Source organism: Pseudorca crassidens, chromosome 2, assembly GCF_039906515.1.
Source record: "Pseudorca crassidens isolate mPseCra1 chromosome 2, mPseCra1.hap1, whole genome shotgun sequence".
NCBI classification, from domain to species: Eukaryota; Metazoa; Chordata; class Mammalia; order Artiodactyla; family Delphinidae; genus Pseudorca; species Pseudorca crassidens.
The window spans coordinates 22,293,023-22,416,478 of NC_090297.1; the positions used below are offsets into that span (position 1 = coordinate 22,293,023).

The following is a 123,456-nucleotide window of genomic DNA, read 5'->3' on the forward strand; positions in this document are numbered from 1 at the left end:
GATTTGTGCCTTCCCCAGATAGGCACCCACAGCTGCGGGGAAGTAGGTCTTGCAGAGCCCCAGACCAGCTGTAAACCGTCACGGTTCCCTCCCACAAACCCCTCCTCCCCGCCCCTCCCTCTGCACCCGCCGGCATCTTCCCAGCAAGCACTGCGCATATTTGCATATAACTCAAGTGTTAGATTTACTTTTAAATGAAAATCCAAAAATAAACGATAGAATCTCTTTATGAAGCCTTCTCTCCGGCTCAGAAGTTCCTGCAGTTACACCCTCAATTTCGGGAACTCTGAGTAGAAAATTGCATCGACTTTGTTTTCACCTTTATCATAAAAGGGATTTGCCGACACTGCCACCCTGCTGTTAGCGCTAGTGCGGTAAAAAGGGCTTCTGTCGTGAGTGACACACGTGGGGCAGCTCGCTTGTTCTTCGTGCGGAATCGACATCAAGAGATTTCGGAAGCATAATTTTTTGAAAACTGGGCAGCTAGTGATCGTTGGTCCTGGCGCCCTTCTTTTCCAGTACAAAAATACAGAGTAGTTTGTTTTCAGTAGTTAAAGTGAAATGAAGATATTTTTCGTGAGCGTGTGGGTTACTGATTTTTCAGCCGAGCCGGGCTCGAGCCCTGGTGCGAGAAAATCCGGTATGTCATGGAGTAGGAATCCCGTGCGCCGCGGTTGGTGAGCCCCCGTGCCGAAACTGTTGAAGCCCATGCATCTAGAGCCTGTGTTCTGCAACAGATAAAACCAGCACAGCGGCAAGTCCGCGCACCGCAACAAAAAGTAGCGCTGGCTTTTCACAGCAGCGCAAGCCCGAGCGCAGCAACGGAGACCCCAAGCAGCCAAAAATAAATAAATAATTTGTAAAAAAAAAAAAAAAAAAAAACCTCGTGATAAATTCTTTTTATGGTGTACGATGTTTAGTTTTCAGAAATCTAGGGGAGGTGTCGGGGTTGTGAACTGTTTGTGAAGACTGCTTTCACAAGTAAACAATTGTTTTTTTTTTCTAAATAGCAGAAGCAGGTACTTTTCTCCTTTCACAAGTTAGGAACGTAAGCAACGAAGATGATATATTTGTCCGTGAGTGCACTGCTCTAAGCCGAGAAAAAGACTTTCCGTACCCTTTGCAGTTGTTTGTCTGCAAAAGCGATGGAATTATCATGCAAAAAGTATTTCGTAAAAATTTATCCCGTTGAGAAATTGGGATTGACATGTATGCATAAACAGTAGTATGTATGGAACAGGTAACTAATAAGAACCTGCTGTACAAAAAAAAAAATCCCCTCCTTTTTTTTTTACCAGATGTACGTATCGCTTTGTAAAGCTGTGTTGATGTTCATATAGCTTTTGTCGTTTAAAAACGTAGAGGCAATACCTTAAAACACCAGTGAAGTAGCGCTTTCTTACTGCTGATAGCAACAACCTTTCTGGAGAGCAATTGGGCAAGAGACATAAAAATCTAAAACCTTCAAAAAAATTCGTGTCTCAAGAATACGTTCTCCCATGAGATTTAGGGAATTCCCTCACAGTTCAAGGGTTACGACGATTCGCTGCCACTGCAGCTGGCGCAGGTTAGATCCCTGGCCGGGAAACTAAGATTCTGCCGCCCAATGGGGACGAAAAGAAAAGAGAAAGATTTAGCTACAAGGATTCATTAATTCTAACAAATGTATCGTGTACTCATATGTAGTGGTCCCTCCATATCCGTGCAGGATGGGAAAGGTGGTTCCAGGATCTGCCGTTGGATACCAAAATCCGTACATATACAAGTGCTTTATATAAAGCGGCCTACGGACTTCCCTCATGGCGCAGTGGTTAAGAATTCGCCTGCCACTGATGAGGACACGGGTTCAAGCCCTGGGCCAGGAAGATCCTACATTGCCGCAGAGCAAGTAAGCCCGTGTGCTACAACTACTGAGCCTGCACGCCCAGCCTGTACTCAGCAACAAGAGATGCCACCGCAATGAGAATCCTGCACGCCACAACAAAGAGTAGCCACTGCTCGCCGCAACTAGAGAAAAGCCCGCACACAGTAAGAAAGACCCAATGCAGCCAAAAGCAAAACAAAACAAAAAACGGCCTAGTGTTTGCATGTAACCTATGCACATCCTCCAGTTATATTTTAAATCATCTCTAGATTACTTATAATACCTAATACAATGTAAATGCTATGTAAAATAGTTGCAGGGAGGTGGCAGATTCAAGTTTTGCTTTTTGGAATTTTGGAACTTTCTGGATTTTTTTTTTTTTAAATCCATGGTTGGTTGAATCTGTGGATGCAAAACCTGGGGATACAGAGGGCTGGCTGTATTATTTTGCTCACTTAACAAATGAGAAAACAGAAGCTCTGAGAGGCCCAGATCACAGAGCTAGAAAGTAGCAGTCAAGAGGTGAGCTCAGGTCTTCTGAGAGGAATCCTTTGCTCTCACAGCACAGAATACCCAAGGAGGATGTCAACTAGAGTGACATCTGTTAGAGAAGGAAAATTTATTAGGAAAGTGAAGCTTTTTTCATTTTACTTATCCGTATTTTCCAGTTTTCTAAGAAAATATGGAGTACACGAAAAGATTAGAGAAATAATGAGGACACATAGTCACTGGAATACAAATGATGAAAAACAAAATCAGACTCACAAAGAAGCCAGTCACAGAAGACCATATATTATATGATTCCTTTTACACAAGATGTTCAGAAGAGGCAAATCTATAGAGACAGAAAGTAGGTTAGAGATTGCCTGGGACTGGAGTTGAGAGCAGGGACTGACTACAAATGGGCATGAGGGATCTTTTTGGGGTGAAGGAAATGTTCTAAAAGTAAATTATGTTGCACAACTTTATAAATTTACTAAAATCATTGAATTGTACACTTAAAATGGATAAGTTTTATGATATGTAAATTATATTTTAATAAAGCTGTAAAAAAAAATCAAGGGCTAAAAGGAGAAAAGTTCACTCAGCTAGGAGCCTGAGAATATATAATCAGTTTATGGAATAAGTTCCCTACTTTAGAAACTTTAAAAAAAAATAAATTTATTTATTTTTGGCTGCGTTTGGTCTTCGTTGCTGCGCGCGGGCTTTCTCTAGTTGCGGCGAGCAGGGGCTACTCTTCCTTGCAGTGATCGGGCTTATTGTGGTGACTTCTCGTTGCGGAGCACGGACTCTAGGGTGTGCGAACTTCAGTAGTTGGGGTACATGGGCTCAGTAGTTGTGGCACATGGGCTTAGTTGCTCCGTGGCATGTGGGATCTTCCCAGACCAGGGATCGAACCAGTGTCCCCTGTGTTGGCAGGCGGATTCTTAACCATTGCACCATGAGGGAAGTCCCTAAGAAACTTGACTTAAGTAGATTTCTTGTATTTTGAGCTTCTGTGTGTTAGCTGAAAACTTTTCACTCACTCGTTAAAACCCTTTAATGGCACCTAACTAGCTTGGGTTAACATCCTGTAAATTTTGAGTGACCCACCACCTTCTTTGTTCTCAGGGCTCAAGCCACACTGGTCTTCTTTCGGTTTCTCCGAAGCCACTACTCTCCTCAACTTAGAACCTCCAGAAATTTCTCTCCTCCACCTGGAAATACTCTTTCTCAACGGCCTGTCTTCCTCTCCCCTTCTCCCAAAGTGGCTAACTCCTCCTCGTTCTTCATATGTCAGTTCAAATGTCACTTCCTCAGAGAGGGCTTCCTTGATCCCTCCAACACTCACTAGGTTAGCTCCCCTACACTCTATTACACTCTTTCATGGCACCATATACTTCTCTGCAGAACATTATCATGATTGTTATTAATGTATTAGTTGCAAAGTTAATTGTTCAATATCTATATTCCCCAGCCAGATGTCACGTACGTGAGGGCAGGGAACTTATTTATGTCTTATAGACCACTTGTGTCCATGGTTTCTGGTGTAGTACCTGGCACATAATAGACATTCAATACATTTGTAGAGCATTTCACAATCCATGAAGTTCTTGTGTATATACAATTACATTGGCCACTATTTACTAAGCACCTACTATGTCCTAGGATATAGGAGTAAACAAGATAGCGTGTTTCTGTCCATTCTAGAGAGTTGACTGTACTCTCCTATGTAGGACAAAACAGTCTTCTCATTTTACAGGTAATGAAGATTACACCACTTTCAAGAAAGTAGCAGACCCTTCTGAAATTAAAATAGAATTACTTCAAATAATATCAGAGACTCCCAACTGGATGGGTTTACTGCAGGCGGGTGGGGGAAGAGGAGATGGTTCAGGGAGATGGATTTTGAGAGGCTAGGAAGCTTTGGTATTTTGAAGGATGGAAGAGAAGAGGGTGTCAATTTGTCAGAAGAGAAGAGGAAGTTTCCATCCTTCAGATGGGCAGATGCCAGCATAGCTCCTGTCTTGAAACCAACCAAATCTGGTTCCTGAGATCCCCTATCTCGGATGTTGGGATCAGTGACCACTGATAAGAAATGAAGGTCACACAAAAATTGTAGTCTATACACTAACTGAAAAGGAAATTAAGAAAATAATTTCATTTACAATAATATCAAAAAGAATAAAATACTTCGGAATAAATTTAACCAAGGAGGTGAAATGTAGCCAAGGAGGAGTGTAACTTGTACATTACAACTACAAAACATTGCTGAAAGAAATTAAAGAAGGCAGAAACAAATGGAAAGACATTCCATGTTCACAGGTTGAAAGACTTAATCTTGTTAAGATGCCAGTACTAGCCAAAACAAACTGTGGATTCAATGCAATCCCTATAAAAATCCCAATGACATTTTTTACAGAAATATTTAGAAAAACCCATCCTAAAATTCATTTGGATTCTCAAGGGACCCTGAATACCCAAAACACTCTTGAAAAAGAACAAAGTTGGAGGACTAAACTTCCCGATTTCAAAACTTACTACAAAGAAAACTAAGTAAAAATTTTGTGGTATTGGTATAAAAACAGACATATAGACCAATGGAATACAATAGAGAGTCCAGAAATAAATTGTGGCATCAAATGATTTTTGATAAAAGTGCCAAGACCATTCAATGGAGAAAGGACAGTTTTTTCAGCAAATAGTGTTGGGAAAACTGGATATCCACATGCAAAAGAATGAAGTTGAAATTTTACCTTAAACCACATACAAAAAATAACTCAGATCAAAGATCTAAACTTAAGAGCTAAAACTATAAGGTGCTTAGAAGAAAACAGGAGAAAAGTTTTATGACATTGTGTTTCGTAATGATTTCTTAAATATGACACCAAAAGCACAGGAAACAAAAGAAAACATAAGTAAATTGGACTTCATCAGAATTTACAACTTTTGTGTATCAATAACCACTAACAATAACCACTACAGAATGGGAGAAATTATTTTCTCTGTCCCAGACCAACTTTTTCCTCTTCTATGGTGTCACCTCCTGCCCGTGCCAGAGGATGAAACTCTAGGGCTGTCAGGACCAGGCCTTGAGTGGAATCTGCAGCAGGCCTGCTGTGGTGGGACCAGCTGAAGAATTCATGCCTGAGCTGGAGGAGCAGTGGGCTCCCCTACCACCCTGCTGTGGCCTTCCCAGTACGCGGGCCCAGGGCCCAGTGTGACCAGAACAGTGAATTTGGAAGAGGAGGAGGAAATCCTTTTGTTTGATATCTCTGGAGTTGTAAATGTTGATAACCAATTAAAAACAAAAACAAACAAACAAAAAAAACTTCAGGCATCCTCTGGACTCTACATTATCCATCTGTGAAGAGTTATGCCCTATGGGTCTCCAGAGTGGGTAGCCTCTGGTCTCTATTCCCAGGTATCTACTTCCAGCTGGGGACACTGTCTCCAGCTGCCTGGCCAGCTACTAATTCTGCAATTTCAACATGTCCACAACTCAATTCATAATTTTTATCCCTACTTCCCCTTAGATTCCCATCCCCCCATCAAACCTGCTTCTCCTCTTGTTTCCTCCACCTCAGTGAATGGCACCTCCATCACTTAGTCACCTCCAAAAGACCACTCTAAGACCACCTCCTGAATCCCCACCGTCATCACCTGTTCTGTTATATTACAGCCAGAACCTCCTAATTGGTCTTTTGACTTCCTGTCATGCTGCCTTCTTCTTTTTTTTTTTTTTTTTTAATATTTATTTATTTTGGCTGCGCCAGGTCTTAGTTGCGGCATGCGAGATCTTCGTTGCAGCATGTGGGGTCTTTTAGTTGCAGCATGTGGGCTTTCTTAGTTGTGGCATTCAGACTCCTAGTTGCAGCATGCATGCGGGATCTAGTTCCCTGACCAGGGATCGAACCCTGTTCCCCTGCGTTGGGAGCGCAGAGTCTTACCCACTGGACCACCGGGAAAGTCCCCTGTCATGCTGCCTTCTCGTCTTCATTCTTTTTTTTAAATTTATTTTTATTTTTGTCTGCGTTGGGTCTTCGTTGCTGCGCGCGGGCTTTCTCTAGTTGCGGCGAGCGGGGTTACTCTTCATTGCGGTGCGCGGGCTTCTCACTGAGGTGGCTTCTCTTGTTGTGGAGCATGGGCTCTAGACGAGCAGGCTTCAGTAGTTGTGGCACGTGGGCTCAGTAGTTGTGGCTCTCAGGGTCTAGAGCTCAGGCTCAGTAGTTGTGGTGCACGGGCTTAGTTGCTCTGAGGCATGTGGGAATCTTCCTGAACCAGGGTTCGAACCCATGTCCCCTTCATTGGCAGGCAGATTCTTAACCACTGCACCACGAGGGAAGCCCTCATCTTCATTCTTAACTCCTCCAATGGCCTTCCTTTCCCTTAGAATTAACCTTGTGCTTCTCATTGTGGTCTACAAGACCCTGCATGAGCTGGCAGTGGGATCTTCTTTTTACTCCTTTTTTTTCTGTCACTCTGCTCCAGCCTGACTGGCCTTCTCCAAGTTCCTCCAACACATGGATTTCACAGCCTTTGCCTGTGCTGTTTCCCCATAGAATCCTGGAATGTTCTGCTTCCAGATCTTCAGCTGGCTCCTTCTCATCCTCCATGCCTTAGCTCCTGAGCCAGGCCTTTCCTGTTCTCACTGTGTCTAGTTATATCCCCTCCCCAGTCACTGTCTCTCTCACATCTCCTTTATAGCCCTTACTGACACCTGGCATATCCTGTCCCTTGTCTATATCCACTTCCCTCCTCTCTCCCCCACTTCCCCTCGTTTTCTACCCCCCACAATGTATACACTCTGCAATAGAATGTCTATGAGAACAGAGACAAAATCTGTTTTATTCACATGGGACTCCCAGCCCCTGGAACATTGCCTGGTACATAGAGAGCACTCAAAAATCTGTGTTTACTAAAGACTGCCTGCACTTTTGTGTCTACCTCCCCACCCCTCGCAGCTCACCCCACCCTCTGTATCACATTCTCGGAAGCCAGAAGCCACTAATAGATGGGGACTGAATCTGGAAGGGAGGAAGTTCCGCCCGTGGGTGCAAAAAAAATATATTGGGGATGAATCCAGATACAGTTAAGTGAATCACCTCCTCCCCACACCAGCCCCACCCACCCCTACTGTCCTCCACCATCACCAAAGCAAAAGGCTAACTTGCTGGTTTTGGAGCCAGAGAGGATAAAATTCAAGTCCTGCTTGCTCTGTGACCTTGAATCAGTCTCTGCCTTGGCCTCAGTTTCCTCATCTGTAAAAGGAACACGATAATGGTACCTCATTCACAGGGAGGTTGGGAAGAGTAAATGTGGTAATCCACACTCACAGGACTGGGTATCATATCTGGAATGTAATAAGCACTCAAGAAATGCCAGCTGGTATTATTATTAATACTCCAACTGGCACCACCCACCTGCCTTTTAGAATAGAGCCCAGTCAGCTGCCTCCATTGGCTACAGGACCTTAGTTAAGGCCCTCTCTGGGCCTCAGTCTCCCCATCTGTGGCAGGGACTATTAGTAGCTACACTTATGAGTACATTCTCTCTACCAGGCGCTTGGCATATGCACTGTTATGCCCACTAGAGTGTAAGCTCCCTCAGCTCATGACCAGCTTCCTGCCCAGTGCCAGGGACATCATAGGCATGCCCAAAACCTCACTCTTCACCGTCTCTTATTTTCTTTAAATTATCTTATTTTATTTTATTAATTTTTAATTTTTAAAATTGTGGTTAAAATATACTTAACATAAAATTTATCATTTTAACCATTTTTAAGTGTACAGTTCAGCGGCATTAAGTACATTCACATTGTTGTGCAATCATCACCATCATCCATTTCTAGAACTTTTTCATCATCCTCAGTTGAAACTCCCACTAAACACTAACTTCCCAAACCCCCCTTCCCTCGGCCCCTGGTAACCACTATTTTACTTTCTGTCTCTATGAATTTGACTATTTTAGTTACTTCAAATAAGTGGACAGAGCCTGGAATTAGGACGGATCCATTGGGAGTGGCAGCTCTGCAACTTCTTAGACTTGCAACCTGAGGCTGTGCCACTTAATTTCACTGAGCCTGTTTTGCCTCTTCTGAGAAATAGGGATAACACTCCCTACCTGGAAAGGAAATTTCCTGCCTGGAATTTTATCTATGGAAAGGCTCCTAGCACACTGCAGACACAGAGAAAGGGCTTAAGCAATGTTAGTTTCTTTTCCCTTCAATCCTATGAGCAGTTAGTCTCAGGAAATCATAATGGTTAGGCCATAGCATAGACTGAGGTCAAGAGCTCAGATTCTGGTTCTACCACATACCAACTATGCGACCTCAGTTTTCCTATCTGTAAAATGGGGACACTACTAGTACCTACCTTGTGGGGATTCCATAAGTTAATAACAAGTGTTTAAAATGGCCTGGGGGTCTTCCCTGGTGGCGTGGTGGTTAAGAATCCACCTGCCAGACGTAGAGAATGGACTTGAAGACATGGGGAGGGGGAAGGGTAAGCCTGGGACGAAGTAAGAGAGTGGCATGGACATATACACACTACCAAACGTAAAATAGATAGCTAGTGGGAAGCAGCCGCATAGCACAGTGAGATCAGCTTGGTGATTTGTGACCACCTAGAGGGGTGGGATGGGGAGGGTGGGAGGGTGGGAGGAAGACGAAAGAGGGAGGGGATATGGGGATATATGTATACGTATAGCTGACTCACTTTGTTATACAGCAGAAACTAACACACCATTGTAAAGCAATTATACTCCAATAAAGATATTAAAAAATAATAATAATGAACATTGCTTTGCAATCAAATCTCAAAAAAAAAAAATTAAGAATCTGCCTGCCAATGCAGGGGACACAGGTTCGAGCCCTGCTCCGGGAATATCCTACATGCTGTGGAGCAACTAAGCCCCTGCGCCACAACAACTGAACCTGCATGCCACAACTACTGAAGCCCATACGCCTAGAGCCCGTGCTCTGCAATGAGAAGCCACCACAGTGAGAAGCCCGCGCAGTGCAAAGAAGAGTAGCCCCTGCTTGCTGCAACTAGAGAAAGCCTGCGCACAGCAACGAAGACCCAACACAGCCAAAAGTAAAATAAGTTAAATAAATTAAAATAAATAAATAAGTTAAATGGCCTGGCACTTAGTAAGCTTTAGCTGTTATTATTCATGATGCTGTTGTTGTTACTTGGCTTGAAATAAACATAGTCAAGAGCCAGCAGAGCTGTAGTTCTTCCACCTGGCTGTCCATTAGAGTCATTGAGGGACATTTTAGAAAATTTTCATGGCCAGGCTCTAGCTTCACAGATTCCACTTGAATTTATCTGGGGTGGGACTCTGGTATGAGTATTTTATAAGATCTCCCCAAGTGATTCTATGTGCAACCAGGGATAGGAGGGCCACAATGGTGGGGTAACTAGGAGCATGGGCTCTGCAGTGCAACTGCCTAAGTTCAAATATAACACAGCCAACAAATAGATACATGAATGTGGGAAAGTTTTTTTTTTTTTCTTTTTTGGCTGCGTAGCTTGCACAGGATCTTAGTTTCCTGACCAGGGATTGAACCTGGGCCCTCAGCAGTGAAAGCACAGAGTCCTAACCACTGGACTGCCAGGGAATTCTCTGAATGTGGGAATGTTCTTAATCTCTCACGTTACACTGGGTTAATAACAGGACCTGGGAGGTTATATAGATCTAATGTGCTTAGAGCAAGCTCTCAGCAGATCTGGGTACCACTGTCCCTCAGTTTCCCTGCTGTTTTCAAACTGATTGCAGCCACTGTGGGCCTTGTCCAGTTCATACCCACAGTGTCCCCAAGGGGGCCTGGAAGCCTTGAACGTCCCACACGGAGGCCTCTCCTAACCCTGCCAGCTACCCCCAAAGTTATTTTTGGCCTTCCACTGTTCTTCTTTTTTAGTCACCCAAAATGAACAGAATTATCTCCCAAACAAAATTGTCTGCTCAGAAATCATAGAGACCCCAAGAATGCTAGAGGGGAGGATAGAACCAGACTGGCCATTCAAGTATGTCTCATATTGAAAAGAAGAAGGAAAAGGGAATTCCCTGGCGGTCCAGTGGTTAGGACTCTGCACTCTCATGCTCTCACTGCCAAGGGAGGGTGTGGGTTCAATCCCTGTCAGGGAACTAAGACTCTGCAAGCTGCTCAGCCCAGCCAAAAAAGAGGGAGAGGGAGGGGGATGCGGTGGGGTGAGGGTGAGGTGGGGTGTGGGAAGAGGAGAAGAAAAATTATTCTCTTCAATGTTTAGGAAACAGTGTTTAAGGGGAAAAGAAGAATAACACAGATTGCACATTCAAGACAATTCTTCAAGCTAAAGGAAAAAAATGCATAGAAAAAAGATTGGAAGGAAATATACCACATGTTAAATACGTGGGTTTTTTTTCCTTCTTCATCCTTTTATGCATTTTACAATTTTCTGCAGTGAACAGGTAATTACAGGAAAAACAATTAAGTGAAAAAATAAAAAAGGAAAGCCTTCACATGACCTTTTTGCCTCTTAAAATAATCATCTTTTTGCCTTATGCCTTAGTTCCTTCTTTTTGTCAAAAAATTTTAAAGAATTTTCTCCACTCACTGTTTCTGCTACTTCTCCCACTTACCATTTGATTCACTCCAATCTGGCCTCCTCCCTAACCTCAGAGGTGACCCACCCTGGAAGGATCAGCAATATCCTCTTAGCTGCTAAGTCCAATGACTTCTCCTTTTTCCTTGCCTGATCTCTCTGCAGTATCTGGCATTGTTGGTGCCATCTTCTTCTTCTTTTTTTAAAAAAATATTTATTTATTTAGGCTGCTCCAGGTCTTAGTTGTGGCATGCGGGATCTTTAGTTGCGGAGTGTGGGCTCTTTTAGTTGCAGCATGGGACTTAGTTGCAGCATGCAGACTCTTAGTTGTGTCATAAGGACTTCTTAGTTGCGGCACACATGCTGGATCTTGTTCTCCCACCAGGGATCAAATGTTGGCCCCCTGCTCTAGGAACCCGGAGTCTTACTCACTGGACCACCAGAGAAGTCCTGCCATCCATCCCCTTCTGGAAGCGCCCTGCCTGCTCTCTGGGCTTCTTTTCTCTTCTCTGTCCAGGGAGCTAAGCATTCTTACCACTTCTGGTTGGTTCCTTCAGGTTCCTCAAGGCTTAATGTTCCCCAGGTTTGGGCCCCACATTGCCTGCACACTCTTCCTGGATGACCCATCCACTCTTGGCCTCTGTGGCCCATCTACATTGACAGGTCCCAAAATCCAGTCCTGGACTCTTGCCTCAGACCAGTCAATCCAACTTCCTCTGGATGCCTTCATCTAGATGTCCCTCAAACACCGCAGACTCAACAAGTCCAAATGGACTCATTATTTCTACTTTCCCTCAATCCCCAACAAACTCTTCCTGCTTTGTTCCTTCACTTGGGGTCATCCTTGTCCCTTTCTCTCACTCCCCACATTTGCTTGGTCACTAAGACCTGTTGGTTCCAATTTGGAACTGTGTCTGGAGCACAGCCATGAACTCTGCCCTGCATGAGCCCCTCTCTCTCTTGTGGGGGTGATCCTAGCAAGATGATCCTAGTTTCCCTCACATAGTTTCCTTTTCCTGGTCTTTATCCTCTCCAGTCCGTATCATAATTTTTCGGATCATTCATTCATTCGATCAACAAACATTTGCTGTGCACCAAACTCTACAGGTTGACACAAAATAGATAAATAAATAATCCAGGGGCTTTCACATTGTGGGGATTGCTATGAAGGTAAGCTGGGAGGTTGAGAGAAAATGACTAGGACATGGATGGGAGTTCTCTCAGACATGGTGCCCTGAATAGTCCCCCAAATGAACCTGACAAGTGCCCTGGTAGAACTGGGAGCAACAATGATAGGGAAGAAGGTGACTGGGGACCCCACTTTAAGGTTGGGAGCCAGTGAAGGTCTGTGAGGAAGGATAGATGAGAGTGAGCTCTGAAGACCTGAGGGAGGAGCTTCCCAGCTAGGGGGAAGAGCCAGTGACAAGGCCCTGAGAAGAGTTCCAGGCACAAAGAGAGTATCCAGAGCACAGTGAGTGAGGGGCAGAGGAGGGCAGGAAGGAGATCACACAGGGTGGCCCTAGTGAGAGGTATGGATTTTATTCTAAGTGCAATAGGAAGCTACTGAAGGGTTTTTAACAGGGAAGTCACATAATTTGACGTTATTTCTTTAAAGGGTTACTCCCTTTAGGTGCCTAGGGCGGTTAACATTTGCAAGTGGGTGGATAGGGTTGCTGAGTACTAGAAAATGACTTCAGTGGTCCAGATAAGTCCTGTGGGCTGGGGCTGGGTGTTAGCACTACAGCTGAAGAGGACTTAAACCTGCCTTGGGTCCCCACTCCTTGTAGGATATCTCCTTACCCCTTATGAGAACCATCTGGTTCCAGCCCCCCTCTTCAGCCACATTTCCCTGTATTTCTTTGTACTTGTTGTTTTTGGAATGCTCTTCCCCACTTTTCCCTTTGATGAACTCCTACTCATTGTTTGAGACCAGGCATAAATGCCTCCTCCTCTGTGAAGCCTTTCAGGAGTCCTCCAGGGAGAGTCTTTTGCAATTTTTCTGTGCTTTGTTTATATCTCTATGATAACACCTGTCACACTGTACTGTCTTGTATGTTTACAATTCTGTCTCTGAAGAAGTAGACCGAGAACTTCTGGAAGGCAGGGACAGGGTTTTGGTCAATGTTCAATGAGTGCATGATGCATAATCAAAAGATATAGATGATCTTGCTATGAAATAGTTCACAAAGGTCAGGAGTCCGCTCATGACCAGCCCCTATTATATTCAAAATCACCTACTAATGTGTAAGTCTCCTTATTTGATCCTGGAAACAGCCCTCAGAGGTGGGCACAGTGGGAAAATCATCTCTATTTTACAGATGAGGAAATCAAGGCTTAAGGGACTTGTGACTTGGCCAAGATCCCTGGGCTGCGATAACCAAGCCTAGAATCCAGGTTGTCTGACCCCCAAATCCTATTGTATTGTTCGACTCCTGGGTTGACTACCTGTTCTTGAATCAAGAACCTGTAAAACTTCCTGTCACCTCGTCATGACAGAGGGGACTGAGATCACAGATGTGACTCATAGGAAGGGGCAAGATGGGGAAGCAATTCTCTCTCCCCTTCCAAAACAGTGCCTGCATGCCACTACCTCATTCGTTCTTAATAACGGTAGCAACCATATGAGTGGTTATGACCATGTACTCTGCAGAAAGAAGGGCCTGAGTTTACATCCCGGCTATACCATTTGTAAGTTTTGTGACCTTGAGGGATTAGTTAACTTCTCTTGGCCTCCTGTATTTTATCTGTAAAACGGGAGTGAAAAGAAGCTATTTAGTAGAGAAGCCAAGAAGATTATATGAGACAAAGGCATCTTCCCTAAGGCCTGGCCATAGAAAGGTCTTAACACTTGTTAATTACTATTACTGGCCCCAGGAACTTTCCTAAGCATTTTCAAGGATCATTTCTCTTAACACTTAACAACAACCTAATTCCTAGGCAAAATAGGGGCTTAGAGCTGTCCAGTAACCCCCAAAGAATTTATGACTTGAACCCAGAACAAACCTCACAACCAGAAAAGGCTTGACAAACATGCATGGGTGAGAACGCAGAGTTTGCTTACTGACTCTATCCTGAACCAGATCTTTGATTCCAAAATGATAGTTGTATCATCACTTCTGAAAGTCTGATGAACGTAAGCTTCATAACCGGATTTGAGGAAGTAAGAGGGGCAGAGTCCTCCAAGGGGAGTCCTGCCTTTGAGAGACATGCCTTTGCCCCCGATTGCGAATGAGGTGAGGCTTTAATTTAGGCCTCGTTTTCCTCACCCGTAAAGTGGGGTTAGAAAAGTTATCAGGATCCCTGGAGTCCCTCCCAACACTAATTTTCCAGGGCAGGAGATTCTTGCTCTGATAAAGGCCCCAAACCCTCCGGCTGAAGTTCATCCTCCGCGGGGCCGGCAATAGGGACGCGTCCCCTTTAAGGAGCCAACTCGCCGGCGGCGGCGGCCGGAAGTGTTGAAGCTGGGCCTGGCGGCGGCGGTGGCGGTAGCGGCCGTGGCGGCGTCTGCGCATGCTCCGTCGCCCGCCCGCCCTGGCCGCTCGCCGCCCGCCCGCCCGACGGAGACGGTGAGGAGGGGGAGGGGTGGGCGCGCGGGCGCGGGCGCGGGGTGGGGTGGGGGCGGGGGGGCGGGCGCGGGGGCCGCGCGGCGGCCGGCGAGGGCGGGCGGGCGCGCAGGGGGCGGGGGGCTCCTGCCTCCGCGGGCGCCTCCCCACGCCCTGTGCGTGCCGCCGCCGCCGCCGGGGAGCGAGCGGACGTCGCGGCGCCGCGGGGGGGTGGGGGGACGCTGCCGCTGGGTCCGCCCGAGCAGCCGGGCCGCCCCCAGCGCGGCCGGCCGCGGCGCCCGGGTCCGGACCCCGGCCGAGAGCGCCCGGGGGCCGGCGAGCCTGGCGTTGGGGGGCCCCGGAGCCCCGGACCGAGGGGCCCGGAAGTCCTCGGCCGAGGGACCTGGAGGGGCCGGAGCGACTCCGGGCTGGGAGGCCCGAACGCCCAGGACCCTGGGGAGGGGTCCGGGGATCCAGGGGTATCCCCAGAGGCGGGATCCAGGGAGCACCAGGCCCTTCGATGAGGAGCTGGGGAGAGGCCTGGGTCGAGCTGGGGAGAGGCCTGGGTCGCGCTCAGGCTAGGGAATAGTGGTGAAAGTGGGGCGAAGGGTGAAGGAAGCCCGCTGCCCGCCCGAGAGTATCCCTGGGAGCCTTGGGGTGGGGAGCAAGAGCAGAGAGTGGGTTGCTGAAGAAAGGAGGGTCCACGTTTCACCCGGGGGCGCGTTAGAGGCCTCGGCCATTCAGTCCAGGGGGAAAGAAGCAGGTGCTTCCCCGAAGGCGTGGTGACAGGTCCGGTAGTGGGAGCAGGGGACAAGGAAGAAGAGCTCTAAGGGGAAGTGAGCAGGCCCTTACCGTCCCCTAGATGAGGGGGCGGTAAGAAGACACCTCAGAGCCTCCAGAGGAAGGAATGAGAAGGGTCCAGATCTGTGAGAGAATAACAGCTGGGAGTACCTCCTGATATTATAGGTGGAGAGCAGGGTGATCTGGTCTGTCGCGGGTGGGGAGACCCGTGTTTTTGAGGACGGGAGAGAAGATAATTGGTGGGAAGAAGGCTAAAGTACCCTTGCTTTCTAAAATGACAGGGGAATTGGCCTGCTGTCTTCTAATTGAGGGGCAGGAGAGATGAGGGCAGACTCTTGCTTGAAGGTCCTGGAGTGTGATCCACCCAGACTAAGGCACAAGTCTTGACTTAGGGATCAAGGGAAGGCTTGGCCGTCTAAGAAGCTGGAGGAGGCCTGCATTCTCTTCTCAAGATGTGAGAAATTCAAAAACCCTTCCTAACAGACACCCGGGGCCTTAACTGGTGTCTTGTTTAGGAGAACCTGGAAGTGGCATTTTCCTCCTTAACCTGGAGGATTAGGAAAAGGGAGGATCAGATATTTCGAGTCTCACAGAGGATTCTTTTCTCTCTTGGGGAGACTTCTTCATTAAATGGACTGACTCCCCTAATTTGTCAGCCTTTTATCAATTATGTGTATTTAAATTAGTCTACTGACTTGATGACTTTTGTCATTAGTTGTTAGTCAACCACTTATTCATATTTACTTCAACAAACATATTGAATAGCCAACTTGTACTCAACTTCATTGGGATAGTTTGGGCTGTATTTTGGTCTTGTCCTAAGCAGAAGTCTCCTCAACTATAGTACGGTGACCCTTCAAAAAACCCTTTTACTGTCAAGCAGATTTGGAAAAGAATACAATAAAATTCCTAGTAATGAAAACTGAAAAGATTGAAATTTAAAACTTAATTTAAAAAAAGAATAGGGCTTCCCTTGTGGCGCAGTGGTTGAGAGTCCGCCTGCCGATGCAGGGGACATGGGTTTGTGCCCCAGTCCGGGAAGATCCCACATGCCGTGGAGCGGCTAGGCCCGTGAGCCACGGCCGCTGGGCCTGCGTGTCCGGAGCCTGTGCTCCGCAACGGGAGAGGCCACAGCAGTGAGAGGCCCGCGTACTGCAGAATAAACAATAGATTTGACACACTTGAAGAGAAAAATCATGAAAGGGAAGATAGACATGAAAAAACAAAACATTCACACACCCACAAAAAACCCTTTTATGCTATTGCTTCCCTAAACACCTATGTAGTGGTCACCAATATGTGACTTATCCCAAACTTCATTTGCCCTGGCACTTTTCCTCACAGTGGTCCTATGTAGTGATCTTACTGGCTTCATTACATCTGGTAGCACCCTGGATCACCTACTAAATACATGAGGAGGAATAAAGGGAAAAAAAAATCCAGGAGTTTTGGCCTCATGTAATAATAAAGTTTTAACTTGGAAATTTCTTAAGAATAGACCACACAGTCTACAAAAATTACAGTGAAGTATGGAATAAATACATTTTGGAGTTAGAAAATTTCAGGATATCTAGTATTTCTGTTAGTCCATTTCAACTACCAATTCTGATGTTCCTATGATCATGTGACACTTATGCTTACATCTTGCCATGTTTTAAACGATTTTCAGGACACAAAGTGAATTTAATCCAGAGTAAGTCAGATTATCATATGTTTAGTTTTTTGATAGTTTATGTGAGTAGTCGTGCTTACTTTCAAGGTGTCTTATTTGTCTTTGAAAATAGCTACAAATAATTCTTCCTTTGCACTTAAGTTTGACATATTTCCTTCATGTGTGCTCCTAGAATTACAGAGTGTTGTGTGATTCCACAATGAATACTCTAAGTCCCCTTCCATGAAATACCCAAAGGAGCAACTCACTCATCTTGCCTTAGGAGTTTTGGTTGCTATAAACAGGAGCTACTTTTCAGTTTACACTCAGCTCGAAGAGATGACCTTGCAATTAGCCAGTGTAGTCTGTAGAGCTGATTCGGGTTACTTGCTAGGAATATGGTATTTAGGATAATAAGAGATATGCAACCCAAACTTGCTTCTCTAAAGAATGTAAGAATTGCCATGTTGGACCAGACCTGTGTCTCTGACTGATACTGAGAGATATATCGTGGATGATTATAATTATCTTCGCTGATAAATTCTCAGAAGGTTAGAGAAGCAGCCAGAACCTTCCTCTTGAGTTCTGAGGTGTGTGGGGGGTAAGGAGTATATGAGTTCTTATTGAGGAAAGTATTAATCAAGAAGTTAGTCTACCACTTATTCAGAGTATTGTAGAGAGGACTCAACCTTAGGGTAGAAGGTTGAACTAGAAGCATCCTAATTCTGCTTCTCTAACCCATTAATTTACCTATGCTATTAATTTTTTAACATTTAAACCATTTTTTTGAAATAAATTCCCTACGATTGTTACATGCTAAAGTATTACATCTTTTAAATTCATTAAATATGTAACAGAATAGTGCTTGACAACAAACAAGTGTCCGACAGTTGTTAGCTGTGATTATTTTAATTCACCCTACATTTCTTTTTTCACCCTACATTTTTATGGTTCAAACTTTGACGATATCTATTGGTTCAATTATTCTAGGATTTGATGGCATTTTATACTTCATCATATCCGTTTTGGCTTTTTCTAAACTCAAGGGTCCTAATCATTTAGGTTCTATTGCTGGCAGCCAGCCACACCAGTCCACTGATTCTCTAATCCCCACCCCCGCCAGTTTTAAACCTTCAATTTACATAAGTTTATTTATTTATTTATTTATTTATTTATTTTTGCGGTACGCGGGCCTCTCACTGTTGTGGCCTCTCCCGTTGCGGAGCACAGGCTCCGGACGCGCAGGCTCAGCGGCCATGGCTCACGGGCCCAGCTGCTCTGCGGCATGTGGGATCTTCCCGGACCGGGGCACGAACCCGTGTCCCCTGCATCGGCAGGCGGACTCTCAACCACTGCACCACCAGGGAAGCCCAACATAAGTTTAGATTGTATATTGTAGTATCTTGCAATTACTTTTTTTCTGTACTATGTGACAGTGTCACACATCTCTTTCCCTTCTGTAGCTCCTTAAGAGCAGATAACATCCCTTTTCATATCCAGGGAGCCTAAGTCTGTGTCCGATGTGGAGTAGGGACTCAGTACATATTGGCCATAATGATGGGCAGTAAGCAAGGCAGCTTAGCCTGAGCTGTCTAAGCAAATTTATATCCCCTCAGTTAAAGATGAGAAAATTCTAGAAGTCTTTTAGGGTAAAGTGAGTTACTCATTGCACAAAAATTTATTACATACATGCTATGTGCCAGATTTTCTTAGGAAGTTTTAGGTGGGCAGTTTTGTAAATAGAAGTCTGATATTTGAAAACTATTTATTACACTCGAGAGTCCTGGGCACTGAGCTAGCACAGGGGAGCCTGTTGAAAAAGAAAAGCTATCCTTTCTCTGCCAGGATGTAGTCTGAGGGGGAGAGGCTGACAAAGGGGGTTGATGGTTGTGACGGGGATGCTGCAGGCGCTGAGGAAGCAAGAAGACCCTCTCAGATCTAGTCAGGGATGTCACAGATGGCCTCTCTGAGGAAGCGATGTTTTAAATAAGTCATAAAAGTTTAGCAGTGACTTGCCAAAGAGGAAAGAGAAGAGAATTCCCGGTAGAGCAAACAAGTGTGAAGGCTCAGGTGAGGAAATATGGCGTAGTTGAGAAATTGGAAAAAATGCAATGGCAGGAGCCCACAATGTGAGAGGAAGAACTGTGAGAAATGAGGCTAGCAGGGTGGGCAGGGGACTGATTTGGTGGGTTTTGAAAGCCATATTAGGGTCTTTGCACCTTAATAGCAGCAAAGGGAATGCACTGAAGGATTTTTAAGTGGGGGAAAATGGCCTTTAGTAAGATGACTTTGCTCTGTAGATAATGAATTGGAGATCAAGACCAGAGATTAGGGTACTGATGAGAAGCAGCTGGAAAAATCCAGGTAACAGTGTGGTGGCTCAGAATATGATGATGGCAGCACAGATGGAGAGTGGGGGTTGGTTAAAAGAGATATATAGGTGATAGAATGGATAGGATTTGGTGGTTGGTTGGATTTAGAAAGAGAAGAAAGAGGAGTCAAAAATAGCTCCTTAGTTTCTGGCTTGAGAAAATGGGTGGAGGGTAGCACCATTTATTGAGGCAGGAAACATAGGAGCAGGTTTGAGAGGGAACAGGCTTTCAGTTTAAGGTGCCTACAAGATATTTTAAGAGGCTTTTAGATATAGGAGGTGTTGAATCCAGGAAAAAAGTTTGAATGTGAGAATCATAAAGGACAGAAGTCTAAGTCATATATGAGGAATTTTAACTAGGTCAAACACAAACAAAAATTGATTGAACCAATGTATGTCACTGCCTATGATGAGCAAGGCTGTGGGAGACAAGATTTTTATTTTTAATTAAAAAAAATTTTTGGCTGTGCCACTGCATGAAAGAGGCAAGATTTTTAGATAAGCAGCACCTGTCCTCACAGAGAGTATAGTGTAGTCATGGAGGTAGATGTCTATTCAGTTAACTGCAGTGCAAGGCACAGTGTGATAAACACTAGAGGAGAGCTGCAAGCAAGTATTGGGGGACCTCAGAAAAGAAAGTGGTTTGGCAGTGGCTTCGTGGAGGAGTGAGCTTTGAGCTGGACCTTGAAGGGAGAAGGAGATGTGGTAGAAAGGAGTTTTGGGCTTATGGAATAACAAAGGTAGAGAAACCTGAAGGTACATATTACATGTTCAGAAATCTGTGGGAGGTTGGTGTGGCTGGATCTTAAGATTCTTGGGATACTGTAGTTGCAGATGAAACTGGGAAAATTTGGGGGCCAAATGAGGGAGATTTTGAGTGCCATGTTAAATGTGTGTATTATAGGCAAACAATTGCTGTGGCAGAGCTGAAATGTGGATTCGGTCATCTGAGTACTAGTTACATATTCACACTTGCATCCATTGTCTGTCTAAACACAGTTCAGCACAGTCCTAATCATCTTCAAGTACTCACATATCTAAGTAAATGGAGTGTTCTTATCCATATTCTCTTAAGTGACTCTTTTCAGCTGTGAAGACTAACAGCTGCAGAATAACTTGGGGCCCTCTGAGTTTTCATTAAGATTGAGATAATGCTTTGAGTTACTTTAGAGTCAAGGAGTTTGTGGTACTGGACAGTGGTTTCCCTAACAGCTCCGCAGGGGAGATGTCAGGCAAGGCCCTATCTCCATTCAATATGAGGCAAAGAGGTATTAAGACGTTCCTGGAGGTCATACAGTTGGATTCAGCATCTATTAAAAAACCACACGATGCGAACCATCTTTCTTTTTCCCATACAACTTAGTTTAGTTAGCAGATACTTATTAGTATCTGCTTATTAGTATCTACTCACAAAGGACAGAGCACTTGATGAGGTATAAAGGCTGGTTGCAAAGAAAACAGATGATTCTTACTTCCTAGGAGCTTAGTTTGGGATGGAACTAGTGGTGTGCTGTAAACCAGCTCTCTAGAAGAAAAAATACCCTGATTTGTAATGTTTGTCAATTTCTGTGGTGTATATTCTCCCAGCAACTGATTTCAAGCTACCAACTTGATGTCACTAAACTTGGAGTTGGGAAGAGATGTGCACAGTTGGTTCTCAGGAGCTGGTAGAGCTGGCTCCAGCACACCACGGGGTGAATCACACATACTAAGAAAAACTATAATAACAAGTGAGTACTAAGGCATTTCTGGAAAGATCAGAGCCTATGTCAGCCCCTTCTCACAGTTCCCATCTTTTTCAGAGGACCATGATCTGCAGGATGCCCTGGGAATTAATAGTTATTATCTTGGTGTTCCTTTCCTATGGTTGCCATCTTTTCAAACCAGACAAAGTTACTGGTGCTTCTTGTTTCTGACAGCAGCTCCAGCTATCTGACTTCATGTGAAAGATGGCTAATGCGGAAGTGAGTGTCCCAGTGGGGGATGTGGTTGTGGTACCCACTGAAGGAAATGAAGGGGAGAACGCTGAAGATACCAAAACCCAAGTGATCTTGCAGTTACAGCCTGTGCAACAAGGGTAAGTGACTAGAGATTTGAATATTTTGAAAAATTTGGGAGGTTCAAAGAGTGAGGAAATTATAACTTTAAGGTGATTTAGCATAATGGAACATTCAACATCAAACTCTCAGAGCTAAGTTTTCATCTCTATAATGTATTGTGTGCTATATTTGTCATTCAGTACTTACTACAACAGTTTGCTGTTTCCTTGTCTCTCTCCGTCTTCTCTACTGTGAGTTCCTTGGGGGTAAGTTACATGGTTCCCTCATCTTACTTATCCACACTGTTTAGCACAAGGCCTTGGTACATGTTTACCAAAAGACAGTGTATTTAGAGTCAGAGGAGACTAGGCAACTGTAAAATTATTCCTACCAGAAGTTCTCTGGACCCTCGTGGATGGGCAAATTACTAAGCTTAGTCTATCAAAAAAATATTTATCAACCACCTACGATTACACAACGTATTTCAAAGGTGTTGAAAGAAATATAGCACATGGTTCCAACCATCATGGAGCTTGTAGTCTAGTTGTGCAAGGCAAAAATACATGTTTATAAATAAAGAGATCACTTACATGGCAAAACCTAAGAAGTGCAGAGTGGCATGGTTAGGATGTGCTTTTGAATTCAGAGGATCACTGTGAATTTGAAAGAAGATATAAGATTTTTTGGTGGTCTTGAAAGTTAAATGGGAACTAGATCTGCAGAGGGAAGCGGGGGGTAGTTATTTAAAATAATTTTTTTTTATTTTTAAAGTTTTTTTTTTTGTCAAATATAGTTTTTTTGGTTTTTTGGGTTTTTTTGGCTTTGCCGCGTGGCACGTGGGATCTTAGTTCCCTGACTAGGGGTGGAACCCATGCCCCCTGCATTAGAAGCATGGAGTCTTAACCACTGGACTGCCAGGGAAGTCCCAGGGGGGTAGTTATTTTATTTTGGGGAATGTATAAAAGGTTCTTCAAGGATCAGAAGTGTTCTTGGGCAAACATATACAGTTGGCCCTCTGTATCTGTAGGTTCCGCATCCACAGATTCAACCAACCTTGGATAAAAAATATTAAAAAAAGAAAAAAATCCAGAAAGTTTGAAAAAGCAAAATTGAATTTGCCACATGAAAGCAACTATTTACATAACATTTACATTGTATTAGATATTATAAGTAATCTAGAGATGATTTAAAGTATATGGGAGGGACTTCCCTGGTGACTCAGTGGTTAAGAATCTACCTGCCAATGCAGGGGACACAGCTTCGCTCCCTGGTCTGGGAAGATCCCACTTGCTGTGGAGCAACTAAGCCCGTAGGCCACAACTACTGAGCCTGCACTCTAGAGGCTGCGAGCCACAACTACTGAGCCCGTGCACCACAACTACTGAAGCCCGTGTGCCCTAGAGCCCACGTGCTGCAACTACTTAGCCTGTGCTCTAGAGCTCACGAGCCACAACTACTAAGCCCATGGGCCACAACTACTGAAGCCCGCTTGCTCTAGGGCCCGCGTGGCACAGCTACCTAGCCTGTGTGTTGCAAATACTGAAGCCCACGTGCCTAGAGCCTGTGCTCCGCAACAAGAGAAGCAACTGCAATGAGAAGCCTGTGCACCTCAATGAAGAGTAGCCCCTGCTCGCCACAACTAGAGAAAGCCCATGCACAGCAATAAAGACCTAACACAGCCAAAAATAAAATAAAAAATTTTAATAAAAAATTTAAAAAATAAAGTATATGGGAGGATGTGTGTAGGTTATATACAAATATTCAGTACTATGCCATTTTATAAGGGACTTGAACATCTGTGGATTTTGGTATTTGCAGGGGGGTCCTAGAAGCAATCCCCCACTGATACCAAGGGATGGCTATACTCCAATTCCAGTCTACTAAGTAATGTACCTTGCCTTAAAAATTTCTGGAGAAAAACAGTTAACCTATCTTGATAATTTAAAAAGCTTTTTAGTATAGAAAATTTCAAATATACCCCAAAATAAAGAAAATATAATGACCCCCCATGTAAGCATCCATCACCCAGCTTCAACAGTTATCAACACATGGCCAGTCCTTTTTTTTTTTTCACATGGCCAGTCTTATTTCATCTCTACATCCACCCACTCCTGAATTTTTTTGAAGCAAATCCCAGACATTAGTATGTATCTGTAAAAGATAAGGACTTTTTAGTTTTTAAAATATAAACATAGTTTGCTGACATTTCTGAATATTGTTGAGCATGAAGGAAATATTCTAAGGTCTATAAGGGAAAGTTGATATAAATAATGCCTAACATATAGCCTATAGAGTGGTTTAAATTTTTATTGGCACCAACAGATTATGCATGCTTATTCAAACTCAGTTGTTTGGTAATTTTGTTTGATACACATACACATACTTGTAGTTGTTACCTTTTGAAGTAGGGTAACATCAGGAAGAATTAAAGGGCAGGTTTTTTTTTTTTTTTTTTTTTTTGCATTACGTGGGCCTCTCACTGTTGTGGCCTCTCACTGTTGTGGCCTCTCCCGTTGTGGAGCACAGGCTCCGGACGCGAAAGCTCAGCAGCCATGGCTCACGGGCCCAGCCTCTCCGCGTCATGTGGGATCTTCCCGGACCGGGGCACGAACCCATATCCCCTGCATCGGCAGGGGGACTCTCAACCACTGCGCCACCAGGGAAGCCCAAGGGCAGGTTCTTTAGTTCTCCGCAGCTTTATTTTCTTTTTCTTTTTCTTTTTTTTTTTTTTTAGAATTTATTTTCTTATGGAGTCATCATTTCTTCTGTCTTTCCTAAAGTACTCCAGTTGTCATTTGTCCTATCCCCAGTAGAGACAGAAGAAACTTCTCTGCTACTTAGAGACTTAATTCTTTTGAAGATTTGGTTCCACTTATTTTTCTGTTTGTCTTTTTTATTTTCCAAATGATATTGCCTTTTCTGGAAACCTCTCATTGCTTGCTTAGGTAGAGGATCTTTGTACAACATATATTGACTCCCCACTCCACTGTTTACACTGAATTTTAGTGCATGAGCTAGTGAATAAACATTTTGAGGTATTACATTCTTTTTTTTTTTTTGAGGTATTGCATTTTGAGATGCCTGTCAGTTGATTTTTCTAGTTGTATTATTTTATTATTTGAATATTTTATTGCATTTTAGCCTCATTTTATAAAAATGAGCAGGATACAAAAGCAGTGATTCTAGTGATAAGAAATACTGGTCTCATAATTTTAATACACTTGAGACAAAGATGGAAATCATCAGGTGTCAGTCTTCAGCCTCATCACACTTAACCTGCTTGGCTACAGTTCAAGTATGAAGGAGAGAAACAATCAAAGACTATATATGAATTGCTGGGAATAAATTGGTAAAGATTATATTTAAAAGGCAAGAAATAATTAGGGATTTTATATAAGTATTTTTAGATTTCAATATATAATTCCTCTTGTCCATCTTTTTAGCTTTTACATATATGACATTTAATACTGTCTCAAATTTTCATCATATACACATTTTCAGGAATACATTGTGAAGCAAAAGTAGAGTGTCTGGTAACAGTCTTTTAATATGAATACATAGAACCTGATGTGTAAGGTGATAATTTCATAATAATACTAGATTGGTTTTTTTCTTTTTATAAATTTATTTATTTTTGGCTGTGTTGGGTCTTCAATATTGCACGCGGGCTTTCTCTAGTTGCGGCGAGCAGGGGCTACTCTTTGTTTTGGTGCGTGGGCTTCTCATTGCAGTGGCTTCTCTTGTTGTGGAGCATGGGCTCTAGGTGCATGGGCATGCACCTAGTTGTGGCATGCAGGCTCAGTAGTTGCATGGGCTTAGTTGCTTCGCGGCATGTAGGATCTTCCCGGACCAGGGATGGAACCTGTGTCCCCTGTATTGGCAGGCGGATTCTTAACCACTGTGCCACCAGGGAAGTCCCTAGATTGGTTTTAAAATATGTCCACATTCAACTTTTTAAAAAAAACATAGATACTGAGGTACTCAGGTACTAAGATACTAAGAAGACTTTTAATTCTGGGGGTTTTTCAACAAAGAAGGCTTGTTCAGCCTATGCTTTCTCTTTAAAAACAAAAAAAGATGGTTATTAACTTTTTCAAATAAAACCTTTAAAACATACTTAAAAAGTCCTCAGGAGGAATGAAGGTACTAAGATTCCATCACCATTCTTGGCTTTCTAATTCATTTTGGATTCATAACAGAGTTTTTAACAATGAGATCAGGGACTGGTGATTTTAGTATTACATAAATTTACTCAGTGTGCTGAGTGGAATAGTTCAATTTGAGGAGTAGTGACCTTACTTTCCTTATCATGCTCATATCCCTCCCTAGTAGTAAGTTTTTTTTTTTTTTTTTTTTTCTGTGCTACGCAGGCCTCTCACTGTTGTGGCCTCTCCCGCTCCGGACGCGCAGGCTCAGCGGCCATGGCCCACGGGCCTAGCCGCTCTGCGGCATGTGGGATCTTCCCGCACCCGGGCACGAACCCGAGTCCCCTGCATCGGCAGGCGGACTCTCAACCACTGCGCCACCAGGGAAGCCCCCTAGTAGTAAGTTTAAGGCCTTAGGAAGCTGTATAAACTCTTTCAGATCTGTAGGGTACCCATTAGTTTATGTAATAATCCCACATTCCATTCAATTAATCAGAATATCTTTCCTTATCATTCAAGATAAAAAGAACTTAACTCTGTGGATTTTCAGTTTTCAGTGAATTAGAATACAATGATGTAGACTTAACTTTAAAACTCTAGTAAACATAATTTTACCTCACTTCGATTATTCGTAAGGTATGTCGGCATCTCATAACGCCTTAACATTTTAAACATCTTTTATGATTTTTTACCATAATCATAGTAGGTATAGAGAATTAGGCTAAATCCATCACTATCCTGAGTTGCTTTAGAAAGATTTTCCCTGATAAAATCTTGTTTGACCGTAAAAATATAGACTATTCCCTGACTTCCCACCCCAAGTGCAATTTTCTGGTTGTTGAAATTATGTATAGACAAGAATTTATTCTTTTAAAGAATTTTGCACATACTGGTCAAGTTAGAATGAGCTTATCAAATTTACTTGAAGCAGTGGTTTTTTTTTTTTTTTTGGCCACGCTGCAGCTTGCCAGATCTTAGTTCCCTGACCAGGGATCGAACCTGGGCCCCTGGCAGTGAGAGCGCCGTGTCCTAACCACTGGACTACCACGGAATTCCAGAAGCAGCAGTTTCTCATGTGTATCACATTCCTCATTCATTTACCGGTCATTTATTATGTGCTGTGCCATGTTCCAGTTAGCACACGACATGCCAGGTATACAAAATGAATAAAATGTAATCTCTGCTCTCAGGGACATTTTTTTTTTTTTTTTTTTGCACGTGGCTTGCGGGATCTCAGCTTGAACCCGGGCCATGGTAGTGAAAGCCTGGACTCCTAACGACTAGGCCACCAGGGAACTCCCTCTCAGGGACCTTTTTAGACTATGCCCAAGGAGAGAGAGAGACAGGTAAACAAGTATATAGTATGAAGTGTTATAGTTGTTGTGACTAAAGTACAGTTGCATCACAAAGAGGAAGTGGGTGATTATACTGGAGGATTGAGAAGGAAGGAAAAGCATCATACAGGCTACTCATTGAAAAACAAAAGATGGGGAAGGATGTTCTGGGAAGAGGGAGAAGAGCAAAAATAGACGGTGTAAAAAAAGGTGGCAATTTTGGGAACTACAAATAGTTTGGTATGATTGGGGCTTGGATTGTCTGGTGGGATTTGGTGAGAGATGAAACCAGGGGCCAGATCTTGGAGGGACTTAAATATGATATTAAGGATTTGGGTCTTTATTTTAGAAGCATGGAGAGGATTCTTGAAGGGTTTGGAGGAGAGTGTTACATGATCACTGTGGAAGGAATATAGAAGATCAGGTAGATGCAAGGAGACCAGTTCAGACTAGAGATGATGCAGCCTGAATTAAGGCGGTAGTAGTGGAAATAGACAGGGAGGATGGCTGGTGTTAAGGAGATGCATCTGGCAGGACTTGGTGACTATGTGGGAGTTGAGGAGGAGGAAAAGGGAGAAATTCAGTGTAATTCCCAGGCTTCTGTTTTAGGCTGCTGTGTGCTGGGTGGTGCCATTGCAAGGATGGGGAATATAGGAAGAAGAGTAGTTTGGGAGGTGGGAGAGGAAAGAGAACTTGGTTATTTTAGACATAATGAATTCAATAAAGTCCTATGGGATATCCAAATGTATGTATTTATTTATTTAGCAGTTAGTTGTGTCCTGGTGTGGAATTCAGAAGGGAGGTCTGTGCTAGAGGTGTCACCATGCAGGTGGCTAATCACTGATGCAAAGGAGATTATTCAGGCAGTGCTTTAGGGTAGCAAGTGCAATAATTAACATGTTAGGTTTATTATAGAAATTGAACAAAGGATGTCAATGTATCATGTTAGGTATTCTGAGCCCATTTCTTAGAAGGTTGAAACGTTTTGGAGAGAGATTTTCCTTAAGTGGTACCTCTAGTTACTGCTAGTTACTTTGGGCATAATGGCTCTCTTACTTTTTTTTTTTTTTAACGAGCTTCTGCTCATGTCTGTAGTTTGATTACGGTGACTTAAAAAATGCTAAAGTGTAAAAATGACTAAAGTTCCTAGATTCCGACAAGGGACATCAATTCTGTGGTCAGCAGGTTCTTCCTGGTTTGAACTAAAAGTATTACTTTTTAGTCTTATTTGGATAAATCTGCAATGTGACTTAATCTTATACTTGAAGCAGCACTTTATGTCATGAGCTTTTAAAGTTAGGAAGGGAAAAGTCTGGTGTAGAAGAGTAGCAAGTGGCGGTGTAAATACAGTAGCAAGAGGAACTTCCCTTTGGGGTGAGGAAAGTTGTTGATTCATTTCCATGGTAGTAGCTGCTAAGCAGTCCCGGGCAGCTTAGAATTTAAATACATTGGGGCACTAGTCAAAGCACTAACATCGAGTTGTAAAGTATATTATTTTATTCCTTTTGAGATAGATTAAAACAAATTTTTTAACCCCATGCTGTGAATATTAATTTTTTCATGATTTATGTAGTTTGTTTATCGATGGACACTTTTACAACAGGATTTATGAAGCCGGATCCGAGAACAACACGGCAGTTGTGGCAGTAGAAACTCACACGATACACAAAATTGAAGAAGGGATTGGTAAGTCTTTTTGTTGTTCTTGTACTTTTTTTTTTGGCCGTACCTCGAGGTATGCAGAACCCGTGCCCCCTGCAGTGGAAGCGAGGAGTCTTAACCACTGGACCACCAGGGAAACCCTGTTCTAGTACTTTTGACCTTAGCTTCCTTGGTTGAGATTTCTTGCCTCTTGTGCCTTATTTTCCCCCCCTACGCAGTGCTGTAGCCATCAATCTGATGATGGCACATCTAGAGACACCGCTGCCTAAGATGCTAGGGCTGTCTGTTGATGTTTAACGTGAATTTGCTAGGGTTGCTGAAAAGATTTTTCATCAATAGAAATCCCTCAAAGAAATTGGAGCCTCAAGGTTGAACTCTGTCATTAGGGAAGTTGCTGATGAGGTGTTGATTGTAAGGCAGTGAGTAGAAAGAAACTGAAGTAAGACAAACCTGAGTTTAAATCCCACGTTCTCACTGCTTAGCTGTGTGTCCTTGGGAAAGTCCCTTCACCTTTCTGAGTCCTACACAGGGACAATAGGAAACAATCACTGCCTCACAGGATTGTTTTAAGAACTAAAAAAGATTAAGTCTATAAAAGCACACAGTACAGTCTGGCACATAGTGGGAGCTTGGTAAGAGAGCTGTTATGCCAAACTTCTTCCAGAAGATTCCTAAACAGTACCAACCAGTGTGAACTATTAGCCCCTCAGAGGAACCAGGAGACTAGAGATTCTGAATTAAGCTTTGGGGAAGAGTGTTTGATAAATAAATGATATTTTTTCCATTTTCAAGATGCAAGCACTATAGAAGCAAATGAGGATATGGAAATTGCTTACCCCATAACTTGTGGGGAGAGCAAAGCCATTCTCCTTTGGAAGAAGTTTGTATGCCCAGGAATAAATGTAAAGTGTGTCAAGGTAATTGTCTTTTCTCCTTGCTGGGGCCTATTTTGGGTCTCCTTGTTTTCAAAGGGTATGGTTTTAGTGCCTCTTCTCTCTCTTCCACCATGTCAATGTTTTTAATTTTGTGGTGTCCCTTTGTGTCACAGTAAAAAAAAAAAAAAAAAAAAAATAGGGACTTTAGAGTGAAATTGACCTGGATTCAAGTCCCACCAGAATATAAGTCCTTTGAGAGCTGAGAATTTGTCTATCTTGTTCACCATTGTATCCCCAACACCTAGAATAGGGCTTGGCATATTTATCAGTAAATATTTGTTGAATGAATGGAGTCCCATCTCTATCACTGACTAGCTAGGTGACCTTGATCAAGTTATTTAATATTTCAGAGCCTCATATGTTAAAATACAAATAATTATATACACACACAGTAAGGTTGCTAGAAGAGGAAGTGAGATCATATATGTAAAATGCCTTACACTGGTGTGTAATTTGGTAGAGTTTATTAAAAATTATTACTGATAAAAATGAGTAATCTTCATGAGAGCACAATATGGAAATAATTGCTTATTCTGTCTCCACTGGTAGCCACAGCTGACCTATGTAGATAGTAGTCACCATCAGTGGCATCATCCTAGAATCATTAAGAATTACAGAGCTTCGAGGCTTTGTAGTGCTGTTGGTTTCTACCATCCTTATTCTTTCTACCAGATCCTGAATTTTGTCATTAGGGCTGGATAGATTACTTCAGTTTAAATAACCTTTGCAACATTGGACCTGTCTGCTTGATTCAGGGCATAAATGGATTTTAGATCCTAATCAGTATATTAATCTCTGACCCTCCTTGTGTCTTCTGTAGCTTCGTACCAGGACAGGGCACTGTGTCCAGAGAAGGATCATCTTCTCTAGCACAATAGGGTGGGAGGATGGAGAATACAAGGCTATGACTAAAGATGTCTGTCATTTGGGTATTTTTTGTTCATAACAAGTAGAGTTATGTCTTTCTTTCCCTCTTGGCCTGCCTAAATTAACATTGGATTATTTTGGACTTTACTTTTTACATTAGTTTAATGATCAGTTGATCAGCCCCAAGCATTTTGTTCATCTGGCTGGCAAGTCCACCCTGAAGGACTGGAAGAGAGCTATTCGTCTGGGTGGAATCATGCTCAGGTGAGCTCTGATAGCAAGTTCATACCTTTCAGCTGACTGTGGGGCACTTAATCATGGTGGAATCCAGAGAATCCAGTCTTCTTAATTTGAATTTTTATTCTGTCTGAAGGATTGGCTTAAACAATCCATGTATTATTTGACCTTCATCGACTTGTTCTTAAAATCCCTGTGAGAGAAGAAAAATTGAATTAAATTGACTCTTCCCAGCATCTAGGACAAATTCTTCTGATGTCAGAATGTTGGGCAGGATCTTCTCTGGGCAGAGAAGCTCAGGAGTAGATGACAGTCCAGCTTGAGATCACTCAGCATAGGCAGAGCTAAGCCTGGTGCTAAGAAAGCTTGACAACAACGGAGATGTGGGCTGATGGACAAATCCTGGGATAATCTGGTAGAGTAGAAGGGTGCTGTTTGTAAGTAACAATTATGCACAGCGAATGCAATCCTTGCCGTCACTGTACCATTGAAATAAACTTTATTTGTTTTTTAAAAATATTTATTTATTTAGTTAGGCTGCGCCTGGTCTTAGTTGTGGTGTGCAGACTCTTAGTTGCGGCATGCATATGGGATCTAGTTCCCCAACCAGGGATCGAACCCGGGCCCCCTGCATTGGCAGCGTGGAGTCTTACCCACTGCACCACCAGGGAAGTCCCAGAAATAAACTTTAGAATGTATAGTATCCCCACTCCCATCTCTTTATGCAGCAAGTTTATCATTGTAATCCACCCCACTCCTCGGTGAAATTAGCATTAGTTGGTGTTTCTTGAGCACTCAACTATTGATAGAAAATTTTAAAATGTGGTTAAGAATTAAAAGTTCCCCACAGAACATGTATCATGAGCCTTAAAAACCTCTTACCTTTTGTCTTTAATTTTTTTAAGGAATCTGTCTTAAGAGAAATCTATAGTGCTTGTAGAGATTCAAGTATAAAAGTGTTCATTGCAACATAATTTATGATGGTGAAAATTACAGTCTGCTTTAATATACAATCAGAGTGTATCTAAAGTAAATTATGGCTCATCTAAATGTATATGAGTTTATACTATGGGGCATTATGAGGTCATTAAAATATTTCTAAAGAGTTTTTACATGGAAAATGCTTATGATGTAATGTAAGGAAGAAAACAAAATGTAATATCAATTAATATAGTTGTTTTAAAAAACACACATATGTAAGTAAATTTAGTAGAAAAAATATGCTGAAATGTTGATATGATCTCTGTGTTGGATATTTTTTTAAAGAGCAGTTGTTTTCTTTATAGTTTTCTGTATTTTCCACAGAAAATGTTTTTTTCTTTACGTATGATTTTTATAGTCAGAGGCATAATTTAAAAAAATTCATTCCAGATGATTTGTGTGCATTAATCAGTAGTTGAATGAAATTGGGGGTGAATACCTTTAAATTTCTTTTTTTTTGTTGTTCTTGGCTTGTTTTATTTGCCCAGAAAAACAAGTGTATGCCAACTTTCCCCAAATGTAAAAGACTCAGAGTGTCTAAAAAATCTTTAGTGAAAGCCAAGTAACATTATAACATAGAGTTTACTGTAATTAAAATACCTCATGGCTTTGCTCATGGCCTATAATAGCGTCTTGTGAATCTAGTTATAAGGACATTTTATAGTGGGGGTTTAGTATAATCAACTTTGCTCTGTATTTATAGGAGAGTTATCTCTTTTTTTTTTTTTAAAGGAAAGAAATGTGCTGAAGTTTTATGTCTCCAGAAGTGGCAACAGATCTTGCTGGTCTACAAGTACTAATACATCAGAATCTAATCACAAAATTCTAATCCCCCTGTGGCATTTCTCATTTGTGCTGGGATATGAGTTAGTCTTTTCCCCTTTTGGGCTTTGTTTCAGTGAGATTCTATGGGGAAATTTAGCTATTGTCAGGAGTATATGTCTAAAACTTAGTGATAACGGGAAATACAAGAGAGTACTCATAATGAGTAGAGGAAGGAGGGAAGAGGAGTACTTGTAAATGTGGGCAGGACCAATGAACATTTTATAGCCCCAATTAGAATTTCTGCAACCTAATGACTTTTAATACTATTAGGTTTCATTAACATATAGAAGGGACTCAGCAACTTTGTCTCTATTTGTCCCTTCAAGATGAAGTGCAGGCTGAATTGGTACTTCTTGTCTCTCTTTGCACAGGAAAATGATGGACTCCGGACAGATTGATTTTTACCAACATGACAAGGTTTGCTCCAATACCTGCAGAAGCACCAAATTTGATCTTCTGATCAGCAGTGCAAGAGCTCCAGTGCCAGGACAGCAGACAAGTGTGGTGCAGACACCCACTTCGGCCGATGGTAGGGGGTAGGAAACCACCTGAAAACCCACTGTGTTTTTCAGTAGCACTTTTCCCCTCATTTCTTCTTTGTGTTTCTTTTTTCAATTCTCGAGAGCGTTAATGTAAGGTATGGTAATCTTGGGTGGGAGTCCATGCTTTAGAAAGAACTCTGTTTTCTCCCAAATGATTCCTATTGGCCAGACCTCCTTCCTTGTTTCTTTATTACAGTGCATGGTAAACGTTAGAAAGGTGATCCAAATAATGCTTATTTAACAGTCTCACTTTGGTGCCACTTGACTTATCTTTGAAATCAGATTGTTTTAAAAATCCTTTGCTCTTCTAGTGGCAAGGCAAGCGGGTGGATTAGAACGGAGAACGGGTTTTCAGCTGTTGAACTGAGATGTATCAGAGACAGTGTGTCATTGGCTGGGCTGGACTCTGGAGACTGCTGTAAGGATCAAAGAGCTCTGTCTGTAAGGAATTCAGATAAGCAAGCTGAGGCTTCTTCACAAATGAGATAGGATGGGCACACACTTAACTTCAGTATTGTTGAGCTTGGGACAAGGGCTCTCTAGGAAAGATATAGCCATATGAGGTTATTATTAAGGATTTAGTTCAGCTGGAGACTTAGCACAGCTAAAATTCCTAGATAGAATATGTCTAAACTACTTCCAGGAGACTTATAAATATGCCTGACAGAGACACAAGAACGCTAAAGGATGTAAGGGAAGTATTGTGCTTTAAAAATGACTTATCAAGGTTTCTTTTGGTCAGTCCTAATGTTCTGTGAGTAACCACTGGGTGAGTAGAAGCCAAATCTCTTGGAACCTAAGTTCCTTTCAGGAAAGTGTACAATATCTAGCAGTTTGAATATTTGGTGTTGTGACACTTTCACTTGAAAAGTGAAAAATGCTGTGAAATTATCTACTTCCTTTTCATTTTGCCAAAACTTCTTTACTTGATCATCCATATTGATATTACTTGTTTGCTTGATTATTGATATCCTTCAATGTGGAGAGTCCACACTTGTCTATATTTCTGTCTGGATCAGTTTGATTTTTCTCAATTCTCTTTGTTTAAAACCTTAATATAAAATTGATAGCAGTAGTTTTTTCCTCTGTGAATCTGCTATTCATGGATCTCTTATCTGATTTATTTTGGTCTCATTTCTCTTGCTTTCTTTTACATAGCCTGATAAATAAGTTACAGCAACTTCATGAATTCTAGATGGTTAGTATCAAACATGCTTGTAGTAGGGCTCTTGACTATAATTTTCTTTTAAATTATTTCAAGTCCTCCTCATCCTCACCAAGTCTGGGGCCTGCAGCCTGGCAATCGTGCCCACCTTCTGTCTCTTTCGAAAACATAACTGCTCAGAAAGCAGATTGCTCTTTTGTGATTTTGTAAGTTATCTTTCACTTTCTTTTTTTATTTATTTATTTATTTTTGCGGTATGCAGGCCTCTCACTGTTGTGGCCTCTCCCGTTGCGGAGCACAGGCTCCGGACGCGCAGGCTCAGCGGCCATGGCTCACGGGCCCAGCTGCTCCGCGGCATGTGGGATCTTCCCGGACTGGGGCACGAACCCGCGTCCCCTGCATCAGCAGGCGGACTCTCAACCACTGCGCCACCAGGGAAGCCCCTATCTTTCACTTTCTATTCAGAGTAAGAAGAAAGCATTTTCTTTTGCAAGGCAGGTTTTATTTAGGAAATCCAATATTCATCCTGGATTACCTAGGATTCTAGTTTTTAAATATAGGGACATGCAGGCAAAAGATTAGAAAGTTAAATAACAGGATCTCTTTGGCTGTCTGAGATAGAGGATAGTTGTGACTTTTTCATAAAATTCACGGGCCTTCCCTCTAATGGACTGCTTTTAGGTAGCATCACACAGATTGCCATCTCAGAAGAGAGCATGGAAGAGGCAGGGCTGGAATGGAACTCGGCTCTCACTGCTGCTGTCAGCATGGCCACAGAGGAGGGCATGAAGAAAGACTCAGAGGAAATTTCAGGTACTTTCTGTGGGGCTCAGATTTCTTGTAAGGTTTTGTGACTCTTATCACCATTACGATTATGGACACAGAAGACCTCTTCATTACTTGTGCTGGTTTTTCTTGTGCATATTAATACTAATTACAGCTGCAAACACCTTATTTTAATCCAAGCAATAGCCCTGTAAAGTCAGATTTTATGAAGCAATTGAGACTCAGAAAGGGTCAGCACCCTGCCTAAGACCAGTCACACAACTAATAATTCAGCTGTTTAACTGAATTCATCTGTTTAACTCTGAAGTCCATGCTTTTTATCCTGTCACACTGACTCCAACTTTGGCCCATTTGTTAGAGAAACCAAGCTGCAAGATGTTAGAAGAAAAAATTAGGTAGCAGGTGGTGTAGAGGATGGTGATTAATGATGATTCACTTAGAGGGGACAGGAGAAGCTTCACATCATCCTTCATTCATTAATTTATTTAACAAATATTTATTGCTGCCTGTTTTTAGCTGGTACTGTTGCTAGATCTAGATAGATGAAAAGACATAGCTTCTGCCCCCAGGGAGCTTATAACCCCACCTATTCAACTGTTTTATTGTTTTTTGGTTTTTTTTTTTAAATATTTATTTATTTTGGCTGCGCCGGGTCTTAGTTGCGGCACGTGGGATCTTCGTTGCAGCATGTGGACTTCTTAGTTGCAGCATGTGAACTCTTAGTTGCGGCATGCATGCGGGATCTAGTTCCCCGACCAGGATTAAACCCAAACCCCCCTGCATTGGGAGCGTGGAGTCTTACCCACTGGACCACCAGGGAAGTCCCTTTATTTTGGTTTTTTAAGTATAGGATTAGAGGGAGTATATCTTTAACTTAATTTAATTTCTTTATTACTTAACATTTAAAATATTATGTATTATTTAATTTTAAATTAAATTATTTAAATAAATGCTTTAGTATTTATTAAATATTTAATTTAATATTTTTATTGGTGGAAGATACCTGTTCCCTGTAGCCAGAGGCATGACAAATTGAGGCAATTATCACAAGTCCCTATTTTGCTGCAGAGTTCAAATAATTAGATACCAACTCAGGGAGGCAGCTAGTGTTCCAAAGGCTTTTTTTCTTTTCCCAGAAATAGCCCAATAAGAAATCATTTTGAGGGGGGTTCCTTGGTTGCCTAGTGGTTAGGATTCTGGGCTTTCACTGTTGTGGCCCGTTTTCAATCTCTGGTCAGGGAACTGAGATCCTACAAGCTGCGCAGCACGGAAAAAAAAAATCATTTTGAATCAAAATAATTTTGAATTTAACATTGAAGAGATATGCTTAAGTATATGTAGTGTCCCTTGTTTACCCTCTGTCTTATCCCTCTTTTGCCAGAGGACACTTTGATGTTCTGGAAAGGAATAGCTGATGTAGGACTGATGGAAGAGGTTGTCTGCAATATACAGAAGGAAATAGAGGAGCTACTCAGGGGAGTTCAGCAGCGGCTTATCCAGGCTCCCTTCCAGGTCACAGGTAAACACACTAATCCCAACAATAGCGGTCATTGTAGGCAGATCATGTTAGCCTCATGAAACACTGAGGTATAGGTATTATTATCCTCATTTTACAGAATAGGAAACTAAGGCTCATAAAAAGTTACTATCCAAAGTTCGTAACTAGGGCTTTTTATTTTGAATTGTAAAATTTTTTTTTTTTATTGAGGTATAGTTGATTTACAATATTGTGTTAGTTTCAGGTGTACAGCGAAGTGATTCAGTTATATATGTGTGTGTGTGTGTGTGTGTGTGTGTGTGTGTTTAAATTTATTTTTATTTAATTTATTTTATTTTTGGCTGTGTTGGGTCTTCGTTGCTGCACGCGGGCATTCTCTAGTTGCGGCGAGTGGGGCTACTCTTTGTTGTGGTGCGCGGACTTCTCATTGTGGTGGCTTCTCTTGTTGCGGAGCATAGGCTCTAGGCGTGTGGGCTTCAGTAGTTGTGGCATGTGGGCTTCAGTAGTTTTGGCTCATGGGCTCTAGAGCGCAGGCTCAGCAGTCGTGGCACACGGACTTAGTTGCTCCGCAGCATGTGGGATCTTCCCGGACCAGGGCTTGAACCTGTGTCCCCTGCAATTTCAGGCGGATTCTTAACTACTGTGCCACCAGGGAAGCTCCTATGTGTATTTTTTCAAATTATTTTCCATTATAGGTTATTAGAAGATATTGAATATAGTTCCCTGTGCTATACAGTAGATCCTTGTTGCTTATGTATTTTATACATAGTAGTGTGTATCTGTTAATCCCATACTCCTAATTTATCCCTTCCTCACTTCCCCTTTGGTAACCATAAGTTTTTTTTCTATGTCTGTGAGTCTGTTACTGTTTTGTAAATATATTCATTTGTATTATTTTTTGCTTCCACATGTAAGTGTAATTTGTCTTTCTCTTACTTAGTATGTTATTCTCTAGGTCCATCCACCTTGCTGCAAATGGCAATATTTCATTCTGTTTTTATAGCTAAGTAATATTCCTTTGGATATGTATACCACATCTTCTCTGTCCATTCATCTAATTGATGGACACTTAGGTTGCTTCCATGTCTTGGTTACTGTAAATTGTAAATTGCTGCTATGAACACTGGAGTGCGTGTATCTTTTCAAGTTAGAGTTTTCATCTTTTCTGGATATATGCCCAGGAGTGGGATTACTTGATCATATATGGTAGCTCTATTTTTAGCATAACTAGGTTTTGAACTCAGGTCTGGCATTGCTTTTTCCACAGGTAATTTTTGCCTTGTAAATGGTGCCAGAAAGCAATCTCTCTCTCTCTCTCTGTCTCGATATAGATACAAAGTAGATATATAGAGTCTGAAAATTGGAGAAATCCACCTGGTTTTAGACAGTTCTCATATTCTGTTAGTTTAAAGCCTCCAGAACGATTGTCTGCATTCCAGGCAGAGGGAACAAAGATCTTGAAGTTACAATGAACCTGGTGGGTTCAAAGAATTAGAGAAGCACTGACGTGGCTCCAGTGGACTAAGTAATGGAGAGAGTGGTAGGTGATGAGGTTGCACAGGAGCAGAGGGGACAGTTTAAATAAGCTTTGGTCAGAACTTTGGGTTTTATTTTAAGGTGATGGTAAGCCATCATAGTGATTTTGAGCAGGGGAGTAAAGTGATCAGATATATTTATATATTTTTAATATAGTTTTTAAATTTTTATATCTTTTTTTTTTTTGGTACGTGGGCCTCTCACTGTTGTGGCCTCTCCCGTTGCGGAGCACAGGCTCCGGACGTGCAGGCTCAGCGGCCATGGCTCATGGGCCCAGCCGCTCCGCGGCATGTGGGCTCTTTGGGACTAGGGCACGAACCCGTGTCCCCTGCATCAGCAGGCGGACTCTCAACCACTGCGCCACCAGGGAAGCCCTAATTTTTATATCTTTAATGGAAGCAAACTCATTAATATTTTCAAGATTATTTCTTCACTTGTTTGTAATTGAGTTATCACGTTTGACAATTTCTAATAACCCCATGACAGTCTTAACTAATTTAAAAAATTTTTATTTTATTTATTTATTTATTTTTGGCTGTGTTGGGTCTTCGTTGCTGCACGTGGGGTTTCTCTAGTTTGCGGCGAGCAGGGGCTACTCTTCGTTGCAGTGTGTGGGCTTCTCATTGTGGTGGCTTCTCTTGTTGCGGAGCACAGGCTCTAGGCGCACGGGCTTAGTTGCTCCGCAGCATGTGGGATCTTCCCAGACCAGGAATCAAACCTGTCCCCTGCATTGGCAGACGGATTCTTAACCACTGCACCACCAGGGAAGTCCCTCAGATTTATTTATATTTTTAAAAGATCACTGTGGTTGCTGTGGGGAGAATAGATTATATGGGGCAAGAGTAGAAACAAGAAGACCAGTTGGGAAACTCTTGAAGGAATTAGTCCAGGCAAGAGATGATGGTAGCGTGGATTAGAGTGGGTAGTGGTAGACCTGGGAAGAAGGGATCATATTGGGCTTATATTTTGAATGTGGAACTGACAAGTCTTGCTGATGGATTGGATGTAGGGTGAAAAAGAAAGAAATCCAGGATGACTCATATATTTTTGGTCTGAGCTGTGAGCGGTGGTAAAATTTCCTGAGATGAAGACCACTGGGAGAAGAAATCAGAATTGGTTTTTGACTTGTTTAGTTGAGATGCTTATGAGGGCTTCAAATGGAGAAGTCATTTGGCTCAACAAAAGTATTAATCTGTAATGCAGGAAAGAGGTCTGGGCTGGAGATCTACATGTGGAGATTCTTAGCATGTCCATGATATTCAAAACCATGGAACTGGATGAGACAACTGTAGAAGAGAGTTGTAGGTGGAAAAGTGGTCTGAGTTAAGGAAGTAATGACCAGTTACTGACAGCTCTTTCAAGAAGTTTTGTTTAAAGGGGAACAGAGGGACTTCCCCTGGAGGTCCAGTGGTTAGGGCTCCGTGCTTCCACTGCAGGGGGCACGGGTTCAATCCCTGGTCAGAGAACTAAGATCTTACATGCCGCGTGGTGCAGCCCCCCCCCCCCAAAAATAATAATAATAAAGGGGAACAGAGATAATACTATTAATAATATTGCATGTCATTTCCCATGTTTGGCACTTAAAATATGATGTTTCTAATCTTCATATCTATCTTGCAGAGTAAGTATTATTAGTCGCATTTGTTTCAGATGAGAAAACTAAGGACGGAAATGACTTACCCAAGGTCACACAGATAGGCAACATCAAAACCAAGGTTCAAACTTAGCTCTGTCTAGTAGAATGACCATATTTTCTTAGACAAGTCAGAACCTATAACCAGATGCAAGATTTTTTTCCTTATTTTTGTATTTATTTATATGGAAACATGTATAAAGATATAACAATTAAATAATAATTAGTTACACATGTGATAAATCTTTGTTAAAATATTTTGAAAATGCTATTAGTATTCTAATTTCTGGATTGGTTTTTTTTTTCCCCCTATTTTTTTTTTTTTTTTTTTTTGCTGTACATGGGCCTTTCACTGTTGTGGCCTCTCCCGTTGTGGAGCACAGGCTCTGGACGCACAGGCTCAGCGGCCATGGCTTACGGGCCCAGCCACTCCGCAGCATGTGGGATCTCCCCGGACCGGGGCACGAACCCGTGTCCCCTGCATCGGCAGGCGGACTCACAGCCACTGCGCCACCAGGGAAGCCCGGGATTGTTTTATATTTATAAGCAGCACAATAGGGAGTTGGTGGAACATTTCTGTTTTAACTGGACAGACATGTCTTTTGTTTTAAATAGATGCTGCTGTTCTCAACAATGTAGCACATACATTTGGCCTAATGGACACAGTCAAGAAGGTTTTAGACAACAGAAGGAACCAAGTAGAGCAGGGAGAAGAGCAGTTTCTCTATACTCTGACAGGTATGTGTAACTTCTCTCTTTTCTTAGGTGATATTATACTAATATCCTTGAGTCTTGCCATTCCTTTGTTGACTTCTGTTGGGACTGGATTGGCTTGCTTCTTCTTTCTTTCCTTCCTTCCTCCCTTCCTCTGTCCTTTCTTCCTTCTCTCTCTGTCTCTCTTTCTGTCTCTCTCTCTCTCTTTCTTTCTTTCAACTCACATAGTATCAGATTTGGCTTTTTCTTTGTACATAGTCCTAGGTGAGGTGGAGTGGTGGGAAGCAGAGGAAGCACAAAGGAAAAGAAAAGAAAGCCAGCAACATGATCCTCCTTCTATATCTTTGGAGGATTAAGATGTCTGCTAGATCGCTCCATTAGTCCAGTAATATAAGTGGCAGAAGAAAAAAATTGGCCTTTGTCTTTTTTACATTATTAATACTGAGTCTTTTGATATACATTTAGCACTTTCATTATTTCTGGTAATCAGAAATTATGAGCACATGGATAATTTAACTCTTTTTAATAAGTACTTTGTGCTGGTCTCCAAGCTAGGTTTTAGAAATAAAATGTTGAATAAGGTAGCCTCAGTCTCTTGAGGGCTTTCAAGGAACTGAAGGGAAAGCAGACTTAGAAATAAGTGCAAAAAGTAGTCAGTTTTGTAACAGAGGCATATAGCAGGTATAGTGGTGGAACAAAGGGAGTTATCATTTTTACCCAGAAAAGAATCAAGAGAAGCTTTTGGAGGAGGTAAGGCAGTGAAAGATGCAAGACAAGTTGGAGGTATGGATTATCAGTCTTAAATGACATAGAATATATTATAATAGTCGGTCATGAAGACGAGAGGCAAGAAAGATCATTTGGTAAGAGAAGAACAATTTAGGTTGTTTTAAACTTATTTCTATGCCCAGTTTATATTTTAAATTCGGTTTACCAGGTGTTCTCAGAGATGCCCTTTTTCATTTGATCTTTCTAGGAATATTATAGGCTGTTTCCTTATTTTACAGATAACCCAGTAGAGGCACAGAGAGGATAAATGATTTGCCTGGGACCACATCACTCCTTGACAGTGAAGCCCAGAGTAGAACTCTGTCTTCTTATTTATAGTCCAATGCTGTCTTCCACCTTGAAACTTTACACCATCTGAAAAATGGTTTTTGTTAGAAATGTAGGCTTCTGGTCCCTTGTCCATATCATTTTAGTTATAACCACAGTGTACATAAAGTTGTGTTTTCTGCTTTTTTCACTGTGACATACTAATATTTTTCCAAGTTGCTACACAGTATTTTACCTAGACATTCTTTTAAGGATGAATTTAAATTTTCTTCAGTAGCTTATTTTGTTGCAGTGAACTTGTATGAATATAACTTTTCTTCTTATGTTCTCTTAAACTACTTCACAATATCAATACCATTTAAGCTTGAGGTTAAATGGTATTGATAATTTGTTTATGGAGTCTTGTGACCTATTGTCAAATTTTCAAGAAGATTATACCAATTTACATCACAAGTTTGAGCTCACCAACAATGGGCATTGTTTTTTTACAATACACCCTGATTTAACTTTTTAAAAATTATAGATTTGGTATCTTGTTTAGGTTCACATTTCTTTGATTACTACTAAAGTTGGAAAAAATGCATTATCTTATAACCGTAAAAGGCAATGTTTTAAAGTTTTTGAATGTGTTCTTTATCACTCCCTACTCCTTTTATTCCAAACAAGGAGTTGGCTTGCTCTGGGTGTTCCACAGTGAGCAAGGTGCTCTACAGGTGTGACTGGTTATTTATTGGATGCTTATCAGGTGCTAAGCAATAGAGAAGTTCTGGTGTAGAACCAGACTCACCAGTGGTCATCAAGGTTGGATTGGACCCTTGGGAGAGGGATAGTGATAGATGTATTGGGGTGGAAAAGCCACCAAGTTGATGCTCTGTAACATGCTCTGTAACCGTAAGGAAGTCGCTTTATCTCTCTGGATCTATGTCAAAATGAATGTGTTAGAACTCTTAAGACCTCCTTCAGTTCTGTAATTCTTAGGGACTTCCTCTATAACTTTCTGTAGACTTCTCTGGGGGCTAATGGTAGACTAAAGCCATCTGGGTCACCAGCAAGTGATCCTGCCTTGAAGGACAGTTTGGGAATCACTGCTTTTCAGAGTGGCCATTGTAGCTCCTTTGTGGGTCCATGGCAGTTGCAAAGGGATTATGCAGATATTATTTTCATCTGTAGAGCCAGGCAGGGCATATATAAGCTGGTAGACCAACTGGAGACTTCTTTGGTTTGCATTTTGGTGACAGGTAACAAAATGCCACAGGAGCTTCTAGAGTTGAGCTATAGTAGGATCACAGCACGAAAAGATTCTGAATTATTGACCTGTCTATAATCACACAATGACATGTAGTAACTGGAGGGATTTTAAAGACCATCCAGTCTAGTTTCTTCTTGAAAACAATGAAATGACTTGCCTGAGGCTACATAGTAGCAAAACCAGGGCAAGACCCCAGGTCTCCTCACTCCCAGTTTACTGTTCCCAAGATTATACTTCTCTCCACACAAAGTCTGTCTTTTTTCCATAGACTTGGAACGCCAGTTGGAAGAGCAGAAGAAGCAAGCTCAGGATCACAGGCTGAAATCCCAGACGGTTCAAAATGTGGTATTGATGCCTGTGAGCACTCCTAAGCCTCCCAAAAGGCCCCGGCTCCAGCGGCCAGCCTCTACCACCGTCCTGAGCCCTTCTCCTCCTGTCCAGCAGCCTCAGTTCACAGTCATCTCACCCATCACCATCACCCCCGTGGGTCAGTCATTTTCCATGGGCAATATTCCAGTGGCCACCCTCAGCCAGGGCTCCAGTCCTGTGACTGTCCACGCACTTCCTTCTGGCCCTCAGCTCTTCCGTTATGCCACAGTGGTCTCATCTGCCAAGAGCAGCTCACCAGACACAGTGACCATCCACCCTTCATCTAGCCTGGCGCTGCTAAGCTCCACCGCCATGCAGGATGGGAGTACCCTGGGCAACATGACCACCATGGTGAGCCCTGTGGAGTTGGTGGCCATGGAGTCTGGCCTGACCTCAGCCATCCAGGCTGTTGAAAGCACCTCAGAGGATGGGCAGACCATCATTGAGATTGACCCAGCCCCAGACCCAGAGGCTGAGGATACTGAGGGCAAAGCAGTCATTTTGGAGACAGAACTGAGGACTGAGGAGAAAGTCGTGGCTGAGATGGAAGAACACCAGCATCAAGTTCACAATGTGGAGATTGTGGTCTTAGAGGATTAACTGGGGGTCTCGGGGCCAGGAGATATGTTTTGGTTTGGAATTTTAATTATTTGTTTATTTTTATCATTGTCCCACTCATTTCCACGTAGGATCCTTTTTTTTAAAAAACAAAACCTTGTTGTTGTAACTGAACAGGTTGGGTCCCTTCCACCCCCTCATTGAAAAATGGACAAAACAAGCTGCCCTTCCGAAAGTTGAGAGTAGGTCACTCAATGTCCTAATCCTCTTACACCAAGAAAGTGATTTCTTTTGGGGGAGGCATCAAGATAACCAGAAACCCTATCCAGAAAGCCCTTTCCAGGCTAGTCTGTCTGTGTATGCATGTGGTTTTATTCTCATAAAGGTGCATTGACCAAACCAGGGAACACAAATCTGACCCTGGAAGGCAATCCACTCACACGTGGATGCAGAAGGATACTTTACTCTGTATCCTGGAAGGGGCCCTCAGAGGCCAATGCAAAAGTCTGAAACAAAAGTAAGTTGCACTCTGCTTGGAGGGGAAGGTGGCATACCAGCAGTGGCTTAAAAAGGGAAGTGCTTTGGCCAGGATGGGGCAAGGAAATTATCTTACTTCCAGAAGTGCAACTGATGCCTCTTAATATCTCTGAGGGTTACTACCATGGCTGCCATTTTGAGGCAAGGCCAGTGTTAAGAAGAAGGGTACATTTCCACCGAGCAAGTGGCGTCAGAGGCCTGTGGCTTGGCAGAAATAGAAATCCAGAGACGTCACAGCTGTGCTTTGGGGTTCAGGTTCACCTTGCCCCCCACTTTGTCAAAACACCCTCCTAGTCCATTCATTTGCAAACTGTGTGATGTGGTGTAAATTGCTCTGGTTCTTGGACTGTGGCTGTTCTCGGGGTGGGGCTCCAAGGCCATCATTTTTATTGCATGACTCCAGGAGCAGGAGAGTTCCTCTTCCAGACCAGCTGCCCTTTTTTTGTGGGGCCCTTTTTTGGCTTTGGAACCAAAAGCAGCCATTCATTTGGTGCTTCCTCTGTTCTACCCTCTGTTCCTCAGTGGTTAATGGCATCTGTCTCCTGGATCCCACGCTCTTCAGATTTTTGGCTGATTCAGAGAACAGTGACAGGTGCCTGCCTGCCTTCATCCCCTTTTAGATTCATATATACCATTTATACCACAGATGTTTCTGTGAGATATTGAGCTCATAAAAAAACCTTAGGTTTGGCAACACCCCACCCTATCCCGAGGCACCGACTAGATGTCTCCTCCTGAGCGAGCTGGACTCCCTGGGAAAGAAGCATTGTCTGCAACATTATATTATAGGAAATGTACCAGGAATGTAATAATAATATCTTTTGGGGGGCTATTTTGTTTTCTTCTTTTTTTTTTTAATGTTTTTGTATATTTAGAGATGGGCCCATTTTCCATGCTGTGATTCCTTCTCTTTGACCATCTTCAGTGTCTGGGGCAAGAGTGGAGTCTGTTTTTTGTTTCTTTGATTGCATTGTTTACTGCACTAGGAAAAATATAGGGAAACTGCAGACAATTTAAAAGAAAAATAGGTCAAAAAAGAAAGCATACACTTTAGGAGTGGGAGAGTTTTTTTTTTAAATTAAATACAAAACTTTAACCTGTAGTTTCCTTTTTTTTTTTGAAGGCACCCACCTGAAGCTATGTTTCTTCCAACACATGTTGGAAACCCTGTTGTTAAGCAAGTGAAAACTGCATCCTGCCATCCCTCAGATAGCTGTGTATAGCTGGAGAAGCCCTCTAACTTGAAAGGGTCAATCTTAAAAGGCTTATGGGTGAGATTTCTGAACCCCATACTGTTGTGGTTTTCAGCTTTAAAATTGGGGTTTTATTTTTCTTTTCAAAATATCTAATAGACATAGCAATCAGTTTAGAACAAACCTTTGGCCCTTTATATATCTTTAGTGAAGGAAGTGGCTTTTATTTCTTGCTTCTTTAGGTTGTCTGTTGGTACATAAACAAAAACAAAATTTCTGCCTAAGCCTAAAACTACTACTTGAACCTAGAAAGGCACAAGTCATCTCTATTGCGGTTTTTAGGGACACTTTTATCTTTCCCAGAGACAAGAGGCTCAAATCAGGACAGAGGAGGAGCCCTGGAGAACACCTACCCACTAGCTCAGGTTCCTTTCTTTCCTCCATCAGAGCTGTTGGTAGTTTTAAAGTAGTGTGAGCGTCATGCCCCCAAAGTCAAGAGATCACCTCCTAAAGACAGAGCCTGTTTACTTTCACTACCTGGATATTCCAGCTGGTGGAAATCCATGAGCTTTGTTGTTTTCCTGGTCTTCCAGTAGCCTGTCATTATTGCTAGATGCTATGCACCCATTCTTGAGTGTGGGTTTCCTCACAACCCTGGTCTACATCTCAGACAGGGTGAGGCACATGCAAGACACTGGTATATACACAAGCAGTTACAATGAATCATTCCTCAGGCTGAGTTGGCAGTAGCCATCTAATCTTTCTGTTCATTCATTAAATAAACATTTGTAAGTACCATCTATGTGCCAGGCTTTGTGCTAGGCACTGGCAGTACAGAGATGAAGGCTCAGTCCATGCACTCAAGGGATTCATTCTCCAGAGGTTGTCTGGAGTTAAGAACTACATTTCAATATAATAATTGGTTTCCTTTGTAATGCTATGTATTTTATTTCATGCGTTGATGAACATTGTTCCGAGAGTTGGTCCGTAGGTTTCAGAAGGCTACCAAAGTTACAAAATGGTTAAGCCTTTCTCTAGTGAGATACTGAAATCATCATATTGGGGTAAGTGCAGTGGTAGAGCTATTGGCTGGGAGAAGAGAGAACAAGGGGTCAAGCATCTAACCCAGCTTGGAGGCAGGGGTCAGCAAATATTGGAGTACTTCCTGGAGAAGATGTATACCTAACCTGATTTAGGAGAGACCATTTTTGGCTACTTGTTTTGCATTCCATTTTCAAGTAGTTGCACTTATTTATACAAGAGGGGAAAAAAATCCTAAGTCTCTTGTTGCTTCTGTCTCCAGAGCTAGGCAGAGTCAGCAGCTCAGGCAGTCTCTTCTGAGAGCAACGCACTGGTGAAAGCCCAGTCATGTGTCAGTTTCTCTGAGCTTCCATCAGATGAATCCAGGGCAGGTAAATGCCCCAAACCTTCCTGTCATCTGGTTTCCACAAAGGCCTCAGAGTCAACTCTTGCCTTGGCCATGTCCCTGTCTGACCCCCGCTTTCCTGTTCTCTTCCCCTTTTCAATTTCCAGGTTCCATCCCTGCCCCCCTCCCCAAATTAAAACAAAACAAAAACTCCCTGGCGTTCTGAAGTAAAAAGGGGACAATAGATTTGAATATTTAAGATTTAAAGCTACTTCATATGAAGTTTCTTTCATGCTTCTGTCCATATTTGGGAAGGAGGACCGGAGTTAATCCAAATACCTTGGAAATTAATATTCAGTTTAGGTGGTCTGAGACACCCTTTAGTGGTGGCATTTTAATCCATTTCATGAAAGCATTAAAGGTAAGTCTGTATGGTGGGAAGTACTGGTAACACTTGATGATAAAGATAGTAAAATCAAGCATGAAATATGGAACTACTAGTTCATTGAGTTATAATTGGTCCACCACTATCAAGGCGGTAACAAGGACAAAGAAAAGGTTGAATTCTCAAAATACGCACGAGTTTGTGATTCACTTTGGGTAATACTCCTGAGGAAATAGTCCTCTCTGAGACAAAAATTCAGATTCTAGGCTAGCCCCTGCATTTTCAGTCAACTTAACCTAGTACAATTGATCACAGATCCCTCACACCTTGGATGCCTCCTCCCTGGGATATTCTTGTGTAGTTTGTAATGTACTACAATGACAACCAAGGTGGTTGCCCTAAACAAGGGATCAGTTCTGCTAGATTGGAACTCTCTGCCCCTGGAATTTCTCTTCTTAGCCTTTATTCAGTCATTTCTAGGTTTCCTTCCCAATCCTGGAACACCTTTCTTAGTCCTGAGCTATGCAATTTCACTTCCCCTAGAAGGTTCTACTTTCCTTGAACATCCTTATCGTACTCCTGCCTCTCTAGCCCTTGCTTTGGGGAACCAAATGTGACTTAGTTCCCAAATTCTGCCATGTTAGTAACTGCCTTTCTGCTATGTCAGTAACTCAACTCTTGAGACAATCACTTCTTCCCAAGAAACCCCCAAGACCCAAACCTCAGCATACATCCATAGACTGCAGTCTTCACTGCCTAGAACAGCCTTCTTCATCCATCACCTGAATTGAAGCACCTTTGAGATGTGCTTGTAAGTTCCCCAGAACACACAGATTGTAAAACCTATCTTTTACACCTGATTGATTCTCTACCTATGGTCCATGGCCCAGGCTAAGACATGCCTGTTTCCTGGATAAATTATTTCAGCCCAGTATGATTCCTACTACCTCTTCTGTTATGTCTTATGAGCCTCCCAACCTGAAGACTCCTGGTGCTCTCTCAACCTAAAGTAGGCCACATCCTACTTTGAAATTGCCTCTGGGTTCTCCTCCTGTATCTATAGTTTCCAATTCTGTACCTTTACTAGTATTGGGCTTATAATATGGTATATATGGGTTGATTTCTCTAGTTTGAGAACAAGAGCGGACATTAGTATTGGATCACATATAAAGGAAAATGTGAGGCTGGGTAATGACCCAGAAGGAAAGATGGGTTCCTCATTGGGCTTTGTAGGAGCTTCTGTAAGAGGGGGTGTGGGGGATGTTACCTGCATTTCAAAGTATAAGTTTTTTTAAAATTAATTAATTAATTTAGGCTGTGCTGGGTCTTTGATGCGGCACATGGGCTTCTCTAGTTGTGGTACGTGGGATCTTAGTTCCCCGACCAGGGGTCGAACCCGGGCCCCCTGCATTGGGAGCACGTAGCCTTAACCACTGGACCACCAGGGAAGTCCCCTCAAAGTATAAGTTTTTTAAAAAAAAAACTTCTCTGCTGTTTTCTCTAAAGAAATCTACGTATTGTAGAGCAAATTGGAAGCCCACAGCTCTGATTCAGCCTTAAGATTTACTTTGGCCCACATTTTAGTTTTATTTTAACTTTTTATTGAAGTATAAATGCATACAGGAAAGTGCACAAATCACTGTACAATTTGATAAACTGAACATACCCATGAAATCAGCTTTCAGATCAAGGGGAAAAAAAAAAAAGTCACCAGCACCTCACCCAGACAGGGTAACCTCTATCTAGCTCTCTAACATCATATCTTAGTTTTACCTATTTTGAACTCTTTAGGGACTGGCTTTTTTCCTCTCAACATTATGTTGTAAGATTCACCCATAATGTTGTGTGAAGTGTAGTTGATTGCTTCCCATTGCTGTGTAGAGACTGTTATTATTTATTATGCCACAGCTGGGTAGCTTACAGTTTGGGGCTATTATAAATAATGCCTCTGAACATTTTTTTTTTTTTTTTGGGCCACACTGTGCAGCTTGCAGGATCTTAGTTCCCCGACCAGGGGTTGAACCTGGGCCCTTGGCAGTGAAAACAACAAACCCTAACCACTGGACTGCCAGGGAATGCCCACCTCTGAACATTCTTGTACGTGTCTTTTGACGAACATACATATGCATTATGCCTATGACAGTTCACATGAAAAATTCAAGATAAAGTTTTTCTTAAAACAACAACAACAAAAAAACCCACAAAGCCCAGAAGATCTGACAACACTGGGTCCACATTTCCTCACAGCAACACCTGACTGGAACTGAGGCCTGTCTTAGGTGGGCCATGGCTTCTTCACGTACTGTCACTCCCTATTACAAACCCAGATCTACTTATTTTTGGTAGCTTATTTTTTTCTTTCAATAATCTCAAGCACACTCTTCCCCCCAGATAACTGCAAAGCTTATTACCTCATTTCCTTCAGGTCTCTATCCACATGTTACCTTATCAGAGAGGACCTCCCTGACCACCCACCCTATGAAAAGTGGCAACTTCCTCCTGCACTATGCTTCCTATTTTCCTTTACCCTGCTTTATTTTTTCTTTCTTTTACTTATCACCTGACATACATGTATTTTTTTCTCCCCCAAGTAGAATCGAAGCTCCGTGAGAGCAGGGACCATTCTCGTCTCTTAGTCACTGCTGTTTCTACAGTCCCTGGAACAGTGCCTGGCATGTAGTGGAAACTGGATAGATATTTGATGCATGAATAATAAGAAGAACAATAATAACCAATACTTACTGAAGGGTAACTATGTACCAAGCATTTTTCTAAGCACTTTACATATGTTAATCCATTTGATCCTCAGGACAATCCTATGTGGTGAAAAGCATTATTTACTTCATTTTACAATGAGGAAACTAACACTTATATTCTACTCTAAACCATAGCTACATTTGAAACGTTGTATACGGATCAAATTTATTAAACAGAGTCTTTAAATGTACTAGAGAAGCTTAATACCTAAAAGGAAACTTTCAACAAACCATTTTATTAGGATGATGTTTTGCTGATAGCATGTTTAGTCGCTACTTAGGTTGTTTTGTTTACAGTCCATTTCACCATCTCTCCACAGTACTGCAGAGGGAGTGGTGGAGGGAGGGAACTTCCAGTTACCTGAGAAAGGATTTTAGAACCCAGATCATCTGTCCTGTCCATCAGTCACAGGAAGTACTGATTTATCACTTTGTTAAAAGTGGTCTTGTCTTGTTTGAGATGACATTGATGTCAGGGTCCCTGGTTAGAACTCCTTCATTTGTTCGCTAAGCTCCTACTGTGTAGAGCCCAACCCCATGTGCTTTGTTACACAGGGAACCTATTCCATAGAACATTGATAATATTGTAAAACCTTTGCCCACTGAGCAAAAAGATATTCCCCTGCTCCAGGAACAAAAATGGAATCACTATGCCTCAGAAATGCTAAGTTAACATTTCCATGACTGAGACATTCTGGTTAGCCTTTCTGAGCAAACTGGACAGGGCTTCTCATATTCTTGCCTCTCACATTCTGTAGCTGCCACCCAAGGACCGAAAGGGAAGGATTTATCTATAAAACATTGTCACAAATAGTTTAGATGCACATTCACTGGTTTAACTATTTTTTCTTGGCACAGACTTAAAATTGAACCAGCGCTTTCTGGGGCTCCCTGGCTTCATTTCCCCTTGGCACTATCTCCAGAAATCTTGTTTACACTCCATTTTTCTCTCTGGCCTATTGTCTTAGATTGAGACTGTAAGCTGTTTCCTAGCACAGTGCTGCTCAGACTTTTAGATCCCATGGATCAATAAAAGAGATTAAAAAAAAAAAAAGGTCTTAGGAACCAACATGGGGTTCTCTGCATTACATTTTACCAAATAAGGATATTTTAAAAAATGGCTAATTTTTACTGGCATCATTTGGGAAGAAAGGGCATTTTCACATCAAAAAAGTTAGGAGGGAAATAATCTCAGAATAAAGAACAGTCTTCTGCATTGAGAAAATTTGGCTTTATGAAAAGCTCATTACATTATCATTACTTTTCTTATATCTTGGGGGACTGGTGAAAATTTCAGCTTTCACCTCTAGACTCTAAGTTGAAACTTCAAGGCTCCTTTCCTGCTGGCTCTTTCTTGGTTCTTGTTCTTTTCTGCCCTTGACGACATCTCCAACAGGGTCCCTTGTATATACACAGCTGCGGATTCCTAGTGTCCTTCGGCCACCTGGTCCAGCTGTAGGTCTTTTCTTCCTTTAGCTTTGTTCTCACCTTGCTCTTTTCAAAACTCCATTCAGCAAGTCATAAAACACACCTGCAAGTTAAAAGCCAACCATCAGTTTATCTTGGGATCTCCACAGTGCCTTTCCTTTAACATTCAATTAAGCTAGTTAAATCTGCACATTTGACTTTTTAACCCCACCAGGTTTTCATTAATAAAATGCAGATTGACATTACTAGGGAGAATTTTGAAAATGAACGAGATAAATTAATTCAACAAACATTTACTTAGAGTTGGATTATAAAGATTAATAATAAAAAAGTTCTTTGTCGTCTAAGCAGTCATAGATTTATTAAAGAGGCAATATATAAATTGAGAGTTGGTTCTCTTAATCTGGAGTCCGTGGGATGGATGGGCTTGGGGAAGGGAGTGCTAATGAGATTGTAGGCAAAAATTTGGGTGTATGTTCCTTTTTCTGAGAAGTTTCATTATTCTCATTAGATTTTCAACTGAGTCCAAGACTTCTACAGGGAAAATATTGATGTAAACTTTTTTTTTTATAAATTTATTTTTGGCTGTGTTGGGTCTTCGTTGCTGCATGAGGGCTTTCTCTAGTTGCAGCAAGCAGGGGCTACTCTTTGTTGTGGTGCGCAGGCTTCTCCGGTGGCTTCTTTTGTTGCGGAGCACAGTCTCTAGGAACGCGGCTTTCAGTAGTTGTGGTGCATGGGTCTAGTTTAGTTGCTCTGTGGCATGTGGGATCTTCCCGGACCAGACTCGAACCCGTGTCCCCTGCATTGGCAGGTGGATTCTTAACCACTGGGCCACCTGGGAAGCCCAAACAGATAGTTGTGTTTTGGTTTTTTTTTTTTTTGCGCGGGCCTCTCACTGCTGTGGCCTCTCCCGTTGCGGAGCACAGGCTCCGGATGCGCAGGCTCAGCGGCCATGGCTCACAGGCCCAGCCGCTCCGTGTTATGTGGGATCTTCCCCGACCGGGGCACGAACCCGTGTCCCCTGCATCGGCAGGCGGACTCTCAACCACTGTGCCACCAGGGAAGCCCCAAACAGATAGTTTTAATACACTAAGTTACCATAAGGAAATGTGACCGATATTATGGGTGAACAAAGAATAGAACACTTTCTTTCTGCTTGAGGGAAAAAAATATGGTTTCATTGATCAGGGTCTCGAAGGACAGATAGGAATTGGGGAGGGGGGATGGCAAGGACATTTGAGGCAGAAAGAACTGCATGTGCAAAGTCATGGGTCCCAGAACAAAATGTGTATTTGAGAAAAATGCAATGTGGCTGGAGCATGGAGTGCATGGTGAGAAATATACAGGGCTAGGGAGTGACAAGCTTTGAAAACTGTGTGGACTACAGAGAACCAGCAGAAATCTTTAAAAATAGGTTTTTACACTGTCAGTTGTGTAAAGTATATAAACATTTCTCAAAGGAGGTCCCTTCTATTCCTGCCTTATTAAGGGAGTGACTTGGGCAGCGAGGTCTGCTGTTGCTGAAGGCTGGAAAAGTTTGAGAACCAGAGCTCTAGGGCCCAGCCCAGGCCATAGCAAAATTCTGAAGAGTACGTAAAATCTGTCCTCCTTTCCTGCTTCTTTTCACTTTATCCCCACTGCCCCCTTCATATATCCAGAAGGATCCGCTTGGTTTCTACCTTCCAGAATTCTAAAATGGTTGAACTAGAAGGAACCTCAGAAGTTATTTTGGTCCAACTTCCCTATTTTACAGTCTTGGAAATAGACTGTGATTAGGAAGGGATTTACTCTCCGTGTCTCCCCTTCCATCTCTGGTTTGGTGCTGGGCCTGTTCCTCTCCTCCTTCTCTTCTTTTTGTTTTGTTTTGTTTTGCTTGGCTGCATCACTAACCAGGGATCACAGTGGAATGGAAGCGTGGAGTCTTAACCACTGGACCGCCAGGGAAGTCCCACCCTCCTTCTCTTCTGAGGAAATCCCAGGGACTCCTTTGGCTTCAACTAACATCCCCATACCAGAGACTCTAAGGTTTGTATTTCCAGCTTGATGTTACTCTCTAAGCCCAAACCTTTTAATTGTCTACAGAACATTCCTATCTGATGTTTTATGTTCTTCTGAAACCCAACATGTCCAAAGATAAATTGATGATCACAAAATCTCCTCTAGGATTCTCCACATTAGAAAATGGCACCTTACCCACTGAATCGCTCAAATCAAACTACTAGATATTATGTTGATATCTCCTCCTTTAATGCCCTCCCCACAATCCAATCAATCACTAAGACCTCTCATTTTGCCTCCTAAAATGTCCATTTTGTCCACTTCACTCTGTCTTCATCATCACTATAATAGACCATTATCTTTTGCCTGGACTTGCTGCAATATTCTTCTAACTCCTAGTCTACTCTTTTCTCCTTGAATCTACTTCCCACACTGCAATCAGAGTGAACCTAAAACATAAATCTGAGAATGCTGTGCTTCTATTAACCCTTTACTAACTGATCATCGTTTGTAGCTAACAACTAAAGGCCCTATTTTTCTCTTTTCTGCCCAATTCTTGAGTCTCATCTGGTGCCACCCTCTCTCTCATTATGCACCAGTCACGTTGGCCTTTTTTTCAGTTCTTCACCAGTACCAAGATCCTTCCCCGCCTGGGGCCTTTGCACATATTGTCTCTCACATCCCTTCCCTCCTTGTCTGGTCAATTTCTGGTCATCTTTCAGGTTCTAGCTGAAGCTCAGGACTTCAGGGAAAACTTCTTGGTCCTCTGACTAAGTGAGGTCCGTCTGTGCTTTCTCATTGCACTGTAACAACTGTGAGTGAATAACTTTTTTTTTTTAATAAATAAATTAATTTTTGGCTGTGTTGGATCTTCATTGCTGTGTGCCAGCTTTCTCTAGTTGCGGCAAGCGGGGGCTACTCTTCATTGCGGTGTGTGGACTTATTGCAGTGGATTCTCTTGTTGTGGAGCACGGGCTCTAGGTGCACAGGCTTTAGTAGTTGTGGCACGTGGGCTCAGTAGTTGTGGCACACGGGCTTAGTTGCTCCATGGCATGTGGGATCTTCCTGGACCAGGGCTTAAACCTGTGTCCCCTGCATTGGCAGGCAGATTCTTAACCACTTTACCACCAGGGAAACCCAGAAGTGAACTCTTAAGACTTTCTCTCTAGCACATTGCCTGGCCTTCAATAAATGCTTGTTAGAAGAGGGATTGAGTGCTTTATGCACCTAGTGGCAGAGGTGAACTAGAACCCAAACTCATTTCTGATATGGTATTCTTTTCTCAAACCATGAGCGGTCTGCCCCCTAAGATGATATCCCACACTCCAGACTTCCTCTCCCTCTTCCCAGTGATTAAATGTATCAGTCTTGTGTGTTCTGTTCAGGGGCCTATTAAAGCCAATCTGGTGAACTAATCCAGGTTTAGAGACTACCCTTCCCCCAGGATGTCTGTGTTTTAACTGGGAAATCCTGTAGGACAGAAAGTAATCTCAAAGGAACTAATCAAAATTTCAGGCACTATAAAAATATTGGAAGGAGGGAATTTTCACTATCATCCCTTAATGGGATTATAGGAAAGAAGTTTACAATGTACCAGATTTACTTTAATGTTTTTTTTAATTTTTTTGAACTTTATCTTTGTAGCAAACCTGTTAGGTAGATTTTATTATCCCCTTTATCAAATGAGGGAATCTCTGAAAGGTTTAGTAATTTACCTAATGTCGCCAATCTGTTGGAGAGGCCAGTGTTTCGTCACTCCCCCTCCCCGATTATGACTCCTGGTCTAATCCTTTTTTCACCATACCACTGCCGCCTTCAAGGGTAAGTGTAGGCAACTGCTTACAGTTTACACATAAATCTGGGCCATGGGGTTAACTGGTTAACTTATATTTAAAAAAAAAAAAAAGGATTACTATGTTTCTTCTCTTCCCTTGGTGGGATCTACGCTCTGAACCTGGACTCTGCCAGAAGTCTATCACATTTGGTGCCTGACCTTATTCATTCCAACCATAAATGTGATTATGGGCAGAAAAAATGCGTTGAGCACTTTAAGCAAAATTATGATGCAAAATCCAAGATGCTGTGTTATTTATTTTACTACTGAGTCCACCCAAGCCTCCTGTATCCAGGGAGGGGATGGTATCAAGTTGACACTTGAGTGCATTATTTATCTGTTTACTACTATTTGCAATAACAAAAGCTATTAGGAGATGGACTGTCCTGGGATCAAATATCCCTGCAGGAGTCAGGTTTGCCTCTGATTAAAAATGCTTCTGCCCATCCATCTTTTAGATCGCCTCAGGATTCTGGTTCCTGAATACAGGATTTCTCTTGGAGGTGGAGGGACACTATTATGTTCCTCTCAGTGTCAGGCAAACCTCACTACTTAATAGCTTTGTGACCTTGGGCACATGACTTAACCTCTCTGTTTCCTCAGTTATAAAACGGATTGGCTGACAGCTACATTGAAGATGCTGAAAGCCTTTAATATGTTTGAAAGCACCTAACAACAAAGCCTAGTCTACAGCAGGTATTCAAATAGCATTTATTTCCTTTCTTCCCCAGTAAGGACTCGTTGAAGGAACATGTAAAATTTTGTGTGGATGTGTGAAGTGTGTTTTTCTTGGAAATAAAGTCCACAGTTAAACAGATTATCATGGGGGCCAGCGACATCCCTAAAAAAGAATTGTGGATTCTCCTCCCGGCAACGCCGAAGGGTGAATCTCTTTCTCAGGGGACCGGATGTTTTCTGGATATTTTTGTTCTCTGGGCCCTCTTTCTGTAGCCTGCTAACAGAGGAGGATAACCAGGTGAGGGGGTGTCTTTCTCAGGGCAGGGCCCCCTTGAACTTTCCCTGAGGGCTCTGTGACTCCTGTTCGTGTTCCCCCCCATATGGGGGTGGGGTGCCATCTGCAAGTGGGAAGCAGGTTTATTTTAAGGCCTCTCAGCCTTCGGGGTTCGCTTCTTCACTGAAAACCCAGCTTTTGTGGGTTCCCACAAGCTAGAGCTACTCCCTTCCCTCCAGCTGTTAGTCAAAACCTCGTGGTGCGACCCTGGCCGCCCCCACCCTCCTAGGCCCCAATCCCAAGGCGGTGGGGGCGGGGAGGCCGCGCGCGCCGCTTCCGCTCCTCCAGCCCACCAGAGGGCGCTGCGGCCCCACCTCTGCCTTCCCGGAGTGCTTCGCGCCGGGCCCCTTCAGCGTGGGTGAGCGAATGTGAGAGTCAGCGTCGCGCCGTGCGCGCCGTCCGCCTCCGCTGCTCGGCGCCCTTATTTCGGCTGCGAGGCGCGGGCGCGCGCGTAAAGGCATAGAGACGGGCGTTGAGCTGTCGGGCTAGAGCGTCGCCGAGTCGGAGCCGGAGCCCGAGCCGCGCGCTGTGTCTCCGCTGCGTCCGCCGAGGCCCCCGAGTGTCAGGGACAAAAGCCGCCGCTGCGCCGCCTGCTCCCGTCGCCGGGGCTCATCCGCTGCCGCCGCCACCCTGAGGAGAGTCCGCCGCCGTCGCCACCCGTGAGGATCCGAGAGCCATGTCGGCCAGCAGCCTCTTGGAGCAGGTACAGGCCCGGCCCGCATGCCTCGGCCATTGTGTGAGGCGAGAGGGAGCCCGACTAGGCCCGGGCCCGCCGCCCCCGGTCGGGCCGAGCTGAGGCGGCGCCTTTAGCGGGCCTCATTTTGAGGCTCTCAGGCCGGCCGCGCCCAGCGCCTCGCCCTCGGCCCGCTCTCCCCGCTCCTCACTGGGCCTCGGAGACCGCCGGCCGCGCCGCGTCCCCTCCTCACAGCGGGCCTCGTTTTTCTCTTGTTTCCTTCCCCTTCTTTGAAGCCCTGGTCCCCTCGCGTTGTTTGTGGCGCGGCCCCCCTCCTCCCCCTTGGCCCCGCCAGCGTCGCGCTTCCCCCGCCTCCCATCTTCAGCCTCCCCCTCACCCCATTCCTGACGCCTCTCCTTAGGCCTGCGCCTTTATTCCCGTCTCGGTCCCGGCTTTAATTTGTCTCTCCTTTTCCGTTTTTTCTTCGGACGATGTGCTGCTCGGCGACGTTTCCTTCCCCCGCAGAGACCAAAAGGTCAAGGAAACAAAGGTGAGCTCAGCTCCGCCGGTGCCCCTGGCGGGCGGGGGACCCCGTGTGGGGGGGGCGGGGTCTCCGGGAAGCGCCCCGGGGAGAGGACCTTTCGGAAGCCGCTTAGTTTGCAGGTGCCTCACAGTTAAGTATCTGACCCTTTTCGGTGTGTTCCTGTAGCTGGCGAACAGCTTTGTAGTGAACAAGGAGTAATTCATTAGGGGTGGGGGTGGATTCGGTTTTGAAATGTCCCAGGTCCTTAGTTTCCTGTAGGTCTTAGAAGGCCTTTGTTTTTCATCCTCGTGGATCACACTCTGGAAGTGCTCACATGTGATGGGGGAGGGGAAGCGGGAGGGAATAGAAATCTAGAGGAGCCAATAAAATGACCTTTTTAGATCAACTTGCTCTGGGTGGAGGGAGACATTTTTACTGACGAATGTTGCTCAGCATTCATTCTCATCGTTATCCTTTCGAAACGCAAACTTATTTGCTCTGTGTAGTATGATTTTTCTCTGGTTAGGAGGTATTTGATTAGTTTGGGAGGTGGATTGTACGATTGAGACACTCCTAATTTGAATTTTTTCTCCTTTAGTACAAAATGGATCTGTACATCAAAAGGATGGATTAAATGATGATGATTTTGAACCTTACTTGAGTCCACAGGCAAGGCCCGTGAGTAGTTAACCATTTTCATGCTTGATCAGAGGATGCAGTATACCATTATTCTTTCTCTGCTCTATCAATAAGTTTCATTTTCAGGGGATGACTTTCTTAATATCAGTCAATATGTTATAAAACCAGTTGCTACAAATGTCATAGGCCCTTAAGGATCTTATGTCTGTTGTGAGCAAACATACCATTCTCTGAGGCTAGTACTGATAACATTTTACAGTGTACTAACAGCAACACTTGCTTGAGTAGTTCTTCCTCCTTAGCAAGAATGTAACAATGTAAAACTTAGGAATACTTTCTGGTGTTAAATGTTTTCACCTCCCAAACATTTTTCTTTTAGGAAAATTGGATTCATACGTGATGGGAAAAACTAACATAAAATCACCTGAACTTTATTCAGTGCTGCAGAACTGAGTATCTTCGTTTTGTCTAGTCACTAGTTAGTGGGTTCTTAGGTTATCAGAATTATTTTGGAGCTGGGTACTCTTTCAAGTTGAGCTCCATCTTCATCTGTAAAGAGCAATTTTGTATATATCTGGCTTCTTAGGGGAGCTGTATTTACAAAATGGAGTTGAAGGAAAATAAAACACTGTTGAGAACAGAGATCAAGAATGATGGAATTCCAGTTTTTGCAATGTAATCTGTCTTCTAATGTGAAGATTAGTTGCATGTAGGTCCATATATGACCATGAACTGTGCACAGAGACTTCTTTGATTCAGCAGTTCTTTTGTGTTACTATCTTGCATCCCAAAGACAGTCACAAAGTTGTAACTAATAAGTATAACTCACCAGACTAATAAACCAAAAGGAAAATTGACAACTCATCCAGAATATCCTAAAAGATGAAAAAGTTTGTGGAACATTTATATAAATTCTGAACAGATGGTGTATGATATTCATAACAGTCTTGAATAACTTGACAGTGCGTGCGCATGTTTGGGCCTAATGCTTACATAAAACTTTTTGATCCCTTGTGTAGAATTTTCTGAATTGAAAGTGTAGAAACCGCTTAAGCAAGTGATTGGAAAAAAGTTTTTGCAGAAGACAACCAGTTAATCAGGAAAAGTAGGGAAGGAAGTGGAGGAATGAACTATTAATGGGTTCTTGCTCTTGAGGTAGTTTGCTTACATAATCATTATAACAAGGAGAGTGGGAGCATTTGGAAACATAATTCTAGGTAGTTCTTGTGAAACATTGTGTAATTCAGATTTTTGAGCTCAGGGGCATGTGGGAACCTGCCAGTTCAGGTGTAGGCATTTAGCTCTATAGTGGCATAACCTGTGATATTAAATGTGTTTGTTTTTTATTTGTTAAGTAAGCTAAAGCTTGAATATTTTTGAAAAATTTGTGGGGGAGTTTGTTTTTTATTTAAGTAAGTTAAAGCTTAAATATTTTTGAAAAATTTGGGGGGAAATATAAATTTTGGTTGAATAGACATAATCTGAGACTCTGTAGTCTGTCAAGGCTGTTTCATCTACTTTTTAACCAGTTTTTTATTTTAATTTTTGAATTTTATTTACTTTTTTATTCAGCAGATTCTTATTAGTTTAACCAGTTTTTCATCACCTTATATTGGAATAATTCTTCAGGCTTAATCTATTAAGGGTGGTCTGAATTTCTTATTCATAATGGATTTGGGGCTGTTAAAATTATAACACTGTCTTCGAGAAATAGACTTCTCTTAAACTTGAGAGTATATGTGAAAGAGTTAGGTTTTTAAAAGAAAATTTAGAATTGGCAGAGAGAAGCACCACCATTTTATCAAACTTTATTAGTTGAAATATTTAATCTTCAGGAGATGTGTTTTAGTGGCTAGGAAGAAGTACTGTTGGCTTTGGTAATACAAGCTTAAGGCCTGACATAGTTATGGTCATCCAAGTCTCTTACGAACAAAACTCCCTATTGACTAGTTAGTGGATTCTTAGATACCAGAGCTGTTTTGAAGTTAAAGTAGTCTATTTTTGAGTTGAGCTGAGTCTATATCTATAGAAACCAATTCTATATATCTCTGGCTTCTTATTTAAGGGAGTACTTTGTGAGTTACTAGGATTTATGAAAAAGAACTGTCAGCATAAATGAAAGTAAGAATGTTTCTGCAATGTAATCTATCTTCTAATGTGAAGACTAGTTGAGTATAACTTTATTTCTGGTTGTCGTTCTGAAGGATGATTCCTTTTATAAAGATGTGGACTGTACTGTCTTTAGAATTATATTCCTGTTTTTAATGAAAAAGTTAGGTGTGCATTTTAGCTTACGGCCTTAACTTTTATAGGTGAAGCAAAACAGGTAGCAACATTTTTTTTGGTTTTGAATCCACTGGAAGCCACTGTGCATTTTCTTTCCAGGTTATAATTAAATAGTGGCATCTCTTGATGTTCCCAGATGGTTTGCCAGGAGGCTTTACTATAGAGTAGGTGTACTGAACCTTGATTTTTGGTTTATGGTTGAGGAATGGCTGCACAGATTTTTGGGGTAGAACTTGAAATTTCCAGTTATTTTTGTTTTATCTATTATATAGTAAGTTTTAATAGGAAACTCTTGTGAATACTTTTTCTTTCTGCCAATATTCCCACTCCTTCAGTCCAGAGATAGTGGTTTTAATGAAGGCATCATCTCAGTACATCTATAGAGGAAGACTTAAACTTAGTGAGATGACGGGTTTTCCCTTTTCTGAATTGTAGCACTAAAAGTTAAGGCTGGTATTCACTGTATGTCAGTTTAATTTTAAATGTTTAAGCAGTTCAATTATTAAACCAAAATATTATCTAAGTCTATAAAAATAGCAAGTTTATGGGAAGAGACCATCTGAAAAGGTCACTCTCCTTTTTTATGGCAATGACTGAAATATTTGAATTGTGTGAATAATTGGGAGAGGAAATGTTCTGGTCGTTTTATATATTTTTGTGTTTAGTTTTAATTAACCCTTTTTTCTTCTTCCACAGAATAATGCATATACTGCCATGTCAGATTCCTACTTACCCAGTTACTACAGTCCCTCCATTGGCTTCTCCTATTCTTTGGGTGAAGCTGCTTGGTCTACTGGGGGTGACACAGCCATGCCCTATCTAACTTCTTATGGACAGCTGAGCAACGGAGAGCCTCACTTCCTACCAGATGCAATGTTCGGACAACCAGGAGCCCTGGGTAGCACTCCATTTCTTGGTCAGCATGGTTTTAATTTCTTTCCCAGTGGGATTGACTTCTCAGCTTGGGGAAATAACAGTTCTCAGGGACAGTCTACTCAGAGCTCTGGATATAGTAGCAATTATGCTTATGCACCTAGCTCCTTAGGTGGAGCCATGATTGATGGACAGTCAGCTTTTGCCAGTGAGACCCTCAATAAGGCTCCTGGCATGAATACTATAGACCAGGGGATGGCAGCCCTGAAGTTGGGTAGCACAGAAGTTGCAAGCAATGTTCCAAAAGTTGTAGGCTCTGCTGTTGGTAGCGGGTCCATTACTAGTAACATCGTGGCTTCCAATAGTTTGCCTCCAGCTACCATTGCTCCTCCAAAACCAGCGTCTTGGGCTGATATTGCTAGCAAGCCTGCAAAACAGCAACCCAAGTTGAAGACCAAGAATGGCATTGCAGGGTCAAGTCTTCCACCACCTCCAATAAAACATAACATGGATATTGGAACTTGGGATAACAAGGGTCCTGTGGCAAAAACTCCCTCACAGGCTTTGGTTCAGAACATAGGTCAGCAGCCAACCCAGGGGTCTCCCCAGCCTGTAGGTCAGCAGGCTAACAGTAGCCCACCAGCGGCTCAGGCATCAGTAGGGCAACAGACACAGCCATTGCCCCCACCACCACCACAGCCTGCCCAGCTCTCAGTGCAGCAACAGGCAGCTCAGCCAACCCGCTGGGTAGCACCTCGGAACCGTGGCAGTGGGTTCGGTCATAATGGGGTGGATGGTAATGGAGTAGGACAGTCTCAGGCTGGATCTGGATCTACTCCTTCAGAACCTCACCCAGTGTTGGAGAAGCTGCGGTCCATTAATAACTATAACCCCAAGGATTTTGACTGGAATCTGAAACATGGCCGGGTTTTCATCATTAAGAGCTACTCTGAGGACGATATCCACCGTTCCATTAAGTATAATATCTGGTGCAGCACAGAGCATGGTAACAAGAGACTGGATGCTGCTTATCGCTCCATGAACGGGAAGGGCCCCGTTTACTTACTTTTCAGTGTCAACGGCAGTGGACACTTCTGTGGCGTTGCAGAAATGAAATCTGCTGTGGACTACAACACATGTGCAGGTGTGTGGTCCCAGGACAAATGGAAGGGTCGTTTTGATGTCAGGTGGATTTTTGTGAAGGACGTTCCCAATAGCCAGTTGCGACACATTCGCCTAGAGAACAACGAGAATAAACCAGTGACCAACTCCAGGGACACTCAGGAAGTGCCTCTGGAAAAGGCTAAGCAGGTGTTGAAAATCATAGCCAGCTACAAGCACACCACTTCCATTTTTGATGACTTCTCACACTATGAGAAACGCCAAGAGGAAGAAGAAAGTGTTAAAAAGGTAACCAGCTTACCCTTCTTAAGACTTTAAAGGAAGGAGAAGGAACTAGAGAGAACAGGAGAAGTATTACACTGAGCCATTAATAAAAGCTTTGTAAATAACACAAGTATCACTTAACAGTTCAAGCCTTAATGGAGGATAATTGGTCTTATTATTTGAACCTTAGTGTGAAAGAATATGGGAACATTAGTGGAGGACAGAAATGTGGGCTTAAGTTAAAGCAGAAACAAACTTAGAGAAACTGGCTTTATGTGATGCAGAAAGAGGTGAAGAATGAGTCTGAAAAAAACACAAAGGGAATAATTGAAGTGATAGAAACGTAGAAATGAAAGTAGGAGAAGATTGAGGCTGTAATGTGGCAGAGAAAAAGATAATTCTGTCAGAATTAACTTTTGGCCTTGCTGGGGTACTGTAGTTATTTTCAAGAGTTGGTGTGTCACGAAGCCCTGACATTTCTGCCTGCCTGCTGACAACTGGTAGTGTTAAGAGGATGTTTTTCAGACCTTTCTTCCTTCTGTCTTTTGTAGTGTTCTGGTTAATCACTTTTTTTTTTTCAAAATCTTTTTCCCATTAGAAAAGGTAATTATATAAAACTTGGAAAGCAGATCATCCAAAAGAGCTGGCTTCTTGTTCTTAACATTTGGTTGTATTCCTAAAGATTCACTTTCTCTTTTCCTCTGTAACAAGTGGGAATCTTGGACAGAGTGATAGGGAATAGTTCCAAAGTAAAGAGTTGAATTTATTTGAAAGGGTTGGTAATGCTTGATCCCATGTATTGAGTGTAAACTCTAGGACCATAAGAAAATGATAAAATAGTGGTTGGGGCAGATCATATTATCCAGAAGTTAGACATGTTGAAGTATAGGAAGTAGGTGAAAAGATAATGGCAAGGAGAAAATGTTTTTAAAACATATGTATATATTAATGATAGAATCCTGAGTGGTTAGCTTCAGATGTAAAATAAACAAAACGTAACAGACTTAATGTAAATACATTTTCCTTGAATTTGTCATAAATTCATAGGGATCTTACGTAATTGATCTAGGACCTGAGGCACTTCTTATGCCTTTATAAAGACTTATTCCTTTGAGCAGTGGGAGGAAGACTGCTCAGAGAAGTAAGTTTGCTCTGGTAGATTCTTGACCTCCATAACACAGAATCAGAGGTCCATAGTTGTCTAACTAAAGCTGGATGATTGACTTTTATTTTTGGCTGCATTGTGTCTTCGTTGCTGCTTGCGGGCTTCCTCTAGTTGCGGTGAGCGGCCTTCTCATTGCAGTGGCTTCTCTTGTTGTGGAGCATGGGCTCTAGGGTGCGGGCTCTAGGGCACAGGCTCAGTAGTTGTGGCGCACGGGCTTAGTTGCTCCGCAGCATGTGGAATCTTCCCGGACAAGGGCTCGAACCCATTTCCCTTCCATTGGCAGGTGGATTCTTAACCCCTGAGCCACCAGGGAAGCCCAGGATGGTTGACTCTTTATTTTCCAGTGTGTACAGACAGATAAGAAATAGAGGTATGCTTGTCAGTGATGCTGAAAGTATTGGGGAGATAGAGCCAGGTTACTGGAAAGTTGGCTGTCAGAAAAAACTTGGTACTTTTTAGTTCTTTAAACTCTTTCCTTTCCCAGAGTTTAACAGTTTAACTTAAAATCCTCCAGAATCTATAGAAAAAAGATACTTGATTATTTTTGCCAAACATCTGAAAGGCTCTAAAGATGTCTTAACAGGCTTCTGTTTCTAGAGGAACAAGGAAGGAGGCTGTGGCCTTTTAGGCATCATGTAGTGGCATAGCAGATTATGAACGTGTGTGGGGGCATCCAGGTGCTTGGTTTAACTACTTGAAATATGCATAGTATTTGTTGCATACTAAGAATCTGCTTACTTTCATCTGCAAAGTTCTGTCCTGCATCTTGTGATTTAAAAGCAGGAAGGCAAAGATAGGAGTATTTTTTGGAATGTGCAGCATAGCCGCTAAGATAAATTTGTATTTGTTAGAACTAGTGGGAAAGCTTGTGTTTAAAAGTGAAGTAGCAAGTCTGAGGATTGTTAATTTGTGTGCACTTTTAATCAAGTATATATCTGTATTCACTTGAGTGGTTCAGTGAATGATAAAACTTCATAAGTAGGTGTAAGATTCATTGACTAGCCTTGTGTTTTCAGTGAGTGTAATAATAATCAAGGTTTAGGGTCTTTGTTAAGCTAACTAATGGCTCTTAAAACCGTTCTGTAAAGACTTTTGATGAATGAGTATCCTAATTGTTCTGAGGCTGGTGAACAAACCACCAAAGGTAAAAACTTAAAAGCTTCAATTATACTTGTGTCAGATTACTTTTTAGTTTACTTTCTTTAAGAAGAGCTTGCTGGGGTTTCAGGAAGGTCCCTATGATTGCTTCCAAACCCAGCTACCCTTTCAGTCAGTATTGCCTTACTCCTGTGTTGCCCACTGTTACCCTTTAACATCCTTACATAACTGACTGTAAACTGTTCTTCCAGTTTTTAATTAGGCTTCCAAGACAAAACAAGTTTCATGATAATGGGACTGATAGCTCATTGAAGCATTGACTCTCCTAAGTGGGGTGTTTGTATATGTGCCTTGGTATTATTTACAAGATTGAAAAAAATCTTCCAGCCAAATGGAAACTCAGTCAGTAGGGAAATACTTAAAACTTCATCCTGAAAATGATGTCACAGCTGTTCTAAAGTTCTGTGATTGGGCATGTTTCTTGGCAGAACACACTGAAGCAGAACTACAGCCATTTTTGCCTTGTTCTGTCACATGATCTAATTCAATACCATAGAACCTTCAAGATCTGTCTGGCTTGGATATTTTGGATCTGTCTGGCTTGACACTTCCAGCAAATTTTAGTGACTTCATTTACTTCGTTGTATACTTTAGATACTATTTTGTAAACTGCTTTCTGCATTTATTTAGAACTTTCCTCTAATTGTTATTCTGTGACATCACTTTTTAAAAATTTATTTTATTTTTGTTTGCATTGGGTCTGTGTTGCTGCGCGCGGGCTTTTCTCTGGTTGTGGCGAGCGGGGGCTACTCTTCCTTGCCGTGTGCAGGCTTCTCATTGCAGTGGCTTCTCTTGTTGAGGAGCATGGGCTCTAGGTGTGTGGGCTTCAGTAGTTGTGGCTCACGGGCTCTAGAGCGCAGCCTCAGTAGTTGTGGTGCACGGACTTAGTTGCTCCGCGGCATGTGGGATCTTCCCAGACCAGGGCTCAAACCTGTGTCCCCTGCATTGGCAGGTGGATTCTTAACCGCTGAGCCACCAGGGAAGCCCTGTGACATCACTTTTTAAAAAAAATTTTATTTAATTTATTCTTTTATACAGCAGGTTCTTATTAGTTATCTATCTTATGCATATTAGTGTATATAGCTGTGACATCACTTTTGATGGCTTCATAGTATTCTATCAAAAATTTATTGTAATTTACCAGTCCCTGTTACTGAATAGCTTCTTTATAATTTTTTTTCCAGCTAAAATAACAGTTGTAAATATCCTAAGGTATAAATATTGATTCATACCTATCCTTAAGTGCTGTGTCAAAGGATATATGCTTTTTTTTTTTTTTTTTTTTTTTTTGCGGTACTCGGGCCTCTCACTGTTGTAGCCTCTCCAGTTGCAGAGCACACGCTCCGGACGTGCAGGCTCAGCGGCCATTTCTCACGGGCCCAGCCGCTGTGCAGCATGTGGGATCTTCCCGGACCGGGGCACGAACCCGTGTCCCCTGCATTGGCAGGCGGACTCTCAACCACTGCGCCACCAGGGAAGCCCAGGATATATGCTTTTTGAAGGTCTTGCCTGTGCTATATATTGCCATATGAGCTTTTTTCTTAAAATTTTTTTTTTGTTGTTATTACTGTCAGCTATTCAGAAGATGATGGCAGTCAGGTAATCTTTTTCTCTGTCTCAACTTTGGAATAGTGGGGCATAAAGGGAGAGGTACTCCCTGCAATAGTGATTTTTTTTTTTTTTTTTAAAGAAACCTCATAAAATGTTGGTTTAGTTCCCCCCCCCCCCCACAATATTTATTTATTTGGTTGTTCCCGGTCTTAGTTGCAGCAGGCAGGCTCCTTAGTTGTGGCTCCAGGGCTCCTTAGTTTGCCACACGTGGGCTCCTCATTTGTGGCATGCGAACTCTTAGTTGCAGCATGCATGTGGGTCTAGTTCCCTGAACCCGGGCCCCCTGCATTAGGAGTGCGGAGTCCTATCCACTGTGCCACCAGGGAAGTCCCTAGTTGGTTTAGTTTTGTCTTACCTTTCTAGCTTTTTAACTCTAGGTAAAAATAAGATAGTCTAGTAGGGGAGACTAAGGGCTGTGTAATTCTCTTAATGTCTAGCCCAACATTAGACTCAATCAGGCACTTGGGTAAAGATTTTTCTGAATAACTGGAAAGCTAAGGGGAGATTGAGGAGAGACAGATCTAGAGTAAATATTACTATAGTGACAACAGCTTAAGGTGTATATTTTTAAAAATTTCATTGCTATTAAGTGAGAATAGCAGGATTTTTTTTTTGGACTGAATTATTTAATTAGGTTCTTTGTAAGAAGTTTAGAACACTACTTTGTGAGGATAAATTCCGTTTGTAAGAGCGAACACAGAGGGGAGGTAACCCTAGAGTTGAGGAACAGCTTTTTGTTTGTTTGTTTGTTTTTGTTTTGAGGAACAGCTTTGATTCTTCGCAGAATTTGTCAGTCCACAGCTTTCTGATCAACCTTCCGCTGCTCTGTAATCTCGTATTTCTCTCTGTGTCGAAGATCTCACCTTCCTGGTGCCTGGGCTTACGCAGTTTCTTCTTGAAGTAAGCATCAGTGAGATGTTCTGGGATTTTCACACCACTGATATCAGTTTTGGTGGAAGTGGCAATGACAAATTTCTGGTGTGTTCTCCGCAGAGGAACTTGATTGAGGGACAGAGGCCCAGTCACAAGTAGCAAGCCACTGCTCAGCTGCTTCAGGAAAATGACCCTCTTGGCTCTGTGGCGCCCAATGAGGATAATCAGAATGGTCCCAGGAGTGATGCTAGCGTGCAGTTTTCTCACATGCTTACTGAAGGGTTTTTTGCCGTGACTCAACAGCTTTCGAGGCACATCTTCAGTAGGATAATACCTAGGCATTTTGTGAAGTGTAACCACCCAGGTACCACCATTCTTGTCACCACCAGCTTTTTTTGCGACAGTAGCAAGAACCTTCACCTTCTTTTTCTTTTCAACCTTGGATTTAGCTGCTGAATACTTCCTCTAGTACAAGGCCTTTCTGGAATACATAGCCGATCGGGAATATCTGCCAATTCCTCTGACCAGGACAGGGTTTTGGCTGCATTGGGGCTTCCCCTTCTTAACCTGCTTCACCTTTTTAACCTTGCCACCAGCATCAGCCTTCTTGGCTTCAGGTTTTTCCTCCTTAGTATCTGGCTTCTCAGCCTTTTCACCCGCCATCTTGCAAGATGGGAAAAAGAACTCAGCATTTCTTTACCTTTAGGATTATTCTGATTTTCAGGCAGAAGACCTAAAAATGGTGACTTGGAGTGTGTTTGGACATACTGAAAATTTATTACGGTGTTTAAGAATTGAGATGAAGCTATTTATCTTTTCTTGGAACAACTTTTCTGTGTGCTAGACACTACAGAGAAACCACAAATGTATTGTCAGGGAGCCTTATATTAGTGACAAGTAACAATACAAAATGAAAAGTGTTTTCTCAAGGTATGCACAAGGTGCCAGTTTGGAAGCTTGAAGATTGCCTAACCCAACTTGGGGTGTGGGTTGATTGATCATAGAAGAATCCTGCAAGAAGTGATCTCTGAGCTGAGCCTTGGAAGATGTATAGAAGATAGCCAGAGGTGTTTTGAGAAGAGTGAACATGGTTCAGAACAGCCCAAATCTGTATAGATAATAACACTGTAGAAATAATAAGTTGGAATAGGAATTCCTGTACAGTTCAAGAACAAGTCTAATGGGAGTTTGTGGAATGGGTTTCCAGGAAGGGAAGTTTGGAGATTAGATTAGGAAAAGGGAGTTAAATGAAATGTTTATGCAGTTAGTTGGATATAGAAGGAATCTACTGAGAGAGATACAAAGTTGGCTTAAAATAAAGTACTAGAGTTTAAGAGAATGAGGAGTAAGATCTAATTTGAGTTAGGATGGCGGAGGTCTTTGATGTAAGCTTCAGTGAAAGGCAATGGGAAACTTGTAAAGGTGAACCAGTACTTCGTAATAATAGGTATCATTACTGTATATATATATATAGCTCACTGCTTCCTGCACTGTGCTTTATACATGTTATCTTATTTCTCATCGTAGTGTTTAGCTTAGTAGAGATGATTTATAAGGGGGAATATGATAGCTGTTATCAAATGATTTTTCATGCTAGTGACAGCACTGGAACCAATAGGTAAAGGTTATAGGGAGGGAGATTTTTGTAAAGGGGGAACTTTCTAAAAATGGAGTCTTAGTCACAGGAGGGTTTCAAGAAGAGACTAAAAGAACTTTTATTAGGTAAATTGTAGAGAAGATTCACACATGGGATAGTTTAGATCAGAGAAACCGAGGAGTAAAAGAGGATTAGGTGGCCCAAGATAACATTTGAGGTTCATGGAGAGGAATTGATGGTACAAAACAGGTCTTTTTAGTAAGACCTTATTTTTGTTTGTGTTCTATAATTTCTGACCTAAATACTAATTACATATAAAACATAAGAAAGGACTTGAGAACAGAAGGAGATAGATGACAGATAGGATTTGTGGATTCTCAGTGAATCGTAGTATAGATTAGGTATTTGGGTAGTTATTAATATATTTACTGTGTATTAATGAAAAAAATTATTACCTAAAATGTAATAAAGACTTAGCAAAGGAACATAGAAGTGATTACTTGAGAAATGTTTCCTTTAAAAAAAAAAAATCTAGTTTTCCTATAGTGTTGGCATAAGTAATATTTCTCTTATATAAGGAAGTTTTTTTTTTTTCCTTACAGCCATCTTTTTCCTCCTAACCCTTTAATTTGGGCATTTAGTCCCTTGTTTATAAATGTTTGAGGTAATCATCTTGGCTCCATTTTCAACTTCAGAAAAAAATTTAAAATATACAAGTTTTAGTGATACAAAAATCAGAAGAAAGAAACATCACTTTAGCCAAATATATTGTTTTCTTACTATTAAATCTTTAAGAAATAAATGACCATGCAGTATTGTTCTTTCCATTTAACATTACTCCACTCCACCACTGTTTTAAATTGCTTCTTCAGAGCTAGTGAGTGGGCATCCTGTTTTAATCAGGATGGCAAACCTGAACGTTTTGTAAAATTCTAAGGCCGTCTATGTTGTCTTCTGTCTTGCAGATAAATTTACTTGTTTTTCTGCCAGTAGGATTGAGGGAATTCTATTTGTATTACTCACCACCTTCCTTGCTTTGTGGATAAAATGCCTTTCTGTAGCCTTGTTAAAGGAGGACCAAAAGAGAATAGGTGATACTGAATTTGGATCTCTTTGAAGCATGTCCTTTGTTTGTATCCATCTTTCAACAAATGTTTTGTGGTTTTTTTAAATTTAATTTTATTTTTGGCTGCATTGGGTCTTCTTTGCTGCACATGGACTTTTCTCTGGTTGTGGCGAGCGGGGGCTACCACTCTTCATTGTGGTGCGAAGGCTTCTCATTGTGGTGGCTTCTCTTGCTGGGAGCCCGTGCTCTAGGCATGTGGGCTTCAGTAGTTGTGGCCTACGGGCTCAGTAGTTGTGGCTCGCAGGCTCTAGAGCACAGGCTTAGTAGTTGTGGCCCATGGGCCTTAGTTGCTCCATGGCATGTGGGATCTTCCCGGACCAGGGCTTGAACCCATGTCTCCTGCATTGGCAGGCGGACCACCAGGGAAGCCCCCAGATGTTTGTGTTAATTGCTAGGATAGAACAGATAAACAAGGCACCATCTTTGGCTTAGGACCAGATAGTGTTGCTAGGTAGACAACAAAATGGATAAAATATGAGATAAGAGCTGTAATAGAGGGATGAAGAAATATTTTGGCTTTCTGGAGAAGTGATAAATTTGGGGAAATTAAGAAAGTCTTCATGGGGGAAAGAACATTTGATCTATATCAAATAGAATGAGTAATTGGGTAATCAGCACTTAAATGATAGCACAGTGCTTGGCACATGGTATACATAAAAGTTTAGCTATCTCATGTAATGTATCATTCTCATATTTTAGATGAGGAAGCAGGCTCAAAGAGGTTATTTATACAAGGTCTCATAGCTAACAAGTGGTGGAGTTGGTAATTCAATGTCCAAGTCCAATAATGTGCTAGAGCTAGCTAATTGTGAGCCAGTTGTTTAGCTTTCAAGAATTTTAGCAAGCTAGTTGTTAAGCACAGTCAAATTGCATAAACTTAAAAATTAAATACGGGCTTCCCTGGTGGCGCAGTGGTTGAGAGTCTGCCTGCCGATGCAGGGGGCACGGGTTCGTGCCCCGGTCCGGGAAGATCCCACATGCCGCGGAGCGGCTGGGCCCGTGAGCCATGGCCGCTGAGCCTGTGCGTCTGGAGCCTGTGCTCCGCAACGGGAGAAGCCACAACAGTGAGAGGCCCCCGTACCGCAAAAAAAAAAATTAAATACATTGTATTAAAAGGTGTTTTAAATGCCTTTCTATTTACATTGAATTACGTTGTATACTACAGTTAGTAATATGTTACAGTTAAACTACATAAACTTAGAATACCATTATGATTACAATTAAACTGTAATATTTAAATTCATCACTCTTAAAGTTATTATGTTTGTATCAGTATATAATGTTGTGCTTTTGCACATGTCTTCTCAGCCCCACTGTATTCCTGTATTCCACTGGTAGTTTGAGGTCAGCCATGTTATTGACACCACGGAAATTGGCAAATGCTATATACAAATCAGGACTTGATTTTTCTTGATTGTCTAGACTTAAAGGGATGGAGAAAATATTAATATAGATTTACCACAAGGCATGTGGGATCTTAGTTACCCGACCAGGGATTGAGCCCGTGCCCCCTCCAGTGGAAGAGCGGAGTTCTGACCACTCAGGGAATTCCTTTAATGCAGATTAAACTTAAGTGTGTCATGTCTCTATCCCTGACATATTTTGAATGAAACAAAATTTGAAGAATTAGTCTTCCAGAATTTGAAAATTATTATCCAGTTTAGCAAGGAAGTTGCTCAAATTGACAAGCCAGTGAAGTTCTGACATATGTCTTTGTTATTTCACTTTTGTCTTTAAGTCATTAGTATCAATAAATGAAAATACGTTGGAACTCCACCCAAAGCCAGTCTCTCTCTAGTCCCAAAGCCCATGGACCACTGTGTGATATGTGGAGTTTGCCAGATAGAAAACTGGGTCTTGTGAAATGAGAAGTTTAATATGGAAAGAATAAGTGATAAAGCTGGAGAGGTTGGTTGGGCCTGGTATAAGAAGGGCTTTGGATTTTTATCCTGTACTTATGTTTTTAGATTGTAAGGGAGGATAGTCAGTGTAGAGTGACAGTTTAGAGGATGGGAAGGATGAAATACTTACTGAGCACTGACTTCGTTAGGTACTTTCATAGTTTTACTTTAATCCCCACACCAACTCCCGGAGGCAGTATCCCATATTTATAGGTAGGAAAATGGAAACTCAGGTTAGCAACTTACCTGAAGTCATCTATTAAATGAGGAGAGAGAGGTGTAGGTGACTCAAATACCAAATGAGAGTCTTTTACAATAGTTGGGAGAAAGACAGAGCCTGTATCAAGATAGTGGGAATGGGGAAGTTACAGTTGAAAAATGTGGTAGAAATATTTGCTGATTAGTTACTTAAAAAAAAACAGAGAATGTGGGATGAGCAGCAGGTTAGGGTTTGGAGATGTGTTGGCTTTTGGAAATAGTATTTGGGGTGCTTGTAGGACAGAAAGGTGATAGTAGGATCTGGAGCTCAGGAGAGATCTGTTGATAGAAATTTGGGAGTTTCCAGCTCTCAGTATAGGTAAAGGCATGGATGAGTTTAAGATTCTTCAAGAATATTGGTAATAAAAATAATGGCTGAAATTATTGCACGTTCTGTAGTGTCTAATATGCACCTGTCCTGAATACATTTTTTAAAAAATAAATATTTGTTTTTGGCTGCATTGGGTCTGCATTGCTGCGTGTGGGCTTTCTCTAGTTGTGGTGAGCGGGGGCTACTCCTTGTTGTGCTGCGTGGGCTTCTCATTGTGGTGGCTTTTCTTGTTGCGGAGCATGGGCTCTAGGCGCACGGGCTTCAGTAGTTGTGGCACGTGGGCTCAGTAGTTGTGGCACACAGGCTTTAGTTGCTCTGCGGCATGTGGGATCTTCCCGGGACAGGGATCGAACTCATGTTCCCTGCATTGGCAGGTGGATTCTTAACCACTGCGCTACCAGGGAAGTCCCTGAATACATTTTTTTATGTACGTTTTCATTTAATTCTATCATTGTGAGGTATGTACAGCTATTTCAGTTTTACAGATGAAGGCACTGAAGCACAGAAAAGAGTATATTCTTTTTGCACAGTTGCCCAAACTAAGAAAGCAGAGCTGATGTTCTACTTCAGTGCGGTTCCAGAGCCAACATGCATTGAGAGAAGAGGGCCAAAGAAAGAACCCCCTGCAATAACACAATTTAAGGGATGGATTAAAGAGGGACCAAGTGAAAGGGTTTGAGAGGGAGTACTTGGAGCTTTAGAAAGAGAACAAGGAAAGGGCTATATCTTGAGTAGAATTTCAAGCAGTGGGGTATAATCAACTTATTCAGAGACTGTAGAGAGGTAGCAGATGACTGCAAATGCCAACAACTATCTGAATAAAAGTAACATGAGAGTGCTTTGTTAGGGGTTTGAAGGTTTTGGTCTCCATACATCATTCAACAGACTGTGCATTTGTTGTTTCTATAGTGCTCCAGCCCTTCACAACCTGTGAAGTTTTCTAAGCTGTCTGTTCCAAGTCTTTCAGGGATTTAATGAAGTAAGACCAGCTTCTGTTTAGTTAGTACGGGCTGTTTTGTTGAATTAGACCATATAACAATGTCTGAAATGCAGTTGGGTATTAAAAATGTCAGTATTCTGTTTTTGCTTTGGCTAAAGATTGATCCAGAGGGGACTGCTGTTTTTCCAGACTTAAACATTTTGGGACAAGGGGTAGTTAGCGATTCTAGAATCATTTAGTATTTACTCTGAATAGTTTAAATCAAGAATTACTCAGATGTGAACCGTTCTGCTTACCTGCCAGAAGTAAAGATTAGTCCTATGACAGTTTTCAAACTTTTAAAAAGTGGAATTGTTTTTTCTCCTCCAAACAAAACCTTACTCAGAGCCCCATGAATGGCTAATTTCACACGCTCAGCTCTCTTTTTTTCCCTGGGTGATCTTCGAAGCATCTCCTCTATGAAGCATAATTTGGAATCCACTGGATGACAGGAATTTTTCAAAAAATGGAATAATGGTGCATGGAGGTGGAGTTGGGGGTGGGGGAATCTATTTTGAAATTGAAGAAATGCAAGGAATCTGCAGCTTCAGCATCTCATTTAGGTGTATTGGTTATTTAGTCTTGGAGGAAGGGAAGGATTAGAAAAACATCTCACAGCAGCTGGCGATGCTACAGCATTGGCTTTGACTGCCTTAGTTTAAGGAACTGTATGATAAAGGACTGACACCTGCACTATATAGGAGTTTCAGGTAGAGGAGGAAAAGCTCTGTTCCCTGAATTAGGGAAAACAAAAGATCTCTTTCTTCACCATTGAAATCTGCAAGTCTGCAATTGAGGAAGAAGAGTGTGGTAGGCTCAGATCATCCTTTCTGCCTTTCTCCACAGAAACAGGTAATTCAATTTAAATTTGCATCCTGCTGCCACCACCTCCAAAGCAAATTTTTCTAGTTATAACAACTAGACAGTATAGACTAACAACTAGCTCAGTAGTGTGCCCTAATGCTTTTCATCCCTTGCTGAATAAGCAATTCCTAATTGAACTGATTTAACTCCAGTTAGCCATAGGGAGGAAATATAAGTGAAACAGTATAGTATAGTGGATATTAAAATGCTCATTTTGGGCTTCCCTGGTGGCGCAGTGGTTGAGAGTCCACCTGCCGATGCAGGGGACACGGGTTCGTGCCCCGGTCCGGGAAGATCCCACATGCCGCGGAGCGGCTGGGCCCGTGAGCCATGGCCGCTGAGCCTGCACGTCCAGAGCCTGTGCTCTGCAATGGGAGAGGCCGCAACAGTGAGAGGCCAGCGTACCACAAAAAAAAAAAGTGCTCATTTTACAGGATGAGACCAAGTACAGAAGAAAAGAATAGCAAGACCAGAGTTGAGTCATTTTTATGGAAGACTGGCTTTGAGTTGGGTCTAGAAGGATGTATATAGGAAAAGATTGTGGAAAGAAAGATGAAGGAAGAAAATGGCTTCAAGTTTAAGCTGTTGGGTATGTGGGGAGCGGGAAGAGGCAGGCAGTTGCTCTTTCCAACTCATTTGCATTTACTGCTGTTGTAATACCTGGTGGTTCTTACGAGGTATTTAATACTCTGCTACATGTGTCAAAGCTAAAAATTTGGACATCACTTGTGTAATATGTGAAGCCATTTAGAAAAGGTAGACTTACATGTAAGCTTTTGACTTCATGTGGACCTTTTGCGCAGTCAGGGTATAGATAGCATATAGAGCTTTTAAACTGTTTGCATGTTAAAAAAATTTGCAATGTGCAAATTTTATATTAGCATTTTGCAAATTTTCCGTGTGCATTTGGTTTTCATTGTAATAACCAAATCATAAAATGTGTAGACAGTAAAAGAAAACTCACTCATAGTTCCTCTACCCTGACAAAACCAGTCATCATTTTGGCTTATTTTCCGACACAAGTTAGTGGTTTATACAATTATAATCATATTCTGTGTAGTATTTTATCCTGCTTTTCCCCCTTAATACTTAAGGTATTTAGCCATATTTAGCCATTTTTTGCATTTATACATAAGGCACTTTCCATATCTTATCTCTGATCCCTTGTAACAATCCTGTAGAATAAGATTATTTTCTTTTTTCTTCTTTTTTTTTGGCCCCGCTGCTTGGCTTGCGGGATCTTAGTTCCCTGACAAACTCGGGGCCCCCTGCAGTGGAAGCTTCCAAGTCCTAACCACGGGACCGCCAGGGAGTCCCCAAGATTATCTTCATTTTACAGTTAGGGAACTGAGATTCAGAAAGGAGTAATTTTGTTAAGATCACTAGCTAGGTTGTAGAAGAGCTGGAATTCGTTTTGCCCCAAAGCTTTTCTGTTCTTAGGCCTTGCTGCATCTTCACATTTATCATTTAAAATAACTAACTGCAGTGTTCTATTATCTACTAATGCTTGTAGTCAGTCAACTCTTCGTTGGCTATATGAGGAGAGCATAATTGGTTGAAACTTAAACCTTCATTTAAGCACTTAGGTTTAAAACTCCCTCATCACAAGCATCAAAAGGGAGCAGATTGGATCTACTCTACCTAACCTTGTGAGAGAGTTGCTGCTAATGACAGGCAGCAAGAGTAAGGGAGAACACAAATGGTTCTGAATAATTACTCTGGAAGGTTAAGGTTATAAAATCGAATGGGAAGGTTTTAGGCTACCTAACTCTTTTTGTACACAGACTGCAAGACCTCATTTTAGTGGCAGAACTAGAGCCCTAGACAAGTTCTTGGGTAATTCAAAATCATTTATGACAGATGTTACCGTACTTGCAGTCCGTAAGCCTGCAAAGGGGTCCCCGGGGAGGGGAGCAGGGTGGACATGGTGTGAGAGCTTCAGAGTATAAATTCCAAAAAAAATGGTAACAACAAGTTAAAGCAAACTTTGAGTCACCTGGAAAGTATTTACAAAAATACTGATAACTAGGTTTACCCCTAGATTTACTAAACTGAAATTTTATTTAGTAAGCTCCCTAGGTAGTTCTTAAAAGGATTAGAAGCAGTTGAAGAGAAGTTTCCCAGTTTGTACAGGTTACCATCTGAGAGTTACTTACATGCAGATTCTTGTGTTTCCTCACCTACTGAGTGGGCACCTTTGGAGTTGAGGCTTTGGAATCTGCATTTTATCAGCCCTGTAGGTGATTCTCTTGTATTTAAATTATAAATGTCATTAGGTAGTGTTTTGTATGTCCCCCACCTCAAATTCCTCATGCTTATTTTTCCTGTAAGTTTCTTCCTTTGCTCTGTAGTCTTCCTTCCAGTCTCTGCTTGCTAGTCTCAAGACTTCATCTTTTTTTTTTGAGATGTTGAGTTCATTTTTATTAAATATTAATCAGAACCATATGAAACTGCCATATTTCTGGGTCAGAAAAGACTTCATCTTTAGAAGCAATGTTAGAATTCACAATGTGTCTGATAAGTCTGGCTGTACCTTTTTATACTGTGGCCTACCTTAAGGCTGAAAGGGTCTTTTGAGTAGTGTTTTTCATCAGCTATCAATATTATGAGCCTCTAGTGAATTGCTTGTATTGTTTGTTCATTAAAAGGTGCAGATGTCTTTGGCTGAATATCCTCCGTGTTACTTGTTATAATCTACTCCTCAGAGGCATTATGGCTACTTCTAAGAGGCTTTAATGTTTTAAGTTTTACATTATTTTATTGTATCCTTTTGTGAGCACATTAATTGTTTAGAGTTGTTAGATGATTTTAAGCAATAAGATTTAGTGGCTACTAACCATCCTGAAGTTGCCTGAAGATGTTAACCGAGTTGTTTTTTTTAAATTTATATATTTTATTTTATTTATTTTTGGCTGCGTTGGGTCTCTGTTGCTGTGTGCGGGTTTTCTCTAGTTGTGGCGAGTGGGGGCTACTCTTCATTGCGGTGCATGGGCCTCTCATTGCAGTGGCTTCCCTTGTTGCGGAGCACGGGCTCTAGGCGTGTGGGCTTCAGTAGTTGTGACGTGGGCTCAGTAGTTGTGGCTCGCGGGCTCTAGAGTGCAGGCTCAGTAGTTGTGGCACGTGGGCTTAGTTGCTCCACAGCATGTGGGATCTTCCCGGACCAGGGCTCGAACCTGTGTTCCCTGCATCAGTAGGTGGAATCTCAACCACTGCGCCACCAGGGAAGCCCATGGCAGGCAGATTTTTAACCACTGTGCCACCAGGGAAGCCCGTTAACTGATTTTTAAAGGTAATTAGTTTTTTGGGATGTGGGAAGGGATTCTGTTATTCTATTAAGTATATTACGTATGATGGGCCTTTTAAAAAGTTTAGGTGTATATATACATTAGGTAGATATTATTAATAAGCATGAATCCTAGATTCTGTTTCCTTGTTAGCATAGTATTGAAAAGGCTAGGAGCTCAGAAGATGGTGTCATATCTGCCACTATCAGTGATTTGAGTAAGTAAACTTTTGAGCCTCAGTATTTTATGAAAACGGGGGAAAAAACTTACTGGGTTATTAGGATTAAATGTATATATACAAGTGAAGTACTTGCATACAGGTCTTTTATGAGTGATTGTTGTGATCCATAATCTCAGGCATATAAATGTATATATACACATAAATACACCTTCATTTATTTTACATCAGTCATCACATTCTTCAGTAACTTTTGGCATGATACTTAATAATGCTACTGAGTTTCCATTTTGGGGTCCCACCCTTGGAATAGACTGAGGAGGGCACAAGACGAAAGGGCGATCAGTTAAAAGGAGTCTGTGGCAAAGTCGTATTGAGAGGGTACAGTAGCTTGGACTAGAGAGGTATTAATGGAGGTGTTGAGGATGGTTCGACTGGAAATTTTTGAAGGTGGAACTGGAGGTTATATCATTTATCAGATATCTGGAAAGCATATTCAGTGATTGCTTCATTCTTTCTGAACCTACTGTCAAATGCTGGGAGTGGGGGGGGGATTTGACTGACAAGCTATTAAAAAACCTTATTTGTTTAATTGTATTCGGAAGTGTTTTCAGAAATTGATTTTATTGTGAAATTAGTTTTTGTTCAAATGTAGTTCTTACTGGAGAGCCAAGGAGTGATTCAAAGAATAACTGAAAAAATTTTAATGTATCTGTCTTACCGTTTGTTCTGTTACTAGTTAAGACTTATGATTCAGGGCCTGAAAACAGTAGATTATCCAGGCTTTTACTTCTGACCTTGTTAGTGAAATGTATATAGGAGTTCAGCTACTAACTAACAATCTTGGAAAAGAATTTGATGGTAGGAAAGGTTATTAGTTAAATGCATTTACTTCATCCTAGTGCTCCTATGCCAGTTCCCAGAAATTTATTTCAAGTAAGTGTCCATTTCTGCACCTAGAAAATCTTAAAAGGGAGGGAATATATGTATGTTTGTGTGTGTGTGTATAACTCATATTCATAGCATCAGAGACTGTTATGATTGATCAAGGAGTTCACTGGCAGTTCAGTGGTTAGGACTCCGCGCTTTGACTGACGTGGCTCCAGGTTCAATCCCTGGTCAGGGAACTAAGATGTCACAGGCCTCACAGCACAGTGCCCCCCAAAAAAAGATTGATTTCATAAGCCATATAAAGCATTGAAAGTCATATTAGTATAATCCTATTTTTTCATGTTAAACTATGTAAGCATTGTCTTATTTTCAGCCAGGGACCCTGAAATTTGTGTTCTTTTCTATCAGGGACCATGGGGATATAAGAAAACTTACTTGAGGGCTATTAAGTGAATTTTATCTGAGGGGTAGACATCAGATTTTAAAGTTAATAAAATTCTATCCGACAAATAAATATATGTGTGCCTGTTGTGTTTTATGGCCCACTTCAAAGTGGGGAGAGGGATGGTAGTAGAAATGAGAAAGGATATTAAGCTAAATAGAGGAAAAATTAAGCAGATTTATATCATAGGAAGAGATTTCAAATGTGCAGACTTTAAGTAACATTGCCACCTTGTGGCTTTTAGGATATTTCCTCTAGAGATGAACTTTTGCATTTTATAGTTATAGATATAAGGTGAGGAGGGACTAAGATGTGGTGGGTGAATGGTGTGAGTATTAACCTCTAGTTGTTTAAGTGACAGACCAGATATTGAGGCCTAGAAACTTCTTCCCCTGGTTTATACATTCTTAGTTAATATCTTTAAATTTATTTTTATTTTGTAAAAAATTTTTTTAGTCTCTACAATGAACAATGAGATTGTGGACTGATTTAAAGATTAGGATGAATGTCCTAGTGAGAATTTTGTGATGAGGTGTGAATTCAGTAAAATCTTGCTCTGCTGTTTTCCTTTTTTCTTTATTACCATCACAGTATCCTCAAGCTTTAGGAATGCTTCTTCCCTTCCTTTTAGCATTTGGTCTGTTTTTTGGTTAACTGGGACTTTATGATTAATTGTGTGTTTGTGCTTGAGGATCTTATGCAGGAGCTTAACCTAGACTAGCCAGTCCAGCCTGTTCCTACCACAAATCTCACTGTAGCTTCCTTGAACATGGCACTAGGTTAAAAAAGGTAGTAGGTAGGCTGCAACATGACACCACCACCACGGGGAAAGCCAGTTTGCTGCACCACTTCCCCTGCTACGGTGGGTTAGTAGCATCTTCATGTATAAAAGCCGGAGTGTCCAACAAGACACAAATGCATGTTGTGTTTATGGCAGTTCCAGCTGGGACTTGGACCCATTGGAGGTCCCAGCTTTTTTTTATGTGTTCTGCTCTTTCCTTTTATTGTGTATCTTGTCATCATTCTTCTGTCCCCCACCCTCCCAACCCCAGCTTTTTCTTTATTAAATATTACCAAGGTAGGACTGGTTAATTAGAAATGTTAATAAATACATCTGACAAGTGAAGTCTTTCGACCATAAATTGTCAAAGCAATTTAGTGGAATTCCCAGTGGTAATAGGAAATAGTCACAAAAGTGAAAGAAAAGACCTGCTGTAAGAGAAGTCTTTTATGGAAACCTAAAAGGTTTTAATGTCCCAAAGTGGTTAAAATAACGGTGCTTGTGTTAGAATCTTCTCTGTGTCATTTTTTTTCTCATTTTAGAAGACTTGTAAAAAGCTGATAGGCAGATTTTTTTCTTTTGCTAAAATACCCTCATGTTTGGTGATTTTAGTGTAGGTATGAGGAAATAAACACATTTCAAAGTTTCATGAGTTGTTAAACACAACTTTTTATTTTTATTTTTGGATGTGTAGGGTCTTCGTTGCTGCAAGCGGGCTTTCTCTAGTTGCGGCAAGCAGGGGCTACTCTTTGTTGCGGTGTGTGGGCTTCTCATTGCGGTGGCTTCTCTTCTAGCGGAGCATGGGCTCTAGGCATGCGGGCTTCGGTGGTTGCAGCATGCGGGCTTAGTAGTTGCAGCACACGGGCCCTAGAGCGCTCGGGCTTCAGTAGTTGTGGTGTGCGGGCTCAGTAGTTCTGGCTTGTGAGTTCTAGAGCGCAGGCTCAGTAGTTGTGGCACATGGGCTTAGTTGCTCCATGGCATGTGGGATCTTCCTGAACCAGGGATTGAACCTGTGTCTCCTGCATTGGCAGGTGGATTCTTAACCATTGCACCACCAGGGAAGTCCCAAATATAACTTTTTAATGCAGCCAATTTTTGCAGAAGAATTAAATGAATTATCCCCCAATTTATTAACATTTTACTTTGAAATAATTTCAGACTTGGAGAAATTTAAAGAATAGTGCAAAGGACTCCCACGTACTCTTCACCCAGATTTACCAATGTAATATTTTGCTACATTTGCTGCATCTTCTCTTTGGAGATATGTGTGAAATTTTTTTCTGAACCATTTGAGAGTAAGTTCCAAGACATCATGACCTTTTCTCCTAAATATTTTGCTGTGTAGTTTGTAGTTCCTAAGAACAAGAACATGCATTTATGAGCACGATGCAGTTTTCAAAATCGGGAAATTTAACATTCACAATACGATTATCTGATCTACAGATCTTATTCATATTTTTACCAGTTGTCTTAATGTCCTTGGTAGCAATTTTTTGGTGGCGGGGCGGGGGGGTGTCCAGGGTCCAGTCCAGGATCTTTCAGTTTTATGTCTTTTTAGTCTCTTAATCTGCAGTTATACACACATACTCACACACCAACATCCCACCCATTCATCCCTTTTGTTTGTTTATGATATGACGTTTCTGAAGAGTATATGCTATTTATTTTTGTAGATGTTGCTGCTTGTCTGAGGTTTCCTTTCCTCATTGTGTATATTCAGATTATGCTTTTCTGGCAGGAATACTACATAAGTGACTTTGTGTCCTCAGTGCATCACAGTAGGAAGTATAAGATGGTCTGTTTATGCCGTTATTAGTAATGTTTACTTTGATCACTTATTTAAGGTATCCTGGTTCTCCACTTAAAGGTACTATTTTCCTTTTAATAAGTGGGAAAATAGTTTGAGACTCTATATAAATATCTTTTTCCTCATCACATTTTTTAAACATCTTTATTGCAGTATAATTGCTTTACAGTGGTGTGTTAGTTTCTGCTTTATAATAAAGTGAATCAGTTATTCTCATCAAATTTTCACCCTTTAGATTTAGCATCCATTGCCAGTTCTTGCCCAATAAAGATATTACTGTGATAGTTGTTTACTTATCATTAAGGTTGTGTAATGCTCAAATTGGGTGATGGCAGGCCCTTCAAGCAGGATCCTCTGATTCATTCCCGTTTTCAACCAATTTTTTTTTTTTTTTTTGGCTGTGCTGCGTGGCTTTTGGGATCTTAGTTCCCTGACCAGGGGTTGAACTTGTGCCCCCTGCAGTGGAAGCTCAGAGTCCTAACCACTGGACCTCTGGGGAATTCTCCCAAGTGTTCTTTTTGTTTGGTTTTTATTTTTTTTAATATTTGTTTATTTGGTTTTGCCGGGTCTTAGTTTTGGCACGTGGGTTCCTTAGTTGCAGCTTGCTGGCTCCTTAGTTGAGGCTTGTGGGTTCCTTAGTTGTGGCATGCATGTGGGATTTAGTTCTTGACCAGGGATCGAACCTGGGCCCCCTGCTTTGGGAGCGTGGAGTCTTCTATCCACTGCATCACCAGGGAAGTCCCTTTTTTTTTTTTCTTTTTTAATAAAAATGTTTAAAATAGCTAGTATTTAAAATCTTGTGAATTGTTTACAGTTTTATTATTGGTGCCAAATTCATTTTACTTTTCAAGATGGTATGATGTGAATGCTTAAGTATCTTTATAATCTCTGAGAAGATGGATATTATCTTTATCATTTGTAAATATATAAGCTTATTTTTTTGTGTACACATCAAAATTGTATCTGGAAATAGAAGAGCAGTTTAATCAGCTTGCTGAATTGTATCAATGTAATATTTTCTTGATGTTGATCAGGAGATTAAGGCAGCTAATGCCATTTGTTGTTTGCATGTAATTTCCATAATTTAAGCTTCTGTCACACAGGTTTACATTAGGGCACAGGTGGTACTTGCCCTCTTGGTATAATTGTGTAGCTAAGATTCAGGAAGAGTTTTTTTTTTTTTTTTTTTTTTTTTTTTTGCGGTACACGGGCCTCTCACTGTTGTGGCTTCTCCCGTTGCGGAGCACAGGCTCCGGACGCGCAGGCTCAGTGGCCATGGCTCATGGGCCCAGCTGCTCTGCGGCATGTGGGATCTTCCCGGACCGGGGCACGAACCCATGTCCCCTGCATCGGCAGGCAGACTCTCAATCACTGCGCCACCAGGCAAGCCCTAGTTTTTTCTTTTTTTATGAATTTATTTAATTTTTGGCTGCATTGGGTCTTTGCTGCTGCGCGCGGGCTTTCTCTAGTTGCGGCTAGCGGGGGCTGCTCTTCGTTGTGGTGCGCGGGCTTCTCATTGCGGTGGCTTCTCGTTGTGGAGCACGGGCTCTAGGCGCATGGGCTTCGGTAGTTGTGGTTCGGGGGCTCTAGAGTGCAGGCTCAGTAGCCGTGGTGCACCAGCTTAATTGCTCCGCGGCACGTGGGATCTTCCCAGACCAGGGCTCGAACCTGTGTCCCCTGCATTGGCAGGCGGATTCTTAACCACTGCACCACCAGGGAAGCCCCAGGAATAGTTTTATGTTACGTTTGAGGCAAAATTGAACACAGGTGGATTTAGTATCACATTATAGAGGAACAAACTTTGTGTTTAAAAATGAGATGACTTAATAAGTGCAATTTCACAGTGCTATTTTGCATTTCTTTTGACTAAATATTTTAAATGCTGTTACTAAGCATTGTGATGAACTTACAAGTGTGTATTTCTATTTGTTTGTTTTGACGAGCTGCCTGGCGTGTGGGGAACTAAGGTCCCCTGATCAGGAATAGAACCAGTGCCCCCCCCTGCAGTGGAAGCGTGGAGTCCTAACCACCGGACCACCAGGGAATTCCCATAAGTGTGTTTCTTAGGGAAAAATGGATTTGGCAAAGTCTAGGTTTTCTAATTTAATGGTACAATTTGGAGCATGTAAGTTTATTTGTATTCCTGGGGTTACATTACATTAAAATAATAGGCAGAATTTTTTCTCCAGTTTTTTTTGTTTTTCTGCTAGTCCGTTTTGTTTTTTGATGTATTTCAAAGAAATTGTCATTATCAGTATACTTCACCCTTAAACGTTTCAGCATGCGTATCATTGACTAGAGCTCAGTATTTGTTTTACGTATTTTTTGAGTTAAATAAAATGCACAAATTTTAAGTGTATATTTGCTGAGTGCTGACAAATGTACCCATCTGTGTAACCCAAACCCCAATGAAGATATAGAACATTACCATCCTAGAAATTTCCACCCCCACCCCACCCCAGACAACTACTGTTCTAATTTTGTCCCCACCGTAGATTCATTTTCCGTTATAAAACTTCACATAATTGGAATCATACAGTGTGTATTCTTTTGTCTGAGGCTTCTTTCATTCATCATAATGTCTTTGAGAACTGCTTCTCTTTTAGATCTGCAATTCCTTCCTTCCGTCCGTCCGTCTGTCTGTCCGTCCGTCTTTGTTGCTGCACATGGGCTTTCTCTAGTCTGGCAAGCGGGGGCTACTCTTCATTGCGGTGCGTGAGCTTCTCATTTTGGTGGCTTCTCTTGTTGCGGAGCACGGGCTCTATCTAGGCTCGTGAGCTTCAGTAGTTGTGGGGCACGGGCTTAGTTGCTCCGCGGCATGTGGGATCTTCCCAGACCAGGGCTTGAACCTGTGTCCCCTGCATTGACAGGCGGATTCTTAACCACTGCGCCACCAGGGAAGCCCTAGATCTTCAATTCTTGAATTCAGAGCAAGGAGGGTGCTCCCAGACCCATAAAAAAAACAGATCTATATGTGCTAAAATTTAATAATCTGTAAGACATATTAAGTGACGGGAAAAAAAGCAAAATGAAGTGTGTTTTGTATGCTGCTTGTGAAAAGAAAAAACAAAAGATGTAATAAGTTTTTATACGCTTAAAATAACTCAGGAAGGACACAAGAAACTGGTAACAGAAGTTGCCTCTAGGGATTTCTCCCATTTTTATTGAGATATAATTGACATACAACATTGTTAAAGGTGTACTACAACATAATGATTTGATATATGTGTTTATTGTGAAATGCTTACCACAATAAGTTTAGTTAACATCCATCACCATTTTTTTTCTTGTGATGAGAACCAGAATTTTACATAAAAGTCAACTGTAGCCTGTTATCCACTGCTAAACTCATAAATAAGTTTGTGAGTGAGCTTAGCTAAAGAACTGTTCTTTGCTTTCTAGGAGCTTTTGGTTGAGTTGGGACTAATTTTATATGAAATAAGTCAATACAATTTGCTTTTCAATTGTGGATGCAGATTTAGAAGCACCTTGAAAACTGCAGTGGTTGAGGAAGTCTCAGAGAAGGAAGGGGTTTTGAAGTGTACCCCAGGGCCAGAAGGCCAGGCATTCTTGGCTTTTAAAAGCATGGGAATGAGATTTAATCAAGAAACACCAAGAAAAGAGTCCATATTTCCTGAAACTAAACGTAGATTTTGATTAGCAATAGAAGAGAGGTTAGATAAATAGTATCCATCCAAATTAAGAAAGACTGAACGAGGTAGATGAGTTTATGATTGATAGGAGAACCTACTCCTATCACAGCACAGGGGGAACTGTATATTCAGTATCTTGTAATAACCTGTAACAGAAAGGAATCTGAAAAAGAATATGTATATGTATGTATAACTGAATCACTTTGCTGTATACCTGAAACTAACACAACATTGTAAATCAACTACAATTTTTTAAAAAAAGATTGATATGAGAATCTAGGTGCTTTTGTAAGTTTCATTTTGGTCAATGCCAGAGGGTTTTGGTTTTTTTTTTTAGTTGTGATTTTCCTATTATAAACAATATATTAATTATCAAAACTTTGGGAGAGTTATAGAAAGGGGAGGGTCAGTACTGCAGCCCAGGAACATCAAAACTTTTGAGGTCCCTTTTATGTTGGATTGAATTTCTTTTTCTTATTCTTGAATTGAGTTTGATTTCCAGAAACAGTGTGTGGGTGAATTGTTTTATTAAATTAATTTTATAAAGGTTGAAGTTTCAAAATGACTTATTTTGAAAATATCCCAGATCCTTGTATGTTGGTGAGTTTATCTCTGAATTCCTGATATGTGAAGTGGGACATCACAAAAAGATAACTGTTCCTTCTGAAATTTACTGTTTTTATATCCTTGGAGTAGTTCAGTGGTGGTAGTCAGTTCATCACAGAGCCTCACTTAACTTTGTTGACTTTTACGTAAATATTTGTAATGACATGGTGTAGGTAAAGAGCCATATAGCCATGGATTTGAATCTTGGTTCTTAGGTAACCTTGGTCAGTTAACTTTTTTGAGCTTTAGTTTTCTTATCTCTGAAGCAGGAATAGTATAGTCCTTGTAAGGTGGTTATTAAGATCATTATGTACAGTGCCTGGAACATGGAAGCCCATAAGTAGTATTTGCTGTTCTTTCTTAATAGGAATCATGTTTAACTTCAGAACCATAGTTACCATAAGGTGAATGGGAGCAAATGACTCTATTCATGTGGCTTGATGAATCGAGTCTAAGTTCAGGTCTGTGTGCTTGCTCCTAACCACTTAATGCTTTTGCTTTTTTTGCTTTTGGTTTTGCTTTTAAAAGGCATGTGGATTGAGTCATATTTTTAAAAATCCCAATAAGTGAGGTAGTGTGTGAAATGGAATGCTGTTTGGGGTACATTTAGGAAAGGCTCGTAAAGAATGATTCTTAATAAGGAAGGAGCATTTAGATCTATTTCAGGGAAAATGTAAGAATTGCATTCAGTTTTCAAAATCCACTTCTGAGTGGATTTTAAACTCTCCCTAGGGGAAAAGGATGATTTTCTTGCCTGCTATGGACTAAGAGCTTTCTATATGTCGACTCATTAATTCTCCCACAGCCCAGATACATATCCTCACTTTATTTTAAAAAAAGGAAATTAAGGCCTATGAATATGGTTAAGGCCTTGGGACTAATATGGGATGACTCTAGAACTGTTAGGGCTTATGCTGCTTCCCTGCTGCAGGCCATTGATATATGTTTGAGTTACTTAGGCCCATATTTTGGGGGGACTGACACATATTAGCGTAAACCAACTATAATAGGAAAACAAATGTGTTTAGTCAGTTAAGAATTTTAAAGTCAAAGAAAAATAATTTTGTATTAATTGGGGTGCTTGAGTGCAAGTACTTTGGTTTAAAATATAAGAAGTAAAAGTTTTTATTTGTGGGGAATATTCTATTTAGCACAAATAATTAAATTTCTGTTGAGTTATTCTATGAAGTTGTAATTCTTAAACATGTTCAGATAAGTTTTAACTAACCATTTCAATTTTTTTTTAACTTATAGGAACGTCAAGGTCGTGGGAAATAAGAGGCAGTTCTGCACAGACTGCAGCAACGGTTGCGTCTGCATATCCTAAGAGGAAAAAAATTGACCTTCAAGAGAATTAGGACTTTTTTCTTAATTTCATTGACTTCAGAGACGATTGCAGACTTGCAGTTTAAGTATTGGAATTTCACAAAAGACATAGGACTTAACTGGAAAATGAAAAAAAAAAGAAAAAGAAAAAACTAAACAAAAAATCCCTCTAGGTAGTTTAGGTGAAAAATGTCCCTTTTATTTTGGCTTTGGTTGTGATTTCGGAGCATAATGCTTTGTTTTTTTGTCTTTTTACTATGTTTTTCGGATTTTAAAGTCCGTAAGTGCATACAGTTTTCTCTAATTTTTAAACCCTTTCCTCCCCCCATTTTGACATTTGCACTTGGAGAACACTTGAGTTTTGAAGGTTTTGGGCATCCACCCCAGAAAGTGGGAATTTGTTTTTTCCCTTCTGAACTGGAAGAACATTTTTATGAAGAATTTTTGTCTTGGAGAATTTAACAGTGTTACCCAAGGTTGTGTCTTTAAGGGTGGTTCATTTTCTCTGACCCTTTGTTATTCAAAGTAAAATACTAGGAGTCCTAAGAAATGTTCTGTTCTTGTACATTATACTGATTAAGTCAGGATTAATTTGATTTCAAAGCTAAGAACAGTGGTAAAAACTTGTTTACAGAAATGCATTTTGGAAGAGAAAAATATTGTAAAACGTGTAGTGAATGTTTCTTCAGTTTCTTGTTCAGCCAATGAGGAAAGGGCATTGCCTTTCTTTTTACCATTAATCACTTCTCAATAAACGTGAGATCCTGTTGAGCATCACTTTTAGTACCATTTATTAGTATTATTTGAATCTGCTATATTTTATGAAAGCTTTGGAGTATAAGGAGTTTTAAGAGGTGAGACAGCAACCATTTTTAGAAAGTTCACTGAGATGGAATAGTTCAGGCTTGCTTTGGTACCCAGGGTTGGATAACCATGACCTCTGCAAAGCAAGATGGGCCAATATTCATAATGCTTTATTTCTGGATATTTCCCTGAGAAGGTAGAGCCACTGCTATGCTAAATTGTTCAACAAATATTTGATCGTGAGTGCTTATTAGGTACCAGGCATTGTGCTAATAACCTTGAGGAAACCTGGCCACATATCTTACGTGCAGAGTAGGTAGAGCCCAGTGTCGAGGTTTTAAGTGTTTAATCTGAAATATGACTTATTTAGGCAGGATTCCATGTGGTCCAAGAATAAGAAATTCCAATGGGCTTGAATCTTTGTGAACCATATAACCGTAATGTTAGTTGATTCATCCTTGTTTATTTCCTAAGGTTTGGAGCTTCTCTGCCTTAAAGATTTTTAGCCCTTAAGATGTCCCAATTTTGGAGATTTAGTTAAATGTGTAAAAACTTCTGTAGTAAGAAAGGGTTCTGAAAATGGATTATAATACTGTTGGACCCTGTTTTGCCCACAGATTACTTATTCATCCTATTCTACACAGCCCAGGCTACTAAATCAAGGGTGCGATAAAATTAATAAATGTTGATTTTGTAATTAGCGTTATTGTTGACACTTTGAGTTGAGAACTTTTCTCTGCCTATCTGAAGCACCGCACAATATACCTAGATATTCCTATTTGCTAAGCTTTTTGAAGTATATTCCCCCCAGATTGGGGAGTCCTTTGTGCTTTCATCGGTTTGAAGATGCCCAATTTTGAATTGGAAATGTAGCATTTATTGCTTTCAATTTTAGCTGAAACTTCTGTGACTTCTACAGGACTCCCATGGGCTTGATGGAGGTTTAGTATTTCACCTTTGAAAGAGAAAAAAATATCCGGAGAAAAGCAAATTCAAAATCAGTTTTACCTAGATTTTCCTACCTTGTATTCAAGTTGGATATGAGATTATTCAATATGCTTTTTTACAGTTTGAAATGCTAGTGCCTCAGTATTTAAGCCAGTCCTTCCCAGTCTTTATTTTTACATCACATAGAAACTACTGGTGTGGCTTTGAGGACAAGCTGAAAGGAATTTGAGCCCTTAAAAAGGCTGCTCACCCAGCTGTCCCTGAGTGAGTGTTGAGGGAGGCAGGGTGTTGAATTTGTGTATTTTTTTAAAAACCATACTGGCCTTGTAATGTATAAAAAAATTAGATAATATTCACTCTTAAAGAGTTGGTCCAGAAGTTGGTTTGGTGAAGATCCCAAAATGCAGCTCAACTAGTTCTCTTATTTGCTAACAACAACTTTGCCAGTGGAAAGTGTTGACTTTTGACTATTTGCCCTTAATGCTTTGTTCTGTCATTTGTGAATGTAAGACTTTGGCTAGCCATGCTTGTTTACTGTTCTCCTTTATTGAATATGAGGGGAAACTGAACAATCTCACAACGTGCCATCAGTGTTAAATTCAAAGCATTTCTTAAACCTTTAATATCAAAAAGTGTATAAGTCTTATATTCACTAGATTTAATCTTAGTTACACTTGATTGGCTACCTTCCCCCAACATGTTCCATTTAAAAAAAAACTTATTTTGCAGAAATGGTGTGAAGAGTTCTCATACACCCTTCACTCAGCTTCCCTCAAATGTTAACATTTTACATACCATGGAATGATTTTCAAAAACAGTAAATATTGATACAGTACTATTAACTAATCTATAGACCATATTTGGATTGTGCCGGTTGTTCAAGGAATGTCTCTTTTCTAGCTCAGCATCCAGTCCAGGATCCCACAGTATGGTTAGTTGTCTCTAGTCTGTAGACTGCAAGTTCTTCAGTCTTCATCTTTTATGATTTTGACACTTTTGGAGAGTACTGACCAGTTGTTTATGGAGTGCCCCTCGAGTTGAATTTGTCTAATACTTTCTCACTATTATATTGAAATTATTTTTTGTAAGAATACTGCAAAAATCATATATGGCCTTCTTAGTGCATTATATCAGGGTACATGATGTCCATATGTATTATTACTGGTGATGTTAACTTTGATCACATTAAGGTAGTATTTGCTGTATTTCTCCACTGTAAAGTTATTGTTTCCCTTTGTAATGAATTAAGTAACTTGTGGAGGAATATAATTTTAAACTATCAATCTTTGGTTCACTAATTTTGACGTCTTTGAATCGTTATTCCCCGGAACAAATACTGCTGTGGCGTTTGCCTAATGTTAATTCATTATGTCTATTATTTCTTCTACATTCATACTAATTAGAATTCTGCTATAAGGAGGAGCTGTCCCTTCTCCCCATTTTATTTATTCAGTGATATCAGTATGGACTTTGTATTTTATTCCATAGGTCAATGCTATCATTTAATTTCTTGCTCAGATTGTCCCACCTTTGGCCATTGGGACCTCCTTCAAGTTGGCTCCTGTGTCTTTTTGACATGCCCCCGATGTTTTTTGGAGCCCTTCTGTAAGATGTTCTTGGCTAGTCTTGTATTTTCAGTGCCCCAGCCCCATTTTTCAAAAGGAACAAAGGTTCCTTTTATTGGAGAATATTTAGAAACCAATCGTTGATTTCTTTTTTAAAGCAACATTTTAAATAGCAACAGATTATTAAAGTGGAGTTTTTATTACTCCTGTAGGTGAAGAATTATTTAGCCTAATCAAAACACCTAACCACTTCATCTCTTCCTCCACTTTTGTAGAGCTTTTATACCAGTCTTCTGGAGTTGTGGAGAGGGCTTTTCACCTGGCATAATACTTCACCTAGAGTGAGGTCCAATGAATGTAGGTTGGTTTGCACCCTTCCATAATTTCTATCTTTAGCCTTGTAAATAGAGACCCAAAATGTTGGCCTCGTTTCCAACGCATCTAAACTGTTCTAGGGGTTCAGAGCTTTTTCTACCTGTGAAAAAATAAATGGTCATATACTGAAGTTTTCTGTTTTTCATTAGGGAGCAGATAGCACTTGAATATTGCCGCTTTTATTTGAAAAACAATTTTTCTGGAGAAGTAATCTTGTGTCATGAATGTAGGGCCCTTCCCTCTGAAAATGAAAGTGAGAGTAAAAGTGTCCCTAGGATTCAGATATGATAAAGCCAGTTTACAATCATTTTTGTTTTTTGCCTTGGGTAGTATTGCTACTTAAGACTGTATCACTCACTGCTAGTGGTTTCTGGGCAGCTGGTGGAACTCCTTACCCCTGAGAAGCCATTCTTTGAAACTAATAATTTCAGCTGCAGGGTTTTTTGCACGTGGAAAGCTGACATGGCTGTGGGGTAAGACATCCATAGCGAGACTAAGTGGGTTGGAGAAGGTCCCACAAACCTGCTTACAGGTTTCCTGATCTGGCTCTGTAGCCCCGCCTACTGGAGAGTTTAGGGTGGCCCCGCCTGCCCTGCCCCGTCCAGCAGCTGGGCTCGGTGACTGGACGGCGCGAGCACGTCGGCGGCCATGCATGGTGGCCACTGCATCGTGACCCGCAGGGAGGCAAACCTCTGTCCTGCTAACGTGATTCTCTCCATACTCCCGCGACCCCGTCAACTCTAGCCCGCTGCAGCCTGGGGGGCCGCTCAGCATACCCGTTCATTTTGTGTGCTTTTCCCTTGCCCTATTTTACCGCGAAAAATGTGGGTTTAAAACGGTGTCGCCATTGCCTTTGCACCTGCGCAAAAGCCTCTCCCAGTGCCAAACCCTTTACCTTCATAGGTGAGCTTAGGTCTCCTATGGGACGGGGAGCTGGAATTTCACGCTATCCTGCTCGCAGGGCAAAGATGACATTAGTGCCATGCGTGGCTTGTTGCTCTCCTACCTTTTAAAATAATGATCGACCGCGTGGCTGGCTAAAGTTTGTAAAACTGTTACTGTGGCCCCACCTGCTGGCCATAGGCAACGTTCACGTGCTCAAAAAAGAAAGTTACTTTGGAGTTGCCTTTTAAGGGGAAGCTCCCTGAAGAAACTCCCAATTTTGCTGCTTTGTCCAGTTTTTCGTGTTAGTGTATTCATCTGCTTTTCCCATCTATTCATTCATTCTGTATTTTGTGAGCCCCTGTTGGTGCTATTGGGCACTGGGGGAAAGGGAAATGAATAATATTCTTGTCCTCAGAATTTAGTTTAAGGATTACACTGTAATACGGTTTAGAGTTGGGGAAATACAGGGTAGGAAGAGAAGAGGGGCATCTACCCAGCAGATTGCTATTTCAATATTGGATCTTCCTTCCTAGCTTTTTCTTAATCAGTGGAAACCACGAGCTCCTTGCCTCTTTATCTTCCTTCGCAGTTTCCGCTCTCCTAGGTACTCTGCTCCATCATTGAGATGTCTGATTGGGCAAGTCAGGGAATTACTCTGTGCACATACTTCCTCATTGGAAAGAGGAAATGACCTCTGATGCCACTTGATGTATGATTTTTGCAGGGATTTAAATTCATTTTAACTACTAGTGCTTTTCTAATTAAAACCACCAGTCCAGACGGTTACATATAGAATAAAACAATATATATATCTTGGTATAACACTTTGTTATCTATCCTTCTAAACCTTTTAAAAATGCTTTATGATACATGTAAATTCAGTATATAGTATATAGCATGTGTGTATTCCTGAAAGTAACCCATATAATTTTAAGTTATTTTACAAAAATGGAATAATACAAGACCATCTACAGTGTCCCCACCTCCCCCCATCACAACTCCATGAATTTCTATTTTGGTCTGCTTGAGAAGGACCCAGGTCTTCTGTAACAACTTAATATGGCTGGCCTTCTAGGATCCTGGAGTGAGCAGTGGCCCAAGGGCCTAGGTCTCTGTCATCAACAGCTACCTGGCAGAACCCTGACCTTTTCATCTTGTTCTTCTTAAGCACTGGGACCCAAACTTTTCCAGACTTCTGTTTCCCCAAAGCCTTTCAATGTGAAGAGTTTCTGTTTCTCTTCAGTGTGAAGAGTTTCTAGGCACTCTGTTTTTAGAGGCATGTCATTCCAAATCAAGGCATTTTGCTGCAGAAGTATAGGACATGTCCTGGGCGTGCGGGAAGAGTAAGCTGGCCAGGAGTGGATAGGGGAGCGCTGCTAAATGCCAGGCAGAATTCTAGGCACCGCGGCGATAGCAGAAAGCTAAGAGCTCCTGCCTTCAATGGGACTTCAATTCTGGTGGAGAGACAGACACATTTGTCATGTGTGATGAGTACTATAGAGAAAAGTAACACAAGATAAATGAGGCTGGAAGAGTCATGCTAACAAATTCAGAGAGGTGAGTGATGAAGACAAGCTGGGTAAGGCTTTGAGAGGGAAGCACTCACTTTTGAGAAAAGTGTATCATCACCTTTTCATTTTACCTCACCTTACCGCACCTGTCTTCTTTCCCAGATTAAATCCATGGTCCATCATAATCCCCCTCTCACCTCGTCTTCACCATCATCCCCTTGCCCCTTACTCTTGCTTCATCTATTTTAACTGACAAACCACAATCCTGGTTACATATAACTGCATCTACCCGCACCTCTGCAGTTTAGAGTGGTTGGAGAAAACATTCAACCAGTGTCTTAAATTCATGATCAGCAACCTCAGGAGGGGGGATCATCAACATTTGCCCCATTTGTTCAGTTTCCTCCTTACAAGACAACCATTTCATACCTTCTTCCTTTCCTCAAACCTCCAACACCTTGTATTCCACCTTTACTCTCAATGACTTGACTGAGAAAAAATAAAGCAATCAGAACGAGACATAACCTACTCCTTCCACTATGTGTACTTACCTCACCTCACATAATTGTAGATCGATGTTTCTTAAAGCCTGGTCTCTGGGCCAGCTGTATCAGCACCACCGGAGAACTTGTCAGAAATGCAAATTCTTGGGTCCCACTTAAGACCTACTGAATCAAATTCTGAGGGTGGGGCCCAGCAATCTGTGCTTTTATAAGTGCTCCAGGTGATTCTGATGAAGCTTAGTTTGTGAACCAATGCCCTTGGGACTATGCATGTTTCTGTCTAGAAAGAGGCCCTTCATTTGTGCACCAGACCTTCGTCTCTCAGCAACTAAGGAACATGGCTCCATGAAATCTCCCTCTTCCACATCCCAATTTCACCTCTATTGGATCATTCCCATCAGCGTAAAAATGTGCCGCTGTTTCTCCCATTTCTTCCTTCAGTTACCACCCGTTTCTCTATTCCTCTTTGCAGCAAGACCCCAAAGAGGAAGCTGTTACTCACTGGCTCCATTTCTTCTTCATTCTCTCTAAACCACTCCAGTCAGGCTTTCATCCTCTGCTTTCCGGTGGAACTGATCATGTCAAGGTCACTGGTGACCTCACATGGTTAATTCTCAGCCTTTATTTAACCTATAAATGGCATGTGATCTCCTTGATATACTTTCTTCACTTGGATTCGAGCACAGCATTCCTCCTGATTTTCCTCCTGTTTTACTGGTTGTTCCTGCTTAGTCTCCTTGGTTGGTTCCTCCTCTGCTTTTTGTCCTCTTGATGCCAGAGTGATCCAGGGCTTAGTCCTCGACCCTCTACACTCTAAATTTCATCCAGTCCTGCAGCTTTAAACACCAACCATGTGTCAACAACTCCCAAATGTAGAGTCAGTCCAGGTCTGTCTCCTGAACTCTGGTATATTCAGTTGCCAGCTCAGCCTCTCCACTAATGGCTCACCAGCATCTCAAACCCAACACTTACAAACCTAAACTCCTTCCTTCCTCATCTGCCCCATCTCTTGTAATAAATTCATCTCTCCCATTTCTCAGGCCAAATCCTGAGAGTAATGTTTGATTCCCTATCTCACATCATTTTTGGCAGCAAATCTTACTGGTTGACCACTTCTCTCCGTATCTATGGTGAAGTTACCATCCTTTCTCACCTATATGACTGCACCAATCTCTTAGCTGGTCTCCACTTGCACTTTTGCTTCTTACAGTCAATCCTCCACACAGCAATAAAGGGATCCTGTGAAAATGTACATCAGATCATATTTCTGAGCTCAGACTTTCTCCTGGCTCCCTCAGAGTAAAGGCCAGAGCCTTCGACGCCTCACCAATCATTATGCCATCTGACCCTCCCATTTCCACTTTCATCTCACTGTTCTTATCTGCTCCACTCACCTTGTCCTCCCCGCTACCCTTCAAATGAGCCAGGTTCCTGTCAGAGGGTCTGCACCCTAGCTGGCTCTTCCACCTGGAATACCCTTCCCTCATATGTCTGCAGGGCAGCCTATTCCCATTCATTCTCCCATCTCCTGCGCTGCCTGCCTCCCTTGCTCTGGGAGTAGGCAGCGGTGGACCTGAGATTCCATTCACCGCACATCTGTCTCTCTCTACTCTGAAGTGGGCAGTCAAGAAAGCTAATAAAAAGCTGTCACACAATTTTTAAAAAATTGAATGAATCGGCAATTCGTGGTTAACAGAATTTTAAAGATATAGTTTCTATTCTCCAGTTCCAACTCCTGCTTCCCTAGAGTGATAGAACACTGACCTGGGAGTCAGAAGTCTTGGATCAATCCTAGGCCTGGCTCTGTCACTAAGGAGCTCTGTGACCTGTGGCAGGCAAGTCATTAGGCTTGCTCAGCCCAGGAAGTGAGGGAACTGGGACTAAATGATCTATAAGGTTGACCCTCCAGTCCTGTCAACCCTACTTCCAAAATACATCCCAACACTGTCTGTGTTTCTCATCCCCACTGCCACCACCTCCTCTCCATGCTGTTTTTATTTCCTGCATGGGCTACTGCATCAGCCTCCTTTCTCATCTCCTCCTTTCACTCTTGTCCTTTAATCCACCTTCCACATACCTGCCTAAGTGAATGTACAAGTATGAATCAGGGCATGCCCATTTCTCTCTTGAGCCCTCCAGCAGCTTCCTGCTGCACTTAGAATCACCCCTGTGCTCCTTACCCTGGCCTACAGGGCCCCTCGCCATCTGGCTCTGTGCTCCCTCCACCTCATCTGGTTTCATCCACAGTGGTTTCCAACCCCTCAAGTATGCCAAGCTCATTCCTGCCTTGGCAGTCCTTTGTTTTGCTTGCACATTCTTCCTCCTGTGTTCTCCTGGTGGATTTCCTCTCATTTTTTTAGGACTCAGCTTCAGTGTCATTTCCTGAGTGTGAGCTTCCTTTCCTGATCACTTTATCTAAAGCCAGTTCTCCCTTGTTATTTTAAAATTAAGCTCCCTACTTATTTTCTGTTTTCATCATAACATTTATCACAGTGTAACATTATTTTAAACCATGCAATATTCACACAATGGAATACCATACAACTGTAAAAAAGATAGAAATCTATGTATTGATATAGAACGATTTCTTAAGATATATTGTTAAGTGAAAAAGATCCCAAGGTGCAGTGCAGAGTGTATAGAATACCACCATCTGTATAATAAGGCTGGGGGGTGGACAGGGAGAATATATCTGCTTGTATATTTGTATGTTATCTCTGGATGGGTACAGAAGAAACCGATAACATTGCTGGCCTCTATGGAGGGGACTAGGTGGCTAGGGGCAGGAGTGGGGGGCTTTTCACTGTGCACCTTTTTGTATTTTGAATCATATAGTGTACCACCTATTAAAAATAAATAAGTAAATATTAAAAGTTGTGTACTTGCTTTGTTTCCTATCTCCTCAAAGAGAACATAAACATCATGAGAGTGTATACCATGTCCTTTCTTGTTCCCTGTTATGTCCTCAGCACTTAACACAATGCCTGGCACCTAATAGTGCTCAATAAGTAATTATGGGATGAATGAATGAAGGCCTCTTCCTGCTCTCACACTGTGATTCTAATCTTAGGGCTTCAAGAATATAAGACATGATATGGGGATATAGGTATATGTATAGCTGATTCACTTTGTTATAAAGCAGAAACTAACACACCATTGTAAAGCAATTATACTCCAATAAAGATGTTTTAAAAATAAATAAAATTAAAAAAAAAGAGATTCTAGGACTGGCCATTTAGAGGCACCAAAAGAGAATTGTTTTGCAGTGTGGTATACTGTTTTTCTTTGTTGTTATCGATAAGCTTTAAAAAAAAAAGTGAGGGGGAGTGTGTGGCGGGTGAAATATGGAGGACCTGCCTGCCACAGACGTGCTTCCCAAGCAAGAGCCCAAGTGCCAGAAGAGGACAATGTCCTGCTTAGACCATGACCCAATCATGGCCTCTGCGGATGTCAGCCTGAGGGACAGGCAAAGAAGCCCCCTTTCCTGAGGCCTCAAAACATTCAGGATCACAGCTCCTACCACACTCTAGTTCTAAGATTGTCTTCTTCTCTAGATTGTAAATTTTTTGAGGCCAGGAACTGCGTCTGTCTTGCTCACCAGTATACTTAGAGCCTGGCATAGAAGTGACAAAAGAATGAACTGAAAGACAGAATTTGAGTTGAAAGCCTGAAATCAGGCTCTGTCATACCCCATCTAGCCAGGAGATGGCACCAAAGGAGCATTTTCTGAGATGTCAGTTCTGCCCAAGCCCACATTCTGGGGGGCAGAGCCCTATTTTGACCAGGGGAGGGGGTAGCTGATTTTTGACAAATTTACTAAGCAGCTCTACTAGGCACTGAAGGTTGTAAGAAGAGATAGCTGGGCCAGGGAGACAGAAGCCTCACACAGAAATCAACACTGTACAGGAAGACAAGTGCTATTCTGGCCCTTAGAAGCCCCGATAAGGGAGGATTAAGTTTGAGTCATTTAGGAAAAGTTCACAGAGGAAGTGACATCTGAACTGGGCCTTGAAAATGAGGAGGATTTATGCAGTTGGAGGACATTCTAGGTAGAGCGAATGGATTCATGGGAAATTGGGAGACTGGTGAATTGCCAAGAATGGCTGGGTTATCCCAGTTCGGTGGGAGATAAAGGGGTAAAGAAAACATTCTGCTCTGAGAGTTTACATTTTTGGTGAAAGGACAAAAGACTTATGGAATTAATGCAATGCATAGCAGCTCAAGAAATAGTCAATGGATTGAGATTTATGTGTCAGGTAAGTAGTAGAGGCTCAATAAATATGTTGTTGAATGAATGAATCATGAGACTGTGGTGATTTCTTTGCTAAATCACATGTCCTTGCTGATGCTTTAAGACTGTGTTTGCTAAGATTCTTTCCTCCTGTGTCTGAAGCTCTTCACAGACAGCTTTTCTTTCCCTTAAAGACAAGAAAAGCCTGACCCGAAAGGGGAAAGGATTGCAATTAACCTGTGAGGTCCCTGGTGTCCAGAGCCTTCCTTATTAGAGGATTCCCAAGTCTTGTCCCTGGAACATAGTCTCCTTCCTTAGGGATGAGAAAATAGTAATCATCACTTATATTTTTATAGCAGCTGATGTCATCCATCGCATCCATATTGATAAACCCACTGAATTTCTATCCTCGTTCTTAGTTCAGAGGACTCCTCTCTCGAAACAGTCTCCTTCCTACTTGTGCGACCCCCATCCTCTCCAGTTTACCACGTGCCTCTCTCCTCTTCTTGGTTTCTTCTGCTGGCTTCTTCCATTCCTCTCTGTAGCCATTTAAGGTTGAGTTCTAGGCCCTAGCCTCCTCTTGCTTTATCCTCTGCCTGGGTGATCTCATTCTTCCCCGTGGTTTCAACTACCATCTAGATGTCAACCGTCCTCGGAGTTGTCGTCGTAGCTCTCCTCTGAGCTCTAGCCCACACATCCAACAGCCTACTTGCCTTTTTCGTTTGGATGTTTCTTGGGCATCTTAATCTCAGCACGTATAAAAACTCCGCATCTTCCCCACCTATTCCTCTATCATGGTGAAGGGCCGCATCACCCAGCCTGTCTAGTCAGCCAGAAGCCTGTGTGTGTGTGAGTCATCCTTGACTCAAGTCCTGATCATTCCGCCCCCTCACTCTCGCCTGAATCTTTCCACTGCCTTCCATTCACATCACTACCGTCACCTCCAGCTGCTCCCTCTGCAGGCCATTCTCTCCTCAGTAGCCAAAGTGACATTTTAAAAATGCAAATAGATCATGCCACGACTCAACATTCTTCAAACCCTCGCATTTCTTTGCTGTCCTTATTGTTGTTGTTTTCCCTCCATTTCCTTCATATAAAGTCCTTGCCCTTTAACCATGACCTTCAAGACCCTGCATGCTCTGGCGGATGCCCACCTCTCAGGCTCCATCTCATGCTGGACTTTCCTCCACTCTACTTCAGCCAGTAGGAATTTCATTTAAGCATTCATTCAATCATTCATTCAGGCAACCAGATATTTCTAGAGTGCCTCACTGGTGCTAGGAGTGGTACTAGGAGACTGGGTGTGAACAAGGTGAATGTCTCTGCCCTCAAGACCCCTCCCGAGCTTCCTCTTCCTGCTTCAGGCTGCTCCCTCTGCCACAACTCTCCCCTCACACTCACATGCTCTGCTCCCCTCAACTACTAACCCTGGTTCAACATTCAGGTCAAAATTAAACCTCATTTCCTCTCTGAAGCTCTCCTGGGGCTTCCAGGCTCAGTTAGGACCCCTGTTAACAGACCCCAGGGTTCTGACCTTGCCTTCTTTATGCATGCCTGTTTCCCCTGCTAGACCAGAGGCTCCATGAGAATAAAAACCAGGTCTGCTGTGTTCACCAGTGCCTGGCACTATGCCTGGCTCACGTCATGATCTCAACACATATGAAGAAAAGGCCACGGCCATTTCATTTGGATCCGCTCTTTTATTATTTATTTATTTACTTATTTATTGGCTGCACAGCTTGTGGAATCTTAGTTCCCCGACCAGGGATCACACCTGAGCCTTTGGCAGTGAGAGTGTGGAGCCTTACCCCTGGACCACCAGGGAATGCCCTGGATCTGCTCTTTTAGAGTATTTGAGGATGACATCTTAAATGCTCACAGACCGGGCCACCCTAGTTACAGCCTTGCACATTCCAGTCTACCAGGCTCCAATGCTATTTTTTAAAAGAGGCCATTGAGGGCTTCCCTGGTGGCGCAGTGGTTGAGAGTCCGCCTGCCGATGCAGGGGACCTGGGTTCGTGCCCCGGTCCGGGAGGATCCCACATGCCGCGGAGCGGCTGGGCCCGTGAGCCATGGCCGCTGAGCCTGCGCGTCCGGAGCCTGTGCTCCGCAACAGGAGAGGCCACAACAGTAAGAGGCCCGCGTACAGCAAAAATAAATAAATAAATAAATAAATAAATAAATAAAAGAGGCCACTGACCCTGACATCACCCTTGTTCAAGAAAGCAAATACCCAGGCTGCACAGAGCTTTGCTGCTATAGCGTTTCATGCAGTCAGCTTGTCCTACAGAAAGGCGGTCAGGGGTGTCAGACAAAGAACAAGGGCTTTCCATTGGGATTCTAGCTTCCAGTCTTGGCCACTTGCTAGTTGTGTGAACACGTCATTCAACGTTTCTGCCCCTCAGCTTTCCCACCTGCGGGAAAGATGGGCATAATCATATGTGCACTTCTGGGCTGATGAGAGGAGTTCATGAGCTGTCCCAGAGGACCTCCATGCCATTAATGTCAGCTTCCTTCCTAACTGCGAGGCAGTGCAAGTTAGTGGTTAGCAGTCTGGGTTCTGGGTCAGATAGACCAGGGTCTGAGTCCTGGCTTTGTCACTTCTTAGTAAGCTGAACTTGGGGAAGTCACGTGACATCACTGAGTCTCAGTGCACTTACGCGGAAAATGGGGACAAGTCTTACCCTCATCCAGAGTTGTTGTAAGCGCTTATGTGAAGCTCATGTGTATAAAGGGCTCAGCCTGGTATGTCGTAGGTGCTCAATAGATGTGCACAGCATCATGACGGAGACAGTCAAGGGGACAGAGAAAGTGGGTCTGATCCTCATTGGTGAGGTCATTTGGGAACTATTTACTGAGCATCTAATTTGTGGAGCGTCCTGTGTGAGGAACCATTTGAAATGGACCTCCCACCCCAAGTCTAGAATAAGACAGAAAACATAAATAAGAAAGCTTTCATGGGACTTCCCTGGTGGTCCAGTGGTTAAGACTTTGCCTTCCAGGGACTTCCCTGGTGGTGCAGTGGTTAAAAATCCACCTGCCAATGCAGGGGACACAGGTTCGATCCCTGGTCTGGGAAGATCCCACATGCAGAGCCCGTGCGCCACAACTACTGAGCCTGCACTCTGGAGTCCGTGCTCCCCGACAAGAGAAGCCACTGCAATGAGAAGCCTGTGCACTGCAACGAAGTGTAGCCTCTGCTCTCCACAACTAGAGAAAGCCCGCACGCAGCAACGAAGACCCAACGCAGCCAAAAATAAAATAAATACATACATACATACTAAAAAAAAAAAAAAGACTTCGCCTTCCAATGCAGAGGGTGTGGATTCGATCCCTGGTTGGGGAGCTAAGATCCCACGTGCCTCATGGCCAAAAAACCAAAACATAAAACAGAAGCATTATCATAACAAATTCAATAGAGACTTTAAAAATGGTCCACGTCAAAAAAATCTTAAAAAAAAAAGGAAAGCTTTCATGTGCAAAGTGATAAAAGTTATTAAAAAAAAAAATCGAGACTCAAAAACTTGTTGAATGAAAGAAGCTAGGAGCAAAAGAGTCCATACCACATGATTCTATTTTTGTGAAGTTCTAGAACTGGTGATGGAGAGCAGAAGCATGATTCCCACTGGGGTACTGGCTGGGAAAGGCATGAGGGAGTTTCTGGAAATGTTCTGTGTTGATCTGGGTAGTGGATGCCTGGGCGTATGCAAAATATGTAAAAATTCATCCAACAGTACACTTAAGATTTGTGGAAATCTTTTTTTTTAAAAAATTATTTATTTTATTTATTTATGTGGCTGCCCCAGGTCTTAGCTGAGGCACGTGGGCTCCTTGTTGCCGTGTGCGGGATCTTCAGTTGCGGCATGCGGGATCTAGTTCCCTGACCAGGGATCGAACCCGAGCCTGCTGCACTGAGAGCGTGGAGTCTTAACCACTGGACCACCAGGGAAGTCCCAAGATTTGTGGAAATCTCACATACAGTAACCTGTATGTAAATTATATTTAAAAAAATTGCACCAGAGGAGTTTAGAGAAGGGAGCGATTTCTTCCAGCTAAGTGGACAAGGCAGGCTGCATGGCCTGGAGAAGGAACTGCAAGGGGGGAAACGGCCACTTTCTCTCTCGGTGGCTCAATGACAGAGCGTCTAAACAAAACACTTAAATGGAGTCAGGAATCGTCAGTAAGTGGTTGTGGAGATTATGTACTCCCTGTTTACTCTGAAAAAAAAAGTTTGGGATTATATATTGCAAAAGTCATAGTCAGGGAGGTAATTATCAAGTGTAACATGAGTGTTTGATCTATTTTTGGCCTCATTGCTAGCTCTTCTGGCCCTTCATTCCCTTTGGCTAATGTGATTGAGAGTTGTTTTGCTGGTTCTCTTCTATCAGCGGTGGCTGGATGATGGGAGGGAACAGATAGGGGAACACAGGGGGGAATGGTAAATCACATCTCTGCTGGGCTTCCCTGTTCACAAAGCACCTGTGTGCACAGCGTCTCACCTGATGACAGCAATCTAGGAGGGAGGTAGGGTATCAGTCACGATTATTGATGGCAAGCAACAGAAACCAATTCTGGGCAGCTTAAGCAGAGGACCAGCGTATTGGAAGGTTATCAAATAGCTCACAGAATCAAAGGAGAACTGGAGAACTAGGGTCAGAAAACAGGCGGGAATCAAGGGAGGCTCATTCAAGCCTGTGTATTTGAGGGTGTCTTTGTTTCAGCAGTTTAACTATCACAGTTACATTTGGGAATGACTGAGACAGATTTTCAAGGAAGTGGTAGTGTGGACATGGTAAGTAATTTGACCAGCAGAGAAGGGAGTTTCCAGGAGGGAATCACTGGATGAGCAAAGGCAGGGTAGTAGGAAAGAACGGTGAAGGTGTGCTTGGGGGACACAGTTTGTTGCAAGGGAGCAGTGAGTTAAAGCTGGGAAGGGAGTTGGAAGGTGTGCCGTGGAGAGCCTTGCATGTCTGGGAGATAAGTTGGTACTTGAACCAGCAGACAGTAAGGATCCTTGGAGGTTTTTGAGCAAGGGAACAAGGGGTTCTCTTTCCACTTTAGGAAGAATAACCCAGTACCCACAAGAGGACTGTGTGAAGCAGGATGTCTGGACCTAGGCCAGCTGACATAGTAAGTAACACTGTCACCTCCTCCCAAGAGACAGAGGATGAGGACCCAGAGGGTGCTTTGGTACCTGGGTCATTGGGAACCACAGAGAAGGCAGTTTCAGGAGTGTGGTCAGGCCAGTGTTGGGGACTGAGTGAGCGTGAGGATGTGGGGTTTCAGGCGGATGAGAACACAGGCCCCAAGTCCAAGCTCTCTACCACCTGCCCCAGCCCACCACTGCCCTTGGCTCCGCTGGGCGTCCCACTCCTCCTAACTTCCCCTGCCTCAGAGCTGAGTCCTTCTGGATTTTGCTCTTCCCTTCTGTTCCCCCAGCTTGACAGAGAATCTTAGCATCTGAAGAGACCTTAGATGGACAAGCAGAGGCTTGGGGAAGGGAAGGGACTAGACAAGACATGGCCAGGAATAGGCAGAGCCAGTAGTGAAACTCCATCTCCTCTGCCCTGTTCAGGGCCCTGACTAGACACGTCTCTACTGAGATGCCGTCCCTGACTGAGCCCTGTCATTCAGTTATTTCATAGCCTCGTGGTGGCATGTATTCAGTTTGCATTGCATGTTCCATGGGTGATTTAAAACTCCTCCTTCCGTGTGTCTTCCAGTGAGACCCTACAGAGGCCTATTTCCTCGTCCTTGGCATCTCCCCCAGAACAAGTCCGGGACTCTTCATGAGGGGCTCCTGGGCCCTGGGGTTGAGGCCTTCTCTGCCTCTCAAGCTGGGGAGATTGCTGAGCGCAGACCCTGCAGCCTCCAGTCTGATCCCCAAAGACAGTGCCCAGCGTGAGACCATGAAATTAGCAGGAGGCCCTGACGGAAGGCTTGAGCCATCCCTCTGCTCCTTGGAAGTCCCTCTAGGGACCCCTTCACCCTCCAGGGGAAGTCTAGCACTGCCCCCAGGCTGTACAGGCCTGGGATGAAGCAGTGTCCCTCCCGAGTATCCTTAGGGGCCCAGGACACCTTTTATGTTAATTCTTCAGCTTGTGATTCCAAGATCATGCGAGTAGTGTAAAGTCAAACTATAAACAGGGGTTTGGGGAATTCCCTGGAGGTCTAGTGATTAGGACTCCGCGCTTTCACTGCCGAGGGCCCAGGTTCAATCCCTCGTTGGAGAACTAAGATCCCACAAGTTACGTGGTGCGTCCAAAAAAACCGAAAACCAAACGAACGAACCTGCGCTTGGATTATAAATTCTCAGGGAAATACCCACCTTCCTACTCTAACGCAGGCCGAGACATACACATTTCCTTGTTTTTCTGTGCCAGAGGAGAGATTTTTCCTCATCTCCTCTTCCACCGAGGGTGTAGTCCTTGGAGGGTCCTCCTCATCCTGTATCATTAGAACCTGGACCCAGCTACCCCTTGCTATCTCTTAACTCATCTCCCCACCCTGGGAATCTTTTTTTTTTCCTAATATTTATTTGGCTGTGCCAGGTCTTAGTTGTGGCACGCAGGATCTTCATTGCGGCATGCATGCTCCTTTAGTTGCAGCATGCGGGATCTAGTTCCCTGACCAGGGATCAAACCTGGGCCCCCTGCATTGGGAACGTGCAGTCTTAACCACTGGACCACCAGGGAAGTCCCCCTACCCTGGGAATCTTCCTCTGCTATTCTTCAACTTCGCCCTGAATGAATCTTAGTAAAGCGTGGTTCTGATCATGCCCAAGAACCTTCAGTGGCTCCCCATGGATTAGAAATGTAACACGTCATTAACTAAGTAGCATTTCAGACCTCGATAGCAGGGCCTCAACCCACCTTCACAGTCTCATCTCCTGTTACTCCCAGCAGAGAGGCCACCAGGCAGGCAGAGCAGTAACTCAGGGGGCACCAGGGAAAAGTGCCTGCCACTTGTGGCTGGGCACTTGGGGCCACTTGCCTGGCAAAACGATGCCCCCTTCCCACCCTCTGTCACTCACATTCTCCTCAGACTTTGCCCACTTTATTCATAACATAGCAGGGATGGGGAAAATTGCTATTTTTAAAAAGCTGCCTGAAATGGTAAATTTTATGTTATGTATATTCAACGAGAAAAAAAAAAAAGCTGCCAGATTTCATTTCTTCTTGGTGGAAGACCACCTTATATATTTATTCAGTTATTTAACGTTTCAGTCACATTCACTTTTCGCTTTTAGTGTGCTCACAGAAAATTAGGGTACCTTAAACAGTTTAACGGCAATTTTCGTAAGCAAAGTTACATTCCATCTCTAAGTAAAATTGGTCAAAGCTCCAGTATTTACAAAACATGGCAGACAAGATGCTACACAAAACCATTGCATCTGAAGATCTTTTCTTTTGTTCTCAAAGATCACTGGAAAAGAAAGCATGGTCTGCTGAAGACTACCTTTTCTGGGACAATATTCCTACTTGGCCTCCCATGGTGCCAAGCGAGTCTCAGGATGAATGGGGAGAGAGAAGCTGAGACCAAAAGGGCTAAATACTTTGCACCAGGAGATAAAGGGCGAGTCTTCTGGCTGGTTGTTTTGTTGTTGCTGTTGTTTGCTTTTGTTTGGTTATAGATGCTGTTCTGGTTCTTTCTCTGGAGGACCCAAGAAATGGGTGTGGGGCACAGTTTGGACACAGAAAAGAAAGGGCAGGGACGGAAGGGCTTCATCTGAGCAGGGAAGGCCCCACTAACGTGGCAGGGGCTGGAGGGGAGGCTGAGGGACCAGAGGGGCATGGCTGAGAAGCCTGAAGGTGCCCCTCGTTTGAGTTTGCTGGAAGGACATCAGTCTCCAGTTTGCATTGACTGAATCGCTATTTCCTCATGACTTACACAAGCCGTCAGCAAGCCTCGTTAGCGCCACAACTAGCCTGGGGCTGGTGTTGCCTTGCGGGATGAAGGGACGAACAGAGGCTCTCTCTGGGTGGAGGCGATTGGGAGGATGGCAGCAGCCTGAAAAAGTGATTACAAGGCAGCCTGGAATGATCAGGAAGCAACCAGAGCTGCTGTGCTGATTACACGGAAACAAGACATGTGACTATGGTTTGGTTTCAGAGAGCCGGGTTTTGATTCCTGGGTGTACCTTACAAGCTGTGTGACCTTGAGCAATTTAACTCACCTCCTTGAGCCTCCATTTTACTCTTTGTTAAATGAGAAAAACAGTCCCTAGCTCACAGGACTGTCATGGGGATTAAATGAGATACAGCAGTCCCCCCTCAACCGTGGTTTCATTTTCTGAGGTTTCAGTTACCCATGGTCAATCATGGTCTGAAAATATTAAATGGAAAATTCCAGAAATAAACAATTCATAAGTCGTAAATTGTGCACTGTTCTGAGTTGCACGATGAAATCTCGTGCGGTCCAGCTCCGTCCTGCCCGTGACTCATCCCTTTGTCCAGCGCATCCTGCCCGTTACTCACTCGGTAGCTGCCTCGGTTATCAGATTGACTGTCGAGGTGTCCCGGTGCTTGTGTTAAGTAACCCTTATTTTACCTAGTACTGGCCCCAAAGCTCAAGAGTTGTGGCGCTGGCACTTCAGATATGCTGAAGAGAAGCCATAAAGTGCTTCTTTTAAGTGAAAGTTGAAAGTTCTAAACTTAAGGAAAGAAAAAAAAATCGTATGCTGAGGTTGCTAAGACCTACAGTAAGAACGAATCTTCTATCCATGAAATTGTGAAGAAGGAAAAAGGAATTTGTGCTACGCTATTTATTTATTTATTTATTTTATTTTTTTGCGGTACGCGGGCCTCTCACTGCCGTGGCCTCTCCCGTTGCGGAGCACAGGCTCCGGACGCGCAGGCTCCGGACGCGCAGGCTCTGCGGCCATGGCTCACGGGCCCAGCCGCTCCGCGGCATGTGGGATCCTCCCGGACCGGGGCACGAACCCATGTACCCTGCATCGGCAGGCGGACTCTCAACCACTGTGCCACCAGGGAAGCCCATGTGCTGCTACCTTTTTAAAAATATTTATTTATTTATTCGGCTGAGTCGGGTGTTAGCTGCAGCACGTGGGATCTTCGTTGCTGCATGTGGCATGCGGGCTCTTTTAGTTGCAGCACGCTTGCGGGCTCTAGTTCCCTGACCAGGGATCATATCTGGCCCTCCTGCATTGGGAGCGTGGAGTCTTAACCACTGGACCACCAGGAAAGTCCCCAAATTTGTGCTACCTTTGCTGTTGCACCTCAAACTGCAAAAGTTGTGGTCACAATGCATGATAAGTGTTTAGTTAAGATGAAAAAAAGCATTAAATTTGTACAATAAGATATTTTGAGAGAGATAGACCACATTCACCTAACTTTTATTGCAAAATGTCATTATAATTGTTCTATTGTTAATTTTTTTTTGTTGGTTTGTGTTTTTGAATTTTATTTTGTTATTTTATACAGCAGGTTCTTCTTAGTCATCAATTTTATACACATCAGTGTATACCTGTCAATCCCAGTCTCCCAATTCATCACACCACCATCCCCTCCCCCCGCCCCCCCTGCCCCGCGGCTTTCCCCGCTTGGTGTCCATACGTTTGTTCTCTACATCTGTGTCTCAATTTCTGCCCTGCAAACCGGTTCATCTGTATCATTTTTCTAGGTTCCACATACATGCGTTAATGTTGTTAATTTTTTAAAAAATATATTTATTTATTTAATTTATTTTCCTTATATTTTTTGGCTGCGTCGGGTCTTAGTTGCGGCACACAGGATCTTTGTTGAGGCATGCGGGATCTTTTTTTCCTTATGGCACGCAGTCTCTTTGCGGCGTGCTGCTTCCCTCTAGTTGCAGTGCTTGGGCTTCTCTCTAGTTGTGGCGTGCGGGTTTTCTCTCTCTAGTTGTGGCGCGCAGGCACCAGGGCGTGTGGGCTCTGTAGTTTGAGGCACGCGGGCTCTAGTTGAGGTGTGCGAGCTCAGTAGTTGTGGCGTGTGGGCTTAGTTGCCCTGCAGAGTGTGGGATCTTAGTTCCCTGACCAGGGATTGAACCTGCGTCCCTTGCATTGGAAGGTAGATTCTTTACCACTGGACCACCAGGGAAGTCCCTGTTGTTGTTAATTTCTTACTATGCCTAATTTGTTTACTTTTTTGTTTGTTTGTTTTGGCTGCACGGGCTCTTTTTTGCGGGCTTCTCTCTAATTGCGGTGGGCGGGCTTCTCTAGTTATGGCCCGAGGGTTTCTCTGTAGTTGCGTCAGGCAGGTTCAGTTGCCCTGCGGCATGTGGGATCTTAGTTCCCTGATCTGGGATTGAATCTGCGTCCCCTGCACTGGAAGGCAGACTCTTAACCACTGGACCACCAGGGAAGTCCCACTATGCCTAATTCATAAATTAAACTTTATCATAAGTATGTATATATAGGAAAAAACATAGTATATATCTGGTTTGGTACTATCCTCAGTTTCAAGCATCCACTGGGGGTATTGGAACGTACCTCCCAAGGACAAGTGGGGACTGCTGTGCCGTATGTATAACGCGTGTCATGTAGACTTCAATTCAACCATGTGAAATTGCTGTTTTGTGTTCAAATATGGTTGAGAGGTAAATTCATATGGTTTGACATAATAAGGACCCAACAAACACAGGACATTATTTTTATTGTTGTTGGTATTGTTATTATTATTAAGTACTTCCTCTACAGAAATATTGGCAAGAAGACTGGAGTTCTTGCAGTTGTTCAGGAGAGATGGAACAATTTGGATGTGATATTAAAGGGAAGGGGAGGGCTTCCCTGCTGGCACAGTGGTTAAGAGTCCACCTGCCAATGCAGGGGACACGGGTTCGAGCCCTGATCCTGGAAGATCCCACATGCCACGGAGCAGCTAAGCCCGTGCACCACAACTACTGAGCCTGCACTCTAGAGCCCGTGAGCCACAACTACTGAGCCCACGCGCCTACAGCCCCCGCTCCGCAGCAAGAGAAGCCACCACAATGAGAAACCTGCGCACCGCAATGAAGAGTAGCCCCTGCTCACTGCAACTAGAGAAAGCCCGCACGCAGCAACCAAGACCCAACACAGCCAGAAATAAATAAATAAAATATATTTTAAAAAAAAGTGAAGGGGAGCCAGGCATATCAGAAAATGGGACTCTCAGGTGACAACTGTTACCATCTTGATAACAATTTCTCTCACTTGGACCATTCACTAAATGTACCTTGGCCTTTAGGTTCTTCCAACCTGTGTTTCCCTTTCAAATCCCCAGCCCCTCTGCAGATTCTACCTGGACCATAATCTGACGAGGGGGCTAGTGGAAGCAGGTGAGGAAGAGTCTGGGCTGCAGAGAGGAACCAGGGTGGGGTCCGGGTGGGGTCTCCAGGAGACAGGTGGGAGAGGCCTGTCTTCCTCTGGCCGCAGCTCTCCCTGACAGCAGGGCCGGTGGGCGTAAAGGGCTGGGGGCTTCAGGAGGGCACTGGAGGCTGCAGAGAGAGGAGGCCTTTTCCGGGATGCAGGCAAAGGGCCAGGAGCCAGCCCTCTGGAGAGAGCAGCACGGTCGGGTCCCTCTCACTCTCACTGTGGAAAGAGAGAAGGGAGAGTTGGGCAACTTGCGAGGCTCCTTGGGAGCTCTGTGTTCATTTTCGCAGACACTTGAAGAGCAAGATGAGTCTTGTTTCCAAGTGCAGTGGAGGAAGGGCACCCAGCCTACATCCTCCCAGCCCCTCTCCATGTCCCCTACTGGTGTCTCGGCCACTTCAGCAGGACTGGCAGCAGGAGTTGTACTGATTTCTAAGAAAAGGAAAATAGCTTTGTTGGATTTTTTCTGCTTATTATAAAAGATTTAGACAGCTGCATAAAGATTATCTATCTATCTATCTATCATCTATCTATCTATCATCATTTATCTATAAAGTAAACAAGATCATGGCATCATTCCATCATCCAGATATAGCCCCCGTTAGCATTTTGGTGGCAAGATTTTCACACTTTGTTTTCTTATGCTTTCATATCCAGGTGACCCAGAAGTCAGCTGGGGTCTTAAGATGAAGATAAGGTGGGCTTGAACCCTTCCTCCCACGCCCATTGGAAATTCCAATTCCCTCCTCAGAACTGAGTTACCCCAGGGAGCCTACATGAGCCCAGTCACATCTGGCTCCTACCTTGCCAACTCCACCGAAATTCTTTTATTATTATTATTTTTAATGTATTTATTTATTTTTGGCTGCGTTGGGTCTTCGTTGCTGCGCCCGGGCTTTCTCTAGTTGCGGCGAGCGGGGGCTATTCTTCGTTGCGGTGCGTGGGCTTCTCATTGCGGTGGCTTCTCTTGTTGCGGAGCACGGGCTCTAGGCGCACCGGCTCAGTAGCTGTGGCTTGCGGGTTTAGTTGCTCCCCTGCATGTGGGATCTTCCTGGACCAGGGCTTGAACCCGTGTCGCCTGCATTGGCAGGTGGATCCTTAACCACTGCGCCACCAGGGAAGCCCTCCACCGGAATTCTTAGTCTCTGCTCTGTATCCTTTTGGCTGTTCTCGTGTGTAACTCCTGGGGCAACAGGACCAGGTGGTGACTGAGACCTGGAATTTAGCTCCTTTCCTCCATTTCCAGAAACACTGCCTTCATAAGAAGCCAGGTATATACATATTGCAAACATTGCTAAGGTAGGAAGGACAGTCATGGGGAATACAACCATTTAAAATTGGACGTTGGGAACTTCCCTGGTGTCCAGGGGCTAGGACCCTGTGCTCCCAATGCAGGGGTCCTGGGTTCAATCCCTGGTCAGGGAACTAGATCCCACATGCATACCGCAACTAAGAGTTCACATGTCGCAACTTAAGATCCTGCATGCTGCAACCAAAGATTCCGCATAGATCCCACATGCCGCAATGAAGATCCCACACGTGGTAACGAAGATTCTGGTGCTGTAGCTAAGACCCGGCGCAGCCAAATAAATAAATAAATAAATATTTAAAAAAATACAAATAAAATTGAATGTTGACAAGCTGTTAAGAAAAGTCCTTGGATCCTCTCTCAGGGCGCCCATCCCACCCTCCTTCCTTTCCTTGTTCCTTCCACAGTTCATGTTGTTCTTGTTTTTTTTAAATAAATTTGTTTATTTATTTATTAATTTAATTTTTGGCTGCGTTGGGTCTTCGTTGCTGCGCGGGGCTTTCTCTAGTTGTGGCGAGTGGGGGCTACTCTTCATTGCGGTGCACGGGCTTCTTATTGTGGTGGCTTCTCTTGTTGCGGAGCACGGGCTCCAGGCGCGCAGGCTCAGTAGTTGCAGCATGCGGGCCCTAGAGCGCAGGCTCAGGAGTTGTGACGCATGGGCTTAGTTGCTCCGCGACATGTGGGATATTCCTGGACCAGGGCTTGAACCCGTGTCCCCTGCACTGGCAGGTGGATTCTTAACCACTGCGCCACCAGGGAAGTCCCTCCCTCATGTTGTTCTTAATGCATCTCTCTCACAGGCTGGTCTGAGAGTTAATGCCCTTGGGTGCACACTTTCCTCCTCAAGTGGTTTATCAAAGTGTGATCTTAAAGAGAGACAATTCTCTCCCCAAGGAACCTGCTGCCATCTGTTAAGATGACAATTCTTTCCATCCTGCTAGACACATCTCTTTTTTTTTTTTAAACAAAAATGAGCTCATTCTATACATCCTCTATGACAACGGAACTTCCTCCATTTTACAAAAGAGGAAACTGAAATGAGTCTTGCCTGTTGCCTAAAAGCTGCTCTACCCAGCTCTTCACCTGGGCTGGACTTCAGGGCAGGGAGAGCTATGCCCTGGGGTTGTACACACTTGTAAACATCTCTAATTAATGTGCTTAATATTGTGTTTCTTTTTAAAAATATTTATTTATTTATTTATAGTTGGTTGCACCGGGTCCTAGTTGCGGCAGGCGGGGCTCCTTAGTTGCGGCCTGTGGGCTCCTTAATTGTGGCATGTGAACTCTTAGTTGTGGCAGGCATGTAGGATCTAGTTTCCTGACCAGGGATTGAACCCAGGCCCCCTTGCATTGGGAGTGTGGAGTCTTAACCACTGTGCCACCAGGGAAGTCGCTTTTGTTTCTCATGAGTTTCATCTTCCCTTCAGAATGTAAACTCAGTGCGGTCACAGGCTGTGCATTTTGCTCACTGCTCTGTCTTCAGAACTAAGCACAGAATAGGCTGTTTCTTCAGAGAGATGGAGTCAACAGGATGTGTATATGTAGAGAGAAATAGTTATTTTAAGGAATTAGCTCAGGTGATTATGAGGGCTGGCAAGTCGAAACCCTTGGGTTGGGCTGGCAGGCTGGAGACCCAGGGAAGAGCAGTTCGAGTCTGAAGTCTGTCAAGTTAGAGAATTCCTTTTTTGCTTAGGGGAGCTTAGTCTTCTGTTCAGTTCAGTCCTTCAGCTGATTGGATGAGACCCACTCACGTTATGGAGGGCAATCTACTTTACCCAAAGTCTGCCAACTTAAATGTTAATCTCTTCCAAAAACACCCTCAGAGAAACATCTGGAATAAAGTTTGACCAAATATCTTTTAACTGTGCCCCGCCCAGTTGACACATAAAATTAACCATCACGATATACACATGATGACTATTTGTTGAATGAGTGGCAGAGTGAATGAATGAATGAACTTCAGGAGTGGCCAGGGTCACACAGCTGGCAAAAAGAAGGCCCAGGTCTTCAGAACTCAGTGCAGGCAGCTGCTCTTTCCACCCTACCACAAGGCGTCTTGGAATGGTGGCCAGAGCCAGCCTTGTGTGGTTCCCAGGGCTGTTGTCAGAGCACAGAAGACATTCTCCTGCAAGCATTTTACATTCCACAAAGGTCTTTGCTCCCGTCTGGCATCATTACAAAATGTCTCTTCTGACAGAAATTGCCACTACCTATGTGACCTGAAGCAACCAAGAACTTATTCTTTTACAAAAAGGAGAGCCTCACCTAAAATCTTCTCCGCAGGCATGAATAAGCTAAGAGCTGAACACTCTGGTGTGAAGATCTGACCCTAACCCACTAACCTGCTCATCAAATCCTTGCATGCTTCCCTTTGCGCTCCCTACTCTCCAGCCAGACTCAGCTACTTCCTGTTCAAGGTACAGACCCTGCAGTTAATTCTCTCTGTTGTGTTTCACCTGGTGCTGTTATCACACCTGGAATGTACCTCCCCCTCCTCTACATTTTATCCATCTATTTATTCAAGAAAAATTTCTTAAGCACCTACAACAGTGCGTGTAGTGGGACTTAGCACCGGGGACACAGTGATGAACGGAGAGATAAGGTGTCTGCCCTTCTGGAGTGCACATGCTAGTATTGGGAAAACAGACACAACTCCAGCCAGCAAATTGAAGAAGATAATTTCAGGTGGTGATAAGCGCTGGGAAGAAAACCAGGAAGTAATAACTGTTTGCAAGAGGCTGACGTGAAAGATAGTGATATGGGGGAGGAATGTAATTTAGATTGGAGCTCAGGGCTGCTGTTTGAGGTGAGACCCCAGCCACGTGGGGAGTGGGGGAAGAACATTCTAGGTAGAAGGAACAGTTAAGTGTAAAGAAAAATCTTGTACCTATTATGTAGTTTCTGTCAGACATGTGCTAGGCTCTGGGAATACAAAGATAAATAGGGCATGGTCCTTTTCTCTAAAGAGTTCCTTATTTGGAGGGAAGACAGAAATGACAGCTGACACCCTCCGGGAGATCTATCCAGACCAGCAACCAATGACCTCACCCCTGGCAGCCATATTTGTACTCTGCGGTTATGGCTGATTGGTTGGGGGGGGGGAGGTCACCTGACTTAAGCAGGACCAATCAGGTTTCCTTCCCTCAGGACCACTGAATAGGGGTTCAGACACTACCCTTGCTTGTAGCTGGCACTAGAACCTTTATGAACTCAGTATGTCTTGAGCAGCTATCGTCAGGGTGACTAACCCTCCTGATTTTCCCAGGACTGAGAGGTTGCCATGGAAAAACTAAGAGAGTCCCGGGATGGTTGCTTGCCCTATTTGCTGGGTTCCAGACTGAGTGTTAAACCTGAGAATTTAGGAGCTGCGGGTGGTCAGACCCATCACTTTGGCTGGAGCCGCAGAAGCAGCTGGTCTGTAGATAGAGAAGAATGGGGCGAGGTGAGAAACAGAGATTGAGTTCCTGGGATTCTGTTCTTGGTCCCAGGTCTTTCCAGAGCCAGTCTACATCCCTGACTCTGTATTCTCTGACACCCCGTTCCCGTACAATAAATCTCCTTTGTCGGCTTAAGTTAGCTGCAGTGGGTTTCTGTTACTTGCAACCAGAGAGACAATGGCTGTGAACAACTATAACTCAGGAGGTGTATGCTTAACAGAGGTGTCTGCAGTCCGGGGTACAGTGAGGATGTGGCCTCCCTACTCGGCTACATCCCCAGGAAAGCCTTTCCCAACTCAAGCTATGGTCTCTGTCTCTCAACTCCCAACACCTCCATCTGACCCTTGCTCATAACACTTACTCCTCCCTTATAATGTCACCTTCTAGCCTGTAAAGATTCAGGTGCTCTGAGAAGTCTTTGTACTTCTCCCCAAACATAGTGTCTAATGTGGCTTTTATATGGAAAGTGCTTGGTTCAGTTATTATATGCAATAAAGGGTCCTACACAGCCAGGGGAGTGTGAATATTCTTACTGGGTAATAATAATATCTTGCACTTGTGCAGTGCTGCCCTATATAAAGCTTTTTTTTTTTTTGGCCGAGCCATGTGTCATGCGGGATCTTAGTTATGTGAACCTGGGCCCTCTGCAGTGAGGGCACAGAGTCTTATCACTGGACCACTAGGAAATTCTCTATAAAGCATTTTCAAGTTCATTAGCTGATGGGCATCCAACTCTTCAAAATTTGAATATTAGTATTAATAATAGTAGCTGCTATTTATTTTGTGCATACTCTATGTGCTAGGTGGGAAGAAAATACTTGCGGCTTAGAGAGAATAAGTGATTTGCCCAAGATCCCCAAATTTATACGTCACGGATCTGGCCATAGAACCTTATTTTCAGGCTACAAATCCATGCGCGCTCTGCGCTGGCAGGATCTCTGGGGCAGAGTGCAGGCTACTGACCCCTCCCCTGGACAACCTGTGGTCTGATTCAAGTCCTTTGGGCTAGCTGTGCCTCTGCCTTGACCCTCTCCAGTAGGGCAGGCCTCAGGTCACTCGGTTTGCCAGTCTGGCCAAGTCAGGCGAATTCGGCTCCCTGGAGCCACTGTGGTTGCCATGGTACCATCCCTGGGCTCCTCTCAGTGTAAACCCGGGGGCTAGCTGTTTTGAAGCAAATTCTCCCACGAATGTGGGCAACTAGCAAACAGCCTGCCTCTCCTTGGAGTTCTTTTTGATGCCTCGCAGGTGGGTCTTAGGGCCATGAAGTTCAACTCGTCCATTTAACAGGTGAGGAAACTGAGGCCCGGAGTGCTTAGTGTTTCACAAAGAGGTTTTGTGCCGTGGCCAGGAGGGTCTCTGGAGTCAGAGAGACCTGGGTTGCAATCCAGCCCCTGCATGACATCGGGCGAGTTCCTGAACTGCTCTGAGCCTTGGATGCCTCGTCTGTAAACTGAGGATCATGACACTTCTTCCCTGAAAGAGTTAGGTGAAGGGTTAAACCACGTCATATACATAACAGTGCTTCCAAAGTGCCTGGTATGTGAAGAGATGCAGTTGCCCAAGGTCACCCTGCCCGGTGTGGGAGAAAGCACATTGTTACATGATTCAGGAGACATAGGTTCTGGTCTTGAATTTGCTACTAATTTGCTGCGTGTAAGTCCCTTCACCACTCTGGACCTCAGCATCTTTTTTTTTTTTTTTAAATTAATTAATTAATTAATTTCTGTGTTGGGTCTTCGTTTCTGTGCGAGGACTTTCTCTAGTTGTGGCGAGTGGGGGCCACTCTTCATCACGGTGCGCGGGCCTCTCACTATCGCAGCCTCTCTTGTTGAGGAGCACAGGCTCCAGATGTGCAGGCTCAGTAGTTGTGGCTCACGGGCGCAGTCGCTCCGCAGCATGTGGGATCTTCCCAGACCAGGGCTTGAACCCGTGTCCCCTGTATCGGCAGGCAGACTCTCAACCACTGTGCCACCAGGGAAGCCCCTGGACCTCAGCATCTTTTTCTGTAAACGAAGGGAGGGTTGGATGAGACGATGCCTAAGTTTTTTTTCCCCAGTCCTACAGTTCTGTACATCTGGTGACAGAATGCTAGTCCCAGGGCTCCTAACGTTGTGTTTGTTCACCACACCACCCTGCCTCACCGCCAAAATGGCCCTGGGAGGCCAGCACCCTGAGCCCCAGGGCCCTTTGCAGGAGGGGGAGAGATGTCCCTGAAGGCAGGATCTCTCCACAAGGGCTGAGACTGTCGGCACTCAGTCTAGTCCCCCAGTGTCCTCCTCCGGTTCAGTGTCCTGCCCAGGCTTTGGGGGCAGGACAGGGATGGGTGGAAAGGGGAAGAAGGAGGCCAGGGACTTGCCGGTGGGGAATACCCATCTGATGAGGTCAACTGAAAGCAATTTCTACTACCGTCAAGCGTGGAGTGTGGAGATGAGAGAAGCGCAACGTCAGTGCTACTGGAGAGTAATTACTGAGCTTAGACAAGGAGGAGAGATGGGAGTGGGTGGCAATAGGGATCCAGTGGAGGGAATGGGAATCCAAATTCGGGGCAGGAGGAGGTGAGTGGTGGGAAGGGGAACTGAAGGGAATGAGCGGAGAAGAAAAAGTAGAGACAGGAAAGGGAAGAAATACTTTTTGTAGAAGGAAAATGACAGCCTGATAGAAAAAAACAGGAGACAGATGGAGCATGTTCACTTCCACCATCCTGTGGAGGCAGGCGGGGAGGTAGTATGCACTGTCCTTGAGGGTAAGTCCGCGGAAGGCCCTTCTCCCCACTGTGCAACGCTTGCTGGGCTGCTGGGGCCCCGGGCCTCCTAGGCCCCTCGCCTTCTGCCTGTAGCACCGAGGCCTCTATTCACGCAGAGGTAGTTGGCACTGAGCTGGGGAGCTCTGAGCCTGTCCCGTACTCTCCTCCCAGACACTCTTCCTTCCCTGCTGCCGCTCACTCATCTTTCAAGCCCCACCCCCCTTTTCTTTTAAAGATTGTTTTTTGACGTGGACCATTTTTAAAGTCTTTATTGAATTTGTTACAATATTGCTTCGGTTTATGTTTTGGTGTTTTGGCCGAGAGGCACGCAGGATCTCAGCTCCCCGACCAGGGGTGGTACCCCTTGCATTGGGAGCGTGGAGTCTTAACCACTGGACCACCAGGGAAGTCCCTCAAGTCCCTTCTAATCTGTCCCCTCATCACCCCCCACTCTAAACAAACACATCCTGCAATTTGACACTTGGGAATGAACTCCAGGCAGGCCCCAGCACGCTTACCCAACACTGGCTAAATGCCAGGGATGAATCCATCTAAATCTGGGACCACTTTGCCTCACAAGATTGAGAAAGGAAGTTTGATACAAACATGGGTTCTTGTTAGTAATATTAGGCATGATTATTGTAAGAATAGTACTAGCTAAGACAAGAGCTTATTGAGGACATCCCTGGTGGCACAGTGGTTAAGAATCCGCCTGCCATCGCAGGGCACACGGGTTCAAACCCTGGTCTGGGAAGATCCCACATGCCGCAGAGCAACTAAGCCCACATGCCACAACTACTGAGCCTGTGCTCTAGGGTCCACGAGCCACAACTACTGAAACCTGCGTGCCACAACTACTGAAGCCTGCACTCCAGGCTTCAGTACTAGAGCCCGTGCTCCACAACAAGAGAAGCCACTGCAGTGAGAAACCCGTGCACTGCAACGAAGATTAGACCCCGCTCACTGAAACTAGAGAAAGCCCATGCACAGCAACTAAGACCCAATGCAGCCAAAAATAAATAAATAAAATAAAATAAAATAAATTTTAAAAAAGAGCTTATTGAATGTGTCAGGCACTGCAACAAGCTCTGTGTTTGTATTACCTCATTTATCTCCTTCATAATCCTATCAAATATGTATTATTATCATTTTCTCTTAATAGATGAGGAAAGTGAGGCTTTGTGAAGTTGAGAAACTTATCCAGAATCACATAACTAGCATGTGGCCAACCCAGTTTTCAAACCTATACTCTTAGACAGTTCCACCTCCCAGTCTCCAAAGTTGTAGTCATGCCAATAAACCATGTCTACTTATTCTTGTGTCATTCTTCTTGGATGTTACCCACACACTGGTACCTCCTTTAGGAATACTTTAAGCTACAAGTAACCAAAAAACCATGACTAGGAGTGGCTTAAACAAAAGGTCTTGAAATCCAGAGCCGGGACACTTAGAGTTCAACAACATCACCAAATACCCAGGCTTATTCTGTCTTTCTCCTGACAACCTCACCTACTGGTTTTTCATTCTTATGCTTATTGATTTGTAATTGCAGGATGGCTGCTATAGCTCCAGGCATCATACCAGCATCCCAGGGGGTTTGGGTAAACAGTTTTCTTCTGATGCGGCTTTACTTTTTATTCTGGAAAAAATGATGTCAAGCAGACTTCTCTATACATCTCATTGGTTACATATCCGTCCCCAGACCAATCACTGATGTAGGAAGTTATGTATCATGATGACTCCTGCTTAACAGATCACACCAAAACCTAGGGACCGGAAATAAGCATTCATTATTGCCATGAGTCTGTGGATCACTGAATCGTTCTGCTGATCTGAGCCAGGCCTGGCTGATCTTGGCTGGGCCTCCTCCTGTGCCTGTGGTCAGCTGTTGGGTCGGCTGGGAGTTGCCTGGTCTAGGACGGCCTGACTTCCTCACATGTCTGCTGTTGGCTGGTTGCCAACTGGGGTGATGGCGTGACTAGGCGTCTCATCCAGCAGGTTAGCCCAAGCTTGTTTCCATGGCAGTGGTAGGGTTCCAAGAGATTCGGTGGAAGAGGGCAAGGCCTCCTGTGGCCTGGACTCTGGACCGGTACACTGTCATTTCCATCGTATTCTTATGGGCAAAGCAAGTCACAAGCTGGGCCGGGTACACGGGGGTGGTGAAATAGATTCCATTGCTTGAGGGGGAGAGCTGCACAGATGCAGAGAGTAATGAAGCATTGTGACCGTTTTGCAATCTACCACAGATTACCATGATTCATTTCGGCCAATTCATCCCCTGAGGCAGGGAAAGGGCTCCCTTACCCCAGATCAAGGGAATACCCCTACCTCCTGATCAGGTTACGGTTGCAGGAAATAAAGGGAGGACGTGGCTCCTGGGCAGACTTGACAGTGTCTGGACAGGGGGTTAATCCCAGGCACAAGGAGGAGGAGGGAGAGTTTGCAGCTTCAGTTTCTCCAGGTCACCTTTCTTCTTCTGAAGAGGGTAATTTTCATCTGTCTTTTGTTGATGCCTGGTCTGGGCCTCATGGTTCCTCTAACAGGCATATGCATTTCTTCCATGACACTCAGATGCAAAAAAAACAACTAAAAAAAATGAACTCTACCTCTGCCCCCATCCACTAGGCTTGTGGGAAAATCCAGTGTCAGTCACTGGAGGGCAGGCCAGGGGGTCATCTAGTCCTTCTGCCTGAGGTTTGCCTGATCTAGGAAACATGGGGCAAAGCCTTTGGCATTTGGTCCATTCAGGTTCCTTCTGAGGTGCTGTCCAAGCCCCAGGGGTCCCTTCGGAAGCGAGAGACTCTATCTCTGCTCTCTTGACCCTGAACTTATTGCAAAATTTCCAGGCCCATGGGAATTCCCTGGTGGTCCAGTGGTTAGGACTCTGCACTTCCACTGCCAGGGGCCTGAGTTCAATCCCTGGCTGGGGAACTAAGATCCCCATGAAGCCGCAGCGCGGCCAAAAATAAAAAGAAAAAGAAAACTTCCAGGCTCTCACTAACCATTAAAATCTTCACTCAAGGAACCTACGACCTCCTCTGTCCTTCCCTTCTCAAAGAATCAAACTGTCTCCTGCCTTGGTCACCCTCTCTCTCCAGCTCCATTCCCTCCTCTTCCTGACAGACCTAGGCCTCCCGGCAACATCCGGGTGGAATAGTTTTCTAGGAACTCAGGACCTGACTATGCTTCTGGGAGGAAGATGAGCCCCAAGAGAGCGGACGATATGTGATAGAAATTAATCTGAGGGAGGAGGGAAGAAAGCAACATCTCAGTTGAGACGGGGCGGGGGTGTAGGAGTAGGTTCGGTGACAAAGGGGCTTGGGAGCCTGAGGTAGAGTATTCCAGGCAGAGACGCCATCATCACAGTGATAGCTAACATATTGAGCACTGCCTACATGCCAGGTTCCACGAAGCAGGTGCTTTTGCTGTTCCCACTGCATGAAACTTTCAGAAGAAGTTAAGGAACTTGCCCAAGGACGTGCAACTAGTGAGTTGCTGAGCTGGGATTTTCAATCCAACCAGTCTGATGCCAAAGCCCCACTCTTAACTACTTAGATGAACTCAGATGTGAGAGAAGCAGGTTATCTGGAGAACCATAAGGAGTTTATTTTGGCTGGAACATAGCGTGTGAAGGGGAAGGTGGTACAAGAGGCTAGCAAGGCAGAGAGAGGCGCACGTGTGGAGAATCCTGCAGCCACGTTTCTGCTTGCAGGCAGCGAGCCTGGAAGCAGGGGCTCAATTTCGGAGTCTATTTCAATAATTTCAGCAAGAAATGATGATGCATAGACTAGGCAGACAGCAGTAAAAACAAAGAACAATGGCAGGATTCACGGGTTATTAGGAAGAATGCACAGGACTTGGTGATTACCTAGAGGTGGGGGTTTGGAGGAGGGAAGAGAGAGGGGTCAAGAGTGACCCTCAGGCTTCTGATTTGGGCAACTAGACGGAAGGTCCCAACGCTATTTCCTTCGCTGGCTTGCTATGAAATCATCTCATCCAGGCTCTCTAGCTATCTGTCATCCTAGCTATAAAATGAAGATAATGAAACCTGACCTTCCCATTATCCGGATGGTGTCAAGATAATATGAAGTCATCAATTTCGAAGTGCTCCGGAAAGTCAAAAGTACTTTGCAAATGCAAGTGGTTATTATTTTATGGTTCTTGCTAAGGTCCTTCCTCCTCCTGGGGCTTGCAGATGGAGCCAGACTAAAGGCAACCCAGGGGAGCTGCTCGCTCACTCACTCACTTAGAGGCAGCCACACTATTTCCATCAGGCGGTGTCTCTTTGGCAGGTGGGAGCCACAGTCCCACGTACTAAATTGTTAATAGCTTCCCCGGGGAGTTCCTTTCTGCTCCGACTCCTTCAGAAAATTTCTGTTTCTCTACCACTGACGCCTTCTGATGCCCTGGGTTGGCCCAGGATTCCCCATCCATTTTTGTTTTTGTTCTAATCTGAAGTCAAGGATGGGGTCGAGGAAAATGGAAGCGTTTGGCAGCCCAGGCATGGAGGGCTGCATCTTCTCTGCTCCACCAAGAGCAGGGACGGACTCAAGAATCTCCTGAGTTCACGTGACTCATCGCCCTCCACAACGGGGAAACTGCTGAACAGAGACAGCAGCCATGGGTTCTGGTGTGTTTTGGGGTGATGACTTTCTAGGCTCTGCTCTGAGAGGTAGTAGTGTGGTTGTCTGGAGTGGCTTTTGGGCGGGTCACACAGACCTGGCTTGGCATCCCTGCTGTGGCGTAGGCACGTAACCTAACCTCTGCAAAACGGAATAACAGTAGAAAGACCTCACACCTGTAGAGCTGCCGAGAATTAAATGAGATAAGCCACAGAACACTTGGCCCCGTGCGTGGCACACAGCAAGTTCTCTCTAAATGGTAGCCAACAGGATTATTTATGAGTTGTGACCACAGAAATGAGACTGTCTTTTAAAGATAAATAGACTAGGGGCTTCCCTGGTGGCGCAGTGGTTGAGAGTCCGCCTGCCGATGCAGGGGACGTGGGTTCGTGCCCCGGTCCAGAAGGATCCCACATGCCACGGAGCGGCTGGGCCCGTGAGCCATGGCCGCTGAGCCTGCGCGTCCGGAGCCTGCGCGTCCGGAGCCTGTGCTCCGCAACGGGAGAGGCCACAACAGTGAGAGGCCCGCGTACTGCAAAAAAAAAAAAAAAACAAAAACAACAGATAAATAGACTAGAACACTCACATTTGGGTAAGGGTTGATCTCTTCAAAGTATTCATTTTGGGAGGCCATTGGGGAAACCCCTTTAGATGCCTTTCAAGTTCCCACGTGTCCTTCCAATGTCCCGGGTGGGGGGAGGAATTCAGCTCCTTAGCCATCTGGGGCTGCTATAACAAAGTACCATAACTGAGTGGCTCATCAACAACAGACATTTATTTCTCACAGTTCTGGAGGCTGGACGTCTCAGGGTGCCAGCAGGGTTGGGTTCTGGTGAGAAACCTCTTCCAGGCTGCAGACTGCTGCCTTTCGGCAAGCAAACTCTGAAAAGGCACAGCCCATGACAGCACGTGTGCTTTCTTAGCAATGACGTCGCTCTTTACTTGGTCATTTACATATCTGTCACAGCTTCTTGACTGCGAGCTCCTTTAAGAGAGCAATGGTCTTACTCATGCTCCTGGTTTCGTAACTCGTGCTCATGCAGCCCTTTCTCAGTGGGAAGAGCATCTGTCGTTTCACCAGATCCTCACCCAAATCCTGCCCTTCTCTACTTTATGGATGATAAAACTAAGGCTCAGAGAAGTTAAGGGAAACTCTTTTTCTGTCATTTGCCTCCACCATAGCTATGGCTTTCCACCATAGCATTTCCTTACCCAGGAGGGACTCAAAAACATCGTGGAATACAATGAAAAAAAATTCTCTTCAGCCCAGTATGGCTGGGGTATGCGATTAGGATGGGGTTAGGGGTGGAGTCAGAAGAGGGCGGCAATAAACCCTGGTTAGGACCAGACTGGGGAGGGCCCCAAATGCAACGCCAAAGGGGTGAGGGCAGACTCGCTTGGTGACAGCCAGAAGCCAAGGGTGGGGGGTGGAGCAGGGAACTAGTATAGATGGTCCCCGATTTACGGTGGTTCGATTTATGATCTTTTGACTTTACAATAGTGCAAAGCTGATACACATTCAGTAGAAACCATACTTTGAATTTTGATCCTTTCCAGGCTTGCGATATGCGGTATGGTTCTCTCCTGTGACGCTGGGCAGCGGCAGCGAGCCGCAGCTCCCAGTCAGACAGGCAATCCCAACAGCAAATAACCAGTTACAACATCCCGCACCCACACAACCATGCTGGTTTTCAGTACAGTATCCAATAAATTATATGAGACAGTCAACACTTGCTTATAAAACAGGCTTGATGTTAGATGGTTTTGCCTGACTGTGGGCTAATGGAAGTGTCCTGAGCATGTTTAAGGTAGGCTAAGCTATGATGTTCGTTAGGTTGGGTGTATTAAATGCATTTTTGATTTACCATGATATTTTCAACTGACGTTAGGTTTATTGGAACGTAACCCCATTGTAATCGAGGAAGATCTGCACTTCAGTTCCAAATAAGATGTGATTGCAGAGTTGATGCAAAGGGTTTTAGTTGCTTAAAAGAATTCCTAGGTCCTATATGAAGCTATAAATGCTGTGTCTCCCTCATCAGAATGGCA

The 123,456-nt window shown here is 43.1% G+C and overlaps 2 protein-coding genes, 1 non-coding gene and 1 pseudogene across 18 annotated transcripts; 3 read left to right on the top strand and 1 right to left on the bottom strand.

Moving 5' to 3' along the window:
• The first annotated feature begins 376 nt into the window (after positions 1–376).
• LOC137220360 (U11 spliceosomal RNA) lies at positions 377–510 on the top strand. Its single transcript, XR_010941660.1, has one exon. It is a non-coding gene; the product is annotated as a U11 spliceosomal RNA (small nuclear RNA).
• A 13,880-nt stretch (positions 511–14,390) lies between these two features.
• On the top strand, positions 14,391–49,853 carry GMEB1 (glucocorticoid modulatory element binding protein 1). Of its 15 annotated transcripts, none has more exons than XM_067725149.1 (11): positions 14,401–14,495; positions 20,882–21,024; positions 21,214–21,371; positions 28,386–28,498; positions 29,267–29,391; positions 30,437–30,540; positions 32,691–32,848; positions 34,708–34,839; positions 36,194–36,331; positions 40,095–40,217; positions 42,767–49,853. In XM_067725149.1, exons 3-11 carry the CDS (start codon positions 21,244–21,246, stop codon positions 43,465–43,467), a joined length of 1,722 nt encoding a protein of 573 aa, XP_067581250.1. In that variant the 5' UTR covers positions 14,401–14,495; positions 20,882–21,024; positions 21,214–21,243; the 3' UTR covers positions 43,468–49,853. The 15 variants fall into 15 exon arrangements, with proteins under 15 accessions (XP_067581254.1, XP_067581250.1, XP_067581255.1 ...); XM_067725154.1 differs by having other exon boundaries at positions 21,217–21,371; XM_067725150.1 differs by lacking the exon at positions 14,401–14,495 and adding an exon at positions 18,269–18,993.
• A 6,599-nt stretch (positions 49,854–56,452) lies between these two features.
• YTHDF2 (YTH N6-methyladenosine RNA binding protein F2) lies at positions 56,453–87,922 on the top strand. 2 transcript variants are annotated; one of them, XM_067725147.1, is made up of 6 exons: positions 56,453–56,637; positions 57,133–57,157; positions 57,729–57,808; positions 60,752–62,338; positions 82,810–82,943; positions 87,074–87,922. In XM_067725147.1, exons 1-6 carry the CDS (start codon positions 56,611–56,613, stop codon positions 87,144–87,146), a joined length of 1,926 nt encoding a protein of 641 aa, XP_067581248.1. In that variant the 5' UTR covers positions 56,453–56,610; the 3' UTR covers positions 87,147–87,922. The 2 variants fall into 2 exon arrangements, with proteins under 2 accessions (XP_067581248.1, XP_067581247.1); XM_067725146.1 differs by lacking the exon at positions 82,810–82,943 and having other exon boundaries at positions 56,459–56,637.
• LOC137218410 (large ribosomal subunit protein eL6 pseudogene) lies at positions 67,013–67,805 on the bottom strand (annotated as a pseudogene).
• Positions 87,923–123,456: the final 35,534 nt, after the last annotated feature.

Bases quoted from the DNA above. Each gene is read 5' to 3' on its own strand.
- GMEB1 (XM_067725153.1), top strand. From the start codon at position 21,244: ATGGCTAATGCGGAAGTGAGTGTCCCAGTGGGGGATGTGGTTGTGGTA. The intron at 21,372-28,385 runs GTAAGTGACTAG...TGATTTATGTAG, and splicing joins TTACAGCCTGTGCAACAAGG to TTTGTTTATCGATGGACACT. The intron at 28,499-29,266 runs GTAAGTCTTTTT...TCCATTTTCAAG, and splicing joins CAAAATTGAAGAAGGGATTG to ATGCAAGCACTATAGAAGCA.
- YTHDF2 (XM_067725147.1), top strand. From the start codon at position 56,611: ATGTCGGCCAGCAGCCTCTTGGAGCAG. The intron at 56,638-57,132 runs GTACAGGCCCGG...CTTCCCCCGCAG, and splicing joins CCAGCAGCCTCTTGGAGCAG to AGACCAAAAGGTCAAGGAAA. The intron at 57,809-60,751 runs GTGAGTAGTTAA...CTTCTTCCACAG, and splicing joins TGAGTCCACAGGCAAGGCCC to AATAATGCATATACTGCCAT.